The 107,790-nt window shown below is 43.0% G+C and overlaps 4 protein-coding genes across 7 annotated transcripts; 2 read left to right on the top strand and 2 right to left on the bottom strand.

Annotated features, from left to right (window-relative positions):
- Positions 1-557: 557 nt before the first annotated feature.
- Positions 558-35,160, bottom strand: LOC110516187 (ubiquitin carboxyl-terminal hydrolase 36). Of its 4 annotated transcripts, none has more exons than XM_036939183.1 (20): positions 35,034-35,160; positions 24,820-25,100; positions 24,302-24,523; positions 23,123-23,233; positions 18,956-19,058; positions 18,738-18,805; positions 18,470-18,540; positions 18,049-18,131; positions 17,826-17,937; positions 17,453-17,593; positions 17,143-17,243; positions 15,946-16,129; positions 14,829-15,203; positions 14,302-14,523; positions 8,547-8,674; positions 7,515-8,216; positions 6,275-6,468; positions 5,195-5,386; positions 4,888-5,003; positions 558-4,534 (listed from the first exon to the last, which is right to left on the bottom strand). In XM_036939183.1, exons 2-20 carry the CDS (start codon positions 25,085-25,087, stop codon positions 4,403-4,405), a joined length of 3,525 nt encoding a protein of 1,174 aa, XP_036795078.1. In that variant the 5' UTR covers positions 25,088-25,100; positions 35,034-35,160; the 3' UTR covers positions 558-4,402. The 4 variants fall into 4 exon arrangements, with proteins under 4 accessions (XP_036795078.1, XP_036795079.1, XP_036795080.1 ...); XM_036939184.1 differs by having other exon boundaries at positions 6,275-6,465; XM_036939185.1 differs by having other exon boundaries at positions 16,000-16,129.
- A 4,603-nt stretch (positions 35,161-39,763) lies between these two features.
- On the bottom strand, positions 39,764-60,421 carry LOC100136244 (tissue inhibitor of metalloproteinase 2). The gene is made up of 5 exons (NM_001124508.1): positions 60,055-60,421; positions 42,988-43,088; positions 42,773-42,881; positions 40,473-40,597; positions 39,764-40,292 (listed from the first exon to the last, which is right to left on the bottom strand). Exons 1-5 carry the CDS (start codon positions 60,182-60,184, stop codon positions 40,095-40,097), a joined length of 663 nt encoding a protein of 220 aa, NP_001117980.1. The 5' UTR covers positions 60,185-60,421; the 3' UTR covers positions 39,764-40,094.
- A 25,972-nt stretch (positions 60,422-86,393) lies between these two features.
- LOC110513965 (galectin-3-binding protein A-like) lies at positions 86,394-92,422 on the top strand. The gene is made up of 6 exons (XM_036939182.1): positions 86,394-86,550; positions 87,966-88,069; positions 89,194-89,403; positions 89,920-90,051; positions 90,493-90,781; positions 91,074-92,422. Exons 2-6 carry the CDS (start codon positions 87,988-87,990, stop codon positions 92,152-92,154), a joined length of 1,794 nt encoding a protein of 597 aa, XP_036795077.1. The 5' UTR covers positions 86,394-86,550; positions 87,966-87,987; the 3' UTR covers positions 92,155-92,422.
- Positions 92,423-99,278: 6,856 nt separating this feature from the next.
- On the top strand, positions 99,279-103,581 carry LOC118936479 (metalloproteinase inhibitor 2-like). Its single transcript, XM_036939181.1, has 5 exons — positions 99,279-99,571; positions 101,446-101,516; positions 102,337-102,439; positions 103,011-103,135; positions 103,282-103,581. The coding sequence occupies exons 1-5, from the start codon at positions 99,442-99,444 to the stop codon at positions 103,453-103,455; spliced, it is 603 nt and encodes a 200-aa protein (XP_036795076.1). The 5' UTR covers positions 99,279-99,441; the 3' UTR covers positions 103,456-103,581.
- Positions 103,582-107,790: the final 4,209 nt, after the last annotated feature.

The raw sequence follows: 107,790 nt of genomic DNA, 5'->3' as shown, positions 1-107,790 counted from the left end.
ATGCTGCAGAAATGTTTCGGTACCCTTTCCCAGATCTATGCCTCCACACAATCCTGTCTCGGAGCTCTATGGACAATTCCTTTGACCTCATGGCTTTGTTTTTGCTCTGACATGCACTGTCAACTGTAGGACCTTATATAGACAGGTGTGCCTTTCCAAATCCTGTCCAATTAATTGAATTTACGACAGGTGGACTCCAATCAAGTTGTAGAAACATCAAGGATGATCAATGGAAACAGGATGCACCAGAGTTTAATTTGAAGTCTCATAGCAAAGGGTCTTACCTTATGAAAACAAGTATTGTTTTAAAAAAACATTTTTTTTATCAAAAATGTCTAAACATGTGTGTAGATTGAAGGAAATTAATATAATCAATTTTAGAATAAGGCTGTAACGTAACAAAATGTGGAAAAAGTGAAGGGGTCTGAATACTTTCCACATGCGCTGTAGGAGCCATATAACAACTAAAATGCAGTCTGATATTCCATCCAGGCTGTTGATGGTTAGTAGAATATATCCAGATGTTCTACTAACAAAGAAGCAAGACCAGACCGCTATTCACAAAGTCACAACTTTATTGCACCTGTATAGCTAATTACATGATCCATTTTGGTAAGAGTCACTTTTCATTATGAAATGTCTCTCCTTGGTCTGAAAAGGCGGTGCAAAATATAGAACCATCAATGCAAACATGACGCAGATCAGTCACACCAGTATAATGGATCAGTCACACCAGTATAATGTCCTGGTGTCAGTTTCCTTGACATTCGAACATGTCCTAAAGCTCATTTCACAGTCAACATTAAACACATTCAATGGAACTGGTGATGACACCGCTCTCGTACTGTATGACACTACAGTAACAAGGTGTCATCGTATGAAACACGAACATCCATCTGCAAGAAATTATTTAAAGTCTCACAATCCCCCACCAATCCAAATACAGATTTCATCTGTATTTTTTTTATAACACATTAAAGATTTGTGAAAAGTTTCTTTAAATTATTTAACATTATCAATTAACTCTACTGTTTAAGCCGACATCTCTAGAATGAAAGTCAAATGGGTGGCTAGAACTACACTAGCCTCGTACGAATCATCCTGATCTCACAAGCTTGCATTCTGTTTCCGTGTAGCCGATCAGATCCGGATGGTTTGTAAAGGCTGAGTCTACGCAGGGATGACGGGGAAAGCATGGGAAACACCAGGCGGACTGTACAATCTTCTACACTGGCCAAACGCTTTTGTTTAATGACTATCATTTATAATCTATTTATCAAAATCAGTGCCCAGATAACGTGGAAGATCCCATGTTTTCACCCCCCTCCCCCCAAATATACTGGTAGAAAACAGGATAAAAATGGTGGGGGTGTGTAATAAAATGTGGACTTGGCTAGAAGGTTGGTTGAACATGAGGGTTGTAAGGTTGGGGGATGGCTGGGTACATCAGGTTCCCGATTACCAGTTAGTTGGACTGTCTGTGGGTGATTTGCATAGAGAGCGTAAAGATTGGGACAATGATCATGTACTAATAGCATATACATCAACTTCAAACTAACAGTGCCTGGGGCAACGTACGTACTCTAGCCTGGCCCCAGATGTCTGTGCTGTATTTCCAACATTTACAATGGCCATAGGTGTTGGCCAAACCACACAAACAGATCTGGGACCAGCCTAAATGCAACTCTTTATCTGGGATAGAACACACAAAGAAAGAACTGTTTGAGGCCCAAAATTCATTCAGAAAACACATGATGCACAACAAAGCTGAAGTTCACTGGTGATGGAGCATTACTAAACAATGGTCACCAACACAGAGACCAAGGGACCTGGTGATGGAGCATTACTAAACAATGGTCACCAACACAGAGACCAGGGACCTGGTGATGGAGCATTACTAAACGATGGTCACCAACAGAGACCAGGGACCTGGTGATGGAGCATTACTAAACGATGGTCACCAACAGAGACCAGGGACCTGGTGATGGAGCATTACTAAATGATGGTCACCAACACAACGTTTAGTTAGAGACCAGGGACCAAGGACTTGACATTTTGGGATTGACACGCAGAAGAGATGAGCAATAAGCTCCACTACTGTAGACCTACTGTAGATGTCTAGGGTTGAAAAAAGTTCCCAATTCAACCCACCCACCCCAGAATCACTCATACCCTCTTTTGCAAAACAGAATGGGACTATTTACCAGAAAGGAGAGCAAATGGATTAGAAAGCAGATGAAACAATGATATGCCTAATCCATTAAAAGGTGGATTATGTGGTGTTACAAACAGGCAAAGCCTTGATGTTATCGTTACAGTCCCCGACTTGACCTGGGGGTAGAGACATCCGCCTATGAACTTTGCAATTAGCTGATGTTGGGGCAATTCATATTCCAGCATCACTTGGTGTTAATCGACCATGACATTTTCTATTCTGACACATCTACCAAATTACATCATCTTCAGAACCGTCAAATTCACCCAGGAAAGGAAACAAAAACAAATCTGTTAGGGACGCAGTACTGAATATTCTGATGTAGGAAACTTCAAATACCACCATCACGCATACAATAATCAATTAGATTAAAGATGGAGGCCTGTTGTCTGCGTGGAACAGGCGTGTGACTGTTTCCCCTCCAAATTCATAACAATTCATAAAATAACAGTAGAATCAGAATATGTAAATGTGTCAGCAGCAGCCACAGTGGGTCAGTTTTATCAAGTCATGTAGAACATACCAAGAAGGCATTGTGGCAAAGAAATCACACAGAATAAGAAACCATAAAACCATAAAAGTATCAATCATTCCCAAACTAAAAGAGAGGATGGGAATAAAGCATATCAGTTATGATGGCTTCACCATCTGTGGTCCTGTTCATGTTTGGGATCTTTTAAAGGTGACTTGGTGATTGTGCTGATGGTGATCAGCGCGAGATGGTCACCACATGTCTTCACATACAGAATAGGCCATATGAGTCAGGAGAACAGTGTTCACCTCTATTGGCCAACTGTCCTGCAGATCGCCCAGTCAGCAGTCAGCACAGCGGTTGTAACCAGTGGTGTAGTAGAGGATAAACGCACAGAAATGTCATTTACGCATGTTTTTGTATTTTGCCCAAGAGTTTACCCACCATTTGTGGGAAAATGCATTGAACGTATAGGGAGTGTTGCTTTACTCAGCAAGAACGGCGATCAACGTTTACCAACCAACCAACCAATTTTTTTTATTTTTTACACTAAATCTCTGGTTGCAACATTTTAGAATGTTCAGAGAAATAGATTGTGTAGAACACAATGATTTTCTATAGGAAATCATTTCAGCTCTATACATTACATTACTATAATTCAAAGTTCTGCACGTTTCGCCCACCTGAACACAACCCAAGTGTCTCCCTCATAGGTTTCAATACATTTAGCTGATGGGTAAGGGTTATCTAGCATACATTATACAAAATCTCTCACCTCAGCCTTTCACACAGATAAATGCTATATGGTGCATGCCACATCCTTTGATACCGGCTAGAAAACCCCAGAACCGTCTCCTAGAGTAGCCCAACCATGTAAATATGAGAATTCCTGACATGACTTGTTCTGAATTCCTAACATAACATCGTGTCATGTTATTACCACAGATGGAAGCTCATCACAGTACGGTAAATCCATCATATTCATGAGCAGCTTGAGCACCATTGACTGAACAATATTTTCATATCCATCTGAGACAACGGTGTAGAAGCAATGGTCAACTCATTGTTGCTGAACCCTGGTTGACAGTGGTAACATCACAGCCCATGTTGGTCAGCTCACCAGACTCGGTCATCATAGGAAGACTTGCGGTAAGTTCTATAGTGAAGAGACCAGCACAGATCAAAGATGTGTTGTTCTGTTAACTGGCCATGGTCTCTCGTATTGCAATCAGGGTATGAACCACCAAGCAATTAAAAAAATAGTCACGTTGTTACAGTGGTGTCACGTGTCGTCACTCCAGTTCGGTTGTACTGTATGTGGCCAAACATCCATTCTGGAAGGCTCTCAGTGACTGTATCCAAACATCCATTCTGGTTGGCTCTCAGTGACTATATCCAAACATCCATTCTGGTTGGCTCTCAGTGACTGTATCCAAACATCCATTCTGGTTGGCTCTCAGTGACTGTATCCAAACATCCATTCTGGTTGGCTCTCAGTGACTGTATCCAAACATCCATTCTGGTTGGCTCTCAGTGACTGTATCCAAACATCCATTCTGGTTGGCTCTCAGTGACTGTATCCAAACATCCATTCTGGTTGGCTCTCAGTGACTGTATCCAAACATCCATTCTGTTTGGCTCTCAGTGACGGTATCCAAACATCCATTCTGGTCGGCTCTCAGTGACTGTATCCAAACATCCATTCTGGTTGGCTCTCAGTGACGGTATCCAAAGCCGGTCTTCTTGGCGCCGGGTGTGACCGACCACATACTCCGCCGGTCTTGGATCTTCTGGAAGATATTGCCGCTCCTCCTCTTCTCTCGCTTGTACTTTTTCATTTTCTTCACCTGTTCATACACACATAAGAAATGTTCAGACCAGAGGTAACAGAGGTAAAGCGTGCCGGAACCAGTTAGCGGTGCAGGCAAGGTTCTAGGAATAGTTCAGCCAGAAGGAGCCCTTCACACATGCTTTAGATGCAGAGCTAACTGGTGCATTCAGTTTCCACAAGGGACTAGAGGAAGGCCAGGAGATTCAGGATGTTGCTAAATATCCGGGATAAAAATTTAAAACAGAATCCTAGGTAAGTCAAAAACAAGATACAACTAAAGTATCCCTTTAACATAATGTCTTCTGTTGAAACAATCACTATGTGAAAACAGCTTTCCACGGGCTTGTGTGTCTGTGGGTGCCCTCTCACCTTTCCACTGTCAAAGTCCTCATCCCACTCGTCAATCACCATGTCGGTTCTGGCATCACGGGTGTCGTCAATGGCATCCCTACTGATGGCAGATGCCTCTCCCTCCCAGCTGAGGACTGGACACACCCACCCCCCTCAGTCATTACAGCGCTACGCACAACAGCGGTATGAGCCGCTACTGCCATTAGTCTCCCAGAGAGACTTAGTTAGCTACATAAATAACTTAGCTACAACTTTTTATTACAATTTCTTGACTCCACTGGAGGTAAAGTACAACCTTGAGAATGTCTTATGTTCTAGATCTCACCTTGGGTTCCATAGGCTTTGTCCAAAGAGTTCTTCAGGAGCTCCTCAACCACTCCACCACTCCTCTTGCCATCCCAGACCATGGGGGCTGGGTGGGGGACATCCCCAGGACCACCCTCTACTGCTTCTGCAGCGGGGGCCTTGGAGCGCTTGTAGCCATCCTTAACCTGGCTGTCCCACACGATCACTCCAGCTATGGTGGGGGGAAGGAGTAGAGTGAGGTGAAACATTCACAACCAGGGACAACGAAATCCAGAAATAAAGTAGCTAGTAAAGATAATGGACCTGTAGTTTTATATAATATAATCTTTGAGAACTAACAAGCACCAAAATAAAAAGTGACAGTCAGGAAGAAATTAAAATTCCCAAAACAATTAATTTAGCAGCATTGTGTATTATGTTTGAGCAAAAGAACAGCAGTAACCATGACAAAATGCATGAAACTTCTTTAAAACAAAAACAATTTCTCAGCTCTATGGAAAAATATGTAGAATTGCAGGAAACCGGCGTAATGTTTTTTCCCAGCTACAAAGCCAGGAGGGCGGGGCCGACCGCGCTCATTGACACGCCACCTGCCACGCCCACCACCTGCCACGCCCACCACCTGCCACGCCCACCACCTGCCACGCCCACCACGCCCACCACCTGCCACGCCCACCACGCCCACCACCTGCCACGCCCACCACCTGCCACACCCACCACGCCCACCACCTGCCACGCCCACCACCTGCCACGCCCACCACCTGCCACGCCCACCACCTGCCACGCCCACCACCTGCCCCTTTTTTAATCCAGAAAAACATTTGCAGATGCAACAAAAAGAGCCAAAATAAAAAAAAATTGAGCCCTGGGAAATGTAAAACTGTTAACATAATTTACATAATGCAAAACAAGGATAGAGCCTAATCAAGAGATATTGCCCACAGCCTAATCAAGAGATATTGCCGACAGGAGTTCAAGTCCTGAAACCATATTCGAGTATGAGTTTAAAAAAAGTTTAGCCAAATAGGTTACGGTAAAAAAGGGTAAGACTGGACTGTTGGCTTCAGTCAGTGCAGCAGTGTGTGGTGTGTGGGTCTACCGGTGCTCTCCACGGTGCCCTTCTTGGGAAGGGCCTCCGCTGCTTCAGTGTCGCTCCTCTGGTCGCCGGAGCAACAACGTCTGCTTTCCTCCCACTGTTTCACCTCTTCTTTTAGCCTGCGCTTCTTTAACTTCTTTGGGGCGGTAGAATCCCCAGCGCCGTTTTCAACAACCGTGTCCTTCGTCCCAGAACTGCTGCACAAAAAAATATAGATTTATATTTTTAACGTGTCAATGTGCAAAGAAACTAAACATTTGGTTGTATTTTCTCCTATATCTCCCCATGTAAGATTCCATATTAGTCGGGGTAGGTTTGACCCAGTGATACATGCTTTATGTTGCTTCCAATACATTTAGCTAATATCTTGGCATCACAGCCTTAAGTTAAATATATACAGTACCAGTCAAAAGTTTGGACACCTACTCACTCCATGGATTCTCTTTATTTCTACATCGTAAAATAGTGAATACATTAAAACTATGAAATAACAAACATGGAATCATGTAGTAACCCCTCCCCCCAAAAAGTGTTCAATCTTTTTTGGGCAGGGATTTGACATTGCATACTCTTGGCATTCTCTCAACCAGCTTTATGAGGTAGTCCCCTGGAATGTATTTCAATTAACAGGGGTGCCTGGTTAAAAGTTACATTTGTGGAATATCTTTCATCGATGACCGCCACAGGAATGGAAGACCCAGAGTTACCTCTGCTGCAGAGGATAAGTTCATTAGTCACCAGCCTCAGAAATTGCAGCCCAAATAAATGCTTCAGAGTTCAAGTAAGAGACACATCTCAACATCATCTGTTCAGAGGAGACCGTGAATCAGGTCTTCATGGTCGAATTGCTGCAAAGAAACCACTACTAAAGGACACCAATAATAAGAAGAGACTTACTTAGGCCAAGAAACACAGCAATGGATGGCTAATTTGTAGAACCACAAATATATTTAGATTTGTTAAAAAAAAAAAAACATTGGGTTACTATATGATTCCATATGTGTTATTTCATAGTTTTGATGTCTTCACTATTATTCTACAATGTAAAGAAAAACCCTTGAATGAGTAGGTGTGTCCAAACTTTTGACTGGTACTGTATGTTTTATTTACTTTGATGCGGTGGACCTTTTAACTGACATGTTTACTGCTGTAGGTCTAAAGCTACATGACCAAACAGACAAATAATAGTACTCTAATGCATCTACGTTTTCTAGCTAGAATATCACCATAACATTTCAGTGACCTTTCTGAAACAGAACGTGTTAATGTTGCTTCCTCCGGTCCCTCCTCCAATCTCCTTTTCTTCTTCCTCCTCCTCCTCTTCATCATCGTCACAGTGTCCATACTCTGCTCTCCTTGATTCGCATCACACTGGAGAACCACTGGAACCAACTGGAGCTTACTCTTAGGCTGGGGATGGGGCTGCTTTGGTTGTTCCAGCGCTCTTTGGTCAGGGGGACTGAGTCTCCATGATCCCCCCTGACACCAGTCCTCCTCTTGGGCCGGCGGTGAAGCCTCCAGATGAGACTGAACCCTTTCCCTGTGGTTCTCGGCTGCATCTCCATCCTCTTCCTCCCTCTTCCTCTTCTTTCTCCTTTTCCTCCTCTTCCTCTCACTGGCCGGTTCGATCAGTTCAGGCTCAGCGGGGATGTCTGGGATGACGTAGGCCAGTGCTGGCTCTCGCTCTCCGCCTTCCATCTCAGAGTGACGCCGTTTCTTATTTTTCTTCTTTAAGGGGGTGGCGGAACTGCTTGGGCCAGGCTCTGACAGACTGGGGGTCTCGGTAGGTTTAGGGATCTTTGGAAGGTGGGGCTGAAGCCCATTGGTTTTTGGAGAGAGGGTGGAGTTTGATTTCTGGGGACTCTGACGCTTAGATGGGATGCCTGAGTGGACATGGTGGGCTGCAGGTGGAGATTGCAGTTTGGGTGAATGGAATGGACCAACCCTGAGAGGGGAACGAGAAGAAAATGTTCAATAACAAAATAGGAGAAATTCAAACCATCTAGAAAAATATTGAACACAACGTATAGTCTTATGTGTTACTTCAAAAGTTCACCAATGGGACAGTAAACCAGTGAGAACTGGGTGATGTTCAGTAGAGCATACCGTAACAAACTGCTTTGAAAGGGAAACAGAATGCAGTGTTTCTAAATTGGACAAATTCAGATAGTACCACCCTGTTTTACTCGGGTTCAAATAGTTCTCCTGTTTTGTGCCTAACTGGACACAATGCTGTGAACGGTCTGTTGAGGGGGGGGCGTGGTGCGGTTCGTACCTGTGACTGTGAGTGGGTGAGGTGAAGGTGAGGTTAAGTTGAGCAGGATGCGTGCGGTCACTGGACGGATGACGTGGCAGGTGGGGGTGTTGAGCCTCAGTGCTGCTCGGACTCCGGCTGCGACTGGCCTGCAGTTATCGACAAAAATAAAAACTTGGTGGTCTAAAAGAAAATTGCCATGAACGTGACAAAAAAGGAGGGATGATCAAATAAGGAGGAAGGAATCATTGTAAAGACGGATGGAAGAACAAATGAACAAGGGAGAGAGAGAAAAACAGGAGAGGATGGTATGGCAGAGAAGAGTTAGAAATGGTTAGAAGAAAATAATTGGAACTGAAACAACAAGACAAACATTGTAAAAAGAGGCGACTACTAATACAGGGCCGTCTAACCCTTCCTGGAGAGACACGGTCCTGTACGCTCTCACTCCAGGTTTTCAATTCAACCCCAGTTGTTAATAACCTGACTCAGCTTATCAACAAGCTGATTATTAGAATCAGGTGTGCTAGATTAGGGTTGAGTGAAAACCTACAGGACAGTATCTCTCCAAGAACAAGGTTGGAGAGACCTGTACTGGAGTATGTGGTTGGTTAGACAAGAGAATAAGAACACAGACGGTGTACTGGTCTTGCATAGGGCTGGGCGGTATACCATATTCACACCGGTATTGATGCACGGAGCAGTTTGAGTTTTTACTTTACCTTCTATAACCATGTCTGGTTTGTTAAAAATGTGGTACTCAACTCCAGCACGTAAACTGTCCGTTTTTATAGTTTACTCCTTTTGCTACTTGAGCTTAATACTAAAAATGGTGCCGGAAGAGATGGCTGCCATTTTACGGGCTCCAAAACAATTTGCGTTATTTTTTTTACTTATTTTGTACATAATGTTTCTGCCACCAGAATGGCCCGAAAAGAGCTTCTGGATAACAGAACAGTGATTAGTCACCTCGTACTGGACAAAGCTTTCTTTCTTTAACTAGGCGGACGCGAAGGATTTACTTCAGACAACAAGGCCCAAATCCATGTCATTCGCATCAAGAAGAGACAGAGATATAGGGGTCATAGGTCGGGGTGCCTTGAATCCGACGAGTGGGTAACCCGCCTCTACCATCAGTCCTATTTTCCAACGTGCACTCATTGTATAATAAACGGGATTAATTCCGATCAAGACTATCCTACCAACGGGAGATTAAACTGTAATATCTTATGTTTCACTGAGTTGTGGATGAACAACGAAATGGTAACAAATCAAATTGTATTAGTCAAATGCGCCGAATACAACCTTACATAGAGCTGGCTGGGTGTTCCGTGCATCGGCAAGATAGAACAGCTACCTCCGTTAAGACAAGTGGTGGACGTCTGTGTCTATTTGGCAATAACAGCTGGTGCATTGAATCTAATATTAATGAAGACTCAATGTTTTGCTCGACTGAGGTGGAGTATCTCATGATAAACTGTAGACCACACTATCTACCAAGAGAGTTCACCTATATTTTTCATTGCTGTCTATTTACCACCACAAACAGATGCTGGCACTAAGACCGCACTCAACAAACTGTATAAGGCCATAAGCAAACAGGAAAATCCTCATTCAGAGGCGGTACTCCTAGTGGCCGGGGACTTAAATGTAGGGAATGTAGGGAAACTTAAATCCGATTTACCACATTTTCTACCCGCATGTTATATGTGCAACCAGAGAAAAGCTATAGACTACAGACCACCTCTACTCCACACACAGAGACACATACAAAGCTCTCCCTCACCCTCCATTTGGCAAATCTGACCAAAACTCTATCCTCCCGATTCCTGCTTACAAGCAAAAACTAAAGCAGGAAGTACCTGTGACTCGCTCAATACGGAAGTTGTCAGATGACGCAGAAGCTTAGCTCAACAGGACTTTTTTGCTAGCAGACTGGAATATGTTCCGGGATTCTTTCCATGGCATTGGAAAACACCTCATCAGTCCCCTGCATCATCAATAAGTGCATCGATGATGTCATCCCCACAGTGACCGTACATAAATACCCCAACCAGAAGCCATGGATTACAGGCAACACCGCACTGAGCTAAAGGGTAGAGCTGCTGCTTTCAAGAAGCTGGACTCTAACCCGGAATCTTATAAGAAATACTGCTATGCCCTCCGACGAACCATCAAACAGGCAACAAAAGCATCAATACCAGACTAAGATTGACTCCAACTACACCGGCTCCGAGACTCATCAGATGTGGCAGGGCTTGCAAATTATTACGGACTGCAAAGGGAAGCACAGCCACGAGCTGGCCAGTGACAAGCCTACCAAACAAGCTAAATTACTTCTACGAACACCTCGAGACAAGCAACACTGACGCATGCATGAGAGCACCGGCTGTTCCGGACGACTATATGATCACGCTCGCCGCAGTCGATGTGAGTAAGACCTTTAAGCAGGTCAACATTCACAAGGCCAGACGGATTACCAGGACGTGTACTCCGAGTATGTGCTAACCAACAGGCAAGTAGCTTCACTGACATGTTCAACCTGTCCATGACCGAGTCTGCAATACCTGCATGTTTCAAGCAGACCACCATAGTCCCTGTGCCCAAGAACACCAAGGTAACTTGCCTAAATGACAACTGATCCATAGCACTCACATCTGTAGCCATGAAGTGATTTGAAAGGCTGGTAACGGCTCACATCAACACCATTATCCCAGAAATCCTAGACCCACTACAATTTGCATACCGCCCCAACAGAGCCAGAGATAACGCAATCTATTGCATTCCACACTGCCCTTTCGCACCTGGACAAAAGGAACACCTACGTGAGGATGCTATCCATTGACTACAACACCATAGTGCCCTAAAACCTACTAAGCTAAGGACCCTGGGAATAGTCACTTTACCTCTACCTACATATTACCTTTATTACCTCAACTAACCCCCCCCCCAAATTGACATTATATGTTACCCCCTGTATATAGCCTCGTTAGTCATTTTATTGTTGCTCTTTAATTATTTGTTTTTTCTATTATTTTATTTTTTTCATGTTTATTGATTACTTCAGTTTATTTAGTAGATATTTAAAAAAAATCTTAACTGCATTGTTGGTTAAGGGCTTGTAAGTAAACATTTCCCTGTACTATTCAGCACATGTGACAAAATATGATTTACATATACATATTTACATACATGAAGCTAGCTAGCTAACATATTCATGCTTTGCCTATTCCTCTCTGATAAGCATGTTTGTGCAATGGTATCTTATCTAGGCATTCACCAGTAAGAAAAAATGTAATGTAACATCTAATTAGGGTCACCTGGAAACACTGACCAACACTGGTTCCTACCCTGTAAATAATTCCTCCCTGGTTTATTCATTCATTGTCGTGTCAAAACAACGTATTCACGGTGCTGCCCACTATATTCCAACTACTTTAATTCCAACAGTTCAACAATTAACTAGGTCTATATTATTTGCCCATATCATGCTGCGTGGCACAGTGTGGAGTTGGATTGAATGGTATAAATGGAGAAATTGAGATGACTTCTAATTTGTGTTGCTACCCTAGGGTCATGAACTACTCAAAGCATATTTAGATCTATTATTTAAAAACGATTATTCATAAAATACTGTAAAATGTATGATATTTTCTTCATATCGCCCAGCCCTCGTCTGACAGTAGACTAGTTGGTTGGTTTGATAGGAGAATAGGAACACCGTGTACTAGCTTTACAGTAGACTAGTTGGTTGGTTTGATAGGAGAATAGGAACGCCGTGTACTAGCTTTACAGTAGACTAGTTGGTTGGTTTGATAGGAGAATAGGAACACCGTGTACTAGCTTTACAGTAGACTAGTTGGTTGGTTTGATAGGAGAATAGGAACACCGTGTACTAGCTTTACAGTAGACTAGTTGGTTGGTTTGATAGGAGAATAGGAACACCGTGTACTAGCTTTACAGTAGACTAGTTGGTTGGTTTGATAGGAGAATAGGAACACCGTGTACTAGCTTTACAGTAGACTAGTTGGTTGGTTTGATAGGAGAATAGGAACACCGTGTACTAGCTTTACAGTAGACTAGTTGGTTGGTTTGATAGGAGAATAGGAACACCGTGTACTAGCTTTACAGTAGACTAGTTGGTTGGTTTGATAGGAGAATAGGAACACCGTGTACTAGCTTTACAGTAGACTAGTTGGTTGGTTTGATAGGAGAATAGGAACACCGTGTACTAGCTTTACAGTAGACTAGTTGGTTGGTTTGATAGGAGAATAGGAACACCGTGTACTAGCTTTACAGTAGACTAGTTGGTTGGTTTGATAGGAGAATAGGAACACCGTGTACTAGCTTTACAGTAGACTAGTTGGTTGGTTTGATAGGAGAATAGGAACACCGTGTACTAGCTTTACAGTAGACTAGTTGGTTGGTTTGATAGGAGAATAGGAACACCGTGTACTAGCTTTACAGTAGACTAGTTGGTTGGTTTGATAGGAGAATAGGAACACCGTGTACTAGCTTTACAGTAGATTAGTTGGTTGGTTTGATAGGAGAATAGGAACACCGTGTACTAGCTTTACAGTGCTTCCAAGGCAAAGCCCAGGGAAAGTAGCTGTATTGCTGATAAGACTATAAATAGGGCCATGTGTTTTGGTTGACCATGTCACATGACCTGGATGTTGACCTTTATTTTAAGCATTTTCCAGAACTTAGAATTAGACCAAAAATGTAGACAATTGTCTGAGGATGGTGCTGGACCATCTGACATAAAAAGAAACGGATACAGTTTGATGAAACAGCGTAAAAATAAAAATAAAACATTTTTAAAGTTGAACTACGTGACATGATTAACCAAAAGACAGGGCCCTAACTATAAAGACTACTAAACTATGATTTGGCCTATTATCCAGTGTCGCGCCATCTGTGTGAGCCAGTGCTTACTTGCACCGGAGCTTTAAAAACAGACGCAACATACTGTTACACCTGCGACAAAGACCCACCATCAATCGGAGACTGGCAAATTTATCCACAAGACGTTTACAAATCAGAGACAGTGTCTTCGTTTTAAAATCGGACACAAACCTCTCTCGCAGTAGTCAGTACTGGCTTGCCCCGACAGCGCTGTAGTGGCTAACATGCTGACCAGACTGGACGTGTCTCACGTGTGAGCGTTGCATATATGTACACATGCATTCAATCATTGCACCCACACTGCTCGCGAGCGTCTGTGTAGCCAGGCGCTAAAATAGAAATTGGTTCTAATTGTGACGCTCAACGCGCTTCAAGTCCTGCCTCTACCATCTCCTCACTGGTTTTTAGGAGCATATACCCACATGGGTGACTGAAAGATTAACTGAGGTCCACACTCCAGTTGGTTGTGGTAATGCAGCTTAAAGTTGGTTACCAACCGCAATATAAAGTCCAAAGAAGAAAAAGAAGCCTGAAGGAAGGAAAGATGACTAGAAATTAATTTGGTCTACCGTTTTATCAGTGGATTATTGTTGGAGTAGAGGACCTTGTGCATTTCAGGTAAAATAACAACCCAATATTTATATCCCAGGACAAATTAGCTAGCAACAGCAAGATAGATAAATTGTCATAAATGTTTAATGCTTTTCGAACAGTCCCCAAATTAATATAATTGGTTTAGAGTTTGTTTAGCTATTTCAACCAGTGTCCTGACCGCATCAGGTGTCGGTGTATAAAATCAACTTGCGCGCGTGCAGTCTGGTCAGCAAGTAAGCGGCTACTGAGCCATTCACGGTGCCTCTAGTCTCACCTTCTTGGCCGACAGGGCCAATTTCTTGGCGGGTGGGGGAGACGTGGTGCCGGTGGGTGAAGATGTGATGTTGTTGAGGGCCAGGGGTTTTAGCTTGACTGTCTTCTGCTCCTCCGTGCCCACGCGTTCCACACTCTTGGCAGGGGAGGCCATGCCGTTCGAGACATTCCTAGGGGGGGTGGACGTCCCACCAACCGGCGCACTTTTGGTACCCATGGAATCCTGGACGACAATAGCAAGCATTTGGTTCTGATGAATAACGTGACCAGAAACCAATGACACACAGACAAACTGACCATCTTATGGTAAATCCAGTATAACGTTAACATGACTGGGCTAAAGAATAAATGGGATATATTACATTCTGAGTGAGGGAAGCGCATGTAAATAAGACAACGTGTATGTTTGAGATATGCACATTTTCCTCCTGTATGTGACCGCAATTATATAAGGGTACATTTGTGCAGTTATAGTAGACAGACTGCCCATCCAATAAAATTCATAATATATTAGAACTAGTGCTGTACCTTTGAGTCGGAGGTGTCTGCCGAGGAGGAGTCTGACAGGGACTTGAGTGAGGTAGATGCGGCCAGGCCCCTGGCCCCTTGGTTCCCGTGCCTCCGGTCTCCGCCGTCCGACCTGCCGGCCACACCGTTGGAGGGGGCGGGGGTGCTGCTGCGCGCCTGGGGCTGCTGAGGAGGACAGGGCTTCTTCAGCTTCTTGAAGGGCTCCTCGATCAGCATGGGTCCACTGGGTATCCTGGTGGGTGCGTGGGAGGAGGACGACGTCCCGTTGGACATCTTGTTGGGCTGCTGGGAGATGTTGGCGCCGTTCCTAGACACAGGTATGCCCAGGCCGCCCTCTACGGACTGAATCTTACGCAGCTGGAAAGGGTCCAGTTTCTGCAGTGAAAGAGACATGTTTCAGCGACCAAGCCTTGAGACAACACCCCATACAAGACATCCAGGAGGCGATACAAAGTCCCCAGGTTCAGAACAAAAAGGTAGAGCCAGCTTCATCTCATCAGCCATCAAATCACATTGTATTTGTCACCTACACCAAACAAAACAGGCCAACCTTAGTGAAATGCTTATTTACCATGCTTACATCAAGCTACTGAACAGTGGTATAATGTATATTACATCTTATCAGCCATCAGGCTACTGAACAGTGGTATAATGTATATTATTAACTGGGTGGTACGAGCCCTGAATGCTGATTGGCTGACAGCTGTGGTATATCGGACAGTATACCACAGGTATAACAAAACTTGTATTTTTTTCCTGCTCTAATTACATTGGTAACCAGTTTATAATAGCAATAAGGCACCACGGGTTTGTGGTATATGGTGAATATACCACGGCTAAGGGCTGTGTCCCGGCACTCCATGATGCGTCGTGCATCAGAACAGCCCTTAGCCGTGGTATATTAGCCATATACCACACGCCCCCAAGCCTTAACACTTAATTATAGTGTAAGGCCAGCTTCATCTCATCCGCCATCAGGCTACTGAACAGTGGTATATTACCTTGTGTAAGGACAGTATAGTTAATGTGTCCTTATTTGAACCGTTCTGTATTGTATTGATTTCCATGCAAATGGACAATAAAAGTATCACATCGAAGGCAGCAAGTCTATTCATACCGTATTGCTTTCAAACATTCTGATGACGGACCGTTCTGCCAGCCTGTCCCATACCTTGGTGACCTGCGGAGAGGACAGGGGTCTGTTGAGGTTGGTCTTCCTGAACTGCTCTGACGTCGCTACGTTCTTCCCCATTCCCTGCTTGGTGATCTGGCCATCCACGTTCTTCTTGGTCTCTGGGATCCTAATGGGCAAAGAGCAGATATGGTCAATGTGTATGGTTCCTAGCTACTACTGCAATCAGTCGCTAGTAACCATCAGACCAGCAATAGATACTTGATCTAGCTTGTCGTGTAGAACGGAACCAACGGAATAGTTCTAACAGTTGGTAGATCATGGCGCTTGCAACACCAGGGTTGTTGGTTCGATTCCCACGGGGGACCAGCTACTGTAAGTTGCTCTAGATAAGAGCATCTGCTAAATGACTCAAATGTCATGTAAAACATAACAGAGTAAACTCTTAAGATAAACACTTCCAGGGCTCACTAGAAAAAAGGTCTCAATGTAAAAGGCATTTGAACTTGTCAGACAACTGTATTGGACCCGGGTCTGATAACTATATAAGGTCTCAATGTAAAAGGTATTTGAACTTGTCAGACATCTGTATTGGACCCGGGTCTGGTAACTATATAAGGTCTCAATGTAAAAGGCATTTGAACTGGTCAGACATCTGTATTGGACCCGGGTCTGGTAACTATATAAGGTCTCAATGTAAAAGGTATTTGAACTTGTCAGACATCTGTATTGGACCCGGATCTGGTAACTATATAAGGTCTCAATGTAAAAGGCATTTGAACTTGTCAGACATCTGTATTGGACCCGGATCTGGTAACTATATAAGGTCTCAATGTAAAAGGTATTTGAACTTGTCAGACATCTGTATTGGACCCGGATCTGGTAACTATATAAGGTCTCAATGTAAAAGGCATTTGAACTTGTCAGACATCTGTATTGGACCCGGATCTGGTAACTATATAAGGTCTCAATGTAAAAGGCATTTGAACTTGTCAGACATCTGTATTGGACCCGGGTCTGGTAACTATATAAGGTCTCAATGTAAAAGGCATTTGAACTTGTCAGACATCTGTATTGGACCCGGATCTGGTAACTATATAAGGTCTCAATGTAAAAGGTATTTGAACTGGTCAGACATCTGTATTGGACCCGGGTCTGGTAACTATATTGTTAATGTCTTACCTCAGGTAGAATAGAACGTAGGCTTGCTGATTCAGGACTACTTTGATGTTACTGGAATGGACCATTGAGTCATTCATCTGGTACCATTGCCCGTTGCTGGCCTGTGAAGACAACAGAAATATGAATGGGCTTTTCTAAATAAAGTGAAGGGACATGCCACAGTAGAGACTAAACACAGATTAACAGGACAACAAACATACCGTTCTGATAGAACAGTGACAGTGAAAATCTAAACGTAAATTATCCTTCAGACTCCCAAACAAAATCCTTCTCAAATGTTCCGTCTCAGGCCGACCATCAATGTCCTTACCTTGACATAGCAGTAGTAGTGGCCAGCATGACAGCTGTACCCAGAATGCACCAGGACAGCATAGAGGCCATACATGACCGGGTCCCCTGTGCTCTGAGACATGTAGGGGCGGATGTTCAGGAACTCTGGGTAGCCAACGTCCTAACAAAAACACAGGCGAGATAAGCATCAGGGGCATGTTCAGTAGGGAGCAAATGTTATTTTATTTTTTTAAATGGGGAGGAACTTCCTGAATGTTTCAAAAAAATATATATAATAATTGCAAAGTGTTTTGCAATGGTGCCCTACGGACTACGACCCAGTTAGGGTGAGAACTGTTGCACTGAAACAGCATTTTTAAACAGAGTAATGACTATTTTTGCGAGAGGTTTACCTTGGTGATTTTTCCTCCACTGAAGTTGGCAAACCTCTTGAGAGACAGGGTCAGAACATTGGATGTTCGGTGGACTGTGAATCGCTTTGTTGCCGGAACTTTCTTCTTACACCTGATAAAGTGTAAGTGTTGTTTATAAAATGTCTATAACACTAATGTGGGCCTTGTGTACGTCTACAATATCAGTGTGTTAGAAGTTACATCATCATTACTCAGAACTTACTTGGCACACATGTAGGCGTTCTCTCCACTCAACACGTCGGGCTTGACAAAGAGCTCCAGGGCTCGGACGATATTTGCTGCTTGCTGAAAAGGACAGACGGAAGACCACTCAACACAGGCATGAAACCAAATAGGAATTCAGCTGATGACTTTGGGACAGCAAACACACATCAATTAACTCTTTATTCTGGCCGAGGGATAAATCAATAGGACCACCTATCTGACAAGAATTTATAAGTACCATTCTTCCTAGGTTTCTGCCTAGGGAGTTTTTCCTAGCCAATGTGCTTCTACATCTGCATTGCTTGCTCTTTGGGGTTTTAGGCTGGGTATCTGGATAAATGTGATTGATTGATTAGATCTGTGCTTGTGAGTATTCAAGGACAGGAGGAAGATACTTTTAAAGTAAGCAAGAGACTTACTCGAATCTCCACAGCAATGTCCAAGTAAGGGTCGTAAGTGTCTGACACACTTTTGCAAATGGAACACTTAACTGAAAGAGAAAAATATAGAATTAATCCACTAAGGCAATTTGTCAATATGCCTTAAAGTAGTTTATCGACATAGCAGGGTTGGGATCAATTCATTTTGAATTCCAGTCAGATCAGAAAGTACAAATTACAGTTCCAAGAGTTCCTGAATTGAAATGGAATTGACCAACTGTGCAATACAGTAGATTGAAAGCTGTACCTCGCGACCTGAGGTAACCGCCAAATATCTGGTGGACCAATGTGGTGGCCTGTGTCGTCCGGTCTAACCTACGACCCAGAGAGAGAAATACATTAAAAAAAGACAAAGAACCATCCAAAAATGACAGATTGAGGCTTTCTGAACACCCACATTCAATTCAATCCACATTTCATTGAGGTATAATTAATGTCCTTCACTCGATGACTTGACAAACTTACTTGGGGTAGCTGTTCAGACAGGCTTTCTGCATGGCATCGATGGTGTAGCGTAAGAATTCATGGGCGTCTTCCTGGCTACCGAACCGAAAGTGCCTGGCAATTTCTGCAAGAGCAAAAAAGAAACACCTTGTTAGATTAATACCAAAAGCCTCAACTCCCTCCCTTATGGCTTAATGGGAAACTATCTAGAGCACACAAACCCAGCATGCCCAACCCAACCTTCTTCCTGTGTTTTTGGCTCCGATGTTGGTTTGACGTTGTTTGTAACTAATGGGCTGTGCGGTGAAAATACATTACTGTCCTCAGTGGGGGAAATGACCTGTCCATTATCAGCAGGCCTACAGCATGAGACCACTCTGAGGCATTAAGCCATTCAAATGGGTATCATAATTTTAAATGGAGGGAGAAACAGAGACCTAAACACACTCCACAACCTGCTAGTCTCCTCTTAAAGGAAAGGTTCATCCATTTTAAATGGAGGGAGAAACAGAGACCTAAACACACTCCACAACCTGCTAGTCTCCTCTTAAAAGGGAAGGTTCATCCATTTTGAATGTTCTATTGTTTTCGTGCATCTCTGAGTGATGTTCTATCAATTCCCCTGGTCATTTCATGTGTATCTGCGTTATTGGAATGTAAGCAGGCAGAAATCCAGCCTGTATGATGTAGCACTGTGATGAAGTAGCTCTCACTACACTAGAAATTATTAGGAATAGGACTTCAAGATGATCAAACATGTCAGATTTCAATACTGGCCAATGTCGTAACTCAAGAGGATGTCTTCTCTGGAATGAGCCATTAATCATATTTTTTGTGATATTCCTACCTGGAGAAATGTGTCATTTCATGTAGGATCTAGCGCACGTCATAAGTCTTCCTCTTTAGTCCAGAGTGCATGGTGCCGGCGGATTTTGTATTCAACTGCAATAGATATCCAAAAGGACTTTCCATGTTGCTATCAACCTTCTTATAACGCCAAAATGAAACATTTGTTCAAAGAATTGTTCAGTGTTATTTAACACTGTATATTAAAGGAATGAGTGTTTTTTCCTTTAACAGGAGGGAGAACCAGTCTACAGTCTCCTCTTAACAGATAGAGGGGGAAGGAGACACCACAAACAAGAGTGAAAAGGAGGAAATGGTGGGTGTGAGGAGAGCAAGAGGCTGACTAGTGAGAGGGAGCAAAAGAGGCGAGGGAGAGAACGTCTGAAATCTTATAGCCAGGAGACAGAGGAAGCTAAAGGAAAATCAACCATCTCAGCAGAGCAGACTGTTGGTAAATTGTAAGCATTTCTGTGGGTTTGTGCTAATGCTGCTACCCTGCTACTCCTAGCCTGCAGTCACAAGGAGACAGAGAGGGCATCGTAGAGAGAGAGCACCGGATGGGGGGAGAGGGTATTGCAGCAATTGGGAAGGAAAAATTCAGGACGTAAGAAGACACGGACAGTACCAAGAGAAGAGAAAGGTGATCCCTGGGGACAACGCCTCTCTGACACAGGCCCATCGCAGGGCTGTTCAATGTCGCTCCAAGGGGGCCAAAACACTTCTAGTTTTCATCCTCTCCTAATATGGGAGGAATTCAGAAATGGTACACAAGGTAGGAACAAAACCCGGAAGTGTTTTTGCCTTCCAGGAGCGGAATAGCCCTTCACTAGAGGACTCTACTACTGAACACACCATAAGGTATCCACAGTAAGGTGCCGGAAGAACACACTCCAAGTCTCCGCAAACTTAAACCAATAAAGAAGATCAGTCATTTCCTGTGCCAAACTTAGATTATATTACTGACATTAGCAGTGATCCGAGTATTTGTGGCTTCAGATCAGGCTGAACTCACGATCCCTTCCCCCTCTATATAACAGTGTGGTGGTTGTACCATCCCTCCCCTCTCTATATAACAATGTGGTGGTTGTACCATCCCTCCCCTCTCTCTCTATATAACAGTGTGGTGGTTGTACCATCCCTCCCCCCTCTATATAACAGTGTGGTGGTTGTACCATCCCTCCCCTCTCTATATAACAATGTGGTGGTTGTACCATCCCTCCCCTCTCTCTCTATATAACAGTGTGGTGGTTGTACCATCCCTCCCCTCTATATAACAGTGTGGTGGTTGTACCATCCCTCCCCTCTCTCTCTATATAACAGTGTGGTGTTTGTACCATCCCTCCTCCCCTCTCTATATAACAGTGTGGTGTTTGTACCATCCCTCCTCCCCCCTCTATATAACAGTCACAGCCTCACTAAGGCACTGCAGTCACAGTGACACTTCCAACCAGCGTTATATCATCACCTTATGCATACTGCTACCGAGTCTCCAGGGTGTTCTCTGGCACAATGCACCATCTACGGGACGATTATATATTATAATCGATGTACGGGTAAATAACAAGTGAAAAACATGCAGTACATAATACTAAATCAGATTTCTTTGGTTCTCATTTCATTAGCTAGGTTTCCATCCAACTAGTGAGATTCTTACGCAACAATACAAATCTGCATATAAACAAAATGCTGCACTACATCACCAAAGATGTTTCCATCAAATGTACTTGTTGTGGATAAAAGGCTGTGCGTGGTGACGTAGTGCAACATTTCCACGGACAGTTAAAGGAGAAGTTTACATACACCTTAGCCAAATACATTTAAACTCAGTTTTTCACAATTCCTGACAGGGAATTTTTACTAGGATTAAATGTCTTAGGTCAGTTAGGATCACCACTTTATTTTAAGAATGTGAAATGTCAACAAAAAAAATAGTACAGAATGATATATTTCAGCCTTCAGTTCTTCCATCACATTCCCAGTTGGTCAGAAGTTTACATACAATCAATTAGTATTTGGTAGCATTGCCTTTAAATTGTTTAACTTGGGTCAAACGTTTTGGGTAGCCTTCCACAAGCTAGCCTTACCACAATAAGTTAAGAAGAATGGGCCAAAATTCAACTGACAGTAACTGAGTCAGGTTTGTTGGCCTCCTTGCTCACACATGCTTTTTCGGTTCTGCCCACAAATTTTCTATAGGATTGAGGTCAGGGCTTTGTGATGGTCACTCCAATACCTTGACTTTGTTGTCCTTAAGCCATTTTGCCACAACTTTGTAAGTATTATTGGGGTCATTGTCCATTTGAAAGACCCATTTGCGGTCAAGCTTTAACTTGACTGATGTCTTGAGATGTTGCTTTATTTTATCCACAATTTTCCTTCCTCATGATGCCATTTATTTTGTGAAGTGCACCAGTCCCTCCTGCAGCAAAGCACCCCCACAGCATGATGCTGCCACCCCCGTGTTTCACGGTTGGGATGGTGTTCAGCTTGCAAGCCTCCCCCTTTTTCCTCCAACGATGGTCATTATGGCCAAACAGTTCTATTCTTGTGTCATCAGACCAGAGGACATTTCTCCAAAAAGTACAATCTTTGTCCCCATGTGCAGTTGCAAACCGTAGTCTGGCTTTTTTAATGGCGGTTTTGGAGCAGTGGCTTCTTCCTACACATACTGAGTGAGCCCACTCTGGTCTTGGCACATGAGCACTAGACAACAGCTCAGTCATAGATACAGTGAGGGTATAGCCTACATGATGATTATTATGACTAGAGAGAGAGATCATTTTTATTTGTCTAATGGCAGTCAAGCATCGATCATGACCAGAAAAAGACCCTGGATATTTGTTGGAAAGGAGGATCAAGCTCAAGACCTTGTACTTTCACCACCCTGTGAAGTTCATCACTTATTTCATCTGTAGTAAACTACGGTTTCCTGAGTCGTAGTGGGAAGACTACACAACATGTCATCATGTGACTACAATATGATGTTATTATAGCAATATTGGCACATAAAAGCATTTCCATTACTCACATAATTCATCTTAGACATAAAACCATCCCCACCGTGTCTAGCGTATTTTGTTTAGTGACATTTGCTGTTTCCATCTGGCCCGTTGGGACATTTGTCCCCCCCCCCACGTACTTTAATCTCAAAAATGACAGATGGAAACCTGGTTAGTGTTTCTGAAACTAAACTGAAATCAAGAATATAACAGCCAATCAATATCATGTACCCTGCAGGATAACAAAAACTGCAATGCTGCTAGAAACAAGCTTCCACTACAACTCTGAAAAACCAACGCCAACTCAAGATGGAAACAGCTAAACAAGAAGCACACTACTTACTTTTTAGGTCTCGGATGAAGGAGACAGGCTTGATGGCATTTCCTGTGTTGGCAAAGGCTTGGATGATGTGGTTCTGCATTATACAAATCATACAGAAACCCGACTGGTGACCTGAAATGCACAGGAATAGAATAATGAGGTGAAGTCACCATCATTACCCCCACCAAACTGGCCAAGTCACCGTCATTACCCCCACCAGACTGGCCAAGTCACCGTCATTACCCCCACCAGACTGGCCAAGTCACCGTCATTACCCCCACCAGACTGGCCAAGTCACCGTCATTACCCCCACCAGACTGGCCAAGTCACCGTCATTACCCCCACCAGACTGGCCATGTCACCGTCATTACCCCCACCAGACTGGCCAAGTCCCGTCATTACCCCCACCAGACTGGCCAAGTCACCGTCATTACCCCAACCAGACTGGCCAAGTCACCGTCATTACCCCCACCAGACTGGCAAAGTCACCGTCATTACCCCAACAGACTGGCCAAGTCAAGTTACCGTCATTACCCCCACCAGACTGGCCAAGTCACCATCATTACCCCCACCAGACTGGCCAAGTCACCGTCATTACCCCCACCAGACTGGCCAAGTCACCGTCATTACCCCCACCAGACTGGCCAAGTCACCGTCATTACCCCCAACAGACTGGCCAAGTCACCGTCATTACCCCCAACAGACTGGCCAAGTCACCGTCATCACCCCAACAGACTGGCCAAGTCAAGTTACCGTCATTACATCAACAAACTGAGGAAGTCATTTGACTTCCAGCACAACAGTTCTCTTAAACATATGTTCGTTGCTTATTGTGTGTCAGATGTTGGCTGTTTGGCTTATGACATATGAATCAATTTCTTATATTGTGAATGCACACAAACCCATTGTTTTTAAGCAAACAATATGCTTTCAGAAACATTTCAGTTGAATGCATTCAGTTGAACAACTGACTAGTCATCCCCTTTTACTCATGGTGGTAGAGCTGTTGGACATGTGCCCCTTTCCATCCAACCTTTGAGGTCATTTCTAGACAATATGTTTGTCCATTTAGGGGACCTGTTTAGTCTCAAAAACTAGAAGCAAAAGATTTGTATTGACCCATTTAATGTTTTCGCACTACAACACCTATATTGTGCCATTCAAAAAGGTATGTAACCAGAGGTCAACTGAACTACTCACAGGCACGACTGTGCTCCTTGGAGAGGAGATAGTTTGCCAGGGGCGGTGTGTAGGTGAGACACTGCACAGTGGAGTTAAGGAAGCAGGTGTTGCCCAGGTTGTGGAGGCCGGCTCCCACCCGGTAGACACGCTCCCAGCGCATGGAGAGTCTGTTCCCAGGGAAGAGCATCTTCTGCGGGGCGGGGATACCATCACTCTGGCCCCCACACTGGTTGTCTGAAACTGGTGGATGGAGGAGTGAGATTAATTACAGAAATTGCATGGATAATTCAGAAAAGCCATTGAGAATAGTTCAGCAGACAAACTCAACAATTCAGCCAAACTCGATCACGTCACCAAAAACCCAGTAGAGAGAAACACTCGTGGTGAATTGAGCTGTTCTGATGTTTTGAGCTGTTGAGCTGTTCTGGGTGTTGAAGAATATTGAAGTGTGTTAATTCTGTGGTAGTGAAAACTAGATTCAACAAACCTCTTGAATGGCTGAGGGAGAGAGTAAATTTCTCAGTCAATGGCCTTACCTTGCCTCTTGATCTGAGCGGGCTCTGTGCTGGCCCTCTGACCCGACGTGGCCCCCTCACTGCCGCGGGGGTTGAGGATCACATATTTGGTCTTGAGACTGTCCAGCTGATAGGAGAAGCCTTTGCTGGCCGGCTCAAACTCAATCTTCTGCAGCAGGACCTTCTTGGCCGAGGAGGCCAGCAGCTTATTGAGGTCGCTATCGTCGCCCGCCGAGGAGTCCTTCCGGCCGGGCTTCAGGGCCTCCTTGAGCTTGTCCACTATAGGCATCGTTTGAGCATCACTGTGGATGAGACAGAGGGTGGGATTCAGGAATCAGAATCACCTTTGCTTACATGTACCAAGGAATTTGACCTGGTGAAATGGTACTGACAAGAAGAACACAGAAAAACGTATGAAGACATAATCCACACAAGCCTACAGTATAGATAAAACAAAATCAGAACAATTACACACAATAAGGCCAGTTTGAGACTAGTCAATTAAATCACATAGGAATAAACACTAAATTCCACAGTGTATATAGATGTTTTTCAGCATGCCTAGGAATAAAAGTCATGATACCATAACAATAATACACCTGGGAAATCTTACTGAGCAGCAATTGGTCTCAACCTTGTGTAGCACATCCACAAGACCCAGTCCACAGTACAGTACTGCAGCGTCATCGTTCCCTCAGAGAGAGAGGCTACTGTAGCAGTGAATGTCTATTTCCTGTCAGTGATTCCTAAACTGGCAACCCGGACTGTAAACCCGGACTGTAAACTGGCAACCCGGGCTGTAACCCCGGGCTGTAAACTGGCAACCCGGGCTGTAAGCATGGAACTAGTGCTTTTCGGCCAGAGAGCGGCATATTATGTGAGCAGCAGCATATTATGGCAAGAGGACTGAGTATCTGAGGAGTCAGGCTGGGACTTGGCAGCCGTCTCGGTTGTTATGCAAGATAGTGGAGGCGGGCATCATGTGTGTGTTCATGCTCGTGCATGTGTGTGTAGCGGGGAGAGAGACTCGACACAAGCACAACTGCTGTCTACCAGGTCAGATACTCATGTTTGGTCTATTCCTACATCAATCAAGTCAGCGCCATCCCAACCAGCAACAGTCCACTGTCACAAAGGAAAGACTGGTGTGGTAACAGTCATGCTGTTTGTTACATGTCCTCAGAATGCCTTCAGTTATTCCAAGTGCAATCTGTGTTATATTTGTTTTATTCATTCAGTTGTAACCGTTGATTATTTTTTTCACCTCAGGGCCCAATTTCATAAAGCGTTAGAGAAGGAGTGTTGATCTCAAATAAGTTTGCCTTTCAGATATTCTAGTGAATATCTGACAGATGGAAGCTGATCCTAGATCAGCACTCTTAGTCAGATGTTTCTGAATACAGGCCAGGTTGGTTATGCTCTAAGAAGAGCTACAGAATTGGTTGTAAAAGACAGGCTATACTGCACATCACTTGTGTGCTTAATATGGGACTGAGTAGTGAAATAGGCTAGATACTGGTCCTCTGTGGCTCAGTTGGTAATGCATGGCTCTTAAAAAACGCCAGGATAGTGGGGTCGACTCCCAGGAGAAAAATCTACACACGGATGACTAAGTTGCTTTGGATAAAAGAAGCCTAAGGCATATCTCATATCTATACCTACTGCCATACAGTGGGGCAGAAAAGTATTTAGTCAGCCACCAATTGTGCAAGTTCTCCCACTTAAAAAGATGAGGCCTGTAATTTTCATCATAGGTACACTTCAACTATGAGAATGAGAAAAACAAATCCAGAAAATAACATTGTAGGATTTTTAATGATTTTATTTGCAAATTATGGTGGAAAATAAACTTTTGTTATTGACCAAATACTTCTCAATACTTTGTTATATACCCTTTGTTGGCAATGACAGAGGTCAAACGTTTTCTGTAAGTCTTCACAAGGTTTTCACACACGGTTGCTGGTATTTTGGCCCATTCCTCCATGCAGAACTCCTCTAGAGCAGTGATGTTTTGGGGCTGTTGCTGGGCAACACGGACTTTCAACTCCCTCCAAAGATTTTCTATGGGGTTGAGATCTGGAGACTGGCTAGGCCACTCCAGGACCTTGAAATGCTTCTTACGAAGCCACTCCTTCGTTGCCCGGGCGGTGTGTTTGGGATCATTGTCATGCTGAAAGACCCAGCCCCATTTCATCTTCAATGCCCTTGCTGAAGGAAGGAGGTTTTCACTCAAAATCTCACAGTACATGGGCCCCATTCATTCTTTCCTTTACACGAATCAGTCGTCCTGGTCCCTTTGCAGAAAGACAGCCCCAAAGCATGATGTTTCCACCCCCATGCTTCACAGTAGGTATGGTGTTCTTTGGATGCAACTCAGCATTCTTTGTCCTCCAAACACGACGAGTTGAGTTACCACCAAAAAGTTTTATTTTGGTTTCATCTGACATTCTCCCAATCTTCTTCTGGATCATCCAAATGCTCTCTAGCAAACTTCAGACGGGCCTGGACATGTACTGGCTTAAGCAGGGGGACACGTCTGGTACCGCAGGATTTGAGTCCCTGGCGGAGCAGTGTATTACTGATGGTAGGCTTTGTTACTTTGGTCCCAGCTCTCTGCAGGTCATTCACTAGGTGTGGTTCTGGGATTTTTGCTCACCGTTCTTGTGATCATTTTGACCCCACAGGGTGAGATCTTGCGTGGGCAGATCGAGGGAGATTATCAGTGGTCTTGTATGTCTTCCATTTCCTAATAATTGCTCCCACAGTTGATTTCTTCAAACCAAGCAGCTTACCTATTGCAGATTCAGTCTTCCCAGCCTGGTGCAGGTCTACAACTTTGTTTTTGGTGTCCTTTGACAGATCTTTGGTCTTGGCCATAGTGGAGTTTGGAGTGTGACTGTTTGAGGTTGTGGACAGGTGTCTTTTATACTGATAACAAGTTCAAACAGGTGCCATTAATACAGGTAATGAGTGGAGGACAGAGGAGCCTCCTAAAGAAGAAGTTACAGGTCTGTGAGAGCCAGAAAGCTTGCTTGTTTGTAGGTGACCAAATACTTATTTTCCACCATAATTTGCAAATAAATTCATAAAAAAATCCTACAATGTGATTTTCTGGATTTTTTTTCTTCTAATTTTGTCTGTCATAGTTTAAGTGTACTACCTATGATGAAAATTACAGGCCTCTCATATTTTTAAGTGGGAGAACTTGCACAATTGGTGGCTGACTAAATACTTTTTTGCCCCACTGTATAGGCAAGACTAGGTCAGCAGGTAGCCTAGTGGTTAGAGCGTTGGGCCAGTAACCGAAAGGTTGCTGGATTGAATCCTCGAGCTGACAAGGTAATTTTTGTAATAATATTCTGCCGTTCTACTCCTGAGCAAGGCAGTTAACCCACTGTTCCCCAGTAGGCCGTCATTGTAAATAAGAATTTGTTCTGACTTGCCTAGTGAAATAAAGATTAATATAAATAAATGCATGTTTTTTAAGTCTACTCCAAATAGGCTAGCTGGAATAGTCAGCATGAGAATGATTGAATAGGCTACATTCCATTAACTCAAAAGATATGGTGAGCTGTTAAAAACCCAGCACGCTTAGAGTAAACAAAGGACTGCTACACAAACCTTGCGTCAACTTGATGTACGACCAGCAAACTATAGCGCTATATGTTAGTGATGCACTAGCATGCTGCCATTGAGGGGTTGAAACACACCGGGGAGAGGGAACAGCTCTTGGTCAACCACACAGACACAGGAAGGACCAGTCACAGAGCAGTGTTCTGTTCAAACCCACACTTGACGGAGAAAAGGGAGGGAGCCTGACTCATCATTAGATCTGGCAGTGACGTAGCTGAGGGAGGAGAGCAGGGGGGCTGCACATGCAGCATCACACGCACAAGGGCAGACTAACCTTCATGTGCTGCTACTGATAGAATTAACAATCACACAGCCCACAATGAGATGTAATGGGTGGACCACCTACAGGGATTTTCAGTTTATTCACCAAACCGTTTCTATAGGGGTGCTGTTCTACCCAACCATTGGACCATATAGGCGAGGCTACCACACAGAACGATATGCCACTGTCAGAGACACCGTGGACCCATGACACTACATACTGTTTTAATGACATCACAATCAAGAAAACTCTAGGCTTTTTACTTAGATACTGATACCAGGATTAGTATCACAATAGTCAATACCAAAATGATACCACGGCAACAAAAGGTGTATTAGCCTAAGTCACAGAATAGCACTTCTAGACAGAAACAGCTATTTGGCTGTTCAATCACTAGGCATCCTGAGTGCAATAAACACATTTGAACTTTTTCACATCAACATTTTTCAGAGACATCCATGCATGCATTAATTAAATCAAGTATACAATCAATTTGACTTTGACTTCATTTATTTCAATGGTAAATATATTGATGAACTGGTCAAATCAAGATGTAGCCTATTCACAATACAGGGGACTGCATATTGAATAGGAGTGAGAGAATGCATTGAGTTGAGCTTGTTTTGGCTGATTTCATGGGGCTTCAGATGGCAAACAATCTGTTTCCCTTCCAATTGGGACTCATTTTATTGTAGTGATAAACAACATCTGCATATAAGTAACTTATTTTATAAAAGTGTGTGCTCGCTCTTTAACCAGTAATGACATCATTCATGAGGCAGGGGGGGGGGGGGGGCAGCCCCAGGCCATATCAGAGAGGAAGAGGTGAAGTGAGAGGTCTCACTTTCGCCATAATACGCCCAAGGCATTTCTATGGGAATATTTTGGACCCAAGCTTGTCACCTGCCTTTGGGTCAACGACTCCCGTTGGTAGGGTGGAGACATGAGCATCCCATGATCCATATTCACACAGAGTCCGTTTGCAGAGGCAATAGATCATCTTTCAGAGAGATGTAAGATCGATTAAGTGAATGAATAAAGTTGTGGTGGCAATCGGATAAAACAAAATTTAAAAGTATTTTTCCATTATGGTTTGCAAACAAAAAAATGCCGACATGCAAACAGTAAGCTACTGCCTTTATAAGTGTGCACATTATTATTAGCAAAATATAGGGTTGCACATTTTGGGGAATATTCAGAGGTGGAAACTTTGTGGGAATTAACAGAAATATATGCAAGCTAATATTAATATAATTTAAATATATATGTTTTTTGGATTGGATTGAATTGGATTGGATACTTCACCTTTGGATATATTTACCATATCACATGGAGACAGAAACATACACCTTATAAGTAGACAGACAATTGTAAATTATTAAATCCTCCCAATATAATATTTTTTAAACAATTTAGTTATGAATTGAACTTTAAATGAGTTGACTCTTCACATGGAAGGATTTCACTGATGATCGCCAATGATCCCTCGCATCTCCCAGAAACATTTTCAACATACATACATAGAAAATGATAGTCTAGAAACTAAAGCTTTGGTTGTCTTCCTCTCAGGCTTCCATGTCTTCTCCCTGGACCTCCTCAACATCCACCTCTTGAACATCAAACTCTCAGGCCTCACATTCACTTTCCAACCCTGTTGAGGATGGCTCGCTGTCAGGCTCAAAAAGTCTCACATTTGCCCAGATGGCCACCAATTTTTCAACCCCTGCATTGGTCAGCCTGTTGCGTGCTTTGGTGTGTGTGTGTTCCCAGACAAGGACCAGTTGCTCTCTGAGGCAGCTGATGTTGGTGGGATTTGGAGGATGATGGAGACAACAGGGGAATGAGCCTCAGATCCACAAAGTCCCTTCCACCTGGTGGCTGATGAGATAACCTGGCACAACTACCATTTTGCAATTCCATTCCAAAGCACTTGCTTGAAAGTGTACTTGGCCAGACTGCCAAGAACCTTGCCCTCATCCAGGCCACGGTGGCGAGACACAGTAATGATGACACCATAGGCCTTGTTGATCTCTGCACCAGACAGGATGCTCTTGCAAGAATACTTGGGGTCAAATATGTACACTGCTCCGTGTATGGGCTTCAGGCAGAAGTCTTCACGCTTCTTGATGTATTTCAGAACTGCAGTTTCCTCTGCTTGGAGCAACAGTGAAGTGGGCAGGGCAGTACGGATTTATTCTCTTACATCTGCAAGCAGAGTGAACATCAGACAGGATGGCATTGTCTCCCTCAATCCGTGCAATGGCTACCGCTATAGGTTTCAGGCTGCTTTACCACTCTCTCCCAAAATACATAATCCAGGATGATCCTCTTGACGGGGCTATCCATATCAGCAGACTGATATGGCTATTTCTTGGGGAGACTGTCAAACATAATGACACCACCACCCCAACCAACGGGTGTTGCTGGGCAGCTTCAATGTGCTGCTCTTATTCTTCTCACTTTGCTTGGTGAGGTAGATTGCTGATATAACTTGATGACCCTTCACATACCTAACCATTTCCTTGGCTCTATTGTAGAGTGTATCCATTGTTTTCAGTGCCATGATGTCCTTGAGGAGCAGATTCAATTCATGAGCAGCACAGCCAAAGGGTGTGATGTGAGGGTAGGAGTCCTCCACTTTAGACCAAGCAGCCTCCATTGTCTGTCAACAGTGAAAATACCTTCTGTGGTCCAAGGTCATTGATGACTGACTTCAGCTCATCTGCAATGTTGAGACCGGTGTGTCTGTTGTCCCGTGTGTCTGTGCTCTTGTAGAATACTGGTTGAGGAGTGGAGATGATGTAGTTAATTATTCCTTGCCCACAAACATTTGACTACCAATCAGAGATGATTGCATTACAGTCTGCTTTCTCTATGATTTGCTTGACCTTCACTTGAACTCTGTTGACCTCTGCATCCAGCAAATGAGTAGATAAGTAGTCTGGTTGGAGGGGTGTATGCTGGGCGAAGAACATTCAAAAATCTCTTCCAATACACATTGCCTGTGAGCATCAGAGGTGAACAAATTGCATGCACAGCTCGAGCAAGACATTCATCAGCATTTCTCTGACTAAGTTCCTCCAATGAGTAAAAAAAACTACTGATTCCAGGAGGCCCATGAGCTGTTGCTATTGATAAGGTCTCTGATTCATTATTTTCACCCCAAATAGAAGTAGAGGGACTTTTGTCAGAGGTTGCTTATTGTGAGCGCTGAGGGAACTTAATGCACTTGGCCAGATGATTCTGCATCTTTGTTGCATTCTTTACATCTGATTTGGCACAGTATTTGTAAATGTGCACCGCTTTTCCTTCTACATTAGCTGCAGTGAAATGTCTCCACACATCAGATAAATGCCATGGGCGCACTTCTTGTAAAGATTAGAAAAAGGAATTTCAAAAATACAATTCCATGTACAGATAACTATTTAAGCATTTAGATTAAACTCCTTTGTAAGATAAATGTTTTAAAATGAAACATGTATTGAAACAGGTGAATTAACACTCAGACTCAAGCAAGTTAAAACTAACAAGCAGAAATTATTCACAAGTTAGAAATGATTTAAACACTTTGCTGTAGGCTACAATTTACAAGTTTTTAAAAATTGTCATAAAATATATTCACCCCACCTAGTATTGTAATCAAAACTTAACAGAAAGCATGTAGTCCTTGGCTCAGACAGTGTAGTAGTGTGGGTTCAATTGAATCTCATTAGTGTGCAAGATCTTCAGAATCAGCTGTACATGTGACGGGAGAACGTAATGCAGAGGGTTGCAATTCCATTGAATTGGGCATAGTTTAACCAAAATATGTCACTAGACTAGAATTTCCTTACATGTATCCCACAAAAAAGGTCCGCTGTTATAAGCTAACTTTTTGATGAATTTACACAAAACTCCCCAAATTCACCGGAAAGTTTCCAACCCTTTGCAACCCTAGCAAAAAAACATCAGAAAAAGAGACTGAGGGGCAAAATACAGACCCTCAAATGGTTGGGATTTGGAGGTGAAAATGTAAGATTTAAGCAGCTACATTCTCTCCACAGCTCTACCAATCTGTCATAATTATGGGTAAATCCTGCCTATTTCCACAATTTCTCATCTTAAAATCTGATATTAAACCCTACTACTACTATTCTTAAGACCAAAAAACACTTTGTATTCAGAATCTTTTTTACAATACAGACCATTTTAAATTTGTGGCTGTGGTAGCTGTTGGTTTCATCTTTGCCGTCGATGATTGGGTCTCACATGCTTGCCCAATCGCACCGTATCCATCCTCATACTACAAGATACAACTAAATTGTGCCCGAATATTAAATCAGGACATCCCACCGGGGTTCTGGAGAACGGAACAGCCAAAATCAGCGTGTCCTTGACCCGCTCAAACTACACGAGTCCCAATGACCTGATCCTAGCCCATGTTCATAGGATTTCATCTCAAACATAAAAATGTGTCTGGGACAGCAAAAACGTGTCAAAGATTGTGTAGTGTATGCACGGCAATAACCCACAACAACGAGACTGGTTATGCCGAACATACACCACGCCATTTTGCCATCTTGTAGTATGAGCAGTACTATGATGCGATTGGCTATTGGCAGCAGTCCATGCCCAATGAGCACTCAGCATGTGAGACCAAAACAATGATGGCGAAGAGGAACACAACAACAACCCGCACCGTGTGGACCAAGGTGATGGAAAACTGATTGGTGGATGCCTTTTCAATGGACGGGTTCATTTTACATGGTCAGGTGCTCCAGCTTAGCAAAGTTCGCCCATTTAAGAAGATTCCAAGAGTCTTAAAAAAAAATCTCCACTCACCCGGGGCACCGAGCCATGCAAAACAAACTCCACCAATATTAGATTGCGTCCTACCATGACAAAAACAAAAAAAATCTAATTTATTATTATCCATATTCTGTGCACCCATGTCTTTTGGGATGTTTCTGCACATAATAATGTACACATTATCTCAACACCAATAAAGCAGCTCAACGTTAGCGTGTCGGCATTTTTCCCTACCACAATTGAAACGTAGGGGGATCAACTAAGGAATCATTGTGTTATGTGAGCACCACAGTCCTGGGGTTGAAGATTGATGGAATTAAAGATTTGGGACAAGGAGACATGTAAATGTGAGCACATCCAAGTTGTTACGATTGTATTAGTCGTGTGGTGTATGCCCAGCATTAGCTACTTGCCACAAATAGCTATATGTTAGTATTACAAACCGGCTTCTGATCGAAATCGTCCATATGTTTCGACTAGGAGGTTCAGCATGGAAGATGCTGAATCTGAAGTCTTGACATCGGCTATAAACCCAGCGAGTCCCATGGACATGGACATTTTCAAACACTGAACTACTGTCGGGAAACTAGCCAACTTCCCTGACTGAGACTTGAGCAGTGTTTACAAAAAAAAAGTATGCACAGGATTGTGAAGTGTAGCTAGCAAGTTAACCTAGCTATTCCAGTAATATACTGTTTACTAGCTCGCGCTCTGCCCCTTAAGTACAACAATACCATAGTTCACTAGCTTCCGGCCATCTACTGCAAAGTTAACATGTGTTTGTAGATTGTTAGTTCGCTAAATAAGACACGGCGACGAAGTCGCTAGCAAAGATTTTACAGACAGAGCAAGCTAACTAGCCGGCCATGTTGGCTGCAGTAACTACTAACGTTACATAGTAAGTCAGTAGCTAGCAAGCCAGGTTAGATACTAGACATTCTAGCTAGCTTAGCCATCAAACGTTAACTAATCTGCAAAGCGAGCCAAATACATTGCAATTTCTGTGACATTTTTATTTAATTGTTATGGGGCCTCGTTCAGTATGTACTTATCTGTGTATCTAACTTGCTATTTAGCTAGCCAACGTGACCAAGGCAATGTAATTAGCTCGTCTATCGTCGCTAGTCGAACCTGGTCTGGTCAAAATGTCTCCACGCGGAGTACTGTGGGTCACGGAGAGGCAAACGTTAGCTAGCGTCCGAGTTGGAAACACGTAACTTTAGTTACTACGCTAGCCGATAAACAAACAGGCTTTAGATGAAGGATAATAGTTAACGTTATTCGTTACATGTATCTATTTGTAACAACTGAAAACTGACACTGAATGGGTAGCTAGCTAGCTAACAAAAATAACCACGTAACATCAGCAAGCTAACTGTTTACTGCTAGCTTTCTGGTTAGCAACTTTGCTAACGACTAACGTGGCGTCTCGATGCTGCAATGTGGTTAGCTAGCTACCCCCCAACCTCCTCACAATATCCGTCAGATGTTTAGTCCTTATAAAAACAGATCGATAGACTGATCATTCTTAAATATCATTAGTAACACTCACCTTAAGTTCAATCATCCGAAAACGACGACTGTTTGGCGATAAAGACACTCTGCCTGGCTACAGTTCCTTAATTGTGTTACATTCTTTCCCCCATGCTGCATTCTGAGAGGGTGTGGGCAAGCATGACTGACAGATTTGTGAAGCCAATGAAAATGCAGGTTAGCAAATCAAATCAAATTGTATTTGTCACATGCGCCGAATACATCATGTGTAGGTAGACCTTACCGTGAAATGCTTACTTACAAGCCCATAACCAACAATGAGGTTAAATAAATAGATTTAGGAAAATATTTACTAAAAAAACTCAAGTAAAACATTCAATAAAAAGTAACCCAATAAAATAACAATAACGAGGCCCTATACAGGGGGTTCCGGTACCGAGTCAATGTGGGGACACAGGTTAGTCAAGTTAATTTGTACATGTAGGTAGGGGTAGTGACTATGCATAGATAATAAACAGCAAGTAGCCGCAGTGTGTGTGTGTGTGTGTGTGTGTTGGGGGGGTCAATGTAAATAGTCTGGGTGACCATTTGGTTAATTGTTCAGCAGTCTTATGGCTTGGGGGTAGAAGCTGTTAAGGAGCCTTTTGGACCTAAACTTGGTGCTCCGGTACCGCTTGCCGTGCGGTAGTAAAGAGAACAGTCTATGACTTGGGTGACTGGAGGTCTTTGACACATTTTTGGGCCTTCCTTTGACACCGCCTAGTATATACGTACCAGTCAAAAGTTTGGACACACCTACTCATTCAAGGGTTTTTCTTTATTTTTACTATTTTCTACATTGTAGAATGATAATGAAGACATCAAAACTATGAAATAACACACATGGAATCATGTAGTAACCAAAAAAGTGTTAAACAAATCTAAATATATTTTATATTTGAGATTCTTCAAAGTAACAACCCTTTGCCTTGATGACAGCTTTGCACACTCTTTGCATTCTCTCAACCAGCTTCATGATGTAGTCACCTGGAATGCATTTCAATTAATAGGTATGTCTTCTTAAAAGTTCATTTGTGGAATTGATTTCCTTCTTAAGCCAATCAGTTGTGTTGTGACAATATTTTATTTTAATTTTATTTATTTAACCTTTATTTAACCAGGTAGGCTAGTTGAGAACAAGTTCTCATTTGCAACTGCGACCTGGCCAAGATAAAGCGTAGCAATTTGACACATTCAACAACACAGAGTTACACATGGAATAAACAAAACATACAGTCAATAATACAGTAGAACAAAAGAAAACCAAAAGTCTACATACAGTGAGTGCAAATGAGTTAAATGAAGGAAATAAATAGGCCATGGTGGCGAAGTCATTACAATATAGCAATTAAACACTGGAATGGTAGATAGGGATTGTATACAGAAGATAGCCATATTTGGTAAGTCTATATTATGGCAAGAACAGCTCAAATTAGCAAAGAGAAACAACAGACATGAAGATCAGTCAATCCGTAAAATTTCAACAACTTGTGCAGTCACAAAAACCTTCAAGCGCTATGATGAAACTGAGGACCGCCACAGGAAAGGAAGACCCAGAGTTACCTCTGCTGCAGAGGATACGTTCTTTAGAGTCACCAGCCTCAGAAATTACAGCCCAAATAAATGCTTCAAAGTTCAAGTAACAGACACATCTCAACGTCAACTGTTCAGAGGAGAATGCGTGAATCAGGCCTTCATGGTCAAATTGCTGCAAAGAAACCACTACTAAAGGACACCAATAATAAGAAGAGACTTAATTGGGCCAAGAAACACAAGCAATGGACATTAGACTGGTGGAAATTTGTCCTTTGGTCTGATGTGTCCAAATTTGAGATTTTTGTTTCCAACCGCTGTGTATTTGTGAGATGCAGCGTAGGTGAAATGATGATCTCTGCATGTGTGGTTCCCACCGTGAAGCATGTAGGAGGAGGTGTGGTGGTGTGGGGGTGCTTTGCTGGTGACACCGTCAGTGATTTATTTAGAATTCACCCTTAATCAGCATGGTTACCATAGCATTCTGCAGCGATACGCCATCCCATCTGGTTTGGGCTTAGTGGGACTATCATTTGTTTTTCAACAGAACAGTGACCCAACATACCTCCAGGCTGTGTAAGCGCTATTTGACCAAGGAGGAGAGTGATGGAGTGCTTCATCAGATGACCTGGCCTCCACAATCACCCGACTTCAACCCAATTGAGATGGTTTGGGATGAGTTGGACTGCAAAGTGAAGGAAAAGCAGCCAACAAGTGCTCAGAGCCGCCCAAAATCCATCTCGCTCCATCTTGTCCCACTGCCACAGCCACTGGGCTTCCTCTCATCATCATATTTGGTGGTGAGTGGAAACGCCAAACTGATGCCTCAGATTCATACATCCGGTGAAACATATGGCTCATTGTTCTATCTGTGGTAACGTGCTGGAAATCCAGAGGATTTCATTGATTGATGTAATTGAAAACACAGTGCTTGGCTGTTATGTAACAACATGAATTATGGCATGTTATTATGTATTTCTTGTTTTTAATTTCTCAATAAATGTATCATACCCCCCAATTAAATGTTTTTTATATAAGAATATGAATCACTTATTGTGCACATGCAATCTCAAATAAGAGATGCCCTCAATTAAGAATGTAAACTTTTGAATCTAGCATAGCCTTGAACTGTCACATAAACATTAATGGACCTCTACCATTTTCAATGACCCCAACACTAAAGTTTATTCCATCCTGTGATTTTGACCACTTTCTTCATGTGGAATGTAGTAATAATTGTACATTTCCAGTGTATTCCAGAGGGCACTCTGTAATCAAATACAGTCAACACGGGCAGGCACATAGATCTGTCAGCAGGAGGAGCCATTTTACCACCGTAAAAATTCAGCATGACGAACAACTCCAATATGGGCATAATAATAATTATTGATAATAATGGGTGAAATATTGTGTCATATAAATTCTGCTGCACAATTGCCGAACAAGTAAATAAACACATCAGATGTATATCTAAACTTTTATTTGTATCGTCTGTCCAATGTCTGAAGATACCATACAGTCCCAATGACACAAGGAGTCATATGCATGCAAAAACTTCAGTTGCTTCTCCACAGTCTCATGTGGACCTAGCACGAGTCGTCCAATTTCATTCTACTTTTCTGCTAGTATTACATAAAGAGACACTTACTAATACAGAATTGATACCATGTACATTACAGGAGAATTTCATATTTTTTACGTGGATATACAAGTTTGGAGTTATATGATACAGTATCCCTGTCCTGTCGGCAAATGATTGATAAGTTATTATAGCAGTACAACATTGTGTTCAGTTTTTACTGAAGTAATACAACTGTAATTGTAGATGAACCTCTTGTAGAGGACAGGTCATGGTGAAGCAGAGCACCGGTAACCAACAAGCTACTCTGACAGGCTGGGTTCAAACCCAGGTGTCCAATGCACCACAAGACTATGTTAGCCCGCTAAGCTAAAACCTTGGCAATAGCTTGGGGAGCTAATACAAATCTTCAGTGGAGATTATGGCATGCTACAATATGGGTCTGATCTGTTTTGTGAAGTAACTACGTGTACTGTAAAGTGAACAGAAAACTGTGCCAAACATATTCCCTTTACCCCAATCACAATTCGAGAATATTCACACAAAAAAAAGTTTGTGTTTTTTACAAAGAACACATGTAATTTGCAAAAAGGTATAACGAATCTCCCAATTTCTCTACTGAAATATGTTCTTACACAGAGGCATTACACCAAGAGACAAAACAACCAAAGCAAAATCTTATAATTATACCAGAACTAAACAAATATAAAATACGTACATAACATAAAAATGGAAGATTCAATGACCTTGTTTTCAGACTGTACTGTGTGGCATGTGCAGTGTAGGTATATAAACATAGCAGCCAGGTTTACAGTCTCCGTTGCAGAGAAATCAACAAAGGGTTTTGTCCATAGTAAGACCTTAGATAAGCCAGTTAATATTATAATAGGAATGATGAAGCACTTCTAGTTATACGACACTGCACCTATTTTTTTTTAGACCACTCCTGTCTAGTACATTAAAATTAACATAATATTTATCCCACCGAAGAATATACACCAAGAATAATATTATCAGACTTATGAAGCAAGGAAGAAAGAATCTGAGCAGCGGAGGCTGGTGGGAGGAGCTATAGGAGGATGGGCTCATTGTAATGGCTGGAATGGAATAAATGGAACGGTATCAAACCAGATGTTTGACTCATTCAATTTATTCCATTTCAGCTATTATAATGAGCCCATCGTCCTATAGCTCCTCCCACTAGCCTCCACTGCATCTGAGTAATGTTTAATTTGGTCAATGACATTACAAAACTGAAGCCCTGGTTTCGACCTAAACTACTTCAGGGCTACGTTCAGGAGGCTAGTGTTGAATGTTGTAGGCAAAGGTTGAATGTTGCAGATAGAAATGCCATGAATAGAGCTTACATGATTCCTTCCTTTATGTCAGAGAAACATGTTTGTTCTTCATGTATTTAAACATACGATCGGAACGTTCTACAATATTGTGCCCAGCTGAACATGCCCCAGGCTTTAGGATGGTATTTTTTAGGAATAATGTTCTATTTAGAAACACGACCACATCAACCAACAACACTTTGATATCACCCTTTTGGGTTTCAATAACACCTTTGGTTCCAGTTTAAAAACGATCGACAAATGAACGGCACAAGTTCAATTAATACTTGAAGCTCTATATTTGATTTGTAGTTTATTTTTATTGCACTTGTACAAGAAGTGACCAGTAAGCGCTTTTAGAGCGGTGAGGGGGTCAGAAAGTGCTGTTTTCTCCAGATTGTTGCTCTCTTGCATACGGACTATTTCCTGCAACCTGTCACCTGACCTCTCTATGTGACATCACAACTGGACAAGTCAATATGGGTCTTGTAATTCATTGATATTAACTACTTCACTGATTCATTTAATCATAATTATTTGGATTTGTAGCTTTGTGTACTTTTGTTTTTTCCATGTATTAATTGCAGACATCTTTAGTCACTCTGAACAGTAGGTGGATGGCCTGAAGAGTTTAGGGGTCTTCAATATCCAGGAACTCCTTCTTGGGTGGTGCTATCCCCCTGTACCAGGCACAGGACCCATCGCTCCTATTGATACAGGCAAAGTGTTGGGCCTGGGGACCGCTGTGGCTCTTTTCCATCACCCAGTCCGTCCACAGACACTCCTCTGGGGCGCTGATCGTACAGGGGATGGAAGTGCAGCGGATGATCTGTGGATCGGAGCAGAAAGAGAGAAAGACCAAGATCACCAACTGATCATTACCCCAATTCTCTAGCGTTTGCCAATGTGACCAGAGTAATATTTTTAAGAAAATGTGCTGTGTAAATATTGAACAAAACTGGTGTACTGTAATATTCCTATAATTCCCATCAAACACACCCACACACACCTTGCACTTGCAGCCACTCTCATAGCGTTGAGTCAAACTCTTCTTTTGTGTGGCACTCATGGCCTCCCAAGACTCAATAAAGTCACACAGTGTTACATGCATGGTTCCATCAGTCTCCAGCTTGCCTGCAGACAGAGGAGATAGTGAGTCTATGTCCCATAGAGAAAACATACTGATACAGACAGGAACACTGGAACTCTTCGAGTGGGTAACACTTTATAATAACTTGAATAAGCATTCATAAACTATTTATAACTAGTGTACATAAATACTTCAAATCAATTCATATTTCAATATTTATAAACATTTATAAGAATTATAAAATGGTTAATTCATAAGCATGTATAACATTTGTCATGATTCATTTAGAAATCTGCAGTTCCAACAATAACAAAGCAGACACCCCGCCACGGTTTTGGTAAAAAGCTGAGGGATGGGGCTGAAGAAACGTACCCTCAAATTCATAGACAGAGCTATAGATGCAAACACTGACCATGCATGTGATTAAAATGAAAACAAGCTTGTATTTTGGGTTCTGATGGGGTACAACAGTTGAACTAAAGACATTACTAATATACAAGCTATATTCTTCAAGAATCAATGGGTATACATCATTAATTTAAAAACAAACCTTTATTTAAAAAAAAGTTATTATAAATGAAAACCTGAAGTTGTACCAAAATGTATTGTTCTAAAGCACTTGTTTTCTCATACAGCATGCAGTCAGTAGGATGGTCAGTAGGATGGTCAGTGGGATGGTCAGTGGGATGGTCAGTGGGATGGTCAGTAGGATGGTCAGTGGGATGGTCAGTGGGATGGTCAGTAGGATGGTCAGTGGGATGGTCAGTAGGATGGTCAGTAGGATGGTCAGTGGGATGGTCAGTGGGATGGTCAGTGGGATGGTCAGTAGGATGGTCAGTGGGATGGTCAGTGGGATGGTCAGTAGGGTGGTCAGTAGGATGGTCAGTGGGATGGTCAGTAGGGTGGTCAGTGGGATGGTCAGTGGGATGGTCAGTGGGATGGTCAGTAGGATGGTCAGTGGGATGGTCAGTAGGATGGTCAGTAGGATGGTCAGTGGGATGGTCAGTAGAATGGTCAGGTAGAATGGTCAGTGGGATGGTCAGTAGGATGGTCAGTAGAATGGTCAGTAGGATGGTCAGTAGAATGGTCAGTGGGATGGTCAGTGGGATGCAGTCACTGGGATGGTCAGTAGGATGGTCAGTGGGATGGTCAGTGGGATGCAGTCAGTGGGATGGTCAGTAGGATGGTCAGTAGGATGGTCAGTGGGATGCAGTCAGTGGGATGGTCAGTGGGATGGTCAGTGGGATGGTCAGTAGGATGGTCAGTGGGATGGTCAGTGGGATGGTCAGTAGGATGGTCAGTAGGATGGTCAGTGGGATGGTCAGTGGGATGGTCAGTAGGGTGGTCAGTAGGATGGTCAGTGGGATGGTCAGTAGGGTGGTCAGTAGGATGGTCAGTGGGATGGTCAGTGGGATGGTCAGTAGGATGGTCAGTAGGATGGTCAGTGGGATGGTCAGTAGGATGGTCAGTGGGATGGTCAGTGGGATGGTCAGTAGGGTGGTCAGTAGGATGGTCAGTGGGATGGTCAGTGGGATGGTCAGTACGATGGTCAGTGGGATGGTCAGTGGGATGCAGTCAGTGGGATGCTCAGTAGGATGGTCAGTGGGATGGTCAGTAGGATGGTCAGTAGGATGGTCAGTAGGATGGTCAGTAGGATGGTCAGTGGGATGGTCAGTGGGATGGTCAGTAGGATGGTCAGTGGGATGGTCAGTAGGATGGTCAGTAGGATGGTCAGTGGGATGGTCAGTGGGATGCAGTCAGTAGGATGGTCAGTGGGATGGTCAGTGGGATGGTCAATAGGATGGTCAGTAGGATGGTCAGTAGGATGGTCAGTGGGATGGTCAGTGGGATGGTCAGTAGGATGGTCAGTAAGATGGTCAGTGGGATGGTCAGTGGGATGCAGTCAGTAGGATGGTCAGTAGGATGCAGTCAGTGGGATGGTCAGTAGGATGGTCAGGAGGATGGTCAGTGGGATGCAGTCAGTAGGATGGTCAGTAGGATGCAATCAGTGGGATGGTCAGTAGGATGGTCAGTAGGATGGTCAGTGGGATGCAGTCAGTAGGATGGTCAGTAGGATGCAATCAGTGGGATGGTCAGTGGGATGGTCAATAGGATGGTCAGTGGGATGCAGTCAGTAGGATGGTCATAATGCTGTAAGCATTTCTTGGTAGTTGAACCAGTGCTGGCAATAGATCTTGGTAACATAGTGAGAACCGCACCTGTGAAGAGATACTCCTTGTTGCCGTTGGTTTCCAGAGTAACGCCACAAACGGCTGAGGAGGGTGCAGTGAAGATGGCGTCGATATCCCGGTCAGGACCTTTAAACATCTGTCCAATCACAAGGAGAGGAAGAGAAGGATCTATCAAACATGTCCATATGCAGGTCTGAACTTCGCTGACTGCAGAAAGCACTTAATAAAAAGTCTGATCATACCTTGATCTGTTTGATGTCGTACTTGATCCTCTTGATGGTGTTGCCATAGACGTCATTACCAGCCTCAACCACTTTCTTTCCAACCACCTTGGCCCTGATCACTAGAAGAGCGGAAGAGAGGGAGACATGTTTTAACTCTACTGAAATAATCTATTTCCGTTTTACTGGTCAGTCAGACACTGACGGTTTAAGGGCGTTATGGGATGGAAGAGAACAACAGTAAAATGCTTTATAGACCCACGTTTTTACCGTCTGTTCAGACTGTGCATAAGTTTAGACTGTTTGGGTGTAACATATTGGCTAGGTTTGCTCCAAAACAGATGAAAGTCCGTTTTCCCTCCTGGTCCTAGATTCCTCGCTCTGGTCGTTTGCTTCTCCTTTAACAACATTCCTGGTTTAACTATGTTGTCCTGCCTTTAATTCAACACTCCTGGTTTAACTATGTTGTCCTGCCTTTAATTCAACACTCCTGGTTTAACTATGCTGCCCTGTCTTTAATTCAATACTCCTGGTTTAACTATGTTGCCCTGTCTTTAATTCAACACTCCTGGTTTAACTATGCTGCCCTGTCTTTAATTCAACACTCCTGGTTTAACTATGTTGCCCTGTCTGGTCTGCAGATGGTTCAGGTTCCAACCAGGTGCTGGTAGGAAGACTGAGGCACACTCCTGGTTTAACTATGTTGCCCTGTCTTTAATTCAACACGCCTGGTTTAACTATGTTGCCCTGTCTTTAATTCAACACTCCTGGTTTAACTATGTTGCCCTGTCTTTAATTCAACACGCCTGGTTTAACTATGTTGCCCTGTCTGGTCTGCAGATGGTTCAGGTGCCAACCATGTGCTGGTAGGAAGACTGAGGCACACTCCTGGTTTAACTATGTTGCCCTGTCTGGTCTGCAGATGGTTCAGGTGCCAACCAGGTGCTGGTAGGAAGACTGAGGCACATGAGTGTTTCATCAGCTGTAATCTGAGAGAGGAATGTGCCTGGCCTGCTCTGAGGAAGCTAGTCAGCAATCTTTTGGAAAACTTAACCAGAATGCAAGCATGCGCACAGGAAATCAGTCACACACTGGACGTTGTCACACACTGTCGGGCCCAGGCCCCTCCTCCCGAGCCCTCCGCCCATCAGTCTGGGTAGAAGGTGCTGACAGCGACACAAACCAGCCTCTCTTTTCTTCTTTCTCCTCATTTCACTCTGATTCAGGAGATTTTTAAAGGATTTGTTGTTGGACAAGGAAGGAAGAAATAGGCAGAAAGGTTGGAGTGGAAAAACATGGTCCTTGCCAAACAGATGAACTTCCTCTGTAACGATGTTAAGTTCCCTCTATTCCACAACTGTCTGTCATCATTAGGACCAGTACACCACAGAGATGTACTTGTTGCTTTATCACTGGAATTACAGTTTGTTTTTGTTTTGCAGACATCCTGATCCAATGAAATTACAGGAGACTGGGTTTGTTTCTAATAGCTGTACCAGCTACTTAAAGGGGACACTACACTCCGTTGTCAGAGTTTGCCAGAGGTTTACAGACCTTAAGATGGCTCCACATCCCCTACAATCGGTTCGGCAGAGCCAACTATGCCTCAACCAAAAATTAATTGAAAAGATAAGCACCACAAATACAGAAATTATATGGTGCTCATCTTTTCCATTCATTCGGGATTGTGGCATGTGGCTGTATCTACACAATACATAGCCTGGGATGTGTATTTATGGATCTACACAATATATAGCCTGGGATGTGTATTTGTGGGTCTACACAATATATAGCCTGGGATGTGTATTTATGGATCTACACAATATATAGCCTGGGATGTGTATTTATGGATCGACACAATATATAGCCTGGGATGTGTATTTATGGATCTACACAATATATAGCCTGGGAGGTGTATTTATGCATCTGCACAATACATAGTCTGGGATGTGTATTTATGGATCTACACAATACATAGCCTGGGATGTGTATTTATGGATCTACACAATACATAGCCTGGGATGTGTATTTATGGATCTACACAATATATAGCCTGGGACGTGTATTTGTGGATCTACACAATACATAGCCTGGGACGTGTATTTGTGGGTCTACACAATATATAGCCTGGGATGTGTATTTATGGATCTACACATTATATAGCCTTGGATGTGTATTTATGGATCGACACAATATATAGCCTGGGATGTGTATTTATGGATCTACACATTATATAGCCTGGGAGGTGGACTTTCCTCAACACAAGATCCCTTTTGAGATAAAAAATAAATAGATCTGACAAACTTAGACTTTAGAGTGTAATATCCCTTTAATATGAACATCTCTTCTATTGGTTTTTAAAACCAGAACTGTACCACTGCCTAGCAACAAACAAAGGGCAGTGTGGAAAACGCTGCTATGAATGAAAGATGAGGTTCACCTCAGTGCAGTCCAGCCCTAGCTGCATTCAGCTGTGAATCAGACTGGAGACTAATGTCAAACAGATGTTTACTTTGAGTTCAGTCGTCCAATTCCCCAAGGTGGCGACCGCAGGTACGGCTAAGAACAGTCTTTTAGGGAATTTATACTTTGTCTAAGAAGTATGAAGCATGTGCCTTAATTGGATTACAATACGGCCCGAGAAAAACATTTCCTTTTAAGGTTTTACAGAGTCAAACTGTTGACAGGGAGAACGGAGAGGGAGGGACAAAAGACAACGAGAGAGAGAGAGAGAATACTAGGAGATAGGATGTTGAGAGTGATGGAGGAATGTAGAATATCTCCAGGCAGGGAAACAGAGTTAAGGAGTGGCAGGAATAGCAATCATTCTGCAGTTGTGGAATCATCCTCATCACCATTTCATGTGTTTAGAAAGAGACAGGCCAGCAATAGCAATACCATATGCTAGCAGTGACATTCAGATAGAGAGGAGAGAGACAGGGGGAGAGATAGACAGGGGGAGAGAGAGACATGGGGAGAGAGAGACATGGGGAGAGAGAGACAGGGGAAGAGAGAGAGAGCGCGCAAGAGAGAAGCCAACAGGATCGACAGAGAGGGAGAAGTCAACTAAGATCAAGTTCATAGTCAGGAAAAAGCACTAAACTCTACCCAAGCTGCATGGTTTGCTGTGTGCATCAGAACAGCTCTGAGAGGGCAGCCCTCGCAGTCATTCAGACACTAACCACTGGGAACACACTGTTTGAATCAACATGGTTTCCTCATCCTTTCAATTAAATGACATTGAACCAACGTGGAATAGAGATTGAATTGACGTCTGGGCCCAGTGGGTAAGGTCTACACACAGTCTCACTATAGTCTACACACAGTCTCACTATAGTCTACACACAGTCTCACTATAGTCTACACACAGTCTCACTATAGTCTACACACAGTCTCACTATAGTCTACACACAGTCTCACTATAGTCTACACACAGTCTCACTATAGTCTACACACAGTCTCACTATAGTCTACACACAGTCTCACTATAGTCTACACACAGTAGTGGAACAAGTACCAAATTGTCATACTTGAGTAAAAGTAAAGATACCTTAAAAGAAAATGACTCAAGTAAAAGTGAAAGTCACCCAGTAAAACACTACTTGAGTAAAAAGTACATTATTTTCTTTAGGAATGTAGTGAAATAAAAGTAAAAGTAGTCAAAAATATAAATAGTAAAGTAAAGTACAGAAAACTACATAAGTATTACTTTAAAGTATTTTTACTTATGTACTTTACACAACAGTCTCACTATAGTCTACAAACAGTCTCACTATAGTCTACAAACAGTCTCACTATAGTCTACACACAGTCTCACTATAGTCTACACACAGTCTCACTATAGTCTACACGCAGTCTCACTATAGTCTACAAACAGTCTCACTATAGTCTACACACAGTCTCACTATAGTCTACACACAGTCTCACTATAGTCTACACACAGTCTCACTATAGTCTACACACAGTCTCACTATAGTCTACAAACAGTCTCAGACGGAAGCACAGAGCACCTTTTCTCTGAGGCCACACACACACACACACACACACACACACACACAACACCAAACATGCCCAGGGGACCCCACAGTACTGCACTGAGTGATCCTTGCAGAATGATCCTCACGCACACACACTCCCTCTTTCCCTCTGTGTTCCACACTCTGCCATTCTGAAACACACAGCTGCTAGTGTTACAGCCCCATGGACAACCAGTGTAGGGAAACCCTCCTGCTCCTCCAGGGGGATTGGTGGTCATCCCCTTGACCGGAGTGTGCAGAAACAATCCTCACTGGCTGAGCAGGAATCAGACACCGGACACTTCTGATTCCCTCCGATGGTAAAGAAAGTCAGGTGGAATGTTCCAAAGGCACCAAGCAAGGATATATCGACTGACTGGACTGTGGAGTGGCACAGTTGTGCTGCGTCACTTGGATTGGTGGACAATGCTGTCGGTCTGAAATGTACTGTGAAACTAGTCTGCTCTTGGAAATGAGAGCTGGGTTCTGTGTACATGGCTAATACAGTACTCTCCTCATGTAATATCATTTTGTCATTTGGTATTTCCTTTTGAAAATACACTAACCTGATTGGATCGTGACGTGTAATGTCCCTCTCCATTGATCCTGCGCAGATCATGAGTCCTACCATTTCCCCATTTCAACTCCTAACACCATCCGATTTTCCAATCACCAAACCTACGAAGAATTGACTGAGAAAGTCCAGAAACAAACTAATACATGTAATCTTCCTCAGGTTTAAATCCAAATGGTTTAACCTCTAGCTGCCACATGTATGTCTAATAGTGGGGATAAAAACACACGTCCTGTCTGAATGACCGGATGGTTACCAGCAGCCATCAGATTCATTACACTATAGAGCTGCTGGAACAGTGGGGCTGCTTTTGGACGTCTTACTGTGGTTGTATGTGCCCCTTTAGGGCCATTTGAGGCTGTGTTTGGTTGACACACTATATCAGTGTAATTGGATGGGAGATGTGATGCATGTTACACAGTCTGCTCTCATTGGCCCTGTGCCATAACAACAGTGTACACTGTGTAGTCAACAAACACCATGCTCTGCCTGGCCCCCAAGGTGAGCCGAAATGAGGTACCACCATGCTGGAAGGGGGGGGGGGGGGGGGGGGTACAGGCAGCACAGTATGGATGGACACTGAAAAGGGCACTCAAAAAATAGGACTTAAACAAGGCCTTGATAAAGCCTGTTGACAGATGTTCAAGGAGGGTAGATTTACCAGGAAGTGGCTCATCATAAACCAACTCCTTGTTCACTCTGACTGTCCCCCCTAAACTGAGTTAAAGGGTAACACTTTACAATACTGTTACGGGTTTATAAAGGATTTATAATCATATTAATTGTTGACAGTCAATTAAACATTTTACAAGTCATTAAAAAGTTAGAACTCCTTGATTAAAATTGTGAGACAATCATTCAAAAAAAGCAACACAAAGGGAACACTCAATTATGGCTCTGGAAAAATCTGACATTTGTTTTAAGATTCCAGTTACCCATTCAGTGTTACATTGTAAAACAGCATTTCCAAAACTCTTTCCATTTCAAGTTCATTTGTAATCTATGGGAAGGCTAAACTACTCATCCTAGTAACTTTTCCAGACTACTATGCAACTCCACCCTGCAGAGGTGCAACCTGGGAGAGTCCACTGAATGATGATTATGACTAACATGGAGTGTGTGGTGTGTGTTCATTTCTAACCAGAGTTGCACACCAGTTGATTTGCGCTCGGTCTCAAGATAAAATCATTGTAGGAAATGACAATGTTGCCTGAAAACAGTTGACCACAGATAAAATCATTATAGGAAATGCCAATGTTTACTAGAAACAAGATAACCAAAGGCTGTGAAAAGACAAGAATAATTATCTGGCAGGCTGCAACAAGATCAGGAGTGGTTGTGGAACAGAGTGTACTTTCTTTCACAAGCAACAAACAGACTAGTTGGGATACTTGCTTGGTCATCAGCAAACATTTTAGAACAATATGCAGATGGGAAAATGTCCATGCTTGTCATTTAATTGTAGAGGAGGAGAAGGGTTCTGGTTCAGCCAGCGGCCGACAACTCCTGCTCTCTATTCCTGCTCTCTATTCCTGCCCTCTATTCCTGCCCTCTATTCCTGCTCTCTATTCCTGCTCTCTATTCCTGCCCTCTATTCCTGCCCTCTATTCCTGCTCTCTATTCCTGCTCTCTATTCCTGCTCTCTATTCCTGCCCTCTATTCCCGCCCTCTATTCCTGCCCTCTATTCCTGCTCTCTATTCCTGCTCTCTATTCCTGCCCTCTATTCCTGCCCTCTATTCCTGCTCTCTATTCCTGCTCTCTATTCCTGCCCTCTATTCCTGCTCTCTATTCCTGCTCTCTATTCCTGCTCTCTATTCCTGCTCTCTATTCCTGCTCTCTATTCCTGCCCTCTATTCCCGCCCTCTATTCCTGCCCTCTATTCCTGCTCTCTATTCCTGCTCTCTATTCCTGCCCTCTATTCCTGCCCTCTATTCCTGCCCTCTATTCCTGCCCTCTATTCCTGCCCTCTATTCCTGCTCTCTATTCCTGCTCTCTATTCCTGCCCTCTAAAGACTAACAAGACAGGCACTTCAGTGGGATCCACAGGGTTGGACATCGAGGAAGACATTGAGAAGAACCAATGAAGAAGGGATGAAGAGGGTAGGAACTAGGATTCACCTGGAATGAAGTTAAGGAAACTGATCTGAACTGGGTTTGCTGGAGATACACTGTTGAGGCTCTTTGCTCCACTAGGAGCTAAAATGATTAGGTCAAATCAAAAGAAAGACAGTAAATTACCATTTAGCAGATGCTAAATCCTCATTCCACATACAGTATACCATTTAGCAGACTCTTTTATCCAATCTAATCCTCATTCCATATACAGTATACCATTTAGCAGACTCTTTTACCCAATCTAATCCTCATTCCATATACAGTATACCATTTAGCAGACTATTTTATCCAATCTAAACCTCATTCCATATACAGTATACCATTTAGCAGACTCTTTTATCCAATCTAAACCTCATTCCATATACAGTATACCATTTAGCAGACGCTTTTATCCAATCTAATCCTTATTCCATATGCAGTATACCATTTAGCAGACACTTTTATCCAATCTAATCCTTATTCCATATACAGTATACCATTTAGCAGATGCTTTTATCCAAAGCGACTCAGTCATGTACCCATACATGTATTACGTATGGGTTGTTCTGATAATCGAACCCACTATCCTGATGTTGCAATCGCCATGCTCTACCAACTGAGCTTGCTCCCTCCGCAGCAATGCCAAATTCATCAATCCACTCAAACCAAACAATTAGCTCTCACGTCAAGTGTTCCCCATTGTGTCCCTCAATCATTTTGGAGAATCTACTAGGAATGAAATCTAATGGTTGTCCATAAACTCAACAGGAACTGTCCTCAGGGAATTGTGTGTTGCATGTCATCACACCTCTTCACTAACTGAAATATAAAACCATAAATCTGGTTTATGGTACATTTCTCTGAAACGTCACGTATAGCTGCTCATGTTGTAGTGCTGCCAAAGACCCTCAACCGTCCTGTCTTATCATACTGCACAGGACAGACTGCATCAGTCCTCATCCGTCCTGTCTTACCATACTGCACAGGACAGACTGCATCAGTCCTCATCCGTCCTGTCTTATCATACTGCACAGGACAGACTGCATCAGTCCTCATCCGTCCTGTCTTATCATACTGCACAGGACAGACTGCATCAGTCCTCATCCGTCCTGTCTTACCATACTGCACAGGACAGACTGCATCAGACCTCAACCGTCCTGTCTTACCATACTACACAGGACAGACTGCATCAGACCTCATCCGTCCTGTCTTATCATACTGCACAGGACAGACTGCATCAGACCTCAACCGTCCTGTCTTATCATACTGCACAGGACAGACTGCATCAGTCCTCATCCGTCCTGTCTTATCATACTGCACAGGACAGACTGCATCAGTCCTCATCCGTTCTGTCTTACCATACTGCACAGGACAGACTGCATCAGACCTCAACCGTCCTGTCTTACCATACTGCACAGGACAGACTGCATCAGTCCTCATCCGTCCTGTCTTACCATACTACACAGGACAGACTGTATCAGTCCTCATCCGTCCTGTCTTACCATACTACACAGGACAGACTGCATCAGACCTCATCCGTCCTGTCTTACCATACTGCACAGGACAGACTGTTTCAGTCCTCATCCGTCCTGTCTTACCATACTACACAGGACAGACTGCATCAGTCCTCATCCGTCCTGTCTTACCATACTACACAGGACAGACTGCATCAGTCCTCATCCGTCCTGTCTTACCATACTACACAGGACAGACTGCATCAGTCCTCATCCGTCCTGTCTTACCATTCTACACAGGACAGACTGCATCAGTCCTCATCCGTCCTGTCTTACCATACTACACAGGACAGACTGCATCAGTCCTCATCCGTCCTGTCTTACCATACTACACAGGACAAACTGCATCAGTCCTCATCCGTCCTGTCTTAACATACTACACAGGACAGACTGTATCAGTCCTCATCCGTCCTGTCTTACCATACTACACAGGACAGACTGTATCAGTCCTCATCCGTCCTGTCTTACCATACTACACAGGACAGACTGTATCAGTGCTTGAAGTAGAATGAAAAGGTGCCGGTCCGCTTTAATTTTCACAATGCCGGTATTCATGTTTTACAGCGACTAACCTAGAGGTGTCGATACTCAGGCAGTTCAATTCTGGTAAAGTGCTGGTAAGCCTGATGAACACTGGCCCAATTCAAGCACTCGTCTGCGTTAGCTATCCGCTCAAGACTTCAAAAGCATGGAAATATCATCTCACTTAGTAGAATGAACAACCGTTAGCCAACCTATCCACGTGATAAACAAACAGCCCAGCCAAACCCTGAGTACATAAGGAGCTGTTGTGATGTCAAAGCTGGCGCAGATTTTTGCTTTGGACAGAAAAGGATGTGGTTTTAATGGTATCGTCTGTTGACACAGCTTGCAGCAGGGCCTGTCTTCAGAGCAGAAACCAGTCAGCCTACTTTTTTCAGATCCCAAAAGGTTTGCATTCCTTTTCCCAAAATGTCTCCATAGGTACACATCCCTCCAACTAGAAGCAATACGAGGCAGTGGACTGCTTGGTCAAATGCATGACTGACATAACATCTGATCGTCGAGCGGCATCGAAGGGCTCCGTAACCAGTCAGTCCTGACGGGAGGATTTCAATTAATGTGGATGGAAATGGATTTGTTTCTGGTCAATCCCTTCTCATCATTGAATAAACTGTCTGGAGATGCCAATTAGAAGAAGACTTCCAGTATATTCAGTACATGGTGTTGTTATCGCAGTAGTCCACAAGGCGCGAACAGGATATCAAGGTCATACGCTTCAGTACATGGTGTTGTTATCGCAGTAGTCCAGGAGCGAACAGGATATCAAGGTCATACGCTTCAGTACATGGTGTTATCGCAGTAGTCAAGGAGCGAACAGGATATCAAGGCCATACGCTTCAGTACATGGTGTTGTTATCGCAGTAGTCCAGGAGCGAACAGGATATCAAGGTCATACGCTTCAGTACATGGTGTTATCGCAGTAGTCAAGGCGCGAACAGGATATCAAGGTCATACGCTTCAGTACATGGTGTTGTTATCGCAGTAGTCCAGGAGCGAACAGGATATCAAGGTCATACGCTTCAGTACATGGTGTTATCGCAGTAGTCCAGGAGCGAACAGGATATCAAGGTCATACGCTTCAGTACATGGTGTTATCGCAGTAGTCAAGGAGCGAACAGGATATCAAGGTCATACGCTTCAGTACATGGTGTTGTTATCGCAGTAGTCCACAAGGAGCGAACAGGATATCAAGGTCATACGCTTCAGTACATGGTGTTGTTATCGCAGTAGTCCAGGAGCTAACAGGATATCAAGGTCATACGCTTCAGTACATGGTGTTGTTATCGCAGTAGTCCAGGAGCTAACAGGATATCAAGGTCATACGCTTCAGTACATGTCAGACAGACAAGGAAATACCCCACCCCTGGGATTGACTGTACACCTCTGCCTAAAGACAACGCAAGGTACCAAGTGGCCTTGGGGGTCTAGCTACAGAACACACACCTACCAGTGTCAGCATGGGTGCAAATGTCACCTGCTGCCTGTGACATTAGTGATGGGCGGGGTCGATACAGTTACATACCGGGATACCATTTTTTTATGATATATCGCGTCGTTTTGACTATATCGCAATATTATTTTTGCGCTAGTTGGCTGTACTTGCACCAAAACACCAGTGTTTTCAGCACTTTTATTTCCATGACTGATCAAACCTCGTTTTCTCACGGCTCTCTCTTGTCCCTCTGCAGAAGACAAATGGTGAGCAATATTTTTGGAGCATCAAAACACAATAAAATCACAGTATCGAATTGCAATGCATACAGAATTGTGAAAATCGCAAAACATATGGTATCGGCACCTAAGTATGGTGATAATATTGTATCACGACGTCCCTGGCAATTCCCAGCCCTGTGCGACACACTCGCTTCCCATCTTTCCTGTCCTCTGTCCAATAGAAGACAAATACTGAAGCTCCTTTAAAGAAAGTGACCGAAGCTGCCGTCCCTCCTCTTGCCTGCCACCCCACCACACCAACCTACAATGGACCACACGGAAACTAGGTTGACAGAGTGTCATTCATGCCAGTCACCTCTACTGAGAGGGCAGGAGGTCCCAACTTGAACCTCTTGCGTTAAGAAATGCGATGTATCCTGAAGACAGGGACCAGCACCAAACTAGTACACCAGGCCAAATGAGGTCAACTCTGAAGCAGGCCAAGGATTTACTTCATCAGAATGGTTTGTGTATAAAAATACCCCTTCATCATAGCTTAGCCCGTTAATGGCATCGGGAAAATTACAAAGAATATTGTCTGGTTTTCACTGGTGAACATCGACCAAAGAATTTCCAGAGATTAAAAGTCCTTCCAGAGGTTATGGGTTTACACAGCTGGATTTTAAAAGGCAGTGTGTGCCAGAGACTTTCTCAACAGGTTCAGATGCTTGGTCGTGCTCTTCATTGGCCCTCGATTTCGTCATTTCCATCAGACGGGATGACAAGGCCATTGCAATGTCACCACGTTGCCAACTTCAAGGCATCGTTGTGCAATAGCAAAGCAAACAGTGTCCAGTGTTCACATACTAGAAACCCATTCTGACCATGGTTTGTGCATTTCACAGCATAGTTGGGGTCAATTCGGTTTCAATCCAGTCAATTCATGAAGTAAACTAAAAGTACTAATCTTCCTCAAATTGGAATTTCAGTTTACTTTTTGATTTGACTGAATGGAAATAGGATTGACTCCAACCCTGATTCACAGCCTTTTAGAGTCAATGAAATGAAAGTGCAATGAAAAGACCGTTGACCTTAAACCTAAACCTTATTCTGCTGCACTAATCTCATAAACAGGATTGTGTTTCTACATCAAACGAGCAAAAGGACAACATAGGAATAAAGTGGGACTCCCAATCCCTATGGGACTCCCAATCACGACTGGATGTGATACAGCCTGGATTTGAACCAGAGACTGTAATGATGCCTCTTGCACTGAGATGTAGTGCCTTAGACCACTAGATTTGGGAGCCTAGGGGCTACAGTCCATTACAGATTACAAAGGAAGACCCAGGAGTGATCTGCCCAACTATGCCTCTCTACCAGACTAACTCAACGCATCTAACACACGCTTCGACAATAACCACACCATGCCATGCGTGAGGGCCCAGAGGACTGGGGGATCTCGCTCTCCGAGGTCGACTTGAATAAGGTCTTTAATCAAAATATATTTCATATTTGAGATTCTTCAAAGTAGCCAGCTTTGCACACTTTATGCTGCTACTACTCTGTTTATCATACATCCTGATGCCTAGTCACCTGACCCCTATACATATCTACCTCTATCCCTCCAGTATCCCTGCACATTGGACGTATGGTATTGGAACTGACTCTGTATATACTGTACTGCAGCTTCTTACTTTCTCATGTTCATCTTATTTCAGTGTGTTTCTGTTCTACCCTGTTATTTTTAGTACTACCTTGATACTGAATACTGCATTGTTGGGTTTAGAGCTCGCAAGAAAGGCATTTCACTGTCCTTGTGCACATGCTATTAAAACGTGAAACTCTACGAGCTCTGGTGCCATTGCAACCTACAGCAGAGAAACGGTGGAATAAGTAGAATAAGTAAACTGCTGTATATATACACCACAGGCTGAGCCAGCTCACAACCATGAAGAAAGTCCCTAAAAAAACAGTATATAAACATCAAGACAAGCCGGTCACTGTTTAGAGATTCTCGTTAGCATAAGTTAGTTATGTAAAGACAAGTAACCCAAACAGGCAGTGGTCTGTACCTGATCAAATCAGAAGAGAAAGAGGCCCAGAAACAGATCCTCGTCAGGGGAAACCAAAGGTTTGGCCTAATATGACTAAATCAAATACAATTTGATCAAATACTATTTTATTGGTCGCAGACACATGTTTAGCAGATGTTATTGCGGGTGTACTGAAATGCTTGTGTTCCCAGCTCCAACCGTGCAATAATATCTAACAATTCACAACAATACACACAGATCTAAAGGTAAAAGGAATATTAGGATGAGCAATGTGTGAGTGGAATTGATTAAAATACAGTAGAAGTAGTGGGATTCCCTGGTTCTTTAAAGAACATATACAGTCATTAGCCTTCAGGCCGGACGTGGTGCTGTAGTACATTCTTAGAAAAAGAAAAGTGCTATCTAGAACCTAAAAGGGTTCTTCGGCTGTCCCCATAGGAGAACCCTTTGAAGAACCCCTTTTGGTTCCAGGTAGAACCTTTTTGGGTTCCAAATAGAACCCTTCCCACAGAGAGTTTTACATGGAACCCAAAAGGGTTCAACCTGGAACCAAAAAGGGTTCTCCTATGTGGACAACCGAAGAAACCTTTTGGAATCCTTTTTTCATGAACGTGAGCGACCCTGCCTGGACCTCACACCAAAGCCCATGTTTCCCAGATTCCATTTGCCACACAGGCTAGCAGTAGTAACTATACAGTAGTAATAGTGGCTGCAGTGGAAGGCATCTATCATCTGTAGTTGTTGTTCTGGTGGTTTAGGCTGGACCAGGGTAGAACCCGTCCAGGGTTCTAGAGTTCTTAATTCCACTCTTTTACCTTTAGATCTGTGTGTATTGTTGTGAATTGTTAGATATTATTGCACTGTTGGAGCTGGGAACACAAGCATTTCGCTACACCCGCAATAACATCTGCAAAACATGTGTATGCTACCAATAAAAGGTGATTTGATTTGATAGAGTAGAAGGTCCCAGAATAACAGTTCTCAGTCACAACACAGTGGATTGTGCTACTCGACTCCTAACATCTTGCCTGTTCATGGTACACTTTGATGACCAATACAATGATCTGGCCAGAGAACCATCCATAGTAGAGCTCACAACAAACAGTATTTACCCACAATGCAGTACACAAGCTTTGTTTATTCGTATCTGCCTGTATGGATGTTAACATCACAACAGCAATGACAGCACCTTTGAAAGAACAGATGACTTTAAATGGATACATTTCAATCATATTTTGACCTTGTTAAATCCACTATGAGCCAGGCATAGGTCAGTCACATTCCACAGAATTAACAACTATCCTGTGTTTATTTCACAAGGACAGACGCTGGAATATTCTTAGCTGATTGTGTTTGAGAATATCTCCCTTCATGTGACCCCAAGGTGATTTAAATGATCTGGAGAAGAACATGGGTCTGAGTGTCTGGTACAGTAGCTGCTGCTATAAGACTACTCTATAGAGGGTACAGTGTCTGGTACAGTAGCTGCTGCTATAAGACTACTCTATAGAGGGTACAGTGTCTGGTACAGTAGCTGCTGCTATAAGACTACTCTATAGAGGGCACAGTGTCTGGTACAGTAGCTGCTGATATAAGACTACTCTATAGAGGGTACAGTGTCTGGTACAGTAGCTGCTGCTATAAGACTACTCTATAGAGGGCACAGTGTCTGGTACAGTAGCTGCTGATATAAGACTACTCTATAGAGGGTACAGTAGCTGCTGATATAAGACTACTCTATAGAGGGCACAGTGTCTGGTACAGTAGCTGCTGCTATAAGACTACTCTATAGAGGGCACAGTGTCTGGTACAGTAGCTGCTGCTATAAGACTACTCTATAGAGGGTACAGTAGCTGCTGCTATAAGACTACTCTATAGAGGGCACAGTGTCTGGTACAGTAGCTGCTGCTATAAGACTACTCTATAGAGGGCACAGTGTCTGGTACAGTAGCTGCTGCTATAAGACTACTCTATAGAGGGTACAGTAGCTGCTGATATAAGACTACTCTATAGAGGGCACAGTGTCTGGTACAGTAGCTGCTGCTATAAGACTACTCTATAGAGGGTACAGTGTCTGGTACAGTAGCTGCTGCTATAAGACTACTCTATAGAGGGCACAGTGTCTGGTACAGTAGCTGCTGCTATAAGACTACTCTATAGAGGGCACAGTGTCTGGTACAGTAGCTGCTGCTATAAGACTACTCTGTAGAGGGCACAGTGTCTGGTACAGTAGCTGCTGCTATAAGACTACTCTGTAGAGGGCACAGTGTCTGGTACAGTAGCTGCTGCTATAAGACTACTCTATAGAGGGCACAGTGTCTGGTACAGTAGCTGCTGCTATAAGACTACTCTATAGAGGGTACAGTGTCTGGTACAGTAGCTGCTGATATAAGACTACTCTATAGAGGGTACAGTAGCTGCTGATATAAGACTACTCTATAGAGGGTACAGTAGCTGCTCCTATAAGACTACTCTGTAGAGGGAACAGTGTCTGGTACAGTAGCTGCTGCTATAAGACTACTCTGTAGAGGGCACAGTGTCTGGTACAGTAGCTGCTGATATAAGACTACTCTATAGAGGGTACAGTAGCTGCTGATATAAGACTACTCTATAGAGGGTACAGTAGCTGCTGATATAAGACTACTCTATAGAGGGTACAGTAGCTGCTCCTATAAGACTACTCTGTAGAGGGCACAGTGTCTGGTACAGTAGCTGCTGCTATAAGACTACTCTGTAGAGGGCACAGTGTCTGGTACAGTAGCTGCTGATATAAGACTACTCTATAGAGGGTACAGTAGCTGCTGATATAAGACTACTCTATAGAGGGTACAGTAGCTGCTGATATAAGACTACTCTATAGAGGGTACAGTAGCTGCTGATATAAGACTACTCTATAGAGGGTACAGTAGCTGCTGCTATAAGACTACTCTATAGAGGGTACAGTAGCTGCTGATATAAGACTACTCTATAGAGGGTACAGTAGCTGCTGATATAAGACTACTCTATAGAGGGTACAGTAGCTGCTGATATAAGACTACTCTATAAAGGGTACAGTAGCTGCTGCTATAAGACTACTCTATAGAGGGTACAGTAGCTGCTGATATAAGACTACTCTATAAAGGGTACAGTAGCTGCTGCTATAAGACTACTCTATAGAGGGTACAGTAGCTGCTGATATAAGACTACTCTATAGAGGGTACAGTAGCTGCTGATATAAGACTACTCTATAGCGGGTACAGTAGCTGCTGCTATAAGACTACTCTATAGAGGGTACAGTAGCTGCTGATATAAGACTACTCTATAGAGGGTACAGTAGCTGCTGATATAAGACTACTCTATAGAGGGTACAGTAGCTGCTGATATAAGACTACTCTATAGAGGGTACAGTAGCTGCTGATATAAGACTACTCTATAGAGGGTACAGTAGCTGCTGATATAAGACTACTCTATAGAGGGTACAGTAGCTGCTGATATAAGACTACTCTATAGAGGGTACAGTAGCTGCTGATATAAGACTACTCTATAGAGGGTACAGTAGCTGCTGCTATAAGACTACTCTATAGAGGGTACAGTAGCTGCTGATATAAGACTACTCTATAGAGGGTACAGTAGCTGCTGCTATAAGACTACTCTATAGAGGGTACAGTAGCTGCTGATATAAGACTACTCTATAGAGGGTACAGTAGCTGCTGATATAAGACTACTCTATAGAGGGTACAGTAGCTGCTGATATAAGACTACTCTATAGAGGGTACAGTAGCTGCTGATATAAGACTACTCTATAGAGGGTACAGTAGCTGCTGATATAAGACTACTCTATAGAGGGTACAGTAGCTGCTGATATAAGACTACTCTATAGAGGGTACAGTAGCTGCTGATATAAGACTACTCTATAGAGGGTACAGTAGCTGCTGATATAAGACTACTCTAGAGCATCAGTGGGACAGGAAGATGAAAAAGGAGAGAGGGGGGGGGGTTGATTGGTTCTCTCTGTAAAATGTAAAGTATGTGAAGTATTGGATAATTTCATGTTGAATTGAACATTTGTTTTGAAGCAACGTGCTGTGTGTGTACGTGTGTGGGGTGTGAGAGAGAGGTCCACCCATCACCATTCCCTCTTGTATTCTCAGTATGTTGCAAATAAAGCAGGCCATCCATCTTAAATAGTGAAACAAATGAACTGTCAAAGATAATTGATATAACCTACCACTATTATTTGATTTTCATAATAGTACACCAAGAAGTCTACACTACAACTGAGTGCCTTGGGCTCAATGTAGGAAAATGTGAATTTTACATTTTGGTGTATATCATTTAGCTTTTGGACAAATAACAATTAATCCGAAGGCATACTGTAGGCCTATAGCAACATAGAACACTGGGCAGCTATCCAGGAACAGGGTTTGAGAACCCTGGCTGTAGCCAGTTTTACTGTTGCCTACTTAATTATACAAATAATTGTGTGAGAATACGTAAATATAGGCCTAATGATCATGGCATGAAAATTATACAAAGTTACAACGACCACAGACAATTCAGTATGATGCGCAAAAATGTGTAGTAGCCTATCTTGATACAGTGTAGTAGCATATCTATCAACATGTGAAGAGAAACAAATGTTGCCAAAATTGCTTACCGACGTCTGCATTGCAAAAAGCCTGTTGAGGATGCGCAGGGGAGCAACTGCAAGCTTCTGCGATGTCTTCCACCCGCCAGAGGAACAGAACGACCAGAGTAATGAAACAACTGCTTATGGACCAAGTCATTTTGGAAACGAATTATTATACTGTCGACTGTATAGAAAAATCTATCAATCTATCGCGTGGAGGGAAAATGTTTACCCCACGGCAGCTAAAGAACAGAAACACAAATATATATTCAGTCCCAAGCTTTTCAGGTCGTGAAGTCGATTGTTTCGCCAAATATCACAAAAGGATCGCACTAATGAAAGTGTGACATGTAAACTACACTAGAACATTGCCCTTTCCCTTCTAGACTGTTCCAGACTGACAGACACCTAGAGATCTGTTTTCCTTGCCTTTTATGGTGGGCTGTGAGCTCCTCCCCCAGTCAGGACCAAACCAGTGGCAGGCAGGCTGAGCATTCTATAAAACAGCAGATTAATGTTGAATGAGCTCTAGTAACAATGAGGTTGCTTTTCATCAACAGGCTAGGCTTACATAATGTGTCTAAGAGTCTAGCCGACATTATGTATATCTTTATATGTAGGCTATGAAGTCTCAGTTTCCATACCTTATGTATCCTCATGGCATTATCTAAATATGTGACTTGAGTAAAGGTTGGATTTAGGCCTAGGCTACTCCTAAATAACAAGTCACTAATTCCAAATATGTACTATCTGATGTCTACAACCTTTTAAAATAGCGCCTGCTCTTGTCATGTGATTTTCTATAAGCATTTATCCACAACCGATGGCCAACTTTGCTGTACTTTTTCCCAAGTTCAAATATCTCTCAGTGTGCTTCCACATCCCTGTGTTGTTACTGTATAGTGAGTAACAACACAGCCCTGTATAGTGAATGTAATGTGGACATTGTGTGTCTGGGAGCAATTTCAGTAGCTAATAGGAAACCCAAGACATCACAGTACACAAGGAAATACCAGTACACAGAGAGAAAGAGAGAGATATTTATCTTGATTTATTTTCCCTTTTGTACTATTTGTACTATTTGCAGATCATTATAAAACTGTACATAGCCATAATATGACATTTGAAATGTGTCTATTCCTTTGAAACTTGTGAGTGTCATGTTTACTGTTAATGTTTGATTGATTATTTCACATTTGTTTATTATCTATGGCACTTGCTATGACAATGTAAACATATGTTTCCCATGCCCATAAAGCCCTTTGAATTTAATTTAATTAAGAAATAAAGATAGAGAGAGAGAGACAGAGAGAGAGAGAGAGAGACAGAGAGAGACAGAGAGAGAGAGAGAGACACAGAGAGAGAGAGAGAGAGACAGAGAGAGAGAGAGAGAGAGAGAGAGAGAGAGAATAGAGGCGTAGGGGGAGGAGGGATGACATCATCCCATTAAACGTAATAGATTCAATCTGGTGGCGATTCCCCTAACGTAAGCTACCCAAACCCCTGCTTCTTTCCCTGCTCCCTGGCTTCCTGCTGAATGAAACATAATGCTATAGTCAGATATATTCAGGCATTTAGCATCCCCCTACTCCCATGCACAACAATGGAAAAACTTATTCACCAATGGCTGCTTGTAACACCAGCTCAGGAAGTTAAGGGGACTTGGAGAATTGGGGTTTGTGGCCTCCAGACCCTGTTTTGTGCTGTTTCTGGCCTGGGAGTGGTGTGTGTGTGTGTGTGTGTGTGTGTGTGTGTGTGTGTGTGTGTGTGTGTGTGTGTGTGTGTGTGTGTGTGTGTGTGGATAACATGGAGATAATGGTGTGTTGTAATAGGGGAAAGGAGGAATAAGGAAGAGAGGAGAGTTGTGGTTGGAGCGTGAGTCACTCACGTCTCACTCTCCATCTCTCTCTCTCTCTCTCTCTGACATCATCTTTGGCGCCCATCCGCTGTTCCTCTGGGTTCCATATTTCCACTCTTTTGCGCATTGAACATTTTTGCTTGGTTGCTTTTCCACAGCTCTGTGCTGCCTGCCGGCTACCCCATGCCCATATAAAAAAGAGAAAGAGAGAGAGGACAGCTCCCAGCCTCTTAAATTAACTGTCTTCCAGTCAGTTGCCACTACACACTTGCTTCACAGCCAAGTCCAAATATATGTCTGTACTGCCTTGCCATTGCCAACTCTGACAGTACACACAGATCTGGGATCAAGGCTAAAGGCCTCACCCATGAGATCGAGAATATATGTGGTACTTCAGTAGTTCACTATGAAGCAATAGTTAACATAGAATTTCAGCTTTAGCCACAAATAAATAATCTCTGGTCATGGTCATTAGGACAGGAAAACTATATCAGTGGAAAGATTTCCCACACTGCCCATCCCATACTTCCACCATTGTGATTCATAGTTCATACACCCTGTTGTTGATTTGTTTACATCTCAGGCATAGTGATGCACTTCACTGAAGTAGAGTCTAATGTTTGGCCATGGAAGGTGGCTTCTCATCATCAAGACTAACTGGATGCATCTTTTGGATGGATTGGTGTTAAGAGTTATAGAAAGTAGGCATGGGCAGTAGAGGTAACTACTGTATGGGCACTACTGGGTGTGGGACGAGAAGGAGGAAGAGGAGGAAGAGGAGGAGGAAAAGGAGAAGGAGGAGAAGGAGGAGGAGGAAAATAAGGAGAAGGAGGTGGAAAGAAGGAGGAGGAGGAGGAGGAGGAGAAGGAGGAAAAGAAGGAGAAGGTGGTGGAAAGAAGGAGGAGGAGGAGGAGAAGGAGGAGGAGGAAAAGAAGGAGAAGGAGAAGGAGGTGGAAAGAAGGAGGAGGAGGAGGAGGAAAAGGAGGAGGAGGAGGAGGAGGAGAAGGAGGAAAATAAGGAGAAGGAGGAGGAAAATCTTGGAAAGTTTGGAAGTCACCTATCAGTGGGAATGGAAGCTTTTCCCTTCTGTTCTAATCTATTGGAAATTGTCTGCTCTCCTTGTTTGCTTTTCACAGAAACGTTTTGTAACCAAAAACGTCAGTCCCCACCTACTAAGAACTGAATCATATCACATTTCATTAAGATCTTTGTTTCAAAAGGACATTTCTCATTAGACAACACAGCTCCACCCTGTTCACTTCCCATCAAGCACTGGGATGTCATAACCAGCTTTCTCTTAATGCGTTACATCTGCCTATTGACGTCTTTATCCTCCTGTTATTGTAAGGGTGGGTTAGACGTTGAAATGACCATTTCCTCTTTTACTGGTCACAAGCTGCTTGGTAGCTGGGTGTAGGCCTTTCATTTCACAATCAAAGAATGAGGATTGGGACAGCTTTCCCTGGAGGTGGACAGTGAACCTGACCTTTAGGCAGTGATGACCTTGCATCAAGAAGATGCAGCTGAGTCAGAACGTGCCAAGGATGTTGGGGGGTTGGGGTTGGAGCCCATTTTGCCATGTGAATTGTCTTAAATCGGCGCAGCCTGCTCCGGGACGTCTCCCTGCTGGCTTGGGAAAAACCTTGGCTCTCTCCACCGTTCCCTCTGAGTACCAGGACTTACGGGAGGTTTTCAACTCTGCCTCGGGGGCGACTTTATTCTCTGTCGGGTCCGGAGACAAAAGTGATGGAAGGGTGTATTGAGGACTCTCACTGCAGGGATTATGCGTTCATCTTTCTCCCCCGCTGGCGCAGGGTTCTTCTTCTGCGTCCGTGTATCGACTACTGGGGCCTCAATGACATTACGGTTAAAAAACGTTACCCGCTGCCACTCATCTCCTCAGCTTTTGAGCCTCTCATCTTCTCCAAGTTGGACCTTCGGAACACCTACCATCTGGTTTGGATACAGGAAGGAGACAAATGGAAGACTGCCTTTAACACGGCTAGCGGGCACTACGTGTACCTGGTGATGCCGTTCGGTTAGACCAACACTCCCGTTCCAGGCTGTGGTCAATGATGTGCTCCGAGACATGTTGAACCGATTTGTGTTTGTCTATCTCAACAACATCCTCATTTATCCAGGCGTCTCCTGGAGAACCAGCTTTGGAGAAGGTGGAGAAATGAGTTCCATCGCTCCACCTTCTCCTTCCTAGGATATGTCATCGATGCAGGGAATATTCAGATGGACCCTGACAAGGTGAGAGCAGTGGTGAATTGGCCTCAACCCACATCTAGAGTGCAGCTGGAATGTTTCCTGGGGTTTGACATTTTAATCCGTTGTTTCGTCCGGGGTTATAGAACCCTTGCTTCCCCTTCTCTTCCCTCACCTCTCCCAAGGTTCCGTTCATATGGTCTCCAGCAGCTGACCGGGTGTTCTCAGACCTCAAGCAGCAATTCACTACAGCCCCTATCTTAATCCATCTGGACCCATCCCGTCAGTTGGTGGTGGAAGTGGACGTAGCAGACGTCAGAGTGGGGGCTGTCCTGTCCCTGCATTCTACCCAGGACCAGAAGCTGCATCCCTGCGCCTTCCTTTCCCATCGTCTTAACCCCTGCTGAGAGGAACTATGATGTGATATATCGCAAATTACTTGCTGTCAAGATGGCATTGGAGGAGTGGAGGCACTGGTTAGAAGGGGCGGAACAGCCATTCTTGGTGTGGATGGACCATGAGAACCTGGAATATGTCTGCAATGCCAAGAGTCTCAACTCCAGGCAGGAGAGATGGGCCCTGTTATTCACTCATTTTCATTTCACTATCTCCTACCGCCTGGGGTCCAAGAATGTGAAGCCTGACGCACTCTCACATCGGTACAGCCCCGCCACTACACCATCGGACCCTGAAACCATCCTCCCTACTTTCTGTCTAGCGGCTGCTATCACCTGGGGAATCAAGAGTCTGGTCCGCAAGGCACAGTGTTCCTAGCTGGACCCCGGGGAAGCCCGGCTAACCAGATGTTTGTCCCGGCCTCTGCCCGTGCCCCTGTTCTGGAATGGGCACATTCCCTCGAGACTCACCTGTCATCCTGGCTCCCGTCGTCTCTTGACTTTCGCCCGACAAAGTTTTTGGTGGCCCACCATGGTTCCTGACGTCTCTGCGTTTGTTGCTGCCTGTACTGTGTGTGGGCAGAGCAAGACTCTGCGGCAAGCTCCGGCTGGCCTCCTTCAACCACTCCCTGTCCCTCACTGCCCCTGGTCCCATATATCCTTGGACTTCATCACGGGCCTCCCTCCGTCAGATGTCAACACATCCATCCGTACGGTGGTGGACAGGCTTTCCAAAGCCGCCCATTTTATTCCCCTTCCTATGTCTCCCTCAGCTAAGGAGACCGCCCAGCTCACGGTGTAGCACATCTTCCAGATTCATGGACTGCCGGTCGACATGGTCTCCAATCGCGGTCCTCAGTTCTCGTCACGGTTCTGGAAGGCATTGGGTCAACAGCAGCCTTCATCCCCAGTCTAACAGCCAGTCAGAGCGAGCCAATCAGGACCTGGAGACGACTCTTCAGTTCCTCATCTCCACCAATCCCACCACCTGGAGCCAGCAACTCGGATGTTCGTCCCAGATGTTTGTCCAACGTTGTTGCCGTACCTGGAAGAGAGCCCGGGCCACTTTTCTCAAGACCACCTCCAGGTATCGACGACAGGCAGACCACCACCGGACCCCTGCTCCCCGCTACCGTCTTTAGCAGAGGGTATGGCTGTCCACTCGGGATCTGTCCTTCCGGGTGGAGTCCCGCAAACTTTCCCCCCGTTTTATTGGACCTTTCCCCATCTCTAAGGTCCTTAGCCCCTCTGCTGTTCATCTTCTGTTGCCCCACACTCTCCGTATACATCCCACTTTCCATGTATCTAGAATTAAACCTCTGTCTCACAGGCCTTTGTCTCCTGTTTCCAGGCCCACCCCTCTCCCCCCGTCTCATTGACGGCCATCCGGCATACATGGTGAGAATCCTCCTGGGCAGGGGATTCCAGTACCTGGTTGACTGGGAGGGTTATGGCACAGGAGGAGAGGTGTTGGGTCCCAGCTAGGAACATCCTGGACCCAGCCCTCATCACTGAGTTCTGCTTCCAGCACCCCGGTCAACCAGGTATGTGGCCCGGTGGGACGCCAGGTGAAGCCCCTAGAGGAGGGGTACTAACACACCCTGATCTGTTTCACATGTCTTGTGCTTGTCTCCACCCCCCACCAGGTGTCTCCCATTTGTCCCTGTTATCTCCTGTGTATTTATACCTGTGTTTAATGTTTGTCTGTTGCCAGTTCGTCTTGTCCCGTCAAGTCCTACCAGCGTGTTCCTGTGTTTCCTGTGCTCTAGTTTTTCTTAGTCTTCCCAGTTCTGACCTTTCTGCCTTTTCTGACCCTGATCCTACCTGCCGTCCTGTACCTGCCTGACTGATTTGGATTACACCTCTTTACCTGCCTTGACATACCTTTTTGCCTGCCCTTTGAACTATAATAAACTCTGAGACTTGTACTATCTGCGTCCTGCATCTGGGTGTTAGCCTGAGCCCTGATATGGGCAGAGGTATATAGAAAACGGATTGGTCTACACCAGCTTAAAGTGACGAGGCAGATGCTGACTACCCAAAGAAGAAATTCAAATGTAATCATTATGTTCCTCATTTAGAGTAATCCAATGGATTACGTTACCAATGACTTTTATTGTTATATAATGTGTGATCAGTAATTGATTACATTTATACAAGTAATCTGTCCAGCCCTAATTAGTACTTGCTGAAAGTATACTGTGGTCTCTACATGTATTTGGACAGTGAAGCCAAAAATGTTTGTTTGTACATGAACAGCCTATGATTCTGTGAGGGAGAGTTTGCTGATATAGATTTAGTTGTGTTCGTTATATGTGTTTGTACAGTGGGTGCGAATAGCCAGTTAACATTATTGATACACATTATTGTAAACTTTTCTCTCACTTCCTGGGAACATTAATGTGACAAGATATGATTCCCAATAAATCAGTTATGGTCATGTGTGTCCTGAAAGTGGTCATTGTGATTTAGAAAAAAACAATGGAAATTTATTTGTAAATTTTTTACAACGCAATTCTACCCGAATTCCAGTACAGCCCTTGGCCAGTATTTATTCAACATCTCAGTGTAGGAATGCTGATCTAGGATCAGATCCCCCAGTCTCTGTAAGCTATTTCACTACCATCTAAAAATACAAAACTGATACTAGATCAGCACTTCTTCTCTGAGATGATTTATGAATATGGGCCTTGGTCCTATAGTCTAGACACTTACTGTGATATAGTACGTGTGTAGGAGTGGGGAGTTTGTGTTTGCCGAATATTCCAGCAGTATTTCCTCACCTCTTCTGGGAAAGAATTCCAGGAATTATTTTAAAGATTGGTATCTTTGGTTCGAGGAAGTCATACAGTGGGGCAAAAAAGTATTTAGTCAGCCACCAATTGTGCAAGTTCTCCCACTTAAAAAGATGAGAGAGGCCTGTAATTTTCATCATAGGTACACTTCAACTATGACAGACAAAATGAGGGGAAAAATCCAGAAAATCACATTGTAGGATTTTTAATGAATTTATTTGCAAATTATGGTGGAAAGAAGTATTTAGTCACCTACAAACAAGCAAGATTTCTGGCTCCCACAGACCTGTAACTTCTTCTTTAAGAGGCTCCTCTGTCCTCCACTCGTTACCTGCATTAATGGCACCTGTTTGAACTTGTTATCAGTATAAAAGACACCTGTCCACAACCTCAAACAGTCACACTCCAAATTCCACTATGGCCAAGACCAAAGAGCTGTCAAAGGACACCAGAAACAAAATTGTAGACCTGCACCAGGCTGGGAAGACTGAATCTGCAATATGTAAGCAGCTTCGTTTGAAGAAATCAACTGTGGGAGCAATTATTAGGAAATGGAAGACATACAAGACCACTGATAATTTCCCTCGATCTGGGGCTCCACGCAAGATCTCACCCCGTGGGGTCAAAATGATCACAAACACGGTGAGCAAAAATCCCAGAACCACACGGGTGGACCTAGTGAATGACCTGCAGAGAGCTGGGACCAAAGTAACAAAGCCTACCATCAGTAACACACTACGCCGCCAGGGACTCAAATCCTGCAGTGCCAGATGTGTCCCCCTGCTTAAGCCAGTACATGTCCAGGCCCGTCTGAAGTTTGCTAGAGAGCATTTGCATGATCCAGAAGAAGATTGGGAGAATGTCATATGGTCAGATGAAACCAAAATATAACTTTTTGGTAAAAAACTCAACTCGTCGTGTTTGGAGGACAAAGAATGCTGAGTTGCATCCAAAGAACACCATACCTACTGTGAAGCGTGGGGGTGGAAACATCATGCTTTGGGGCTGTTTTTCTGCAAAGGGACCAGGACGACTGATTCGTGTAAAGGAAAGAATGAATGGGGCCATGTATCGTGAGATTTTGAGGGAAAACCTTCTTCCATCAGCAAGGGCATTGAAGATGAAACGTGGCTGGGTCTTTCAGCATGACAATGATCCCAAACACATGCAACGAAGGAGTGGCTTCGTAAGAAGCATTTCAAGGTCCTGGAGTGGCCTAGCCAGTCTCCAGATCTCAACCCCATAGAAAATCTTGGTTGAAAGTCTGTGTTTCCCAGCAAAAGCCCCAAAACATCACGTCTCTAGAGGAGATCCGCATGGAGGAATGGGCCAAAATACCAGCAACAGTGTGTGAAAACCTTGTGAAGACTTACAGAAAACGTTTGACCTCTATCATTGCCAACAAAGGGTATATAACAAAGTATTGAGATAAACTTTTGTTATTGACCAAATACTTATTTTCCACCATAATTTGCAAATAAATTCATTAAAAATCCTACAATGTGATTTTCTGGATTTTTTTCTCTCAAAATGTCTGTCATAGTTGAAGTGTACCTATGATGAAAACTACAGGCCTCTCTCATCTTTTTAAGTGGGAGAACTTGCACAATTGGTGACTGACTAAATACTTTTTTGCCCCACTGTATGTATGTCAACAACAAACAAACAAACAAACAAACAAACAAACAAAACAAACCACCCAGCTCCTATTTATGCTAATTTCTAAATTAGCAATGAGTTTTCTGCAATTTACTAACAGGACGGCATTGGTGAAGAAGCTTGACTGTGTTGAAAAGGCCAAGTGCAATTTATAGGGACATAAGACCTCAAAAGTAGTCTAAGGTAAAGACCAGTCCACCTCCCATGCCATCGGTTGTATACAGACATGTACCAACCCCAAATGAATGGAAAAGATAAACACAGCAAATCTGGGAATGAAATGGTGCTTATCTCTTCCACTCATTTCAGATAGTGGTATAAACACTTTATTTTTAGGGTAAATATATCATTAATATGACATAAACGATGAACAACTAAACTTCCATAGTGTATCTTTAAATTATAATGACTACTGTGTATTAGCACCAGGGTTGGGTAGTAATGGATTACATGCAACAGGGATTACGTAATCAGATATAAAACATGAAGTAACTGTAATCAACCTAGATTACTTTTGAAAAACGTGTAATCAGATTACAATTACAGTCTTAAAAACAGATGATAACATATTGGATTATGTGGGCTATAAGTGTTTGCCTTAAACACACTGAAATAGCAGATTTTTGGAACATCTTGGAAAGTTTGGAAGTCACCTATCAGTGGGAATGGAAGCTTTTCCCTTCTGTTCTAATCTATTGGAAATTCTCTGCTCTCATTGATTGCTTTTCACAGAAACGTTTTGTAACCAAAAACGTCAGTCCCCACCTACTAAGAACTGAATCATATCACATTTCATTAAGATCTTTGTTTCAAAAGGACATTTCTCATTAGACAACACAGCTCCACCCTGTTCACTTCCCATCAAGCACTGGGATGTCATAACCAGCTTTCTCTTAATGCGTTACATCTGCCTATTGACGTCTTTATCCTCCTGTTATTGTAAGGGTGGGTTAGACGTTCAAATGACCATTTCCTCTTTTACTGGTTACAAGCTGCTTGGTAGCTGGGTGTAGGCCTTTCATTTCACAATCAAAGAATGAGGATTGGGACAGCTTTCCCTGGAGGTGGACAGTGAACCTGACCTTTAGGCAGTGATGACCTTGCATCAAGAAGATGCAGCTGAGTCAGAACGTGCCAAGGATGTTGGGGGGGTTTGGTGGGAGAGGTAACTGTTGATTGGTCTACAGCAGCATAAAATGAAGAGGCAGATGCTAGCTAACCAAAGAAGAAATCCTAATTAGCATTTTTTGCAAATATAAAGGTCTCTCCATATGTATTTGGACAGTGATGCTAAAGCTTTTTATTTGAATAACCTTTGATTCAGTGAGGGAGAGTTTGCTCTTGTAGATTATATTGTGTTAGCTATATGTGTTTGTACAATGGGTGCGAATAGTCTGTTAAGATTATTGGTACACATTATTGTAAACTTTTCTATCATTTCCTGGGAACATTAATGTGACAACATTGATATGACAAGATATGATTCCCAATAAGTCCGTTATGGTGTCCTGAAAGTGGTCATTGTGATTCAAAGACACTATGGAAGTTCAGTTGCTAGTTGTTTACAACTCAAATCAATATGGACTTGAATTGAGTTGTAAACAAATTGTTCTGTAATATTGTCTGCATGGTGTATACTTCTCTGGGACATTATGCCTATCACATCAGAAGACCACTTTTAAGATCTGACTAATTTCGATTTTGGAGTGTTATGTCCCTTTAATTGATTGAATCCAACTGCATTGCTCTGCAGACAGTGCAGGTATCCCTTCTTCTTTGACCTCAATGAGACAAGCTGTTAAAACAGAACTAGTGCAGGTCTCACTGACTTCAACGCTCGTTTGTTGTCCACGACTGTGGATTGGTCTGCATTAGAAAATAGACAGACATAAGGTTTTCATTTGCACAATGAGGTGGGATTTGTCAAAGTACAATGTAAGCAAGCAGACCCCTCTGAACATATGTAGCACACTGTAAATACCCAGTGAGGCTGGGGGGAATGGTCCAACCTCGCTAGCCCAAATTATACACTTGCAGGGACAGAAATATTCCCTCTCAAAGGAATTGCCCAGTGAGACGGAAAAAGAGGGTCTCATTGTGGGAACTAGTGGGCGTCATGTCAGTGACCCACATCCTCTGCTCACCCCCCACCACACACACGCGCACTCACATACACACCGCGCACATACACACACAGACACATGCACACGACACATACATTCCGACACACACACGCACACGCACACGCACGCACACACACACACACACGCACACGACACATACACACCAACACACACACACATGCACACGACACATACATACCGACACACATACACACACAGACACATGCACACGACACATACATACCGACACACACACACACACGACACATACACACCGACAGGTGTGCACACATACACGCACAAAAAACACACACACACACAACACACACAGACAAGTGTGCGCGCACACACATGGCTCAATGGTGACCTGACCACTACCCTGCCCCTTCACCCCCTTCCCCCCAGGCCACTTACTCCTCCAACTCTTTCCATTCATGCTGTCTTTCATTTAATCCCAGTTCCTCCTCTCTTTAATTTGATCCCACTGGACAATTCCTATGGTCTTCCATTCATCAGCAGATCTATTAATATCTTAGTATTGAAGACACCCTGAAACACTGAATGATCTGTGTTGGCTGTCTCCTCCTTTGGGGCGATGATGAGGCTTAACTGAACAGCTGTGGTTAGATATGAATATCCCTTTAAATGTCTTGAGAATGTCCTCTTGTGGCCTGGACATAATGTCTGATTGCATATGATTCACATCAGGGACTCTGGTCAAGTGGACCACAATGCACCACAGTGGACCACTCTGCCTACGGTGTGACTGCGTGTTCACACAATGAATCACAATGATTCACATGAATTTCAACAGTGCGTCTACAGTAAACAGAGACTGTGGAGACAGAAGAGAGTTGTTTTGGAATTGTCGTAGGTGTGTGAGGTAACATTCATAGCTACTTACTCACGGTGGAACTTTTCCGAAATTGAAGTTTACTGTGAGATTTTATAAGCTCACACTCATTTCCTCAGGCAGACCCCGGATATGACACAGACACGTCCGGGAAAATGTTCCCGGGAGAAAAATGACTTGACATTTCATACATTAGAATACAGGGGGCAGAGTTAGTTCTTCACAGGTTATCGCTTAAATCTTCTTTCTGTCTACGATCCACCCCCTGACAATTCCACCCCTCAAATGTCTGTATGGGTAATTTATGATTGTACGTGTGTGTAGGCATTGTAAGTGTTCGAGTAAATGACCAGTATTATGCAATACTGTGAGAGTGAGGTGGAATTATGTCATCTGTGATACTAACACAGAATTTGAAACCTGTCTGGCCTTTTCAACCAGACGCCACTGGGCTGTGACACAGCAATGCATTTCCCTCCTCCAGAGACAAAATACATGGGATTACTTCTATCAAAACAGTCTTACAACGCCTCTTCTTCAAAGAGTCGGCATGTTTCAACAGAGATGCACTGTACAGTATGTGACAGATGTTTGTACACATGAGCTGTAATAATAATAGTTCTTATCAGCTCACGCACTCCACGGCCTTCCCCAGACTAAACCATCATGTCTACTTTCTGGATTATGGATTAGAGGAATTCATTATTACACACAGGATCTCTTAAAGGGATAGTTTAGTAAGATTACCTTTTTTATATTAGGTGATTTGAAATGGGCATGATATTTAAAAATGTGCCTTTTTCAGCAGGACACGTTTTGGAACTTTTAGGTAGAAATATGTTATGTAGAACAAACATGCCTCTCCGACATGTAGAACAAGGAATAGAGTAGGCTCTATTCATGGAATTTCTATGTGCAGCATTCAACAACGTTTGGCAACTGAACATGGTGTAAGGGAGTGCGTAACTGGCGGCAGGAAGTCAGGCGCAGGAGAGCAAACTGGGTAATCAACGGAGCAGTTTTATTCATAAAACCACCGGTAACCAGAACAACAAACAAATGGGTACAAAACCTGTTGCGCATCAGAGAAAACGTGCACATGCACTTACAATAAACAATTCCGCACAAAGACATGGGGGGGAACAGAGGGTTAAATACACAACATGTAATGAGGGAAATGAGACCAGGTGTGTGGGAGGACAAGACAAAACAAATGGAAAATGAAAAGTGGATCGATGATGGCTGGAAGACCGGCGACGCCGGGCGCCGCCCGAACAAGGAGAGGAACCGACTTCGGCGAAAGTCGTGACACACGGCCCATTCCTCCACCAGACAATCCCACCCCTCAGGTTTCTATGTGACTCACTCTCGATAACGCGGGTGTAAAGTAAGATGTAATAACGCGGGTGTAATGTAAGATGTAATAACGTGGGTGTAATATAAGATGTATTAAAGTGGGTGTAATGTAAAATGTAATTACATGTCAGTGATGTAAGTACAAGTGTTGTAAGAGGTGAGCCAGCCTGCCCAGGACTGTCGGGGCTTGCATGTTGTCAAGTAACGTAATTGAACACTTCTGACTGATAGAAATACAGAGAGATACTAACTAGAGGACAGTGACTGATAGAAAGAGAGAGAGATACTAACTAGAGTACTAACTAGAGGACAGTGACTGATAGAAAGAGAGAGAGATACTAACTAGAAGACAGTGACTGATAGAAATAGAGAGAGATACTAACTAGAGTACTAACTAGAGGACAGTGACTGATAGAAATAGAGAGAGATACTAACTAGAAGACAGTGACTGATAGAAATAGAGAGAGATACTAACTAGAGGACAGTGACTGATAGAAATATAGAGAGATACTAACTAGAGGACAGTGACTGATAGAAATAGAGAGAGATACTAACTAGAGGACAGTGACTGATATAAATAGAGAGAGATACTACTCACTCATGACGGTAACTGGAATAGGGGCGGCAGGTAGACAAGTGGTTAGAGCGTTGGGCCAGTAACCAAATGGTTGCCCGAGCTGACAAGGTAAAAGTCTGTCATTCTGCCCCTGAACAAGGCAGTTAACCCACTGTTCCTCGGCCGTCATTGTAAATAATAATTTGTTCTTAACTGACTTGCCTCGTTAAATAAAGGTTACATAAAATAATCCCGCGATGAAAAAGAGTTTGAAACTAGGTTTATGTGGCCTTATTGAAGTCAGAATCCTCTAAAAGGGTATCAACCTTACGATGACCCCGTTTTCAAACTGCCAACCTCTGAATATAAGTGTTTTCATGCATGTCTACAAAAACAACAACTTTTTTCCCATTATAACAATACTGTTATAGCAGAGCTATTCTCTCTCTCTGTGTGTCTGTCTCTCTCTTCACAGACATGCTGTGAAGTGGTCAAGCCTCCACCCTTATTCATTGGTTCTGTAATAAACAGATGTACTACTTTGTTCCCACGACAGTTAAATATACATCAGAGTTGCTCTGTGATGCTGAGCTAACCAACCTTGCTGGAGCACTGAACAGCATCTATGACTGACGTCATATTGACAGAAGTTTGCTTGACCTGCAGCGATCACAGTCAGTCTGGACGAATCACAGCTGCTGGAGTGGACAAGGTTACAATAATATAAATGTAATTACTAGAATGGATAAAGCCCCTCAGGGCACGGAAATTTGACAGGTATGTTCTAGTGGTTATATTTCTATGGTTCTAATCCTTTAGAGTATCCAGGCATCCAGTACTGTGATAATTATGTGCTCCTAGAACCTGAAGGTCTCATATAGGGTCAGAGACTAGTTTGGTCAAAGAGCAACTCATACTTTTTAACCCAATTCCTCTTTCAGCCTCCATACTGAGTATTTACAACTGAATATGATTGAAGGAACGACCCCATCTAGTGGAAGAAAACAGACATGGTTCATGAGGGCTTTTAGAGGAGGGTAAGTACTATACAGAGAAACACAGTAGAACTAGATAGACATGGTTCATGAGGGCTTTTAGAGGAGGGTAAGTACTATACAGAGAAACACAGTAGAACTAGATAGACATGGTTCATTGGGGCTTTTAGAGGAGGGTAAGTACTATACAGAGAACCACAGTAGAACTAGATAGACACGGTTCATTGGGGCTTTTAGAGGAGGGTAAGTACTATACAGAGAACCACAGTAGAACTAGATAGACATGGTTCATTGGGGCTTTTAGAGGAGGGTAAGTACTATACAGAGAACCACAGTAGAACTAGATAGACATGGTTCATTGGGGCTTTTAGAGGAGGGTAAGTACTATACAGAGAAACACAGTAGAACTAGATAGACATGGTTCATTGGGGCTTTTAGAGGAGGGTAAGTACTACACAGAGAAACACAGTAGACATAGATAGACATGGTTCATGAGGGCTTTTAGAGGAGGGTAAGTACTACACAGAGAAACACAGTAGACCTAGATAGACATGGTTCATGAGGGCTTTTAGAGGAGGGTAAGTACTACACAGAAAAACACCAGTCGTCATCAAGGAAACAGCATAATCACTGTATGTTGAAACGCCTTTATTCAAGTGCAAGCATTCATTTTATAGTTGATATTGTTATGTTCATAATTCTAAAGTAAGAACAGTCATACATGTGGATATTATATGATGAAATTAAGATTCACATGCAAATTAATCAAAATGTTCCATAATTACAGTACCATAATTTAAAACTTTTATTAAAAAGAAAAGAGAGAAGATACCATAGCTAAAAAGGAACTTCAGCCAGTGGTGTTGGACCTAGAGAAAAACTGTGCTTTAAGTAAGGCACCCTGGAGCTACACAATTGATGCAAGGAGACATAGACTCACCTTGACATTAGACTACTTATGAGGTCTAAAATCATCTGACAGATTTGGATTTTGGGGATAAATTCTGTATTTTATCATTTAAGGGTGAAAAGTAGACCATGGGCCAGGATAAACTAAAATCTATCGTTCGGTTTCCTTTAAACAGCCACTACAAATTTCAGTTATACTTTAGCCACCGCTAGCTAAAAGTCAATGGGAGTGATATGGATATCCATCATACATTTTACATTTGAGTCATTTAGCAGATGCTATTATCCAGAGCGACTTACTGGAGCAACTATGGTTAAGTGCCTTGCTCGAAGGCACATCGACAGATTTTTCACATAGTCGGCTCGAGGATTCTAATCAGCGACCTTTTTGTAACTGGCCCAGCACTTAACCGCTAGGCTTCCTGCCGCCCACATACATTACATTGTAAAATACTGAACTTCCCCTTTAAGACATACTGTACAACATTCTGGATCATGTATTGACCCAATACACATATGTAAATAGTACCTGATGAAGCTGGTGACACAGGGGGTCCAGGCTTGACTCATCTCCAGGGAGAGGTTACTGGACCCGTTGGTGATGTTGAAGTGTGGGTAGAGAGAGAGGATCAGTTTGTGGGTGCAGATGTTCCTCTCCATTTGAACCTTCATTTAATCAGGAAAATAACATTGTGCCTAGTTTTTATGGGTTCAAATGGTCTGTTTCTCCCTGAGTATCAGTGTTACACAGATTTGTGGTAGAAGGAGGCCTTGATCAGACAGGGAACCCAGACTGGTAGAAAAAGGCCTTGATCAGACAGGGAACCCAGACTGGTAGAAAGATGCCTTGGTCAGACTGGTAGAAAGAGGCCTTGATCAGACAGGGAACCCAGACTGGTAGAAAGATGCCTTGATCAGACAAGGAACCCAGACTGGTAGAAAGATGCCTTGATCAGACAAGGAACCCAGACTGGTAGAAAGATGCCTTGATCAGACAAGGAACCCAGACTGGTAGAAAGATGCCTTGATCAGACAAGGAACCCAGACTGGTAGAAAGAGGCCTTGGTCAGACAAGGAACCCAGACTGGTAGAAAGAGGCCTTGGTCAGACAAGGAATCCAGACTGGTAGAAAGAGGCCTTGGTCAGACAGGGAACCCAGACTGCTAGAAAGAGGCCTTGGTCAGACAAGGAACCCAGACTGGTAGAAAGAGGCCTTGGTCAGACAGGGAACCCAGACTGGTAGAAAGAGGCCTTGATCAGACAAGGAACCCAGACTGGTAGAAAGAGGCCTTGGTCAGACAGGGAACCCAGACTGGTAGAAAGAGGCCTTGGTCAGACAGGGAACCCAGACTGGTAGAAAGATGCCTTGATCAGACAAGGAACCCAGACTGGTAGAAAGATGCCTTGATCAGACAAGGAACCCAGACTGGTAGAAAGATGCCTTGATCAGACAAGGAACCCAGACTGGTAGAAAGATGCCTTGATCAGACAAGGAACCCAGACTGGTAGAAAGAGGCCTTGGTCAGACAAGGAACCCAGACTGGTAGAAAGAGGCCTTGGTCAGACAAGGAATCCAGACTGGTAGAAAGAGGCCTTGGTCAGACAGGGAACCCAGACTGGTAGAAAGAGGCCTTGGTCAGACAAGGAACCCAGACTGGTAGAAAGAGGCCTTGATCAGACAAGGAACCCAGACTGGTAGAAAGAGGCCTTGGTCAGACAGGGAACCCAGACTGGTAGAAAGAGGCCTTGGTCAGATAAGGAACCAAGACTGGTAGGAAGATGCCTTGGTCAGATAAGGAACCCAGACTGGTAGAAAGATGCCTTGATCAGACATGGAACCCAGACTGGTAGAAAGAGGCCTTGATCAGACAAGGAACCCAGACTGGTAGAAAGAGGCCTTGGTCAGACAAGGAACCCAGACTGGTAGAAAGATGCCTTGGTCAGACAAGGAACCCAGACTGGTAGAAAGATGCCTTGGTCAGACAGGGAACCCAGACTGGTAGAAATATGCCTTGGTCAGACAGGGAACCCAGACTGGTAGAAAGATGCCTTGATCACACAAGGAACCCAGACTGGTAGAAAGATGCCTTGATCAGACAAGGAACCCAGACTGGTAGAAAGAGGCCTTGGTCAGACAAGGAACCCAGACTGGTAGAAAGAGGCCTTGGTCAGACAAGGAACCCAGACTGGTAGAAATATGCCTTGGTCCGACAGGGAACCCAGACTGGTAGAAAGATGCCTTGATCAGACAGGGAACCCAGACTGGTAGAAAGAGGCCTTATTCAGACAAGGAATCCAGACTGGCAGAAAGATGCCTTGATCAGACAAGGAACCCAGACTGGTAGAAAGAGGCATTGATCAGACAGGGAACCCAGACTGGTAGAAAGATGCCTTGATCAGACAAGGAACCCAGACTGGTAGAAAGATGCCTTGATCAGACAAGGAACCCAGACTGGTAGAAAGATGCCTTGATCAGACAAGGAACCCAGACTGGTAGAAAGATGCCTTGATCACACAAGGAACCCAGACTGGTAGAAAGATGCCTTGATCAGACAAGGAACCCAGACTGGTAGAAAGAGGCCTAGGTCAGACAAGGAACCCAGACTGGTAGAAAGAGGCCTTGGTCAGACAAGGAATCCAGACTGGTAGAAAGAGGCCTTGGTCAGACAAGGAATCCAGACTGGCAAAAAGAGGCCTTGGTCAGACAGGGAACCCAGACTGCTAGAAAGAGGCCTTGGTCAGACAAGGAACTCAGACTGGTAGAAAGAGGCCTTGGTCAGACAGGGAACCCAGACTGGTAGAAAGATGCCTTGGTCAGACAGGGAACCCAGACTGGTAGAAAGATGCCTTGGTCAGACAGGGAACCCAGACTGGTAGGAAGAGGCCTTGGTCAGACAGGGAACCCAGACTGGTAGAAAGATGCCTTGGTCAGACAGGGAACCCAGACTGGTAGAAAGATGCCTTGGTCAGACAGGGAACCCAGACTGGTAGAAAGATGCCTTGGTCAGACAGGGAACCCAGACTGGTAGAAAGAGGTCTTGGTCAGACAAGGAACCCAGACTGGTAGGATTAGGCCTTGGTCAGACAGGGAATCCAGACTGGTAGAAAAATGCCTTGATCAGACAAGGAACCCAGACTGGTAGAAAGAGGCCTAGGTCAGACAAGGAACCCAGACTGGTAGAAAGAGGCCTTGGTCAGACAAGGAATCCAGACTGGTAGAAAGAGGCCTTGGTCAGACAAGGAATCCAGACTGGCAAAAAGAGGCCTTGGTCAGACAGGGAACCCAGACTGCTAGAAAGAGGCCTTGGTCAGACAAGGAACTCAGACTGGTAGAAAGAGGCCTTGGTCAGACAGGGAACCCAGACTGGTAGAAAGATGCCTTGGTCAGACAGGGAACCCAGACTGGTAGAAAGATGCCTTGGTCAGACAGGGAACCCAGACTGGTAGGAAGAGGCCTTGGTCAGACAGGGAACCCAGACTGGTAGAAAGATGCCTTGGTCAGACAGGGAACCCAGACTGGTAGAAAGATGCCTTGGTCAGACAGGGAACCCAGACTGGTAGAAAGATGCCTTGGTCAGACAGGGAACCCAGACTGGTAGAAAGAGGTCTTGGTCAGACAAGGAACCCAGACTGGTAGGATTAGGCCTTGGTCAGACAGGGAATCCAGACTGGTAGAAAAATGCCTTGATCAGACAAGGAACCCAGACTGGTAGAAAGAGGCCTAGGTCAGACAAGGAACCCAGACTGGTAGAAAGAGGCCTTGGTCAGACAAGGAATCCAGACTGGTAGAAAGAGGCCTTGGTCAGACAAGGAATCCAGACTGGCAAAAAGAGGCCTTGGTCAGACAGGGAACCCAGACTGCTAGAAAGAGGCCTTGGTCAGACAAGGAACTCAGACTGGTAGAAAGAGGCCTTGGTCAGACAGGGAACCCAGACTGGTAGAAAGATGCCTTGGTCAGACAGGGAACCCAGACTGGTAGAAAGATGCCTTGGTCAGACAGGGAACCCAGACTGGTAGGAAGAGGCCTTGGTCAGACAGGGAACCCAGACTGGTAGAAAGATGCCTTGGTCAGACAGGGAACCCAGACTGGTAGAAAGATGCCTTGGTCAGACAGGGAACCCAGACTGGTAGAAAGATGCCTTGGTCAGACAGGGAACCCAGACTGGTAGAAAGAGGTCTTGGTCAGACAAGGAACCCAGACTGGTAGGATTAGGCCTTGGTCAGACAGGGAATCCAGACTGGTAGAAAAATGCCTTGATCAGACAAGGAACCCAGACTGGTAGAAAAATGCCTTGATCAGACAAGGAACCCAGACTGGTAGAAAGATGCCTCGGTCAGACAGGGAACCCAGACTGGTAGAAAGATGCCTTGGTCAGACAAGGAACCCAGACTGGTAGGAAGAGGCCTTGATCAGACAGAGAACCCAGACTGGTAGAAAAATGCCTTGATCAGACAGGGAACCCAGACTGGTAGGAAGAGGCCTTGGTCAGATAAGGAACCCAGACTGGTAGAAAGATGCCTTGATCAGACAGGGAACCCAGACTGGTAGAAAGAGGCCTTGATCAGACAAGGAACCCAGACTGGTAGAAAGATGCCTTGGTCAGACAAGGAACCCAGACTGGTAGAAAGATGCCTTGGTCAGACAGGGAACCCAGACTGGTAGAAAGATGCCTTGGTCAGACAGGGAACCCAGACTGGTAGAAAGATGCCTTGGTCGGACAGGGCTCAAAGGTTTTTTCCACGATTCCTTGAGTTCTCTCACTTTGCCTCCTTCTCAAAACATCAAGGAGAGCATTAAAGGAGAGGGCACCTCAGGTCTTCTCCACCAACGCTCTCCTTTTCCCTCAGAAGTTTTGGGAATGGGGCAGGGAGAGTTTTGAGGAGACAGGAAAGAGGAGACAAGGAATCAAGGAAAATACTTTAGAGAACCACCCACAGTGAAGAGTAGTATCGTACCTCTCTCACAAACGACCCCTGCATCCTCCTTGTGGCAACAGTCGGTCCACCCCCAGCCTTTGAAAGGACAGCTGGACAGGATCTTCTCAGTTCCTTTGCAGTCCATATCATCCAACCAGATTGAACCCGAGCCTTGGATACACAAAACAGAGGATAAACAAGGAGCAAGCGGAATCATGTGCAGAAATTAATTGAATGGTTCCCTGGATTATCTGCACGGACCCTATCTTGCACTGACTCTACTCACAAGACTATACATTATATACACACTATATACACATTCATTCACACACGATGACATACGTACATACACTTTTACACTCATCATATGCTGCTGCTACTATGTTCTTTATTTTACAATTATTATTATCTATCCTGATGCCTTGTCACTTTAACCTGCCTTCATGTACACATCTACCTCAAATACCTTATTATTATCTATCCTGATGCCTTGTCACTTTAACCTGCCTTCATGTACACATCTACCTCAAATACCTTATTATTATCTATCCTGATGCCTTGTCACTTTAACCTGCCTTCATGTACACATCTACCTCAAATACCTCGTACCCCTGCACATTGATCTGGTACTGCTACTCCCTGTATATAGCTCCACCCTACATGGTTGGGGAGGGCTCGTAAGCAAGCATGTCACTGTAAAGTCTACACCTGTTGTATTCGCATCATGTGACAAATCACATTTGATTTGAAATATGCAAAAAAAAGACTAATTGACTCTTTCTGCGGGTGCTGCCTGCCATTCCCACAAATCACTACCTATTGGAACTTGCTCCCTCCAAGAATCCCACATTTCTTGTGATCATACTGCTAACATCTATCCAATCCTCTCATATCTAGTCCCTAGGGCAGGGGTATTCAACTCTTACCCTATGAGGTCCAGAGCCTGCTGGTTTCTGTTCCACCTGATAATTAATTGCACCCACCTGGTGTTCCAGGTCTAAATCAGTCCCTGAACAATTAATAAAAACAGTAGAACTGGATTTGTGGTCCAGAGTTGAGTTTGAGGGCTCTAGGGGTTAGAGGGTTGATTTGGGATCCAGAGTTGAGTTTGAGGGCTCTAGGGGGTAGAGGGTTGATTTGGGATCCAGAGTTGAGTTTAAGGGCTCTAGGGGTTAGAGGGTTGATTTGGGATCCAGAGTTGATAGCTTACTTATTGTTTCCACTGCCTCCTGGTGGCAAACACATGTAAGGACACACCAAGGTCATATTCATTAGATGCACGGCATGGTAAAATGTTTCAAAATGTTGTGCAACAGAAAATAAAAAGGAAGATTTTTTTATTGTGCAAGTTCAGATGATACCTCAATATTTCACTGAATTTTTGGCAGTGTTCATCCATTTTGTGACTAGTGAATATGACGCAGGTGGTCCCTCCCTGTTTCAGTACATTTTCTTCCATTTGGTGCCTAATGAACATGACCATTGTTCGATTCGTACCCTCTCCATATGTCCATCAAGTAACAGCAGATGAGTGGAGGCTGCTGAGGGGAGGACAGCTCATAACAATCACCCGTCTTCAACCCAATTGAGATGGTTTGGGATGAGTTTGACCGCAGAGTGAAGGAAACACAGACACTCCTTCAAGACTATTGGAAAAGCATTCCTCATAAAGCTGGTTGAGAGAATGCCAAGAGTGTGCAAAGCTGCCATCAAGGAAAAGGTTGTCTGTCTTGAAGAATCTCAAATTTAAAATAGATTTGGATTTGTTTAACACTTTTTTGGTTACTACATGATTCCGTATGTGTTCTGTCATAGTTGTGATGTCTTCACTATTATTCTACAATGTAGAAAATAGTAAAAAATAAAGAAAAACCCTTGAGTAGATGTGTCCAAACTGTTGACTGGTAGTGTAGATAGAGGACTTTCTACCTGTGCCATTACAGCTCCTTTGACAGCATGGGCAGCGCCATTGAAGCTATCTCCATTTTAAAGTCGACACAAAAATCACCATGCCTTAGCAATGTATCCAATAAATATCTAATGATTTTTGTGAAATACAACTGTGTCATACAGTCTGCAATGCTATTTCCACTCCATACATTTTATTGATAAGGAATCCTAGCACATTTAGTTGATATCCTGTTCTTGGGGCTCCTACCCTGTCTGGACACCAAGTTTGGCATTCTTTACCAGCTGTACTGAAGATCACTACTCCCTCCGGTGAGCAGAAGACATTCTTAGACCCAACCAAGGCCAAACAATACGTTGTCACGCACCTACATCCAACGGTGGACAGGCGACATAATACTAACTAGCCATTGTGGGCTCATACTGTGACCCTGCACAAGCCGTGCTGACGCGGCCAAGGACCCACTAAGGAATTCATATCTTGATTAGAAACGTGCCTCCACCCTGATGACAAAAAAAAGACAATTATTCATCCAGTAACTTAAAGTTATGAACAACGATGGTATGTATAGGGTGACATGTTCTCACAAGGACAATATAGTTTGAATAGTATTTTATTTACAGTACATGCCACAATGAGCTTTTACCAACTAACTGCGGCTGTACAGCCACGTAATAATTAGCCTAGTCGCTACCTAAGGCTAGCCACTGAGCTCTCTTTCCTTAATAGGACACCCTACTAATATACTGTGAGCATGTTTAATACATACAAGGGTATACTCCCAAGGACCATGTATATTTTTCTTTACTATTTGACTGGTTGGTCCGCCCTGGTGCTTGGTGGCGGATGGGTTTGCAGGTTGTATAGCCAAGCGAACAGTGCAGCTCTGCAGGACAGGTATTAATTCCCAAGCTTGTGCCAGTCAATTTTCAGTGTTCTGGCGTGTTAGGATGTTCAACAGAGGGTTATATTTACACAAATGTTGAATTTTACTGGGTTTGTTTTCCTATTTACTTATTTAATTAAATGTTTTTTGAGTATGTGTGTGTGTGTGTGTGTGTGTGTGTGTGTGTGTGTGTGTGTGTGTGTGTGTGTGTGTGTGTGTGTGTGTGTGTGTGTGTGTGTGTGTGTATGTATGTATGTATGTATGTATGTATGTATGTATGTATGTATGTACTGTATGAACAGTTGAAGTCAGAAGTTTACATACACCTTTAGCCAAATACATTTAAACCCAGTTTTTCACAATTCCTGACATTAATTCTAGTGCAAATTCCCTGTCTTAGGTTAGTTAGTACCACCACTTTATTTTAAGAATGTGAAATGTCAGAATAATCGTAAAGATAATTATTTATTTCAGCTTTTATTTCTTTCAATCACATTCCCAGTGGGTCAGAAGTTTATACACACACTCAATTAGAATTTGGTAGCTTTGCCTTTAAAGTGTTTAACTTGGGTCAAATGTTTCGGGGAGCCTTCATCAAGCTTCCCACAATAAGTTGGGTGAATTTTGGTCCATTCCTCCATGACAGAGCTGGTGTAACTGAATCAGGTTTCTAGGTCTCCTTGCTCACACACGCTTTATCAGTTCTGCCCACACATTTTCTATAGGATTGAGGTCAGGGCTTTGTGATGGCCACTCCAATACCTTGACTTTGTTTTCCTTAAGCCATTTTGCCACAACTTTGGAAGTATGCTTGGGGTCATTGTCCATTTGGAAGACCCAAGCTTTAACTTTCTGACTGATGTCCTGAGATGTTGCTTCAATATATCCACATAATTTTTCACTCCTCATGATGCCATCTACTTTGGGAAGTGCACCAGTCCCTCCTGCAGCAAAGCAACCCCACAACATGATGCTGCCACCCCCGTGCTTCACTGTTGGGATGGTGTTCTTCGGCTTGCAAGCCTCCCTCTTTTTACTCCAAACGTTGCGTTTGGTGGTCATTATGGCCAAATTGTTTCATCAGACCAGAGGACATTTCTCCAAAAAGTATGATCTTTGTCCCCATGTGCAGTTGCAAACCATAGTCAGGCTTATTTTATGGCAGTTTTGGAGCAGTGGCTTCTTACTTGCTGAGTGGCCTTTCAGGTTATGTCAATCTAGGACTTGTTTAACTGTGGATATAGATACTTTTGTACCTGTTTCCTCCAGCATCTTCACAAGGTCCTTTGCTGTTGTTCTGGGATTGATTTGCACTTTTCGCACCAAAGTATGTTCATCTCTAGGAGACAGAACGCGTCTCCTTCCTGAGTGGTTTGACGGCCATGGTGTTTATACTTGCTTACTATTGTTTGTACAGATGAACGTGGTACCTTCAGGCGTTTGGAAATTGCTCCGAAGGATGAACCAGACTTGTGGAGGTCTACTTTTTTTTCTGAGGTCTTGGCTGATTTATTTAGATTTTCCCATGATGTCAAGCAAAGAGGACTGAGTTTGAAAGTAGGCCTTGAAATATATCCACCTCCAATTGATATAATTTTAGCATGGCACAATTTGTGGAATTGCTGGAAATGTGTTGTAAAATTGCAACATTTTCTCACTGACCCAAAATGTGTAGAACTGAAAAAAAAACTTGCTTTAAAGCTGCAATATGTAATTTTTGGGGCGAACCAATGAAATTCGCATAGAAATGTGTTATACATCTGTCATTCTCATTGGATGTAAGTTTAAGAGGCAGTAGATCTGCAATATGTCACTTTTTGGGCGACCTGACAAAATTCATTTAGAAATGTTTTACAGATACGTAATTCTAAATGAATGGAAGTTTAAGAGAAGGTAGATCTGTTCTATGTGCGTTATTTCTATGCTTTAGTTTTTGCGGCTTTTACTTTTGAAAATACAATATTTTTTCTTCTGGAAGACAATTCACCTTTAGGTTTAGATGGTAAAATGATTTTCTACACAATTGTTGGAGGAATTTAATTCCTATAAGTTCATTAACCAATTCAATTTTAACAAAGCAAAACACTTTGTCAGTTTCTAAGAATTTGTAAGTTTCTTATTTGCATAAAATAGACAAAGATCAGTCTCAATACTAATCAATAGCGTTTATTCCCGAGAGCTCTGGTCATAATACCATGTAGATTGGTTCATATACCTCACATTTCGTCATAAATGTCCCTCCTCCTCTCAGATACAATGGCAGTATTGTTCACAAGCCTTCTCACATTGTCTGCCACCTGTTAAACAATCTACTACAAGCCCAAGGTCTCTCCCCTCCCTGGGTGGGGACAGAATGTCCTGTAAGGAACACAGTATTACAGCCGGTCTGACGATAGCTCCATTCGTTTCTAACAAGGAACAGAAAGTCCTTGTTCTAATTCTTGACTAAAACTACACACCTTATATTTAGTATTATGATTATAATAAGATTCATACATTCATACAGTAACAGAGTAGTATTCTGTTTAGTTATAATTCTAAGCTAAATGTATACATCATTTAGTCATTATTCATAAAAATCCCATAACAACAATACTCGCTTATTTTGTCACATGTTATGACTTGCTCACTCACACAACCTGTGCAACCAGTCCCTTTGTGATCAGGTTAACGTTAATTGTCATGAATCTTGCCCTCAAGGCAGAACTGAGCGATTTGCGCTAGATGTCCCTGCTGCAAAGTCCAAAGAGTTTGGCTATATCTAAAAATGAATGGAAAAAAGTGCTTTAAGGTTCGGCATTAAATTTAGCAGTGAGGTTAAAGTTAGGTTTAAGGTTAGGGTTAGGTTTCAAATCTTTATTTTATGACTTTATGACTATTTTATGATTATGACTTTTATGCCCAGCTGCCTCCAGGGCAAGATTCACGACAAGAAATGCTAACCAGACCCCCTTTGATTTCACAGGAAATGAAACATAGAGAATCCATTTGGAGAAGTGCAGTTTCCATTACATTAGCAACTACTTCCACCCCTGTGGCTCTATAAACGGTATAATTTCATAAGGGTTGTTAAAGAACCACGACACAGCAAGACACAAGAGGTAAGACGTTTGAGAATCAGAATGTCATCTCTGGAAACGTCTAATTAACTATTGTCCTCAGTGATGCATAAACAATACTGTTTGATTGTAGTAGATATACTTGATAGTCTCTTGTACACATACATTTACTTTATGTATTGAAAATGGACTGCGTTAAAAATCAACTAAATGTGATATGATTTCTTATCAATACAATGTATGGAGTGGAATAGCACAGTGCATTGTAGACTGTATGACTCAGTTGTCTTATTGAACGCAGGTATTTGACATGAAGCAGTAGATTTTTAGCAGATACAGCACTACATGTATTTGTGTAGAATATAATTATGCTACTTTAGTACAAAAAAAATGTCATGTAATTGTAATTCAGCTAAATGTAATGTATCAGCTAAAACTCAGCTAAACATGTATTGTATCAGCTAAAACTCAGCTAAACATGTATTGTATCAGCTAAAACTCAGCTAAACATGTATTGCATCAGCTAAAACTAATAATGGTGGTTGTTATTGTTGGGGAATATGGTATAATATATAACGCTAACTTTAGACATTAAAGCTTTATGCCAATGGTGTTGCTCATGGACGTTGTGAGGTGGGCATATTTCACCATGAAACACTGAGAATCTCACTGTGGGAGGCCGCTCCTTCTCTTGCTAGAACAAAAGCGATACCTACCGTGTCGACCCGGTAGCGACGAACCTGACGTTTCTACTTGTCGAATCGCAATGATTGTCAGTCAGTGTCAAAACAACTTTTGCAAATCTCGTCAGTGTCAAACAACTTGACTTGGAGCCAATCAGAGAGTACGAACCCCTACGTGAGGGGACCAACAGAAGTGACAACAGGAAAAGGAGGGCATTTTCTCCGTACATCCACGGTTAAATGTCATGATCCAGTCACACTTCATATACAGTGCTGTGAAAAAGCATTCTCTACTTTTGCATATATATTTTTTATAATCTTCAACTATAACCCAATATTAAATAAAGGGAAACTGAGTGAACAAGTAACCCAATAATTACATACTTATTTTATTTATTTAATAAACAAAAGCAATGCCCCTGTGTGGAAAAATAATAACCTTTACCTGCAATGACTCCAACCAAACGCTTCCTGTAGTTTTTGATCAGTCTCTCACGTTGCTGTGGAGGAATTTTGGCACGCTCTTTCCATGCAGAATTTATTTTTGATTTATTTACCTTTATTTAACTGGGCAAGTGAGTTTTTAAGAACAAATTCTTATTTACAATGACGGCCTACACCGGCCAAACCCCGACGGCGCCACCCTATGGGATTCCCAATCACAGCAGGTTGGGATACAGCCAGGGATCGAACACTGCGATGCAGTGCCTTAGACCGCTGAGCCACTCAGGATGGCAAATGTTCCTATTGTTCTATTGCTTGTCTGTTTGTCAGTTGTCCAAGCTAGTTGGTGAAAATGCAGAGTCGTGGAATCGCTCTGTGGCTGCTGTTACTTCTCCGTGTCCCTGGACTGGACTCTGCAACATGGAATCTATTCGGTGAGTTCCATTTAGCCTGGTTTGTACTGTGTTGTCAACTCCTACCGCCATTGTCATGCCAAAGGCCATGGTCATACAACACAAACAGATCTGAGACCAGGGTAAGTTCAGTTGGACAATGAAATCTGATATTCTCCCATCACTTCATCACAACTAAGTCATGTTAGTTTGAGAATGTCAATGACCTGATGTTTTTATAGTAGACTTTCCAATGAATCAGGCATCGGCCATTCAAGTAGTGTACTCCTCAAATTCCTGTCACAATTACTGCAACACACGTTTGTTTGTGAATGACATTGTTAGTAGGACAATGACCTGATGTTTTTACAGTAGACTTTACAAGGAATCAGGAATAGTGTAGGGGTTGGGTCCCAAAGACCCTCCCCATTATTGATTAAGTGGACCTTAAGATTCCTATGTTTTGCTGCAGGCCTTATAATAGATACTGTTGCTATGTGTCTAAAAACTCTGTGCAAAAGCATCTATATTAGTCTTTGTGGTTAAGCCCTGGCTGTTGTGAGAGTGGGCTTGCAGGCTGGGTCTGAGCCAGACCGAAACTAGATAAAGAGAAGTAACCACTGTCTGGTTTTGACATTTTGATCTTGTGTGACAGTGGACAATTCTAATAAATTCAGAGAAGCTACTGTACTAGGTTGCCTTATAAGGTAACCTCAGCTTATTGATACACACAGACATTGATGTAGGTGATCATACCACTAGGGAGTGATCACATGAATAAAATCAGCTGCGCCCTTAAGTGGGGTGCAGAACTTACTCTCAAACATGCGTGCTGTGTTTTCGTTGTCAACTTCTGTCTGCAATTGCATTAAATAAAGGTTTGATTGATTTACTTAAAGAAGATTTTGTCTGACTGCTGAATTCACCAATAAGCCAAAGATTGACAAGGGACAAGGAACCTACCCCCCGAGACAATAGGCCAATCATGTAGTGTTCTCCTCAAGTTCCTGTTTGCAAAACACAAACAAGTTGGTTCATGCTTTGTACTGCCGCCTAATAGAAATTTAAGCAAACAGCAAAGTTGCATAAATCCGTTGTCAGTTGAAGCTCATCAGTCCAATTTTTAAACTGACTAACTTAAATCCTCACCCTCTCTGTGCTCACAGGTAAGTCCTCGACAGAGCCCACACAGGAGGGCGAGGTGAGGCTGGTGGGGGGTAAGCATGACTCAGAGGGTCGAGTGGAGGTGTACCACGAGGGGAAATGGGGGACCGTCTGTGATGATGGCTGGGACCTGGCCGAGGCTCAGGTGGTGTGCCGTCAGCTGAAGTTCCCTGGCGTTGTATCTGCTGTCACTGGAGGGACTTATGGAGAGGGTGAGTATCTTACAAGGGTCATGTTCATTAGGCACAACATGGAAGAAAATGGACTGAAACAGGGAGGGGATACCTGGGTCGTATTCACTAGGCACAACATGGAAGAAAATGGACTGAAACAGGGAGGGGATACCTGGGTCGTATTCACTAGGCACAACATGGAAGAAAATGGACTGAAACAGGGAGGGGATACCTGGGTCGTATTCACTAGGCACAACATGGAAGAATAAAACAGTGCAACACAGAGTCAAATGGGTAGGCACTATCAGATCTTGTGCAATAAGGAACACTTTTGTAAAAGTATGAGAGGATTGAATAAGCGTTAGCAATATGACGACAAGGAATTTGGGATTCTTGGAGGGAGCAAGTTCAAATAGGTAGTGATTTGTGTGAATGGCAGGCAGCACCAGCAGAAAGAGTCAACTAACTTACTTTAATACACCACAATATAATATTTTTCTTATTTCTGCACATGATTTTGCTTGCTCCTTGTTTATCCTCTGTTGTGTATCCAAGGGTCGGGTTCAATCTGGTTGGATGATATGGACTGCAAAGGAACCGAGAAGTCCCTGTCCAGCTGTTCTTTCAAGGGCTGGTCGTTGACCGACTGTTCCCACAAGGAGGACGCAGGGGTCGTTTGTGAGAAAGGTACACTACTACACTGTGGGTGAATCTCAATAGTGTTTCCCCTGATTCCTTGGCTCCTCTCTTCTCGTCTCCTTCTGAAAAGTCTCCACGCCTCCGTGGGAAAACATCAGAGAGAAGTGAGGAGAGCATTGGTGGATAAGATCCAATGCTCTCCCTGATTCCCTCTGATGTTTTTAGGTGATTTGAGAGGATTCAAGGAATTGAGTAAAATACATTTCAGATTCACTCTGTGTGTCTGCAGCTCCGGTCTGACCAAAGGTTATGGAAGAAACAGACATTTTAACCCATAACAACTACACAAGGTTATTTTCCTGGTTAAATAAAGGGATGAATGAATACATGTTGTTAAACTTCACCAAAACTAAAATACACACTATCAGCCCTACGTATTCCTACTCATCATGTACAGTCCTAATCACATGTATTCCTCATACTGTACAGGCACAGATTTGACCAGTGACACAGCACATTTCCTGGACCACAGTCTGGGCCTGTCAGATGACCTGGGCGAGCTGTTTGACCGTGGGGATGACTGTGACTTCCTCATCACAGTCCAGAGCCCCACAGGAAACAGAGATGGGGAGGGGAAGTTGGAAGTGGAGGAGAGGAACATCTGCACCCACAAACTGATCCTCTCTCTCTACCCACACTTCAACATCACCAACGGGTCCAGTAACCTCTCCCTAGAGATGAGTCAAGCCTGCAGCCCCTGTGTCACCAGCTTCATCAGGTACTAGTCTGTGACCCTTAACAGGTGCTATTTAGATACACTTTATGTTTATTGGTTAAATACATACACAAGAATACAAATGTGTCAGATGATTTTAGACCTCAAATGTAGTCTGTCGAGATGAATCCACGTCTCCTTGCATCAATTGTGTAGATCCAGGGTGCCTTACTTAAAGCACAGTTTTTCTCTAGGTCCAACACCACTTGCTGAAGTTCCTTTTTAGCTATGGTATCTCCTAAACATGTTTGAATACAAGTGAATTTATTTAAATGTCCTTGCTCTGGTTCTCTAGGTACCTTTACACCCGCAAGATCGACGTGACCGTTTCCTCTGCCCAGTGCCTCCACAAGCTGGCCTCAAAGTTTGGGGTGAAACGGCTGATGCAGGACACCGGCAGGCTCTTCACCGTACTCCTCCCTGAGGACCCCTCCTTCTACACCCAGGTCTCCCTGTACCAGTACTCCGTCCAGACTGGGGACCTGCTGCTTCAGGAGAACTGCCTCCAGTACCTGGCCTGGAACTGCGAGGCTCTGATCAATTCCCCGGCCTGGAGCGACCTCTCCACAGACTTCCTAATGGCCCTCTTGGCGCGGTCTGACCTCGTGGTACCGGACGAGGGGTTCCTCCTGCAAGCTCTGGAGGGTTGGATCATAGAGAAGGGTGACTTGACCGGCACCGAGAGCCAGGCGACCCTGTTAGGCCACATCCGCTTCCCGATGATCCCTGCCAAGAAGCTCTACGATCTGCAGTTCACCTCAGAGCTCTACAGGAGCCACGAGAAGCTCTATCGTGTCAGCATGCTCAGAGGCTTCCAGTTCAACGCCTTGTCGTTCGACACTCTGAGGAAGCACAAAAGCAGTGAGAGTGAAGAAGAGCATGATTACCATCCCAGGATCTACACTGCTGAGCCATGGAGTGTCACCATCAACTCAACCAACAAAGAGCCACCACGCCAAGATATGCGATATGATTACAACAGGCGCTACAATAACTACCAACCTTATTACCCCACGCCAGAATATGGCAAGTCATTCACAACACCAAACCACAATAGTGTGATTTACCAGACCAAGGAAACCAACCCCATCAGTTGGTCAGCAAGAGTCTTTAAGAACCAACGAGAATATTCCAGGTGTATTTCCTTCCCCACTGCCAGTCTCTCTCTCCAAAGCAGCCTCAGACAAAACCAGACCAACAGTGTTCACTTCAGCAACCGACTGCTCCTAACATGTGAGGGCAGGTATGTCTTTCACGTCCAGGACTTCAAGAACAACATGGCCCAGATCCCTACTAACAGCAGTCTGGCCCTGTCCTACCCCTGTCCTGAAGGCCAGTATGACTTTCGCTTTGTGGTGAGACCAGAATACATCTGATAGCACTGCCTGGCACAGATGCAACAACGCTCCTAACACACATCCACAAATCTAATAATGATGTCCCATTGCCAATCAATTGCTAATTTCTTTTATTCAAGAGTTTGAAATTATGGTAATGTGGTTTTAGAAATATGTGACTGATTTGATCATAACCCTTTGTTGATTTGCTGAAAGCATATCAACATGTAGCACTGCTCTTATGTAAGTATTAATCAAAAACTATAACATCTCTGCTTGCACTTGAATAAAGGCATTTGAACATGCAGGGATGTGGATGATGTTTTTTCCCCCAAATGGCGGCTAGTTCTTCCCATAGAAATAGCTAGAGGTCTCTTGTGCCCAAAAGCCAGTTTTGCCATGGCTAACGCCATTGAAGACTGTCACCATTTTGAAGTTGTCTACTGGGTGGGTGGGACTTAATATGGGTTAAGGAAGGATAACATAATTCCAATCGGGTCATCAGGAGGGATCATCCAATGAATTATAGTTCTGAGCAAAAATGTCCATAACTGCAGGTGGTAGTAAATCTCCAACCTTGCCTTTATACCTGTTCAAACCACACACTGCATGTGGCAGGATGCACCCTTTCAGTTTGTTTGCCAACTCATAGAAATAGTAGAAGAAGAAAATTGACTACTTCAAAATGGAGATGGCCTCAATGCTGCTGCCCATGCTCTCACAGACACCACAATAGGACAGATTCAAAGATCTGATGTCTATCTAGGTCTACTGTGGTTCTCTGTGTAGTACTTACCCTCCTCTAAAAGCCCTCATGAACCATGTCTATCTAGGTCTACTGTGTTTCTCTGTGTAGTACTTACCCTCCTCTAAAAGCCCTCATGAACCATGTCTATTATTCCTCCACTAGATGGGGTCGTTCCTTCAATCATATTCAGTTGTAAATACTCCATATGGAGGCTGAATTGGGTTAAACGGTATGAGTTCCTCTTTGGCCAAACTACTCTCTGACCTCTCTGAGACTTTACTCACTTTTTCGGGCAAGTGACCATAATCTTTGAGCAACCAATAAATACTGCTGACTTGGCCGATGGGAAAGTGCCTTTTAGACCTGAAAGTAAATATCTGGATAAGATATGACATAGTGATTAATCGGTTTTAAACTCCTGGAAAAACTCCTGGCCCTATAGGGAGGATGAAAACTCTGTCAAACTGCAGCAACATTCAAATCAAAGTTTATTTGGTCCTTTACACCGATTTGCAACGAAATGTATGTGTTTTCTAGCTCCAAAAGTGAAGTAATATCTATAAATTAAAAAACAACACACAAATAATCTAAAAAGTAAAACAATGAATAATTATCAGAACGAGCAATACCAGAGTCTGAAATATAGACAGTCTGGACAGTAAATGCATAGAAAAGGTGAGGAGAGCAGTAGCTATAGTAAAACCTTGTACTTGTTCATATGAATTATATTTTAAAAGGGGGTTCCGTTACACAGACAACTGTGATTAGACAATAGAATTAACAGGACTGAGCTTGCTTTAGGCAGGGTTGCATCATGTAGGCCCATGGATGGAAACAGCCAATGCCCCAAGTCCTTAAATTCCATCCCTGTGTAGGCCTATATACAGTTGTAATTAAGTGACAGGTCCATTTTGGATTAAAAAAGTTGATCACATTCACATTTTCTCATAAGACAAATACATTGTCTTAGGCTATAAATAGATAACTTTCCTACTTTGTTTCCCCTGGCCAGATGCTTCTACACCTGCATTCCTTGATTTTTGGGTTTTCAGGTTGGGTTTCTGTACAGCACTTTGTGACATCAGCTGATGTAAGAAGGGCTTTATAAATACATTTGATTGATTGATTGATGGGACAAGGCGTATAGAGGCCTACAGTTGATCAGACTGATACTGCAGGTCAGATCACTAATGTTAAGGTGTAGGCTGCTACAACATTTCTCTAAAGAGTTTTTGCTTGTGTCTTTCGGGAGTGACTTATTTTCTGTTTGCTAAAATAATACCTTATGAAAGTGGAATGCGCACTCTGCTTTCTATAGACTTGTGCCATGCCTAATCTGCGATTTCTGGGAATCTGATTGGACACAGAGGTGGCAGTGGCCATTTTTTGACTCCTGATGGTAACCAGGTAACATTTTGGAACCTAGTTGTAGCAGGGGCCTTAACTCCTTAATCTGGTGAAAATTGGCCTGTATGGATTGAGAAACATTTTTATTTTGCCAACAGAAGAACTATTAAAAGGATATGCAAGACATGGTAGCAATTGGAAATGAACACCAAAGGTGAGGACAAACAGTTCACCTGACACAAGACTGAATCCAAACATTACACTGTTGAATTTATGTGCATTTTACATTTACTGCACTATTTACAGCATTTGTCAATAACGAAATCTGAAAATACTCTGTAAACGTTCAGTAACATAAATAAGAATATTCATTCACATTTTGGATTAGGGATGCTGGGTTCCCCTAAATGAAATGTATTTTTTGCCAAAATTATAAAATTGCTCCTGTCTAAATAAAATAATTGAAAATACTTCACCAGAGACTATGACGTAACCATAGAGTATCATTAGCTTATTTATTTTTTAAAGAAGCTCTGTATTGTTTCAAATTACAAGTGTGTAGGCCAGGCCTATTTTATTGGGAAGCCCGAAATTGTGTTAGCACGCGTGGCAATATAAATACTTGATAATTGAGTTGTGACTGTCAGTGAAAAGCAACTAAAATATGTGTGAAGATAACGTGTTTTGAGTATAATTTAAAATATTGAGATGGAGAAGGGGAGGGGTGTGGCGGGGAGGGGTGTGTGGCGAGGATATGGCGCGTTTCAGTCCAGAATGCATGCACTCAGCTCTCTAGAATGTGCTCAGCTCTCCCAACAATTATTTTACATTCATTGTTTCATTGTGTAAATTGTTTGCCCTTTGTTAATTTTCATAAATTACCCATTACATATGTACCAGTAGGCCTAGTAATTGTACTGTTAATACCCATCGTTTGGTTACATAGATTTATGTTAATGCAGGTATTAATTACATTCATTTACCGTTCTCACTTTCCGAGTGGAAACATTATTTGCAGAGTTCAACCTGCTACACTTTATTTCATAACCATCATTTACGAGTTTTGTCATTTTCCCATTTACCTTTGTTTGGAGTGCCCGATGTGTGCAATGAGCATGTGTCTGGTTTCTCTCTCCTGATAATGTCGAGTGAGCGCGCACCTGAGCGTGCATAAAGTAAGCCGAACTGACCTGCTGTGGGCAAATGTAGGAAAGTGCCCATTAGGGGATTTCGGATTTCTGATTGTCTTAACTCATCACGTCCACCACTAATAAGCTGAGCTTCTCAGTATTTGATTCTTCACCTCACACAGTAGACCTGAGTCAATGAAGTCTGCTTTATTTTAAAACATCCATTACAAATAATATTAGCTCCGCACAATATTTGAAAAATCTTTCCAACACCCGACAATCACCAAGCCTCGATGTGAAAATATCATGATCTGATGATGCCATGGATGATCCCATATATCCAGTGGAAACGAAATGTAAAAACATCCGAGCTCACTGGTTCGGGATACTCTGAAGGCTCAGAATAAGCCTACTCTAGTTGATACAATGTTGCAAGTTCACTAGCAACAGCTTCAGCCCAAACCCAGTTGATTGATTTGGTAGCCTACAATGTTGCACTTCACCAGCGATGGCTCAAGTCAAGACAGATAGAAAGGGGGGCAGAGAGGCAGAGAAGATAGATTAATGAGATTGAAAGAACCTGCATTTTCATCAGGATATTTTCTTCTGTTTTTATTTGTTGGGTTTAGGACTATGTATTTTACTTAGTTGAAGATGGAAGTTAATGTATAGGCCTAATTTAGCATTGGCCTAAAGGCTATCTCTGAGTTCCATGCGTTAATTTATTTAGCCACCAATGAATGGATCACGGTGTATCAATGTGTCCATATGGCAGGGGCTAGTACTCTTGCATTAGGTGAATTTTAATTCAGATTTTTATGATTAACCAAGTAAAAAACGTTTAGAAAAACAAAAAGGTTATTATTTAAATGAAACTGTTCCATGAAATGCTTTTATGAAAATAATCAACTGGTCGGCAGATCGGTAGAAATAGTAGGATAAGTTGTAAGCTTCCCCAAAATTGAAACTCAGGAGCGGCCTATGGTCTTTACTCTTACACCCATTAAAAATGCGTGCCTGCATATAGAAATCTTTCCAACTGATTCCTTCTAGCGCTGTCCCTGCCACAAGAATTTCAGTACTTCCGCATAACGTTTCCTTCGGGTTTGCTCATGGTTCTATGTAAAGTAATGTTCTCAAATTTTCCAGGGAACATTAAGAAACAACGTTCTTCTGTGGGAATTGCAGTACTTCAACATAACATTTTCGACAGGTATCCTTGTGGTTCTTTATAAAGTCATGTTCTCAGCACATTAAGAAAACATTCTATTAAAACCACAAGATAACATTGGAAACGCTCAAAGAACGTTCTAAGAATGTTATTTAAAAACATATACATTCTGTTCTCAGCGTCAACAAAACTTCATCTATCCTGTGTGTGTCTTCAGGTGTGTTGCCCGTACCACACCTGATCTTAATGAGTGCTTTTTTCCTTTGAAATGGGGTCTGTTTGAACGGACTAAAATGAACAGCTACGTATGAGTTAAATATACATGGCATGCTAGCTCCATCCTGGTGGTGCAATGGACAGCTGGAGCGGAGTTAGAGCGTTCTTAAATCTGACTGAAGCGCAGAGCAAGTTGCCCAAAGGCTGGAGCATCGGTCTTCTCGACCGTCTCCAATATTGCTCCATTACCACTCCAGTAACGCTCATTTCACCAGCTCAGGGCATGCCCGGCCCAGCATGCATCTGTAGGCTACTTGTGTGCTGCTTTAGCCCCTTGCTTTAGCTACTGTCATGGAGTTCACTTAATATTTTCATAAAGACACTGATAAAACACACAGGTGTGAAATCAAGGTGACTTACAAAGATGAGGACCAAGAGAAAGAGAGGGAGTGCAGTGATGTAGTGTCCACAACTAAAGAATCATTGTGAAATCCGAAAAGACATCCCGAAAGCATGATGGTGTACTATGTGCACATTCTAACAGAAAGGAATGCGGTGGGTAGCTAGCTAAGTGTGTCATTATAGCAAAAATATTTATAAACTAAAAATAAGATCTCTTAAAAATGTATTTCATTTTTGTTCTATTATCTTTACTATAGGCTATAACTGATTTTGGCCCAATAAACCTGACATGTTACCTCTTTCAATGAGCTTTCCATTTTGATATGGTTATTTTACCATAAAATCTTTAGGCCAACCTATAAAATAAAAACTTAAAAAATCTGCATCCCTGCCCAGCCTGGCAAGAGTGGCCCAAAAGGTGTTTAGCATCCTCATTGGCTCTGCAATGTCTGAGAGGGTATTCTCCACTGTTGGCCTGCTCTACCGGCACCATCACATGAGCCTGAAGCCACAGACTCTGGCCAAACTCGTGTTTCTAAAAGTTAATTCAAAGGCACTGTATACTGAGCCTAATAAGGCATTTTTTGTTTCATTTGTATTTAATTATAATAATACCTGTCTGGCTCCTGAAATATTTAATTGTTTTTGCGCTGTTTAATACTACATGTGGCCTATTTGAAATGATGAACGCTTCTTACAGTCACCTTTTCATGTTGTTTATTAGAATACTTTTCATTCCAATCATATGGTTTGGTTTTGATACGTCAAAACCAAATGGTAGGTCCAGGTAGTCACTAAAACTAGATGTGTTTTTGTGATTTTAATGAATGGAGCGAATTTAGAATTGAGGAGTGTTTTTTGGCACTCAATTCCACTCACATGCTCGGATAGAGAACAGAAGATGCCACATTGAAAAATACATGTGTTTGTATGATTAATGCCTAAGCAAATTAATTTCCATGTGTCCTTTCTGTGTTTGGTTCAACAGTTAACCCAAACTAAGCTAGCAGTGATTTTAAAAATCGTATGGAAACATGTTCTCAGAATGTTCATTAATTACTTTCGAATAACCTCAAATTTGCTTTCTCAGAACTTTAATAAAATCTTCCACGGCAAATGTTTTCAGAACCTCCCTGCAACCTAAAAAAATGTAATTCCCAGAACAGGTGAAGTGTTCACTACCATTCTCAGACCGTAAAAAAAAGATAACGGTCAGGAAAGTATGGTTTCGTTTCCAGAACCAATGGAAAACCAAAAACGTACATTCCCACAACTTCCAAGGAACCAAATGTCCTAGCTGGGAAGCTTTCAAAGGGCACTTCAGACAAACAGAACGCAATTTTGGTGCACACAGAATGGAGTCTTGAGTACATTCAAGTGCGTGTTCCATGGCAAATCTTCTGTTCAGGACAACCCAGGGCATAATGCATGTCACACTAGTAACTGTGGATTAAACATAGAGCTCATGAACTTTGGCACTGTAAATGACATGAGTTTTCAAATATGGAAATGTGAAGTGCACATTCGGATTCAAGGTGTGTGGTTTGCTTGTATGACATCAAAGCAATATTTATTATGATCTTAAGGTCTCATCTTTCAGAACACATTGACTCCTCTCGATTTGAAGCATTTCCCTCACTCATACAATAACAAATGTGCAAAAGTAGCCCAATAGCGGGGTATGGGGCATCTTCTTGTTGTGCACGGTGCTCAGGAGCATGCTAGTTTTCTGTTCTTCCTGATAATGAATTGCACCCACCTGGTGTCCCTGGTCAAAACCAGTCCCTGATTAAAGGGGAACAATTAAAAAAATGCAGTGGCGCTGGATTCACGTCGAGGTCCAGAGTTGAGTTTGAGGGGTTTAGGGCAAGTGAACTGAACTGAGCAGTAGGGCAAGTTGAGCCTGCTTTAAAGTTGCCCCAGGTGTTTAAGAAAAGGAATTCAAACAGGCATATCCTAAAATGGATATTTCTGGTTCATCACCATTGTTTAGGCGAAAGACAGATAATTTATGGCAACCGGGCAAATTGAGCCTGCTCTGAGGTTGTCCCTTTAAAGAGGGCATTTTTTTCCAATGGAGTTACTTTGGTTCTGGATTAATAGACTTCTCAGCCTACCACTGGCTTGGTTCTGACTGTGGGAGGAGCTCACAGCCTGCAATAAAACGGGCTGATTACATCGAATGAAAACAGAGTTCTAGGTGTTAGTCTGTCTGGGAATATCTTTGCATGTTCTAGTGTAGTTTACAATACAACAGTTCTTTAGCTCCACGAGTAAACATTTTATCTTACGCTATAGAGATATTTTCCAAGATGACTTGGTCTGTAAGCAGTTGTTTCATCACTCTGGTCGTTTTGTTCCTTTGGCGGATCGAAGACATTGCAGAAGCTTGCAAATGCGCTCCTGTGCATCTTCAACAGGCTTTTTGCAACGCAGACGTCGGTAAGGCAATTTTGGCAATATTTCTGACATCTCAGGTTCTCAACTCCGGTCCTCGAGTTACTCAAACGGTACACATTTTTATTGTAGCCCTGGACAAGAACACATGATTCAACAATCATCAGGCCCTCAATGAGTTGAATCAAGTGTTTTTGTCTGGGGATATAACAAAGTTCTGTTTGGTATACTCGAACGCTGGAGTTGGCGAACACTGGGCTACTACACTATCAATGCGCAACATGCAAACGTTAAATTCTGTGGTTATAATAATTACCATGACATGATCATTGTATTTACATAAGTAGGCAACAGTAAGATGGGCTACAGCCAAGGCTCTCCAACCCTCTTCCTGGAGAGCTGCCATCCTGTAGGTTTTTGATCCCACCCTAATTTGCACACCTGATTCTAGTAATTAGCCGGTTGATGAACGGAATCAGGTTCGTTACAACTGGGTTTGGATTGAGAACCTGCAGGAGGGTAGCTCTCGAGGAACAGGGTTTGAGAGCCCTGGCTGTAGCACTGGCTGTGACTCCTGCTACACCAAGTGTTATATTTGCCTCTAGGCCTACACATTATGCCTACAGTTGAATGCTAAATTATATACACCAAACAAGTTAATACTCTTTTTACATTTAACCCAAGGCACTCAGTTGTAGTGTAGACTTATTTATATCGAATAGTGGTAGGCTACAGATGCCGTGACTTAATTTGAGCCAGTTTCTCACCGGGAACTTAGTCCTGCAGCAATGTGTATTGTTATGTGGCGTAATATATATTTTTCATTTGTGCAAAGCAAGTCTGGCATTTAAGTGAACTTTTTAGGTGGCTTTTTAAACCTTGAATAAATAAGTTTGCAGTTTATGCAATGGGATTAAATTAAGATTTGGCCACTGTATATCACTTACTTTGGACAGTTAATTTCTTTCATGTGCTCCTTAAAAGGAATGTTTTCAACCTGAATTGTACTTGACTTAAGGGCACACTTTTCTCTGCACAGCTGTGGTGCCATCTTGAGGTCTGAAACATCTGCTAAATGTGGCTTTTGTAGTGTAACGTCTCTTAACTGGTACAGCTGTTAGTAAAAACCTTTTCTACTGTAGTTTCATTAGATCAGGATGTCTGCAGAAAAACTTTAATGCCAGTGATAAAAGCAACACGTACATCTGTGGTGTACTGGTCCTAATGATAGACATCTGTGGTGTACTGGTCCTAATGATAGACAGCTGTGGTGTACTGGTCCTAGTGATAGTCAGCTGTGGTGTACTGGTCCTAATGATAGTCAGCTGTGGTGTACTGGTCCTAATGATAGTCAGCTGTGGTGTACTGGTCCTAATGATAGACAGCTGTGGTGTACTGGTCCTAATGATAGACAGCTGTGGTGTACTGGTCCTAATGATAGACAGCTGCAGAATAGAGGGAACTTAACCTTACAGGAGTAGTTCATCTGTTTGGCAAGGATGAATCATTTGAATATCTTCTGAATCAGACTGAAGTGAAGAGGTTGTCGCTGTCAGCACCTTCTACCCAGACAGGTGGGCGGAGGAGGAGCTGGTGTCATAAGGTCTGTGCCTCAGTCTTCCTACCAGCACCTGGTTGGCACCTGAACATCTGCAGACCAGGCGGGGTTTAGTTAAACTAGGCATGTTGAATTAAAGGCAGACGACTAGAGCTAGGAATCTAGGACCTGGAGGGATAATGGACTTGTCTGTTGAGCCCAAACAGGGTGAACTTATGCACAACATTTTTAAGACTGTAATATCTTGTCTGTGACGTGTTCTGTTGTCTTAGATCTCATAACGCCCTTAAACCATCGGTGTCTAACTGACCATTGAAAGGAAAATGGGGCTTGTCAGTTAAACCACGTTTCTCTCTTCCAGTGATCAGGGCAAAGGTGGTTGGTGTGGAAGTTGTGTCTGGTAACACCAAGTATGACGTCAAACAGATCGAGGTATGATCAGCCTTTTTATCAAGTGGTTGTTCCTTCCTGCACTGACACATTGAAGCCCCCTGAACCCCAGTCTGACAGATGGCCCCAGTTCTCTCCTTTCCCCTTCAGTGTTTGCAGATCTGGGTTGGCATAAAACAGTGCAGTTGTGGAGCTTCCACCATATAAAAAGGAGCTTCAGTAGAAATGCCTCTTGCTGGAAAGCACATTATTCAGTTGCTGTTCCTACCAGTCCTAGACTATGGTGACATCATGCACTGCACTTTATTACTGGGGGGGGGGGGGGGGGTTTGGTACTCATCCCTGCATTCTCTACCAGGAAGTTGGCTGGCTCTTTGTTACTTTAGTTGATAAATTGCCAGATTTTCTTTTATAAAGCACTTTTACTAACTCTCACTGTACCTAACATTATTACAGACCTTTAGACATTATAGTTAGTCTCTCAGATCAGGGGTGTTTAACTCTGGATATTCCATTGGGCTCTCCTGAGTTGGATGAATCTGCTTGAAATATTTTTGGGGAACGATCTTAAATGTTCTAAATGTGACTTGTAGTTGCCTTTAGGGCGACTCAGAATTGTTTTGGACTCTTCTGCTTACATTTTGTGTTTTTGGAGTTCGGGCATCTGTGTAAAAAAAAAAATACCTTGGTCTCTGTATGACACCCTGATAAAAATGAAGGTTAGATTTTTGATCTGCAAACATCCGGATGGGGTATAGGGAGGGAATTAGGATAGACTTAGTGCCTGAGAGCTGTAGTCATTAAGGTTAAACTGTATATTTAGATGTTTGACAGATCCTCTGTTCTCCTTGTGATTGGCTAGATGTTCAAAGGTCCTGACCGGGTTATCCACGCCATCTTCACTTCATCCTCCTCAGCCTCGTGTGGTGTGACCCTGGAAATCAACAAGGAGTATCTCTTCACAGGTGTGGTTCTCACTGTTACCCAAGTTCATTGTTATCACTGGTTAACCTGCTCAGCCTATGCTTGCAGCATCATGGCCTATTCTGAACTATTGACTTCATCTTGTACAAGTCAAGTGCTTCAGAAAATACTTTTTTAATTTAAAGTTTATTTAACTAGGCAAGTCAGTTAAACATTCTTGTTTGCAATGACGGCCAAACCCTGACGCCGCTGGGCCACTTGTGTGCCGCCCTATGGGTCTCCCAATCACGGCCAGATGTGATACAGTCTGGCTCTTCCAGTTACACTTTATAATACCTAATGTTAAGAATTTAAATGTTTAATGCTTATAAATGTTTACAACTAATGCATCACTTATTTATTATGCTAAATTCTAGTGTTCCAGGCTGCATCAATATGTCTTCCTGCTCCAGGGTAAAGTTACCCCCAGGGACAGATCTAGGATCTGTTTCACCCTCCCCAATTCTAATCTTAACCATTTGTGGGGGAAAGAAGGGGAAACTTATCCAATATCAGCATCTGGGGGTTAACTTTTACCCCACAGGTTGTTGACTCGCTGTCGTCTGTCTTCAGGCAGCCTAAATACTGATGGGAGGGTGCATATAGTCACGTGTGACTTTATTCAGTACTGGGACGACTTGAATGGCACACAAAAGAAGAGCTTGACTCAACGCTACCGAACCGGCTGTGCTTGCACGGTGTGTGACAGGAATTATAGTAAAATTACTTTACACCACTTGTTAAATTTTTACTTTGTCACATTGGTCTAACACAAGAGCTATAGTATTGGGGTAATGATCAGTTGGTGATCTGGGTCTTTCTCTCTCCCTGCTCTGAGCTACAGATCATCCGCTGCTCTTCCCTGCCCTGTCCCGTCAGCGCCCCAGATGAGTGCCTTTGGACAGACTGGTTGTTGAACGATGGCCAAAGCGGACCCCAGGCCAAGTACTCTGCCTGTCTCATGAATTTTGATGGGTCCTGTGCCTGGTACAGGGGGATGACTCCATCCAAGAAGTAGTTCCTGGATATTGACTACTCCATAGTAACTCCACAGGCCTTCCACTCACTGCTCAGTTGCTAAATATGCCTGCAATTTAAAAACTGGTCACTTGTGCAATAAAAATAAACTACTCCTCAAATATAGTGCTCCAAGTATTAATTTGTGTCATTCATCAGTTTAAGCTGGAACCAAAGGTGTTATTGAAACTCAAAAGTGTCTGTTTCTGACTAGAACATTTTTCCTGAAATACCATCCTAAAGCCTGTGTTGTGTTCAGCTGGACACAATATTGTAGAATAAATGTTTTTTACATGGTCTTCCTTGACAAAGAACTGCAGGTGTGGTTCCCTTCTGCACGTTGAATGCATTTGAATGAAATTGCTGAGAACACTCACACTTGCTGACAAAGATGACGTTTTTAGAACCTTGATTCTTAGGTTGTCACTTAGAATTTGTTCTTAAATTGTTCAATATTGTCTCGACTCACTACCCCCGTGGGCAATGTATTCAACACTTGTTGCATCAAAGTGAAACTAATTTTGGATTTGAGTAGTTCAATCCTTTACTTGATATCTAGACATTGAACTGACATCTGTGCTGAGTGGGTAGACTATGGATAACCATTCAGAATATTTTTCTAAGCTATGTAATGTATTTAACTAGGTGCGCCAGTAAGAACAAATACTTAATTGCAATGACGGTGTAACCTGGACAATGCTGGGCCATCAAACCGGGGTCTGTAGTGACGCCTCTAGCACAGATGTAGTGCCTTTAGATCGCTGCGCCACCCGGGAGCCCCCAATGCAGGCATGTTCACCTCCTTTTCAGCACCAATTGGTAATATGCAAATACTCACTTGTATATTTAAAATTTCTAATAGGAAACTGGTTTAGACTATTGGTGAAATAAAAATACTGTTCCGGATTGACTGACCATGTCTAAAAGTAATGGACTATCGTTTCTCTTATTTGAGCTGTTCTTGCAATAATATGGACTCTTTTACCAAATATATTTTTTCTGTGTACCACCCTTGTCACAACTGATTGGCTCAAACACATTGAGACATTACACAAATTTAAGGCACACCTGTTAATTGAAATATATGAAGCTGGTTGAGAGAATGAAAAGCTGTCATCAAGGCAAAGGGTGGCTACTTTGAAGAATCTCATAAAATATATTTGTTTAATGCTTTTTTTTTTGGTTACATGATTCCATATTTGCTATTTCATAGTCTGTCTTCTCAAATATTCTACAATGTAGAAAATAGTAAAAATAAAGAAACCCTGGAATTAGTAAGTGTCAACTTTTGACTGGTACTGTACATCTGTCCAATTGAAAGATAGCCAGCTATATGTTAAGTCAAAATTGTCCAAACCGAAACTCACAACTGCAACAATTGACACCATGGAGATAGTAGATATATATATGCTGAGTATACCCAACATTAGGAACACCTTCTTAATTTTGATTTCCACACCCCTTTTTTGCCCTCAGAACAGCCTAAATTCATGTGGGCATGGACTCTACTAGGCGTCAAAAGCGTTCCACAGGGATGCTGGCCCATGTTTACTCCAATGCTTCCCACAGTTGTGTCAAGTTGGCTGGGTGTCTTGGGTGGTGGACCATTCTTGATGCACACGGGAAACTGTTGAGCATTAAAAACCCAGGAGTGTTGCAGTTCTTGACACAAACCGGTGCGCCTGGCACCCACTACCATACCCAGTGGAGAGTATTGAGATGCATAGACAGCAGGGGGGATTCCAACCCTCCAAGAGCCCAAACGTTTAAATGTATTTGGCCAAAACATAGAAATCTATAATGTGCCATACAGTACTGGAATATACTGTACTGTGCTCTACTTTAGTGTACTGTACTTTTGCATACTGCAACTCTGATGCACATGGGAATATCTTTGGTTTGTCTCTGACATTCAGAAGCTGAGCTACGACCTGAAGTCGAAGAAATTGGATGTTGCTTGGGAAGTATGCCACTTCAACATTCAGTCAGAACTAGCAAAATCTGAAATATCCAACTTGCTACTCTACTGTAGCCTACTCTACTGTACTGAACCCTATTCTACTGTACTGTATGGTACACTACTGTACTCTACACTGCTGTACCCTACTCTACTGTAGCCTACTCTACTCTACTGAATCCTATTGTACTGTACTGTACCCTACTGTACTCTACACTGGTGTACTGTACTCTACACTGCTGTACCCTGCTCTACTCTACTGTAGCCTACTGTACTGTACTGAACCCTATTCTACTGTACCCTACTGTACTCGACTCTGCGGTACTGTACCCTACTGTACTCGACTCTGCGGTACTGTACTCTACTCTGCTGTACTCTATTGTACCGTACCCTACTGCAACAAACTGTAAGGATGTATGGAAGGATGCGACTGGAAGGATGTATGTAACACTGTGTGGCTATAATCAGCCCTGGGAGGACTTGAGTGCCGCGCAAAAGAAGAGCTTGACTTGCCGTTACCAAAGAGGCTGCAATTGTAAGGTGTGTGTGTGTGATGGGAATTAGTCATTACTGTACACCAATATACTGTACACTTTATACTTTACAGGCCATTTGATTTGTTATTTAAAGATGCCTGCAAATAATTTAAAACAAATATTATGATTTATATTAAATAAAAGTGCTTACTGGTCACTTCTAAAAATGCAATAAAATAAACTACAAATGAATTATAGTGCTCCAAGTGTTCATTTCTTCTGCCGTTCATTTGTTACAAGTTTTTTAAACGAACAAAAGGTGTTATTGAAACCCAGAATGGTTCTGTGTTGTTGGCCCATGTGGTTGTTTCTAAATAGAACAGTTCCTGAAAAATGCCATCCTAAATCCTGGGGTGTGTTCAACAGCGCACAATGTAGAAAGTTCAGATGAATAACAAACTGTCTTCTCTGACAGGAAGAAAGGAATCATGTCGGCTCTAATGGCATTTCTATCAGCAACGTTCAACATTTGTCTACTGATTGTGGCCCTTTAGTAGTTTGGGTCTAAACCAGGGCTTTAGCTATGTAATGACATTGACCAAATTAAACCACTTTGATTCTTTCTTCCTTGCTTTATAAGAGAACATTATTCTTGGTGTATATTCTTCAGTGGATGAATATTCTGTTCATTCTTATGCACAATGGTATGTTCCTGTGCTAATAGAATTAGGAAACTGAGGATGTCTTGCAAACTGGTTGTTATACAATTGCCATATTCAGCCAGTTGGATTATTATTTGATTAGCACAGGAGTGGTAAAAGTGCCACACTGACTGACATCACTGGGTTGAATTCACTATAACTGCTTTATTCAATTGAATGGCTTCTCTGCTTATCTTACTACGGACAAAAATATTAAATTTCTCTGCAACGTAGATGGTAGACCTGGTTGATTTGGTTCACAGTGCAGGTTAGCGCTTCTCGTCAATCTTGTACTGAAGTCCACATTGCAGATGGGCACAGGCATAAAATCAGATTTTAAACTTCACTTTCACCACACTGCTAACCTTAAATTTCCGCAAATTTCCTTAATGAATTGTTATAATTTTGACTGTGCAGCTGGCCTAAGGGGAAATCGCCCAGGTCTGCCTCCAGGACAAGACTGTAACGATTCTCTTCTTGTGAAGTAGAGGCGGACCAAAGCGCAGCGTGGTGGTTGTTCATTGTAATTTATTGACGACACTATACATGAACAAACTAACGAAAAAACAAGAAACGTGAGAACTCAAAACAGCCCTGTCTGGTGCAAACACAAAAACAGGAACAATCACCCACAAACACACAGTGAAACCCAGGCTACCTAAATATGGTTCCCAATCAGAGACAATGACGAACACCTGCCTCTGATTGAGAACCATATCAGGCCGAACATAGAACTAGACAAACTAGACATGAAACATAGAATGCCCACTCAGATCACACCCTGACCAACCACAACATAGAAATATACAAAGTAAACTATGGTCAGGGTGTGACAAAGACTCATGACAAACATCAACCTGTTCAGTGTAATGTTTACAGTGGGTATTCATTCACCACCCCTTGGAGTTTTTTTTTTTTTTTTAGCGGGATTGAAATCGATTTAGAAAAAAATAGGGATCCCCCCCCCAAAAAAATACAGACAAATTAATAAAAAATAGGGATCCCCCCCCCAAAAATACAGACAAATTAATAAAAAATAGGGATCCCCCCCCAAAAAAATACAGACAAATTAATAAAAAATAGGGATCCCCCCCCCAAAAATACAGACAAATTACTAAAAAATAGGGATCCCCCCCCAAAAAAATACAGACAAATTAATAAAAAATAGGGATCCCCCCCCAAAAAATACAGACAAATGAACA

Source organism: Oncorhynchus mykiss, chromosome 12 (assembly GCF_013265735.2).
Source record: "Oncorhynchus mykiss isolate Arlee chromosome 12, USDA_OmykA_1.1, whole genome shotgun sequence".
Taxonomy (NCBI): Eukaryota; Metazoa; Chordata; class Actinopteri; order Salmoniformes; family Salmonidae; genus Oncorhynchus; species Oncorhynchus mykiss.
Note: the sequence above shows the minus strand (reverse complement) of the source record. Positions and strands in the feature narration are given on the sequence as shown.

Excerpts from the sequence above, each read along its gene's own strand:
- LOC110516187 (XM_036939183.1), bottom strand. The coding sequence starts at position 25,087 with ATGCCTATAGTGGACAAGCTCAAGGAGGCCCTGAAGCCCGGCCGGAAG. Across the intron at positions 19,059-23,122 it reads CTTCATCCGAGACCTAAAAA|AAATTGCCAGGCACTTTCGG; the intron begins GTAAGTAGTGTG and ends TTGCTCTTGCAG. Across the intron at positions 6,469-7,514 it reads ACACGTTCTGTTTCAGAAAG|CAGTTCTGGGACGAAGGACA; the intron begins GTCACTGAAATG and ends TTTTTTGTGCAG.
- LOC100136244 (NM_001124508.1), bottom strand. The coding sequence starts at position 60,184 with ATGACTTGGTCCATAAGCAGTTGTTTCATTACTCTGGTCGTTCTGTTC. Across the intron at positions 43,089-60,054 it reads TTTTTGCAATGCAGACGTCG|TGATCAGGGCCAAGGTGGTT; the intron begins GTAAGCAATTTT and ends CCGCTCTTCTAG. Across the intron at positions 40,293-40,472 it reads AGAGTGGCTGCAAGTGCAAG|ATCATCCGCTGCACTTCCAT; the intron begins GTGTGTGTGGGT and ends TCCGATCCACAG.
- LOC110513965 (XM_036939182.1), top strand. The coding sequence starts at position 87,988 with ATGCAGAGTCGTGGAATCGCTCTGTGGCTGCTGTTACTTCTCCGTGTC. Across the intron at positions 88,070-89,193 it reads TGCAACATGGAATCTATTCG|GTAAGTCCTCGACAGAGCCC; the intron begins GTGAGTTCCATT and ends CTGTGCTCACAG. Across the intron at positions 90,052-90,492 it reads AGGGGTCGTTTGTGAGAAAG|GCACAGATTTGACCAGTGAC; the intron begins GTACACTACTAC and ends CATACTGTACAG.
- LOC118936479 (XM_036939181.1), top strand. The coding sequence starts at position 99,442 with ATGACTTGGTCTGTAAGCAGTTGTTTCATCACTCTGGTCGTTTTGTTC. Across the intron at positions 99,572-101,445 it reads TTTTTGCAACGCAGACGTCG|TGATCAGGGCAAAGGTGGTT; the intron begins GTAAGGCAATTT and ends TCTCTCTTCCAG. Across the intron at positions 101,517-102,336 it reads ATGACGTCAAACAGATCGAG|ATGTTCAAAGGTCCTGACCG; the intron begins GTATGATCAGCC and ends GTGATTGGCTAG.